Raw genomic sequence first — 141,896 nt, forward strand, 5'->3', positions numbered from 1 at the left:
CACCTTCCCCTATTGACATCTCACAACACACGCTAGGAATTAGTAGGCTGGAAGGGCAGTGGCGGGGCGCGCGTACCTCCTGCTGGCGTCCCGGCGCGCTGCAGCCTCCCTTCCCTCCCGCCCGTCAGGAGCTCGAGAGAAGGCTGAGACGCTAGTGCCCGCGCAAAGCTTCCTGGGAAATGTCTGGGGTGTACGTGTTAAACTACAAATCCCGATACTCACCGCGCTGCAGCCCCGAAGAGGGTGTTTTCTGGTGACTCTGAATCTTTGTCAGTGTCGTTGGGACTGCTGCACAAGCCTGATTCAGTATTCACAGGAGGTTTTGGGAGAACGTGATAGCTCTTCCGCCGGGTGTGCACGAACGGACTTGGCTTCCGCTGCTTCCTCGGTCTCGCTCGGTGTGGCGAATCTGCCGTTGCGACACAATGGCTGGGAGCGCAAGGCCCCACGGGAGGCTTGTGGAATCTGCTGTGGGAAGAAGGAAGCCAGGTTTCTTAGGCAGCCACAGTCATGGGGGAGACGGCCCGCAGTGCCGCGGGCTCCGCGCCTGGGGCGGCGGCTTCCGCCGAAGCCCCGCTGCAGTACAGCCTTCTTCTGCAGTACCTGGTGGGTGACAAGCGTCAGCCCCGGCTCCTGGAGCCTGGGAGCCTGGGCGGGATCCCGAGTCCGGCCAAGAGTGAGGAGCAGAAGATGGTCGAGAGGGCGATGGAAAGCTGCGCCTTCAAGGCGGCGCTGGCCTGCTTGGGAGGTGAGGCGAGGAGGGGGGCCTTTGGGAGGCTTAGGGCTTGGGCGGCATAGGGGTCCCCTGCCAATAAGACCACGCGCCTGGGAGGCGAGGAGTCCATGGGCTTCGACCTTGACCCACCCCCGCCTGGTTCAGTGAGCTCGAGCAGCGCCTCCCTAGATCCCGAGGGTGGCTTTCGCCTCTGGAAATTGGATCAGAGAATCGATCCTGGGTCGGGACCTGGGGGTTCTAAGATGGTTGACTTCATTCATTCATTCGCTTTTAAATAATCATTTTCCAACAACTTGTTACTTTGCAGCTATCACGTGTCAGGCGGTGGAAAGACAGGGTGAGAACAAGATCCTTGTTCTCATGAAGCTAACATTTTAATATACATAGAAAATTGTTGAGAAGGAGCCTGGAGGAGAGCTCTGCAGACATAGGGCCCAGCACCTGCAAAGGTCTGGCCGGAAGTGGCTTGAGGTTAGAAAAACAGAAAGGCCAGTGAGGCCAGTGTGACTAGACAGCAGGGAAAGAGGGGGAAAGAAGTCTGGACTTGGCTTTTTTTTTTTTTTAACGTTTTGAGGATTTGAGAATGTATGTGTCCTTCCTGTATGCAGAATAAAGAGGGTGGCCACATTTGCAGGTGATTTGAAGTCTCATTGAGAATGAAAGGCAATTAAGAAAGGAATGTAGGTGAGAGTGCACATGTGAAGTAGAGCAGAAAGAAAAAAAGATCTTTTTTGGTTGGGGGAAGGCCACAAGAGGAGGTGAGACTAGAGCGTGTCTTGGAGGATTGAGAGAATGGGGTTAGACAAAGAGGAGGAGAAACAGCATTTCAAGTTGGGGGTGGGGTGAGGGATTTGGGCTTTTTGCCTTCAGGCATTAGGGCAGTCATTGATGGTTTTTAAATTATTTTTTTAATGTTTATGTATGTATTTATTTTGGCTGCGCTGGGTCTTAGTTGCGGCACGCGGGATCTTTAGTTGCGGCATGCGAACTCTTAGTTGCAGCATGCATGTGGGATCTAGTTCCCCGACCAGAAATCGAACCCAGCCCCCTGCATTGGGAGCGTGGAGTCTTACCCACTGGACCACCAGGGAAGTCCCCGTTGATGGTTTTTTAGAGGGTAACAAGTGGTAATGAGCATGATGACTCAAGGTGGAGTGTGATGAAGGAAAGGAAAGTCTGTGGATAGGGAGACCATATAGGGAACTTGCTAGACTGAAGCTCCGTGAGACATGGACTGGGTCTTTGTTCATCATTGTGCCTGACCCTAATAAATACATATCTGTTGAAATGATGAATGAGTCTTTGTAGTGCACCAGGGGCGAAGTGATAAAGGCCTTAGACTAGGATGATAATTGTGGACATAGGGTTACAGGGGGAAGCAAAGAAACAGTCAGAAATGCCCCTGAAGTTTGGAGTAGGAGTGACTGGAAAGAAGGAGCCATAAGCAGGAAAGTCTGGAGGGGAGGTGCCCATGATTTCATTGAACGTATACCGACCTTGAGGTGGCAAGAGGACATCCATGTTGAAATGTCCAGCAGGCTCAGGAAGGTCAGCTGTGGACAGCAGTGTGGGGTTTGCCGTTTGGTAGCTTTGTGACCTTAGGGAAATTAGTTAACCTCTCTGAGCCTCAGTTACTTCACCTACAGAAAGGAGAGGATAATAATATCTATCTCACAGGACTATTGTGAAGAATAAATGAGGCTGGGACTATAAAGCGTCAGAGTGATTGGCACATGGTATTTACCAAATGAGTATTATGGATGTCACCGTCGTCAAGGGAGTGATTTGCAAAGTTGATACCTGAACTTGAGGGTGACTGGTTTACATGTGAGAGTGTAGAGAGAGAAAGAGGGTTAAAGACTGAATTTTGAGGAATGTTAGAAAATGAAAGGAGGAAGAAATCCAAGAAGAGTCAGAGAAGAAGCTGCCAACAAGATAGATTCTGGATTTTGTAACGTGGAAACCAGACAAGTAGAAAGTTTTCCAGGCAAGAAGGGGCGTCCTCTTCGCTGGTGGCCATCCAAAAGGTGCTATTTGAGTATGACCCCATTACAGTAATCCAGAAAACATACCAAAGAAATCTTCATCTCTGTGTTTGTTTTTAGGATTTGTCTTGGGAGGTGCATTTGGGGTGTTCACTGCTGGCATTGATACCAATGTGGGCTTTGACCCTAAGGATCCTTACCGCACACCTACAGCAAAAGAAGTTCTTAAAGACATGGGGCAGAGAGGAATGTCCTACGCCAAAAATTTTGCCATCGTGGGCGCCATGTTTTCTTGCACTGAGTGTTTGGTAGAATCTGTAAGTGTCCCTGTCTTCTGAGAAAGCCTTGCCTGTTTCCATCTTGGGACTTCTCAAGAGAAATACTCTTAATGCTACTAGAAAGCAGGTCAGAAATGTCCAATACTTGCTAGATTAAATTTCCATGAAGTAGTCCCTAATGTAAACTTTTTGTGCGTTTATGATTTGGGCTTGCATTATTTTTTACTTGTTTTTGGAGGCTAGAAGTTGGTTAATGAGTTTATTTTATTTATTTTTTGGCTGCACCGCGCTGCTTGCAGGATCTTGGTTCCCCAACCAGGGATTGAACCCAGGCTCCCTGCAGTGGAAGCACGGAGTCCTCACCACTGGACCACCAGGGAATTCCCAGTGAATGATTTTAAACAGAATACTTACTGGGGAACTGAGACGAGATTTTGATTACTTCTCAAATGTTACACTTGGTTTCAGCGCTCTGGTACCACCTGCAGGAAGCATTTATGAACACATTCAAATTTTAGGAACTATACTTTTGAAAGAGAAAAAGATAGGTTTCCTTTGGGGAGGGACTAAATTCGCCAGCCAGAAACCCCATCTTTTTTTTTCCTTAATCATCTTGTCTGGCGTGTTTCTTTGGCTCTGAACTGCTCTTCTCCACCCACAGTACCGGGGAAAATCAGATTGGAAGAACAGTGTCATCAGTGGCTGCATCACTGGAGGAGCCATTGGTTTCAGAGGTTAGTAAACAGTTCTCAGATGGTTTTCTTTGTGGCCTTGGACAACATGCTGAAGTTGACATTTCTAAACATATGAGCATTCCAAGGACAGCCCAAGGCGTATGTGGACACTTGATATTCTTCCCTTCTGACAAGTAAATCACGTTTGCTTCTGTGTTAACGCAGTTTTGGAAACTTTCTAGTATCTAGATCAGGGTTTCTGATCCTTGGCATTGTTGACATTTTAGACCAGATACATGTTTGCTAGGGGGAGGGGGGCGCTGTCCTGTGCATGGTAGGATGTATAGCATCCCTGGCCTCTACCCCCTAGATGCTAGTAGCATCCTTTAGTGGTGACAAGTAAAAGTGTCTCCAGACATTGCCAAATGTCCCCTGGGGAACAAAGTCACCCCCAGGTGAGAACCACAGAGAGATCTAGATCTATCTTAGAAAAAAGAACTGCCCCCATCTTGAACGTACGGGAAGAACTTCCTCATAATATGCAGGTGTGTGTTGCTATGCGGGAAAGTACAGAAGCATAGCTGGGCCCCATTTGGCCAAATGGCAGGCTCTGCTGAAATTTCAGTTTCACGCATTGCAAACAGACATCTTTCTTCGTACTATACAACTGTCATTTTAATTTGTGTGTAAGTTATCACGGTAATAGGGTTCTTAGATATCTACCCCTTGAAAGCCAAATATAGGTATTCTAGAAATGTTGGATTATCATCTATAAACAACAAAGAAAAAAACCGGTTCCCTGCCACTTCTCCGTGTTGGTGTGTCTGTCAAGAGTGTGGTGCAGCGCGTCAGTGACAGGGTGTTCTTAACAGTGTACATTGCTGGGCTGCTCTCCATCTGCTGTGCCCGGACTTATCCAAAGCAAAAAGCCTTTTTTCTCATTTTCTGAGAGGCAGGATAATTTGCTATCATTAAAACCTGATTTTCCTCCTCAAACAGCCATTTGTGATTTATGGAGTAACTTCCCCTTTGGTCTTCCCATGTCTCAGCTTTGTCAGGGCCTTTGAGAGGCTCAGCTCCCTCTAGGATTGCTTTGATCACCTTCCCAGGAATTTATTCCATAAACAAATCAGGGTACAGGCCATATGCTTTCACTTGATTCCAAGGGCTGGTTCTCTTAACCAGTTTCCTGCCTGTGAGGGGCTATTTTCATGAGGCTGGAAATAGTAATTCTTTAGAACGAGAGAAGTTAAATGAACGTACAGTTAGATAAAAGCACACTGGATCAGATCGTGTGCACAGCTTCACTGAAGTCTTCCAGCGCTCTGCTAGGTTGAATGATTTGGAACGCGTCCGCCGGTTTCTTTGCGTCTGCGGGTACCCAGGCTCTTCCTGAGTGCAACCTGACCCGGCATCTGTCACCACAGGTGATGTCATTTGTGTTTGCTTTGCAGCTGGCGTAAAGGCTGGGGTCATTGGTTGTGGAGGTTTTGCTGCTTTCTCTGCTGCGATCGATTATTACCTACGGTGAGAGCAGTTGCCTCCAGGGAAGGATGATGCCAGCCCAGGATCAGAGCTGTTCTGTGTAGGGCAGTGTCTGCACCATGCCGGGGCACTTGCTTCAGAGACTGAAGACATTTGTTTTCCCTCACATAGTTGGTGTCGTGAGGGAGCTGCCTGGCTGCAATCTGCCACCTCTGAGCTGCCACACTCTCTGCTCCTGGACTCCAGCCAGGCTGTGGGGGGCTGTGCCACGCCAGCCGCTCTCTTTCGGGCAGATCAGGAGTCAGCGTGTTGACCTGTAGGAGTTGAGTCCCGCAGACGTTCAGTCCTGACCACAACTGGCCCTCTGGTGGTTTGGTGCCGTGGGAATGGAGGGAACTGCACATATACCCGGGAAGCTGTTCTACCTTGGACCTCCATGCCGTCATCCATCTCACACACTGGGGCAGGGCAAAGTGAATTTATGCCATCCGACCAATGATGTCATTTTGTTTAGTGTTCTGCCTTGTTAAAAAACATATATATATATGTATTTATATTACAGTTTAAAAGGTTGGCTTATTTTTATTTTCAAATTCCACAATTCCCAAAAATGGTTCCAGGTGCCCAAAGATTGAACATACATAGGGAAAGCGTGAGCAAACTCCTGCGAAGTTTGGGAATGTTAGGTTCCCAGGATCTGCAGAGTTGCGTTATCCTCACTGAGATTGTTACGTTGGCCAGGGCCTTCCCCTAAAGAAGCCCAGCCTAGCCATGTCCTAGGATGCATTGAAACTCCGCGCATAACCCCTGCTGGCCTCTTCTAAGAAATCCCTCCTGTGGGCTGGCCAATGGGAATGCCTGCGGTCTAAACCACACACGGGTGTTCCGCTCTGACCACCAGACCAGGCCCAGCTCAAGGACACAGTGTGTGAAGGGTCCTGCTCTGGTCCTCCTGGTGACTAAGTCACAGCAGCCACTGGTTACGATCAGACCGAGTTGAGGAGCTGTTCACCGCTACCATTTTTCTCTGATGTCAGCGTTTTTCTTTCTTCCTTAAACATATTAGTGTTTTTGACTTGACCTGGTAGCCTTTTTTCTGACAGTAGCAGCTCAGCCTAATTCTGTGCCATATGCAAAGAAATAGCCTTTTACAATTGGGATCTGCCACAGATGCTGCTTTACTCGGGTGCTCTGGTGGTGGGGTGAGGATGAACTCGGGACAGGCAGGTAGCTTGGTGGGGGCCATGCAATTCCAGCCACCGTAAGCCAGTGGTAACGTCTCCTTTATTCTACCTTTGCCTTTTTGCCTCTTTTTGGCTTTCTGCCCCCTTGTCTGCCGTCTTCCAGCTCACCCACCCTTAACCAGAACTCAGACTCAGCTGAACCATCCAGACATCCTGAGTGAGTGTGTGTGTGAGATAATGTCAAACCCAGCTGGTAACACCTTCCTCTGGCCATGTCTGCTGTTGCCTTTGGAATGAGTGAGCCAGTACACAAGACTCATGTCCTTCTATGGGGAATTCTATAGAATGCCTGTCCCAGTCTCAGTCACGAGGCTTCACTGCGGCTAGGCTGGCTGGAGTATCCTCACAGGTCAGAGAACAAATGTAGGAGTGTTTCCTCTACCGTCTGTAAATAAGTCGCCTATAAGCACTTAGAGCAAGAGTAGATACTCCTACGCTGGCACCTGCTACAGTGCTAGAAGCCCAGCATCTTCTACCATCCAGTCTAGTGCGTGGGGTCAAATACATTGACTGACTGAGTACAGGAAACTGTCCTCACGACTGCCTTGAAAAAGATGAGCCCCGGGCTGTCAGTAGCCATCAGTTCAATAAGCCAAGCACTGTCCACGTTGACTATTCAATCAAGAGGAGATGAATAGCTTCCTGTTTTAGATGGCTAAGGAGGCAGTATGAGCTCATAAACCAAACACCAATTTTCAGAGACATCTGTTCCTGATCTCCAGAATAAACACAGTGTCCAATGGCTTAGGCTGGTGGAAGCCTACATTAACCCCACTAGCTCTCTTATCGGGAGGATGGGCCTCTAGGGGATGCAGACTCTCCAACGAGCAGATGAGGACAAAAGGCTGCCCCAAGGACCTGCTACTTCCAAGGAAAATGGAGAGAAAATTCACATAAGATAAGCCTCCACTTGAATGGACAACAACTTCCTGCCATCTCTCTGAGGCACACTGATGGCCACGTCCCTGGTGGGGCAGTTGTATTTCATGAAAAGAACCGGCTGGTGACTGAGGTGGAGGCGTTGGTGAAAGAGCAAGGACGGGGCATGGGCTCATCGCCCCCCAAAACCGCCACAGTCTCCACAGGCCGAAGGGACGCTCAAGGGTGAGTTCACTAGGTAAACAGATTCTTGGAAGCACATCTGGATGCAGCTGGAAGAGTTAAATATTTAGATTGGTGGTCTTCCCTGGACTCCTGAGAACACAAACGTCCACACCACAGGGCTGAGTTGTGTGCAAATGTTGGGGCTTTGCATTTTTTTTTATTAACATTTTCCTCTCACGTGGTTTACATCAATTTATAATCTACGTAAGTTGAAACAGAACATAGACCAAAGAAAAATATATCCTTACCAACTTATTAAAGTCAAATATTAATGAAGTGTCCCATCCTACCTGTATCAGCAAACACCGGCGGCCCACAGCCGTTGCCAGCAAGGACAGGCATGCAGGATTCCTGTAGCCTGTCTTGACGGGCCTCTGTTGGCACAGACTGCCCTGCTGGGCACAGTGGCTGGGGCTTCTGGGCTGCACAGTCCCTGTCTCGTAGGAGAACCCACGGGCTATTTCCTCAGTGCAGCTCAGTCCAGGTCTGGTACCCCGCCCCTCCCTGCTCTTGGGGGTGGAATTTATAAATATTCTGAGCCTTTTGCATTTCTCAGCCCTTCCGGCCTTCCTCCCATTCTCATTGCCTAAGTGAGGTTGGGGGGCTGCAGCACACCTGATGCTGAGAAGCAAACCTCCCTTGTTTTGGGGAGGTGGGAGGCACCCATTTGGGGCTGTAAATAGCTCTAGCTGGCCCTCCAGTTCATTCCAGTCAATGGCTGTGGAAGCAAGAGCCTTCCATGCCACATACCAGCTCCTGAGTGCCGAGCAGACTCCAGGGATGATCAGACACTGGGGATCTTCAGACTCAAGCGGCCTTCTTTCTCTACCCCCTGTCTCAGAGAGCGGGGCTCCTTGCTGAGCTGCTAGCAGGCAGCTAGGGGGTCAGTACTGCCCTCCTCTTAGGCATCTCTTTCCTCCGATGTGCACAGAATGTGTACCGTTCTGCCCATGATTGGGCAACAGGTGTAAACAAGATGAGAAAGGGCCCTTCCTCTCACTGAGCAAGTGCGACGGCTTTAGGGCCCTAAACCCTTCTTTAAAACAGCTCTGAGCTCAAGCTAGGGGAGCTCTTCTCTCCAATCCTGAGGGCCTAGAATCTAGTCTCTGCCACATAGGAGAGCCAGGGAGCTGTGTACTGCAGCTCCAATCTCTGCAGCCCGGGAGTGTCTGCCCTCCCAGGCTAACTGCCAGAGGCCAGCGGCCCCTGCTCAGGTGGAGAGAAATTGCACTTTGGGGGTACTTCTCCTTTCCAGTGCTGAGCAGCGGGCCTCGGTGTTGGGATCGGAACCTGCTGATCCCCTACTCTGGAGCAGAGCGTCCACAACGAGGGTCCCCTGCAAAACCCAGTCCCGAGAGAGGCAGGTACCTGTGACTCCTCATTCTTCCCCAGCTCCTGGAGTTTCCCCGAGTTCACCCACAAGGCTGCATCTAGAAGCCGAGGGTGGAAGGCAGCACCAGGACGGCTGGCTAGCTGGACCGTGCCTGCCTTTCCCAGGGCCTGGAGCACACGTGGCCGTGGGGGCTGCCCCTGGCAGTGCTTGGCTGTGGAGAAAGTGTAAACCCTAAGGCAAAGGTGCCACGAGGTACGGGAGGCACCGGGAAGGACTAGCCCTCCTGGACAGAACCTGCCTGTTTCTGGACACCTGCTTCAGCCGTAGTAGCTGCCCTCCCAGAAGCCCAGCTCCACGAGAAAAGCCACCACAACTGCTTGCTGCCGAGAGCCTCTTTCCCCCCAGCCTAGGACACCCAGCGCTCCCTGGCGCTCCTCTCAACATCCCACCTGTCCCTTTTCCTCGGCGGCCTGACCCTCCCACCTCCCCCAATTCTTTCCTGACCCTCTGGCTACCTTGGTAGCAGGTCACTTGTGAGTCTTGTATACTCAAAGGAAACAGAACACCAAGGGAAAAGGAACTGAAAAGCAGAAGAAACAGTCAAAGATGCCTCACTGGTACTGGAGACAGAACAGATAAACCCAGAAATGGAGAGTCTCAGGTGGAAAAATCCCAGAAATCCGCCCTCCAGCCTGTGCTAAGCTGAGGATTAGTGTGAGTCTGTCTCCTTGTCCAACATTTGCACAGGCGGCAAGGCAAGCAGGTGCGCTTCCGCAGGCAGAGGGCAAGGAGAGGCCGGGGGCGGCAGGCGGCGGCGCGGCACGGGCCACCACTGCCACTGCCGCCCAGGGCCTCCTCAGAGCTTTCGAGGCGCTGGATCAAAAACCAAGGCTGCACATGCATGCAGGCAGGCTGGGAGGGAGGAGAGGGCGGAGGAAGACCGAGGGGAGGCTGCCAGGAGACTGCGATCTGGGGGCAGGGCCAAGAGAGGAGAAGCTGGCAGCAGTCACAGAGCGCAAAATAAAAGCCCTTGGACCGGACTCAGGAGGAAAGAAAGTGTTGGAGGAAATGAAAGAACAAAGCAGGCTGTCTGTGTGCCCACACCGGGTCGGTCACTACCTTTCCTGCATGACAAGTAGACGTAAAACAATTCCCAAACAGCACGGAGCATTAGACACAACTAGAGGAACAGAGGGCAGAGCCCGGGGTGCGCAGCAAGGCTGGGGCCGGGTCAGCTGGCTTTGTACAAGGTGGCACAAAAGATGCACGTCTTCCAGTTCTTGGAAATCTGTGTCCCTTGGAGTCTGGAGCGCTGGGTTTGGGAGTTCTCTATTGTAGTCCTTCAAGTCTGGGTTGGGTCCCCAGCTGGAGAGGCTGGCTCGGGCCACCCCCCCAGACGCTCCCACCTCGGGCTACACATCGGTGGAGAAGTACAGTGTGTTCCGCTTCAGTTCTGCGAAGGAGATGGGGGGGTGCTGCAGGTAGTAGAGAAGGACCTGGACCTGCGGGAAGACAGGGGAGACTGAGGCTGGGGTCCTCGCCCTGGAGGCCCTCTGACCCGCTGAGAAGCCCTGGTCTCCAGGCTGGGCCCCTGTGGCTCCCCGCTTCCCCTTCCTCTGAAGCCCAGGTGTGGCTGCCCATTTTCAGCAGTAGAGGGCGCTGCAGGGCAGCGGGTGGGGAGCCTGGGGCCACTTCGCCAACCTCAGTCATAAACTTCCAACCTGTTCCAGAGCTGGGCTTTGGCTTGGCAGCCCTGCTTCAGACCAGACCCCGCCCTGGGTCTTGTAGGGCTCCTAGGGAAGCTTCCTGACCCTGGAAGCGATGCTAGAGCTTTCGTGCGTGGGGACAAGGCCCCAGATTTTTCTGATACCCCTAGGCTTGCTTTCTGAGGCCCAGGCGCTCCCAGGATTGCAGCCAGCACTTGAGACAGACAACTTCTGGGCCCCTGGTCTAGGTTCCTACTTTTCAGCAGGACTGTCCAGAGCCCTGCCTCCCTGGTGACATCCTACAGACCATCGTCCCCGCTGTCAGGAGGGGAGGGGGTTAGGAGTCCTAGCTGTTCTCTCTCCACCCCTCAGGGAGGCTTGTCCTTCCCCTCCAGCAGCCGCAGGCCATGGGCAGTGCGTAGGTACCTGTGCCATGACATCGTGGGACCAGATGTCGGCAGCCGACGTGAGGTGTGCTTTGCTCTCCACTTCTGAGGGTCTCAGTAACGTGGGGCCAAACACAGTAGCCAGGTTGTGAAGGGACATCTTGTTGACGGGCTCCTTCTCAGCAACCCTGGGAGGGAGGGGAGGGGAGGGGAGGGGAGAAAAAAGTCATTCCTGGCAGCCGCGTGGGGCTCCAGACCCTGGGCTGTTACCACTCCTGGAAGGATTCCCACAGGTGGTCACTAGCCTCCCTCTCCTGAGGGTAGAGACCGCTTGGTAGGGAGGGGACTCAGCCAAGGGACCAAGTTCCAAGCTATGTTCCAGTACGTTCCAGTAACAGATTCCCAGCTCCTGGGCCGCCCCTTGAACTGATGGTAAACTGTCAGAGCCAGAAGGACCCACTCCAACTCCCTTGCCTTAGAGATACTATTACTGGTTCAAGAACTTTCCCTATAGTAATTCATGCTCATCACAAACCTTTGCGTAGGTAATATTATCATCTCCACTGTACAGATGAAGAAACCAGAGTACAGAGAGGTTAAGTGACTTGCCCGAGGTTACACAGCTAGCAAGTGGCAGAGCTGGGGTCTGAACCCAGGCAGTTTGCCTCCAGAGCCCAGGCTCTTCCCCACAATCAGCCCAGCCGTGGAGAGGGGCCCTGAGGAAGAGTCCGAGCAGGCGGGGCTGGGCAGGGGGCAAAGGCCTGAGGTCTGCCTGCTGCACTGTGGCAGGAACAACCCTCAACCCAGATGGAGTCCAGGGGCTGTTCTCCCAAGCTTTTCCAGAAGGGTCTGCCTCATGGGGCTCCAGAGCTGCCTCCCTTTGGATCTTCCTCTGCTTCTCTTGCATAATAAGCCAGATGCTCTGTAGATATTTCCCGAGTGACAGCAGGGGCTGCCATCTGTGGCTGGTGTCCAGCAGGCTCAGTACCAGGCAGCTCATCAGAGAGGCCCTGTGCCTCCCCCAGTCCCAAGCAATGTTTCTGGGGCTGAGACCCAGCCGCCCTGAACAGCGCCCCTCGCCGCACTCCCACTCCACCGTCACTCCACCCTCCAGGCCGGAGCCATCGATGTGCCTGCTGACTGCTTTGGAAACAGGCAGAAAAACACTGCCATGCCAGGAGGCAGCTGTGCAGCTGGCCCAGCCCCTCACCACACACACACGCGCGCGCGCGCGCACACACACACACACAAACACACACAAACACACACCCCGGCCAGGGCCCAGATGTGGGAACAGAGTGTGCCCGGTTCCCAGGGTGGAAAACCTAATGAATTTTCCTTCCCATTCCTCCTCTGTGTGTCCTCCCCACAGTGCTCGCCAAACTATTCGGGAATTGGTTGGGACTTCGGTCCTGGCCAAACCAGAGGGAAAATGTCTCATAATGGGAAAAACAAGACAGCAGCCCAGGCGTTCCCAGGTCTCTGGCCCTCCAGAGCCTGGCCTGGCCTGGTGGCCGAGCTGCCACTGGGAGCCTGGGCCTGAGGGCTCACGGCCCCTCACCAGGGGCTCCCTGGTCCCGGGTGGCAAATGGACTTAAGGGACGCCTGGGGACTTTTTCTCCCCACTCACACCTGGGACCAGTCCTGGACTCAAAAGTCAGTGCAAGGTCACCGTCAGGGCTAGCTTCCAGTATGAACTTTGCTGCAGGCATAACTTGAGCAGCTGTTGGTTTGACCTGACTGTGGAGGGAGCAGAGGAGAAGGTCGGAAGGGCTGTAGTTGAGGATCTGGGGGATGTGGCTTCTAAGGGCAGAGCTGCTGCTGACCCCAGGCAGTCCCTGCTGGGCTGGGGACTCAGATTCCCTATCTGTTAGATGAGCTGTGGGTCAAGACCAGCGGGCTTCAGATTTTTTTGACTGTGACCCACAAGCACACGCACGCACACGCACACACACACACACACGTCTGACCTGAGCATCCAGCACACGCAACGTGCGTAACTGAACAGAACGATAGGCACCCCAAGGCTGTCCCTCCTACTCCGTTTAAAAAATGCTAAGTGGACCGAATGACCTACTGACTGTAAATCCACCTACAGTCCTTGGCTCTAGCCCTGCCTTTCTAAGCATTCTCTAGCCAGTATTCGAGGTTGCCATTAGGACCCAAATATTTCTCAAAAGAGAAGAATGTGAACACAAGAATGTGAAGAGCAAACTCTCACCCTGCTATGGTGTCCCAGCAGACACCAGCACCCACTTGGAGGCACGGAGGATGTGGGTTCCTCAGCGGATGTGCCCTCCCCCCAGCTGCCCCCTCCCCTGGACCGGGCCCCTCCCCATTACCTTTTCAAGTGTTCCAGCAGGAAGAGGAAGGTGATGAGGTTGGGGTCTGGCAGGGAGCGGAGCAGGTGCATCATGCAGTTTTCCTTGGCAGCAGGGTCTGACAGGGCTGTGGGGAGAGAAGGGGCTGGGGCGGGGCTCGGCTCTGGGCAGGGAGGCCTTAGCCAGCGCCCTGTGGTCAGGAGGCTACGGGACACCGCGGGAAAGCCCAGGCTGCAGGGGGTCAGGGGAGCAGACCCTGCAGGGAAGGGCCTGGTATTTCCCCAACAGTGGGCTATTGGAGGTTCCTACAGGAGGCCCCACCACAACCTGTAACTCAGCCAGGAGGCAGGCTGGTGGTTCAGCAGACACTGTCCTTCCCCTCCCTGCAGAAGCCTTTGGGGCTGGAGCCATTCCCCATACCTGGACTGTAAGGCTGAGTTTAAGACAGTGATGTCATGGCATGAATGTTCTCTCTCTCTTTTTTTTGGCCGCACCACGCGGCTCGTGGAATCTTAGTTCCCTGACCGGGGATCGAAACCAGGCCCTCTGCAGTGAGAGCACAGAGTCCTAACCACTGGACCACCAGGGAATTCCCTGAATGTTCTTCTTCAAGTACCTCCGCTGCCGGAGCCCAGCAGTGAGCTGCCTTCCATGGGCTCCTCATTCCTGTGATCCAACCCAGGAGAAGACAAGGCAGGAGGGATGCACCCAGGCCAGGATTTGGCCCAGGTGGGTAGAGGCCGGGAGCCCTGCCAGCCAGGGCTCCCAGCTTCCTCCCCACCCTGGGCATAGGTCAGAGATGAGACAGTGCTCCTTTTGGAAGGCTCGGTACAGGCCATGTCAAGTGTACGCCTGCTCACTTCTTCTTGGCCCCAGGGCACCAGCGCCTGACCACCCACCTCAGGGCAGATTTCCCTGGGTGCCTGGGTTTCTAGGCAAGGAGGTCAGTGTCCAAAGAGGAAGCACAGAGGGCAGCCCAGAGGGATGAGACGGGAAAGGGGCAGGGGAGAGAGGGTCCAGCCTCCAGATGAGGCCCCAGCAGGCCACACCTTGCCCTCCAGGCCACTCAGCCACACGGCCCTGTGCAGTGGGCAGATCAACAAGCAAGGGAAGCCACAGATCTCCTCTCTCGCTCTTTTTTTTTTGCGGTACGCGGGCCTCTCACTGTTGTGGCCTCTCCCGTTGCGGAGCACAGGCTCCGGACACGCAGGCTCAGCGGCCATGGCTCACGGGCACAGCCGCTCCGCGGCATGTGGGATCTTCCCGGACCGGGGCACGAACCCGTGTCTCCTGCATCGGCAGGCGGACTCTCAACCACCGCGCCACCAGGGAAGCCCTCCTCTCTCACTCTTTACTGGTCAGGGAGGCCTGGCTCAGCCCAGCCCTCAGGCCCCCACTGGAGGCTCACCGATGCCCTCCATGAAGGCTGGGTAAAGTCGGTCGGTGAGGAGGGGCTCGGGCAGCTCCCGGAAGTATAGCTTGAGGGTGCCAGCGATGGCGTTGATGTCCATGTCACTCAGCATCAGCAGGATGTCCTTGTTGTCTGTAGGGGAGACGGGAGGTCAGGGGCTGTGCTGGCTGAGCCACCTCCGCCCCCACGCAGCCCTCAGCTGGGCAGGTAGCCCTGTTCCGTCCCTCTATCCATCCTGAGACAGCTTGCCCGGGACACCCCTACGCTGTCTCTGGTCTGCTCTCCCCAGGAATGGCAGGATGTAGGTAGTGTCCACAGGTGGCCTGTGACTCAGCTCCGTGGGGGGAGGGGAGCATAGATCGTCGTCCAGAGTCCTGGAGCCACACTCACGCCACGTGTCACACGCCCTCCTTCCAACTGGAATCGCCCCACGGCTAAGCCCCTCTCTGGAAGGCGCTGTGCATTTTTTTGTACCTAAAATCATGTTCCGACAAAGCCTCAGCTTCCAGGTGGCACAGAGGAGCCGTGTGCCAGCACGTCCCCAGCTCCCCACCCCAGGCTCCCCGAACACGTCTGCCGGGCAGCTGCCCAGGGACACCCACCAGGCCCCCTCTCAGCTCCCATGGAATCAGCACTGCCCGGCCAGTTCAGGTGTCCTGACTACTGGGTGTGCTGTTGCTGCAGCCTGAATGGCGAGATGGGGGAAAGAACCAGAAAGGTCAGGCACCACCACCAAGGAGCCCACAGTCAAAGCGAGAGGCAGCAATGCCCCTCCCAGAGGGCACTGGGGGCCTGGGAGAAGGTGGAGGTGCCCGTGTCAGCCAACCCAGGCTCAAAACCCTTTAGTTTCCCTGCAGCCCACTGGGCACCAGGGAGCCAGGAACACAGACTCTAGAAGCCGAAAGATCTGAGTTTAAATCAGGCTCAAAGCCTATATACTGAGTAATCCTGGGCAAGTGACTTGGCCTCTCTGAGGCTCAGCTTCCTAATCTGTAGCAATGGAGAAGAGATTGGAGGGCAGGGGATCACCCCATGCCATGCTGGGCTGTAGTTCACAGACCGAGGCTCCTCTGCCATTGGCTCGTGGAGGCCTCTCCGTGGAGAAGCCTCCCGCTTCTGCTGCGCTCTCCTCCCAGCCCCACGAGCCTGCCGGAGCGCCCCCTCCCCGTTGCTGCCCAGCTGGGCCTCCCAGACTCACTGGCATCAAAGACGGCCTTCAGCGCCTGGATGTCTGTGGCCACCCCTGATATCCGGTAGATGCCAACCTCCTCGATGCCCCTCTTCTCCACCTCCTCCACGCACTGCCGGACGATGTAGGGCACCTTGGAGCGCTCCCGCCTGGTAGGGAGGGGATGTGAGGGGACGGAGGATGGAGGGAGCCCCCCAGTGATAGCTATATGTACCCCTTCTCTGCAAACCTTGGCCTTAGAGAGCTCTGGCTTCTGGGATCAGGAGGTGGGGGGGCAAGGAGAGGGCTGAGAAAGAGGCCACGCCACCCTACCCCCCAACAGCCTGCCTGCAGCTGAGGGACAGCAGGGGACAAAGGTGGGAGGGAGGAAGTTTTAGGAGATCAACCCAAAGACTAAAGAAAGAGTGTTCCTCAGAACAGAGGGCTCAGATTCAAATGCTTTGGGGACACCCAGCAGGTTACCTACAGAGGGGGGTGGGCCAGGTCCTGGAGACAAGGGGAGGGCAGGGGGGCTGAAGGGTGCCCTCTCCCAAGGAGCAGCCACTCCTGGATTCCAGCCTGCCACCGTCACACCAAGACACGGGCCTACAGGTGTCAGACCTTCCCACCTATTACAAGAAGCTGACCATCCGGGATCTTCATGTGCAGTCTCCCAATGCTTAAGTGCTAGCTCATTTATTTCTAAAGCATCGTGTGAGGCAGAGAACACACCTCTGCAGGCCACTTTTGCCCTCCAAACTGGCCGTGGTGACTGTTGAACTGGAAAGTGATTGTCGAGGGGCCAGACAAGGGCGGGGGGCCTGGAGGGCAGGGCTGGCAGGGACCCCGGGCGCAGCACCTACTTGGTCACCACGCTGATCTTCACACCGAAGACGCCGGTCTGCTTTTTGGACGGGGTCCTCTTCAGGCTCATGTCTCGGCTGGTGAATTTCATGGAGAATTCCACTTTGATCTGGTTGGGGGCAAGGCAGGTACAATCCCCCAGGGCATGAGTGCCCAAGGAGTGCCCCCCAGGACTGCAAACAAGGGCTACCTCTCCCACCCAGGGCTCCCTGAAACACCTACAGGGTGGGAGCGAGAGGGGTGGAGGCAGAGGAGAGGGGGGAGGGGCTGGGCTAAGGAGGCGGGGGTCCGACAGCCCCCCCAGGGCACCAGCAGAGGCCAGGCTGCCCACCCACTGTGCAGACACTTCCTATCTCTCTGGGCTCACCCCATTCATCTCAATCACATCTGTGTGCCAGTTCTTCGTTTCTACAGTTTGTGGATCCAGCTGCAAAGAAAGAAAGAGAACGTGAGAGAGAGAGAGAGAGAGAGAGAGAGAGAGAGAGAGAGAGAGAGAGATGACAGCTGAGACCAAGCCAGAGCTCTCCCTGCTGCTCAGCCACAGCTCAGAAGTTGGCTAAAAGGTCAGGAAGATGGAACTGGGGGCTGATGCTTCTCTTGACATCAGTCCTTCAGGGGGCTCCAGCCCCCAGGCCCCTCCTGCCCTGGCTAGTGCAGGACTGCCCCCACTCTGGGAGGGAGGTGGGGTGCGCTCTTAGGCACATTCACCCATCACCTCTCATTCACTCCTGACCCCACCCTGCGAGACGGGTATTATCACCCCATTTCACAGATGCAGAAACCGAGGCTCACAAACCATCAGCAACTTGCTCAACTTCCTGAACTGGAGTTGACAGCAGGGGACGTAGCCCGTGTACCTGGAGGTGGCGAACGGGAGGCGGTGCCACATAGAGGTGAAGAGCCCTGGGTCTGAATCCCAGCTCTGCCACTGCCGACTGTGTGACGTTGGGAAGTTTTCACCTTGCTAAACCTCATTTGTTTCATCTGTTCACTGCAGCCAGTAAAGAACCTGCCTTGCTGGACTGTCGTGAAGACTCAGTAAGGTAACGGGTAAATGGCTGGTCTCCCAGAAAGCAAACACTCTGTAGAGGAGGCCCCCAAACTGGGCAGGAGCCCCAGGGAAGTGGAGATGGCAGGGGGAAGCGCAGAGACATCCACAGGTGATCAAACGGGACTCTGTTTCTCTGGTTCAGTGGCCTTCAAACTGTTTTCCCTGTGCATCCGTAAAGTAATCTGGAAAAACAGTGCACACCCTGGCACATTCTTAAGTCAACATGTGAATATTTCCAGAGCAAGTTTAAATAGCTGCAAAGAATATAATTTCCAGAATAATGTAAATATTTACATCTTAAAATAAAACTGTTACATCATTCTTTTAAATGTATTTAGTGGAATCCAAATTCCATAGTGATTTGATATCCACCATCATCCATTTAAAAAACACATAAACAAGTTCTTCTTTCCCTTGTAGAAACCCTGCAACGTTCCTTTTTCTCTTTGATTTTGTGTTTCTAGTCTATTTCTCCCAAAGAATTATGCCCTAGTTTGCATTTTTCTTTTTTAAAGTCTTTTATTCCTCACCCTATTATATTTTGCTTCAACAAAAATGTCTGTATAAATGGAAATGAAAGATCTCCTGAGACCACTAGGCTCCAAATGTTCGAAACATGTTCTGGGTTAGTTATTACAACGATTAGCAGGACATAATAAAAAATTTGACCAACACAGTACAAATTTTAATAAATATTCAGCAGCAAAGTACCATCCTGGTGGAATTGCATCACTTAATGAGATGGGTAGAGCATTTTTTCTGTTTTAGTTCAATGTATGTATACAAATATTTGCTAGGGTGAAATGGGGTTTTAGCATCAATACTGTTTTAATTTTTATTTCATTTTTTTAATTAAAGTTTTATTCTAATGAGACTCCACCAAGATTTTTACCCAGGGAGTGACATGATTTAATTAGCATTTAGTACTGCTTAAAGATCTTGGTTTTTTTTTTTTTTTTACCCTGGCCGCACAGTACAGCTTGTGGGATTTTATTTCCCCAACCAGGGATAGAACCCATGCCCCCTGCAGAGGAAGCGTGGAGTCTTAACCACTGGACCGCCAGGGAAGTCCCTTGGTTTGGTGTTTAAAGATGTAAAGGATGAAACATCTTGTTCACATACAGTAGATGGGGCTGAACCTCTTTCCTCTGTATTTGCTTTAAATTGCATAGATACCTATTAGCAATATTTATCTTAAATGATCTCAGCTGACCATTTCCATTACTTTTGTGGAAAGAAAGAACTGGAAACCACGTGACTTGTGAAAGGGTCGGAAACCCAGCTTTTAGAGTCTTTTACTTTCTCAGCTCCTACATCAGCACTTCAAGTGGCCCCTCTGTTGCCACCCAGGAGGCCTGGGAGCCCTGAGCCGAGTCCCCCAGGAAGCCTCGGGCTCCGCTGCAGAGGGAGGTGGTGGTGCAAGGCCCTTCTCTGGCGGGTCGCTTTTTGGCAATAGCTCTGGCGGGAGCTGAGGATCTGCAAGCTGAATGCTTTAAAACTCTTCTGCCCTCATACCCCTGGACCGTCTCTGCAGCCCCAGGGCATGTGCACCATAGTCTGAACACTGCTGCTCTAACAGGCCCCTCGCCACAAAGGAAAGCTGGACCCGAGTCAGTCCAGGGTGGGCTGGGCCCTGGTGCTTCTTACAGCTCAAGGTAAGACCCCCGCACCTTCTATCACCCACACACCCGCTGGGGACAGGGGGCACCCAAGCCTCCGACAGGGTCTGGGCCCTCCATCTGGGCCCAGGCCCAGCCTGGAGAACAGGACAGAGGGAGAGTGGTGTGGAGAGGACTGAACACCTCCTCAAACATGCTAGGGAAGCGTGTGGGACTCACAGCCCGGCTGCTGCCCCGACTCTATTCTACAAGGCTCGGGGCCAAGTCCTACTGGGCCCCTGAAACCTTCCTCCCCTAAACTTTTTGTCCCAACCCTCACCAGGCCTGTGGCACAGGCTGCTCCTTCCACTTCCTTCATCCCCTCCTGAATCCTGGGTCTTGGACACAGGGCCTTGGTCTGTCCCCAGCCCTGACCTCGAGCAGTGGCCACCTGGAGTAGAGAGATCTCCACTGCTCTTCGTCAACTGGGGCAGATACTACCTTGGGACACACATTCTGGAATGACCACCTGCTTCTAATGCAGCTCTCTCCAGTCATCAGCATAAGCCTCAGGCCAATTCTGTGGTCCTGGCCCCTAGTGCCCCTCCCCTGCCCCAGCCTCCCATGACCTGGCACCTCCTGTGGACTGAGCCAGTGGTCCCTCCCTGGGCCCTTGAGTGCTATGTGGACATAGCCCAAGTGGGGAAAGTGCAGGGAATGAGAGTCAGACCGACCTGGGTCCAAATGTTCACTCTTCCACTCAACTGTGTGAATGTGGGTAAGTCACTTAACCTCCTGGCACCTCAATTTCCCTACAGGGGTGTCCATACCTGCCTCAGAGTGTTGCTATGGAAAATAGTAACAGCGACTGATGTGTGGTGAGCTATTTCCTGTAAGTCTGGCTCTATGACAAACCGCTGACATACAGCATCTCAATCAATCATCATAACAAGCCCATGAGGTGTAAGCCTTTCTAGCTGCTCCCCTTCTACAGATGAGACACCAAGGCTTAAAGAGAATGAGGAGTTTGCCCAGTGCTCCACATCTAGGCAGTGAGAGCTGGGGTACAAAATCAAGTATCCCTGACTCGCCCCAGCTAAGCCTGCAAGATCCTACCCAGCCCAGCTGGGTGTACTGCACCTAGCCTGGCATCCTTGCCTCTTGCAAGGCAGCTGCTGTGATCATTATTTATCTAGAAAGGAGACATCGGCCCTCCACGGCCTGGCCCCACAGGCTGACCTGGGTGCTGGCAGGCCAACCCCAGTACGATTCTTTCATTCCTTCCCTCCCCATCACTTCTATTCCAGCTGCCAAGTAGCAACCCTACATTTTCCTGGGAACATCTGAGACAGGGCCTTAGCAAGCCCTGATGCTAAGGCCTAATCCTAGCCCTGCTTCTTCCAGAAAGCCTTCCGAGATAACTCCAGGCCTCAGGAACCTTCAGTTCCCCTCTGCCTCCCTGCCACGCTAGGACCCCGTCCCCTGCACAGTTTGCTCTTGTTTCAGCCTGTCTGAGGCCAGGTCTGGGTAAGGTGGCACTGTCGTGTTTTACTGTGAGTCCTGCCACCGCCCTATGCCAAATCCCGTCTGCAGGTGCGGCCCTGCCACCCACGTGGGGAGGCCTGCCCAGCCCCTCGGTGCCCTGACAATGAAGCCCTGTCTCCCAGGAGGCCAGCAGCCTCCAGAAACCAAGTCTATTTCAGGATGTCATTTAAATACAGAGAAGGGAGGGTGCAGAGTAGAGAGGGACATGGCACGTTTTCCAGAGGAATAATGCTGTCTGAATTGCTGTGGTTATTTATAACCCCTGGGAAATGTGGACTTTGCTATTTCCTGATTAGATTAGCGCTGGGGGTGGAGGAACCAGCTCCCTGGATGTCAGTGGACAGGAACACCTGACCGCTCACCCTCCAGTCCCAGCCGATAGGTGCTGTGCCCCCCCGCCTGGGGACCAGGTACCAGGGGGATACCAGATCACCTGAGGTAGTGACACAGATGGGGCTGCGAAAGGCCAGGCTGGGGAAACCCCCCAAGAGGGGCCCCTCCTTCACCACACAGGTAACAAAAACGCAGTGGGGCTCCCCCCGAGGAGCACAGGCAGGAGACAGAAGCAGGCCATAGAACATCCCGGAGAAAGTTACAAACGAGTGGTTGGACGCAGCCTCTGGGAGCAGCTCGATTCTGTCCTTCTTGCCTTTGCATTTAGACCTGGTCAGGTCACGGCTGCACGTTCAGACCTCTCCTGTGGAGAAGCCGCTGCCCTCCGGGACTGATGTCCCCGAGAGAACACCCCAGGTCCCCTGCGACAACATCCTGGGCCCCCGCTGGGAATCCTGCAACCCAGGCAAGGAGTCCACAGCGTCTGAGAGAGAATCTGGCAGGTGGCTGGGAGGCTGCCTCACGTTCCTGGGCCTCGGCAGCCTCACATCTAGGACAGGAAATGGGCTCCCCAGTCTTGCAGGGGGCTGAGAGGATTTGAGGCCCTGAGGCCAGGGGAGGATGCTCTATGTGCACCCAAACACCCCCCAGGTGGTGGGTGCGGCCTTTGCTTCAGGAATGTCCTCAGGGGTCTCTTCTGAGGGGTCTAAGCCCTTCCTCCCACCCGTTTCTCCCCAGCCTGGGGCAGGAGACCCTAATGTTCTCCTCTCTGGCTCCAGAGCTGTTCACGGCTACTTCCTAGTGCTTGGGATTTCGGAGGCACCAGCGAGTTTGGGGGCCCCCTTCCTGCTCCCCCTAGTAGGTGACAGAGTCCTTTGGATCGTGGGCACGGTCCTCCCACCATCCCACACTCCCTCCGCCACGCAGCTCGCCCCTCCCTGTGGGCCCTCACGGGGGCTCAATCCACAAGGAGGGGTCAGTGTGGGATAACCTGTCACAACCGGCAGCTATGGTCCCAGCACAGAACACAGAGCAGCGGCACAGTTACTTTGGGAGGTAACACGGGGGCTTGCGGGTGACAGGGACCCGTGAAAACAGTATTCACCTGGGCTCCCAAGGGCTCCCAGACCCCACTTTCCCACCCTGTGGCCCCTTGGCGCTGAGCCTCTTCCCTCAAAACCTCACACTGTCATTTCCACAGCACAGGCCCTGAGGAAGCCCACCTCCTTGTGCACGACTCCTGACCTCCTGTCCCTCTTGGGCCTGGTCCCACTCTTTCTTTCGTTGAGCACTGCTCTACCCTCTGCCCTCTGGGCCTGGGGCCTGGCATCCTGGGCCTGTCCTGGGTTGGTGGCATGGACTTCACTCGAAGCCCAGAGTTGTTTTGGGGGCTGATAAAAACTAAGTGCAGTAAACCATAGTATAGCTGAAGTTGTCACCCTCACAGGTGAACAGGACACCGAATAGAAGGCAGAGGTGTGGCTGTGTTTTGGGGACCCGGCCGGAGGCTGAGCGCTGGGCCGTGGAGACCAGGCCCTGAGCCGGGTGTTTTGTCTGACGGGGGGACATTTCCTGTGGCTCCCAGGTCAGTGGCCACGGTGGCGGCCCCGGCTGGCCTTCTCCTGCCCTCCCCCAAGTGCATGCACATGCTCTGGGCTGGTCCCCTTGGGACACCAAAGCCAGCCTGTCACTGGGGCAGACCACAGGCCTGAGAGGCACGGTAGGGCTGGCAACTGGGGGAACAAACAGGGCACTGCCAAGAGCCTGCCCCCCTCCCCCCCGCCCCGGGAAGGGTACTGGAGGGTTCCGTCAACGTGGCCGCTTGAGAGAAACTCAAGAGAGGCAGGGCGGAGTGGGAGGGGGCGCTGGGGCCTGTATCCTGGCTTCTAGCTCAGCAGCTGGTTGAGGGGAGACCAAGGTCAGCCTCAGTAAACTGAGCCCATTTTCCCAGGGGCCGGGCCCCCCCACCATAAGGTCAAGCAAGCTCTGTCCCTGCAGCCCTGGCCCTGCAGGGTCGGGCACCCTCTCCAGGACAGCCACACGGAAGGCCTGCGCACACTGTCCTTCCAGGCACCGGGATGAGGCCACTTAGCCTCTGCTTGCCTCCCTGCCCCCCGGAACTGTGCAGTTCCCTGAGGCCCACGTATGGGAAGGGTTTAGCAGCTCTGAATGAGGCGTTTACTGAAGCCAGGTTAGCCCTGTAGAACCCACTGTGACCTGCCCCCGCAGCGCCCTGCATTCCAGGGCTCAGCCTCCTCTGTGCCGCCACGCTTTTAGCCCTCGGGCCGGCACAGCTGCAGACAGAACTGGGAGAGGGCCCGTCTTGCCCCAAGCCCCGGGGACCCGTCTTCCCCAGAGTTGGCCTGCCCTCCACGGCCTGCCCGGCTTGGAGACTTCACCCCAGAGCCAGGCCTCAAACCAACAGCCAGCAAGCTGTCCCGCCCAGCTCAGGGCCACCAGCTGACGAGCACAGGGTCACTCTCGGGAAAGGGACTGGTCAGGGCTAAAGCAACACAGGGGCAGCCCCCAGCAGCCCTGTCCCCAAAGGGAAGGGGCCACCTTAGAGGTCAAAGTCCCAAGCGAGGGGCTCCCCCAGGTATGACCGGGAAGTCTCATGCAGCTGCCACGGAAAGAAAGGCCAAGGGCCTTTAGGACTGCCGTGGGCTCAGTGGCCTCCCTCCAGACTTACCGTGGTTTGGTAAGAATTATGAAAGTCCTTCTCTGAAGCTGAATTCATGCTCCCTGCCCAGGCCAGGAACACCGTCTGGGCGCAGAGCCTGCTGGTGAGAATGTGGCTCGGCAAACCCACTGCCCGTACCCGCTCTGAGGGGCCTCTTGGTGGGCTCTTCCCAGGCCCCACGTGCGGGCCCATTTCTGTGCACAGCTTGCTAGGCTGGGTTCTACACCCCCGGAAGCTCCCCATCGAGGGCACGCAGCCTTGACCCCAGTGGGGCCCCATGACCACCCAGACAACCAAGAGATAGCCGCAAACCCGAGTGGGCCCTGGGCCTCCTCCTTGGCGGGGGGCATGATGGCTAAAAGCACTTCCTGCACTAAGCCGCTCAGTGGGACCTCATCGTGTCACCCTCTGAGCCTAACAGCACCTCGTGGGTTATCACCTAACTCACATCATGAGCTAAGAATGATGCCTGGTACTCAGCACCGGATCAAAACATGTCAGCATCACTAAAACTGGGCTTAAACTCCCCAGTGGCTTCCCGCTGCACTCAGATTAAGGCTGCCGCCCCCTCTGTCCGAGGTCACTTCCTATGCTCCACACAGCCTCTGCCTGCCTCTGAACACACCACGGTCCCCCCAGGCTGCGGGGTTTTCACCTCTGCCTGGAAGGCATTGTCCCCGGATCTTTCAAGAATCCTTTTTGTCACTGAAATCTTAGTTCAGAATTATCTCTTCAAGCAAGGCCTCTCCCCTCTGCTTTATTATCTGATCTGCTACCCAATTTTATCTTCCTGCAGTACTTGTGCAGCATAAAATGATCTCATTTATTGCCCGACCCTCCTATGGACAGCAAGTTCCCTGAGAGCACGGCCTCTGCCTGGGCTGCCTCTGGAGAGCCCGGCACACGAAGATGCGCCATCGACATATTCAGAGACCAAATGAACAAAGTGGGTTATGCAGGCTGGAGAAAGCAATGCCCTTCGTTCGGGACAGGGGTCGAGAAGCCCCACATGCCTGCTCGCCTCTCTCCTCCCGTGCTCAGTGAATGGCTGGCCGTGGCCCAGGGGCAGCCCTGTGACCTCTTCCACCCAGACTTTCCCAGCATGTTGAGAGTTTAAGGCTTAGGCGTAGGAATCTTGAGACGTGGCCAAAATCATCATATGAACTGGATCTAGGAGATCATCCTGTTCAGCTCCTTCATTATACTGATGCCAGAGAACCAGAGAGGTGAAGCGATCTGCCCAAGGTCACACAGCAAGTTAAGACCGTAGACTCAGGATTAGAAAAACGAGGCCTCTTGACTCCTACCAGCCCAGTGCCCTTCCTTCTCTGGCCTCCTAGGCTACACCAGCCTGAGAGGAGGTGGGGCGCTCCAAGGAGGAGGCCAGAGCACACAGGGGGGCATTCAGGTGTCTGATGGGAAGGGGAGCTGTGGCTGTCGCTGCTCTGGCTGTGCCCATCTGAGGCACCCACCCTGGCTGGGGTCACTGTCCAGGAGAAAGATGGTTCCACCTTCTGGCTCAGGCATGAGTTCCACTCTCTCTCAACCAAAGCAGAATTGGTGAAATCACCGTGGGGCTACAGGGCCCTCCCAGCCTCTCTGCAGCAGACTCCCACCAGCAGCTCCCACGGTCACTTCCCTCTCTAGGCCCACCTTGGGGGACCAAGGACAATGGGGCCTTAGTCTAAGCCTTACTGGGATCCAGGACGGACTCTGGCTTTCTCCCGGGGACTGGGCAGGCAAGTTCCAGGCACGGGGACGTGTGTTCCTTTGGGTGCAAGGGAGCTGTCAGAACACGAACATCTTTCCAACTCCCAGCACGATTTGATGGGGAAAAGGAAGCCAAAATAGCACCTGCGGACCGGCTCCTGACAACCTGGGCATCCAGCAAGGCCACTCAGCAGAGGGCTGGGCCTTTCAGACTTGGGCGCCCTGACCAGCGCCTGGTAACTCCGCCACACCGGCACCTGCAGAAGTTGCTGGGCTCTTTCCAAAACGTCTGCCCTCCTGGGCCTTCACGGCCTCTGGAGAGTCCTGCACCACTGGCCTTGGGCAGAACTGGCAGGGTCAGCTCTCCCTGGTCCAAGGCCAACCAAAAGCTGGGGCACCAAGCCCAGCATGGCTGCCTGGCCAAGCCACCTGTGGACCACAGAGATGCTGGAGAGGGCCGATGCCCCTTCTAACCTCCCCAGGCGCCAAGAAACAGCAGCTTGCCAAGTGCACTCAGAGCACGGGTTCCTACCTGGGTATCCGTGACCCCCCCTGAAACAGCATACAGTTTGTGCATATGCGTGGCTCTGGGTCTGGGTGGAGCTCCATAACTGTCATCACATTCTCAGAGTCGAGGACTCCTGCTCTGTGGAATCAAACAGGCCTCTTGGGAGCCAGCTTAGTGGAGAAGTAGGGAACGGGGGGGGGGGGGTCAGGAGGCCACCCGTGTGGCTCCAGGAGTAAGATCCTCTCCCTCTAGGGAGTACCTATGCTGGCTGCAGGGATGCAGGGAGGTCTCACTACTCCCCCTTCCAAGCCCCCAGCCAGCCAGCCCGGTCACAGTCCTGGCCCACACAGAGGCCAGGGAGGAAATGGCTGGCCGCAGGGGTCTCCAGCCCCGCGGAGAGGCACTACTGTCCGCTTCCGACAGCTGAGGGATCGCTACAGGGGTGTGAATGGGCATGTGAATGGTGAAGACAGGATGCAGGTCCCTTCCCTCTGGTAAATAAGGTGATGGGGGGCAGGGTGGGAGAAAGGGGGTAGGGAAGAGAGGTGGGCAGCCGGGGCAGGAGAGGTATCTATTGGCGTCTAATAAGGTTTCAAGATCTTTCTTGATGCCCAGAGCCAGATGATGAAGTGAAAGTAAATGAGCCCAAGACATCCCTCTATACCCCGGCACCCTTCTACCCTCAATGCCTGGAACAGCCAGTGAATGGCCGACTGAGCCCTGGGGACAGGCACATGGTTTGCATACCTGATGCTACCTGTTAGGAAACTGTCAGGTTATATTACACACTCTGGGAGGGGTCTGGAGCTGTCCTGCAGTTGCGATCAAGATGACAAAGAAAGGGACCCTCCTGAACCCTAGGCTCCCCAGACTAGTGGCCCAAAGAGGGCTCCCCATCCTGTCTTTCTTTGGGTTGCACCTCTGACCTTCCCTAGAAGTAGAGGGGAGCAAAGCCCACCTCAGAGCAGGTGGACTCGTCCTGGAGCTCAGCAGGAAACATCTCAATTCACCCTGCTGGCCTCTGGTTTCCTGAGAGAAGCTCTTGGGTGGTGGGGAATTCCCAGACCCATGTGGCAACCCCTCGAAGCAGAGGCAAGGTCATCAGGAACCATCCTCAACTCTCCCCCACTCCCCTGGACCCTGCCAGTTCAGCCTGAGTCCCTGCCAGTTCAGCCTGAGTCCCTACCTCCAGCCAGTATCTGGCCTGTTCTGGGTCTGGACGTCTTCACCTTGGCTGCAGGGCAACAGTAGGGGCATGGATTCCTGTCCCTCCCCATCCCCGCTGCCCAGAGACAAAAACTTCTGGCCTGGCCGCTGCTTCCCTGGGGCACTCCTAGCCTCTCTGGCTCCCACGTGACCCCATTAAAACCTTTGGACACTTTGTGGGGGAGGGATGGGATTCCTCGTTCAGTCCTTCTCCCTCCCAAGTGCAACCTAAGGATCTAGAAACAGGCAGGACGGGAGGAAGACCAGGCACTGAGCCTGGTCTTGAGTGTGATTTAAAGCCAAGAAAAAGGACAAGGAAAGCAGAAATGTGAGGTTAAACGCTGAGAGCACTGGCAGAACCCACAAACTCAAATGCCACGTGTCCCCTCTGCTCAATGCTTGCACAACAAGCCAACTGCCAAGTCAGAGTCTGGAGTGAGGCTTCAGCCCCAGGACTCTCCTCGGGGACAAGCACAACCCCAAACAGAGCCCCCCACTGAGGACCCAAAGGAGAGCCTGTGAGTGGTCCCTACTGCCCCTCTTCCAGCAAGCGCAGACTCCTGGGGCCAGAGGCTCCACAGGCTAACACTGGGCTTTCTCCATTCAAACAGATTCTTCGGCCCGAGCACGGGGTCCCCAGATGGCTCACATACGCCCCCCTCCAGGCTTCACGAATCTTTAGTTAAGTGGCAGCAGGAGGGCCACAGGTGTCTCAGGCATCCACAGCATCACATCCTTGTGGCAAAGTTAAATGAGGAGTTAATGAGGTGACCCCTCCTGTCAGGCTGGGCAGTACCTGGCACCCTTCCCCCACCCACCTAAGCTGCTGCCTGATCCCAACCCCCTCGTCTGGCAGTGAGTCTGCTGCACTGAAAAAAAATAGGTTAATGCAGCTGGGGAAAGAAGGGAGGTGGGCAGCGGGTCTGGCTCCACAAGCCTGCCTGCTCCCCCACCAACCCCGGGCAGAGCAAGGCAGGCACAGCAGGGTGAATGAATGTCCCTCTGTCACCCACGGTACAGACCCTTGTGTCTGTGACACCAACATACTTTGCAACACAGCAGGAGCTAGAGGACTGAATCACCCGCCGCATAGAGCATCCCAGCGCCACAGCCACCCTGCAGTTGCATTGATGCCAATCAGCTCAGCAGCCCAGAGCCTGGCTGGCCTGCCACTCTTGCCCAGAGGGCACCATCAGACACAGAAGTGTCAGACGCCACCAGAGGTGAAGCTGGCTAAAGGATTCCTGAAGCGGCTTCTTGGTTTTGCTAGTCACTAATGCCCAGGGAAAAGAACTGAAAGTCTGGAGTTTCAAGGTTTAAAAACTGCCCCCTACCTGCCACCCCCCAACCCCAGCAAAGGGGCAGGTAAACCGGAAGGACTCTGTTTGGCTGGGACTGGGCCAGGAACCTGCTGGGTCACTTTCTCGCCAACCTCTACGTCTGGAAATGGACAATGAGCTTTGGGCTGGTGTCTGCTGGCCTCAGCAGGGGTTGGGAAGGGGGTACAGGCAGGGGATGGCTCCGGGCTGCCGGGCACAGACAGCTGCCTCAGCACAGAGGGGCTCTGGTAGCAGCTGAGGCCAGCAGGGCTCTGCTAGCCTCGTCCCTAGAGAGGCTGAAGGTGACACAGGGGCCAATGCAGGACAGCTCAAGTTGCTGCCCTGCCCAGCACTTTCCAGGACTGCTGTCCCCGCTGGGAGGTCACGTATGCCCCGTTGGAAGAGGATGAAAGTAGATAAGGAGACAACGGGCCCCAGATCACATCCTCTTGCAGGTGCCAGGAGCCTCTACGCTGGCTGGCAGTGAGGACCTGCGCAGAGGGACCCCCCTCGGGCCCCCACGGGAGAGCCTGTAAATCCCCCCCAGCAGCACAGACTAGCCAAGCCTCTGCTATCACTACCTCGAAGGACAGGCATGGCCCTGGCCAGCCGGGACGGGCACCCTGCGACATTTGCTTAGGTGGTTAATCTGGTCTACGGTTACCAAGCGCTCACTGTGTGCTAGGCGATGGCCTGGCTCCTCCTCAGACGCCCAATGCCAGGGCCCAAAGCCAGCCCTGCGGCAGCCTGCCCAGCTGCAGGACAGTCAGCTTCTATCTGAGACTTTCATCCCCGCCCAGGTCTGGGGCGGCAGGCAGGATGGGCAGTCTGCCCTGGCTCAGCTTGGTCTGAGCTGCCTGCTGGGTCAGGAAACCCCTGGCACACTGACTGAGTTGCCTGGTGCCTGACTAGCACTGGGCCAGCAGGCCTCTGGGTGGTCCCTGAAGAGGTAGCCTATAGCCCCCAGACCCGGCAGCACCGCCAGCTCCCCACAACCCCAAAGAAACCTCACACGGCCGGTGGTACTGAGGTGCTTCTGCCGGTGCCCCTCTGCAGAAGGGGCGGCCACTGGACGCAGGGGGTCGGGCTTGGGCTGGGCGCTGTAGGGGAAACTGAGACCCAGGAGCCCCTCGCCCCATCTGTTCATATTTCTACCCGCAGAGGCGCAGAAAGCAGGCAGGCAGTCCTCTCCCACAGGAGACAGCCCCCCTCTTCCTGAGACAGGGACAGAGGCAGAGAGAGCGGGGCTCGGAGGCTGGGGTAGCAACAGCGTTAATCATCACGTTAAGGCCACTGAGAGCCAACCCCAGCTTACCCCAGCCTCTGTCCCAGGGTCCCTCAGTCAGGTAGGAGGCGCAGTGAGCTCCGAGAAGGGGCCGCCCAGAGCCCCAGCAGGCCCCCCGCCCCCCTCAGTCCCTCTCGCCCACCCTCGCCGACCCCTCGAGCCCCTCGGGCACCTTCTGGCGGAGGAGCTTGCTGCGCACGCGGCCCCAGAGCCGCACGCCGGTGTTGGGGGGCCGCTTGCTCCCCGGCTCCTCCAGCGGGTCCAGGCAGCAGCGCTCCAGGGGCTCGCACACCGCCTTCAAGCTGCAGTCGGGCTGAGGCAGGACGTCTGTCATGCCGGCGGCAGCGGCAAAGCCCGACCCGACGGCGAGCCTGCCCGCGGGGCCAGCTCAGCTCCGGGGACGGGGAGGCGGGGAGGCGGGGAGGCGCGGGCCGCCGGGGCTCCGGAGCCGCTGGAGGGAGGGTGGGAGCGGGCGCAGCCTCAGCCAGCCGCCGGGACTGTTACTCGAGCCGGGCAGGGAAGCGCATGGTGCGGGGCTCCGCTTTCTCCTCCCTCTGCGTCCTCCCTCCCCGGAGACACCGCTGGAGCAGCAGCGGCTCGCTGGTCCCGGCCAGGCTAGCGGGAGGCCAGCCCCGAGCGCGCGGCACAGCGCCCGAGGCTGCCGGGGAGCCCCCGCCCCCAGCCCCCCCCCCAGTGGAGGAAGTGACTCAAAAGAGGCGCGAGAGGCTGCCCCCTCCAAAACACCCAACCTCCCGGTTTTAACTCTTGGCAGGCTGGGCCTCCTCCACACCCATCTTTCGGCCCTCCCTCCAGCCCCTCCTTAAGTAAGTTTGACAAGCAGCACAACCAGCCAGGCCCTTCCCCTCTAGAGCCCTGGTTAACCCCTTCCCCACCAGGCGGCGCCTCGCTGCTGGGGTGTCTGCGGGAGGCTGGGGGAAGCCAGAGGGGGTCTGCAGAGCCCAGGGCTCAGGGCCAGGAGCCATCAACAGCTGCCCCTGTCCCGGGCAGAGGACCAGTCCTGCCCCGGGGTTCTACTCCTGCCCCAGATGCCTCCCTCAATGCCAACTCAGTGACAGGGCCCGACCCGCGTGGACTCCTGTGTAAAGGATAAAGAAGACCCCTAGCTGGGCAACCTCCTGGGCTTTAGCAGCCCCAGAGGGAATCAGCTACTATGGACCTTCTCTGGGGACATGAGCAAAAAAATCCAAGGACGACACGGGTTACAGATGCCCAGCAAGAGGTGCTCCTCTCACGGGCCACTTCTAACCATCACTGGTGCCCTTCACCAGAAAAGCCAAAAAAAGGGCTGTGCTGCTGGGGGCAGAGGACGTCCACTGACAGAATGGCAACAAAAGCCACTCTGTGCTGGGTGCCTTGGGATAGAGAACTAAGAACTTGTTCTTGACTCTCAGGTTGATGAATGTTCATTTCACAAGGTAACAAGTCAGTGTCCGGTGTTTGGAGAACAGAGAAAGGCCTGAACCCCAGATGATTAGGGTCCACACACCCCAGAGGTGCCCAGGCATCACACCCTGTAGAGTTTGGCATGGGGGGAGGAAGGAAACCAGTATTTTCGCAGTGCCAACCGTGAGCCGGGTCCCATGCAAAGGGTGTTCAAGTATCTGCTGGCGTTGAAGCCTTGCGACTTCTGTGCCGTTGGTGGTATTGTTTAGAGTTGTGAGGACTGGGGCTCAGCGAGATGAAGTTCTCGCCTGAGGTCACAGAACTGCAGCTGGCTAGTGACAGGCCTTCTCCAAAGGCCCTGGTGCTCACAACCACTGAAGTGTGGCTGGTTCTCTGGATTCGGGGAAAAGAGGTGGGTCAGGCCACCAGGGCAGGTGGGTCGGGGCCCAGAAGCAGCCCCTGGCGTCTGGAATGCACCTGCTGAATCTCAACCAGCGCACACGTCTTGGGGTTTATCATCAGAGCCCGCGGTGCTTTTGCAGAAAGGGGCGGCTTCACCACAGAGGGAGCCAAGCCTTGATCATGACAAGAGACGCCCTTCACCGAGCTTACTATGCGACAGGCACCACGCTAACCCTCCGCTTGGAGTACCTCACTCACTGCTCCCCCAACCTGAGGAAGTATGTCCTCACATCCCCATTTTTCCATCTGAGGAAACTAAGGGTATAGAGAAGCTAAGCCACTTGCCCAGACCAGCCTGGGCCAGGCCACGAACAGAGGTCTGGCTAGGCCCTCACCACTGTGATATCCCAGTGTGGCAGGGTCTGGTCCTGTGCTGCCTTCTGCCTGGAGGTGAACGTGGAGTCCTGGAACTCTGCTGGACTCTGGTGGTCCCTGCAGGGTGGCTGGGCCAGCCCCATCTCTTCTAGGGCTTCATGCTCCACACCTGCTTCTGCACAGTGCAGACAGGGCTGGGCGCCGCCAAGGCTGCACAGAGCCTCCTGCTACCTGAGCTAAAGTTGCCCAAAGCCAGTGCAGCTAAGTGGGGCAGAGCCACAACCGTTTTCCCAGTAACCCCTGAGTGGGACGGGGAGACCCACCAAGGCAGGGACATGCCTGTGTCCCCTGCCCAGCCGGGGCCTGAGCCACCCTTCTTGACCCATCCCTGACCTGTTCTCCCAGGGCACCTGGGGGCCACCTCTGAAGAGAATCTCCCTCCAGCCCCATGAGTGGCCAGCAGCTGCCCCCACCAGCTGCACAAAACCCACCTCCTCCAAGGGTTCACCCATTCCTGTGGTCTTCACCTCTTCATCCCAGTGATTTCATTCAAGAGGTACTGACTGAGGGCCTGGCTATGTGCCCAACCCTGGATAGGGGCTGGGGAATCACAAAGATGAATCAAAAGGCTGTGCTTGACAAAGCTGACAACCCAAAAGAGGAGAGGAGACAAAGGCTTAAACACCTCTTAACAGGAGGCAGAAAGGCATTCACGCATCTGGCATTTACCAATCGTGCACCTACCACACGTCACACCCAGATGGACAAAGCATCATTTTTGCCCTCAAGAAACCCAGTCTTATGCCGCAAGAACAGCACAGATCAAGTGCCACGAAAGCTGAGAGAAAGGAGAGGAAAATTCTAGCCAGAGAGAATCAGGGAAGGCTTCCTGGAGGAGGGGTTGGCATGGGCCAAAAGAGAAAAAAGGATCACCCTCCCTGGCTTTGCTCTGCATCCCTCAGCTAATGGGCAAGTGCTGGTTGTGTAACTGGCCGGTAAGGTGCCATTATAATTGCTAACCACGTTCACCTGCTGCAGACACATGGTGCGTGCTGGGCACTGCCAACTGTTAACTTCAGAACTGGCCCCTCACTGGCTTTCTAAGGTTCTCTGTCCTCTATCTGGGTCACATGCCACAGGATGCAGTTTGGGGGATGTCGAGTAAGGTGCGTCCCCCGCCAGGTGTGCGGGAGAAGGGGGGCAGTGCAGATCCTCTTCCCAAAGCTTTATACTTGTCTGTCTTAGGAACCCCAGGCTCAACACTTGTCTGGGTAAAGCAAGCTCTGATTGGATGAAAGATGGCCAACTGGTCTCCATGGTGACATAAGCGCCTTAGCAGATGGATAGCTGTTGGAGGCTCTTTCCTTGAGATGCTCATATTTCCTTCCTCCCTGTGGGCTGGGGGTTCTCTCTAGGGACAGTACAGATTTGCCTTCTCTTCCCCAAGCCTGACTCACTGCTTCCTGGAAGCAATGGTCTAGGAGCAGGCTGCAGCAGGGGGGTTGGGCAAGACAAATGATCCTAGGGAGTTCCTCAAAAGCAGCCGTCTGAGTTCTGCTCCCTCCAGCCCACCACAGACCCTTCCTCAGCTTCACTGGGTGGGCTAGGCTCAGGCTGTCCCGGCCACCCTGGAAGTGACGGCACCCCTTTCCCCTCTGTCCATCCTGGCAGAACCGGCCTCTGAGGATGAGCAAGGGCCCCCTGTCTGGATAAACAGAGCCTGGGTGGGGAGGCCCATATGAACAGATGTCGCTGCCTTTGGAATTAAAAACATTCCTAGTAGACTGTCCCATCCTCCCTCACCCCCTCCCCAGGCTCTCTGCCAAAGGAATGAGAGGGGCCGTCGCCAGGGAGGTGCAGGGCAGGACCCTAGGTTACACCGAGGGAGGGGTATACACCTGGGGTGGCTGGGACCGGCCACCCAGCACAGCTATGATTGAGGCAAAATCAGGCTAAAGTGATCAGCAGAGGCATCACTGAAGAAAAAAAAGGTCAACAGGGAATGTATGCAGCCTGAGCTGTGTGGGCAGGAGAGGCAGGGACTGCCACCAGTGCGGCACGGTGACAGCTGGGGATGGGGACGGCTTCCAGGCAAATCCTCCAGCCTGTGAACACGAGGAGGAAGTTTCTTTCTCAGAACCCTGGGATGCTGCTGCTACTTCTCTGGAGTGACCTCCTTTTCCCCACTGCAACGACTTTCATCTTCCCTTCAGTCCAGACTGGGACCCCGATTCCCTGCCCCTATCCTCCAGCCAAGTGACTTGGAGGCAGGAAAGGGGGTTTCTGAGCAGCCAGCTAGACCAAGGCCACAGGCACCCCAGCGAGGACAGCCTGGGAGTGAGGGGGAGGGGAGAGCCCCAAAGGGCCACCCGGAGAGGCTGGGTGCAGGAGCGGGAGCTGGAGAGGAGCCTGGGATGGCGCTGAGGAGGGCCGAGAGGGGTGTGGTCCGGGGTCAGCCAGGTGCGCTCCCTTCAGCCCCAGGGGAGCAGAGCTGGGAGGCAGGGTGTGGGTGGAGAGCAGGTGGCGTGTGAGGCTGGGAGGGCTGCAGAAAGGAAGCCCATGGTGGTTCCTGCCCAGAGACAGGCACCGGAGTCCAGCCCGAGAGAGAACCAGCAGGGCGGGCAGTGCACGGGAGCCCGGGGCCCACGCAGAGGGTGTGTGAGTTGGCAGGGAGGGTGGCACACCGCAGGGAAACTGTGAGAAAGGGGGGCGGGAGAGTCCCTTTAAAATGAATGGCCCTGGGGTCTCTGCATTCCTAACGTGTGTTCTCACCTTGTCCTGTACCGATCCTAACCCAAACTGTGGATCGGAAGGGCAGAGATCTTCAGAGAATGAGAAAGTGAGACCCGTTTATGTTTTTCCATCCACACTTTTTGAGCATCTGCTATGTTCCAGGCCTGCATTAGGCCTGGGGACAGGAACCCTTTGCTCAAAGTCACTGAGTAGCCAATGGCAGAGCTGAGGCTAGAAGCTACTTTTTCGCTCATTTACTCATTCATTCATCACTGACTAGATAGCCACCACATGCCAGGTGGGGAGGACCCTGAACGGGTCACAGCTCACTTGGAGCTGTGAAACTCCAAACCGAGCCCTAGCCAACCCACCGCTGACCCGCCACCCAAGGAGATAAGTGCTAGCAACTGGGGACTCTTCCAGGCATCCAGGCCAGGACTCCGGGGTCTGGGCCCTGCCTGCTAACAGCTGTGCATGGGGTTACAGGTCTCTAAGGCCTGGAGCCTCAACTCTGTAGATTAGTGGTTACTGGTAGCTTTAGATGGCCACCTGAGAGGGAGATGGGGAGCGGCTTCCAGGATGTTGGGACAGGCGGCAGCCAGGACTCAAAGGTAGTTGCTCTGCAGCCCAACCTCAAGGTGTACCATGACCCTCCCGTCTCCCAAGGCCTGGCCTTGGAGTCAGAGGACAGTGCAAAGCACGGGCTGTTCTGCACACAGCCTCACCCTCCACTCTGCCTGGCCAGCCCAGGCTGGTGTCTCGAGGGTGCCTGGTGGCTCTAGGAGAGGCTGAGACAGCCGCAGGGCTTGCCTGCTTCAGGACTGTCCTAATGTCCTAATGGGCCCTGGCAACTCCTAGTAATTCTCACAGCATATTTGGTCACGGAAAAAGGGTGGAAAATCCACTTGAGCCTTTGGGAACATCTTGTATACCTAAAACAAAACCCACCAGGGATGGAGTGGGTAGAGCACACCCACCACACATCCATCCATTCCTTCCCACACAACTCATGGATGGAACTCACAGCCAGACTGACACCCAGACCCCCTTGGCCGCTTGCCTGCTCCCAGGACGGAGGCAGTATGGCCGGGGTCTCCCAGCACAGCCAGGGGCCTGAGCACCCCAGGGGGCCTCCCAGGCTGCAGACTGAAAACACAACAGCCTCAGGCAGGGGGGTTTGAAAGTAGGTCAGGGTCCGCTGAGCCTCCATGCTTTTTTTCTCTTTTGCTAATATTAAGCAACTCTTTTCCACCCACTCTGAGCTCCAAATGAACAGAAGACAGCTCCCGGGAGCCACGGAACCAGGGTGTGGGTCCTGCCTGGTCACTGTGGCAGCCACTCCCTCTCTCTGGGCTTAGTTTCCACACCTGTCAAACAGGATCTTGGACGAGACAAGTGGTCCGCAGTGAACTTTTTTTAAGCAGAGGATACAGCCCGCTTTCTTTCTAAATGAAACCTTAGGCCAAAGTCTCCCTGCCCCCACTCAGCTAACGGCAGAAGCAGGGAGCAGAGGCCCCTGGCTGAAGTGGGGTTTCAGGGCCCTACCCACTCACACTGCCGTTGTCCACCACTCCCTGCCTTGGGAGCACCTCCTCGGTTGCCCCAGTAATCCCCAAGCCCCGCAGGCTCTGAAGCCTCTGGTCCTCCTTTAAGGACAGAGGCTTTAAAGGAGGGCAGTTCCCATGAGAGCTGCTATTCCCCTACCACGGCCATTGGCCCTCGCTCCCCTCCAGGGTGGGCAGATGTGGAAGTCGGGAGATTAGGGGCTTTTTAAGGGAACTTTTGGGTCAGAGTCCTGGATCCAAAACTCATGTTTTATCTCTACTTTTCTCCCTGCTTTGGGAAAACTCTGGGCCTCTGCTTTGCTGGTGTGGGTTCCCTTCGGTGGCCTTACAATAGGATAACGCTTATCTCATGGAGTCAGTCTGGTTGGTGTTTTCTGGGTCACCTCCGGCCTGAAGCCAGTGTAGCTCAGCTCTTGCCTCCAAGGGTGTGAGCAGGCTATGCCTCGCTTCCCCTGTGCCAGCCCATGGGGAGCGGGTGGCACCTGGCGGTCAGACCCTCACCAAGAGCCCCCACTGCCCCCACGGCTCGTGCCACGGCCAGGCGGGGCTGGGTGAGGCGCTGAGGTGGGCTGTGCAGCGCCCACAGCGAGGGAGAGCCACACGAGGCGCCCCCGATCAGCATTCACGTACAGCCTCAGCCCTCACTCAGGGAGTCCCTGGCAATTCCCCTACTAAGTCCTTTTCTCAAAGGTTTTGAATAAAATCAAAGACAGGACCATCCCAGGAGGCTGAAGCTGCAGCCTCCGCCAGCAGGGAGGTGAGCGGTTACCGGGAGCGAGCAGTAAGCCAGGTACTGTTACCTCCCAGGACTCATCTGGTCCTTGCACAGGTTTGAGAGGGAACACACAGAGAGGTCACCTCGCTGTTAGATGGTGGAGCTGCGATCAAACCTGGGTCTTCTGCTTCTGAGTCTAGGAGCCCCCGGGGCCCAGAGCTGGGAGAGCACCCTCTTTTGGTTTGTTGAGAGACGGGATTGTTCTAAGGGCCTGAAGGAATCAGTTCCCAAGGTCCTCTCCAGATCAGCTTCTCTGTGCCTCTCACCTCTCCCAGGTAAGCAGGGGGCATTCCCACGCAGGGCAGGAGGCAGAGGAGACCCGTGCCTCCGTCTGCTTCCTGCCCAATGCTTCCTGTCTCCAGAACCCCCTGGGCGGAGCCCAGGCTCCCAAGATCAGGAACACCCGGAGACGGAGGTAGCTACGCGGGGGCCGGAAGAGAGAGGTTGTCCTACAAGTGTCGGGAGGCCTTTGGACAGCCAGGGGCAGGATCCTACGAGATCCCCTCTCGTAGGATCCTTCCCCTGGCTCTCCTGCATCCCGCTGCCCACTCTGCTCTCCAAGTACAACCGAGCCATCCAGACCTGCCTTGAAGAGGGACAGCAGGTGAGGCACTGGACGGTGAACGGGTCTGAAACAGCTCTAGTCACCTGGGCCCTGGGACGAGGTGGTGTCAGAGGCAGGGAGAGGAACAGTCCCGGTGCCCCCGTCCCTCCCCGTCCGTGTGCTCCTGGGCTGGCACAGTGGTGATGATGGCAGCGAAGGGAAGAGCCCCCCATGGACCTGCTGAGAGCAGGAGGCAGCACAGATATAAAACACGGCCTCTCGAGGCAGACGCTTCCCCTGGACGTGCACACCCAGCCCAGGCTGAAGGCAGGGGAGGGGTCCATCTTCCAGGGAGAGGCTGGAAAGCCACACCCTGCATGGTCACTGCGGTGTCCCAGGGCGGGGAGCTGCCTAGCTGCCTCCCTACAGGCAAGTTTTCTCCCAGCTGCCCTTCCCCCCAATCCGAGTCACAACCGGCCACTCTCAGGGGACAGGGCCTGGCTGTGGTCAGTGTGGCCTGAAGGATGCATGGGAGAAGGTGTTAAGGACACCCGGTAATGTCCCCTGTCTTTCCACACAGGGAGGGACCCAGGCACCCAGCTGTGAGGAACCCGAGTGGAAGGGGTTCTGGGTCAACCAGGCCAATGCCCCAGAGCCCAGCTCCAGGGCAGTAAAGCTGGGATGCTTGACCCTTGGGCAGAGTCAAACGGGGACAACAGACACCTCGGGGGCCAGAGGGAGGGACGTGGGGTGGGGGAGCCCTCGACTCCTGCCCTAGCAGCCTCCCGACCTGCACTCACTCCAAATTTCCTCATGCCCTGCAGAGTAATTGAAAACAGAAGTAGTTCCCGCTGACAATGACCCCTTGTTCCCAGCTCATCACTCACTCTGGGCCTGACCGCACCACGCCGTCGAGCTGAACGCGGCTCTGAGGGGGATGAGCCCAGAGCTGCTCAGCCCGGGGCGGGGGCACAGCAGGAAACCTCAGGCTGGCAGGTCGTGAGGCCCCAACCTTGACCTCCTGCCCACTCCGAGGTCGGTTCATCAAAGCTGGTCTGACTCCAACAGCATAAGAAAACAGATGTGGCCTCAGCCAGCCTAAGGCCCAAACACAGGGGCCACTTGCAGGTGACAGCCTTTGGGAAGGGGGTTTGCTTGACAAGCTACACCCAGAATCCCTGCAGGAAGGCGGAGGACAGTGGACCTGGACCTGCCGGCTTGGGCAAAGGGCTGTCATCATTAGACAAGGACAGGCCTTGTGCCAGGTCCTGTGCCAAGGGCCTCACGGACTTTCCCCTTCTGTTCTCTTTACCACCCATTTTACAGATGAGGAAACTGAGGCTCAGAGAGGTAAAGTAACCTGTTCTCCCAACTCATGAATGGAGAAAGCTAGACTGAAGCCCAGATCTGTCTGGCCTCAAAGCCCCTTCAACACTGACTGAATGGTCACAATTCTCCTCTGTTCTCTTCACTACATGGGGAGGGAGGTCCTGTTCATTCTTTGCATCCACCACACAGTGCCTGCCACTTAGAGGGAGTTCAACAAACAGAAATGCGGGAATAAACTAGTGAAAGCGTGGATGTGCACGGACCAGCTCTTTCAGGGACATTCCATCCTTTGAGCCTCACAACAAGCCTCTGATAGAGGCACAGTGGGGATAATTGTCCCCATTTAATAGATGAAGAAACTGAGGCCTCCGAAGGTCAAGGGACCTGGATGCATTTTCCCACCCTCAGCCCAGTGTTCTTCCTACACTGTCAGGGTAACTGCACTCCACACTCCATCTATCTAAACCACTGACCGAGGGGAAGACAAACAAGTTAGGAAGGGAGGGGCAAGGAGACAGGGATGCCTAACCTGGGGGAGAGAAAGCCAGCGGGCGGCAGCTGTTTTCTTCAACTAGAAGAGGCTAATGGTGACAGATGTAAGCTTTTATATGTAGAATGGATAAACAACAAGGTCCTACTGTATAACACGGAGAACTATACTCAATATCCTGTGATAAACCACAATGGAAAAGAATATTAAAAAAAGGATGGGTATATACGTATAACTGAATCAATTTGCTGTATAGCAGGAATTAACACAACATTGTAAATCAACTATACTTCAATAAAAAAATATTGATTGAAAAAAAAAGAGGCTAGGGCTTCCCTGGTGGTGCAGTGGTTAAGAATCCACCTGCCATTGCAGGGGACACGGGTTCGAGCCCTGGTCCGCGAAGATCCCACATGCCGTGAAACAACTAAGCCTGTGCGCTACAACTAGTGAGCCTGTGCTCTGGAGCCCATGAGCCACAACTGCTGAAGCCCATGCACCTAGAGCCCGTGCTCTGCAACAAGAGAAGCCACCGCAATGAGAAGCCCACGCACCTCAACGAAGAGTAGGCCCCGCTTGCCACAACTAGAGAAAGCCCACGCACAGCAACAAAGACCCAACTCAGCCAAAAATAAAATAAATAAATAAATAAAACAAAATCTTAAAAAGAGGCTAATGGTGACCAGTTGTGTCCTGGGGGGTTGGGGGGCCTGATCTCCTGTTACAGCTGGAGAGAGACGAGCAACAAGGGGTGGGGGAGGGGGCGTGGTAACCCTGGGTCTGGAGGGAAGGAGGCTAAGAGACCACGCTCTTCTCTGCACTTAAAAGTAAGAAAGTCTAAGGCGGAAACAACCCAAATGTCCATTGGTGGATGCATGGATAAACAAAATGTGATCTATACGTATAATGTTATGCAGCCTTAAAGAGGAAGGAAATTCTGACACACGCTGCCATACGACATAGATGAACCTTAACGACACTGTGCTAAGTGAAGTAAGCTAATCACAGAAGGATAAGTATTGCAGGATTCCGCTTACACGAGGTACCCAGAAATCGTCAAAGTCATAGAAAGTAGAATGCTGGTTGCCAGGGGCTGGGGGAGAAGGAATGGAAAAGTTACTGTTTAACGGGTATGGAGGTTCCGTTCGGGAAGATGAAAGGTTCTGGAGATGGATGGTGGTGACGGTTGCACAACAATGTGAATGTACTTAATGAATGCCTCTGAATTGTAAACCTAAAAATCATGAAAATGGTAAATTTCATGGTATATATATATATTTTACCACAGTTGAACAAAAAAATAAGAAGGTCTAGATATTGTCAGATGTACCAATCTGGGCTCTGAGAACACACCCAACTCCTGAAGGCAGGGGACTGGCCTTCATGACCTCCTCTGAGTGTCATTTCTAATAGCTCTGACCTCTCACTTCCAAGCTTCCAAGTGGTCAGGTCAAGAATGTCAAAGAAATCACCCTCCTTTCCCCTTCAGACACAGGCTCCAGGCTCCAGATGGGAAGAGGACAGAGGGCGAGGCTCCCAACGGGCCTAAATGTTGCAATGAGGGGGATGGGGTGGAGGGAGTGAGAGGGAGTTACCACTCCAGGCATTAGGACAGCTAGAGCTTCCTTCTTGGCCTGGAACCCTGCCCCAGCTCACCCCAGGGTCTTGAGCTCTCCTATGGCCCAGGGGACCACCCCTAGCAGGCTCACAGGAAAGTGTAGCTATGTCCCACCAGAGGGAACAGGGCCGAAGGTTGGGGGCCCGTCCCCAGGCTTGTGGCTGAGCTGGGAAGCAGGGGAGCAGGGGCATGAAGGGGATCCCAGGTCTCAGACCCCTCTCTAGTCTGAAGTCAGTGGCAGGAACTGAGCTGTGAAGTCCTCAGGGAGAACTCTCCCCTCTGGCCCAGCCAGTCAACGAGGGCTGGATCCTGGGAATATGCTAATCAGCCTGGGAGCAGGTCCCAGTAGGGGACAGCACATCTGGAGCCTGGAGCAGCATGGTTGGAAATAGACTGGGACAAACATACAGGAGTCCCCTAGGGCCAGGGAGCCAAGGCAGAAGAAGGGGGGGCCTCCTGGCTGAGGAGTTCCTGGGCTGGGCAGGGGCGGGGCAGCAAGGAGGAAGCAGACCGTGTGGGTGGCCTGGATGGAGAAGTTGGAGGTCTGGGGAGGGAAGGGAGGGCTCAGAAATGCACCAAGCTGGTGGGATCTTCTACTAAATTTGCAGTGACGAAGGGCTGACCCCTAAGAGTCACAGGCTGACATCCAGGTCTCCCCCTGCCCCGTTCACTCATTTGCCCAGCAGCTGACCAAGCACCACCAAACTGGGATCAAGATCCCGAATCTGGAGCCTTTGCTCAACCACTAATGAGCTGTGTGACTGTGGCTATGTCACTCACCCTTTCTGGTCTCAGTTTCCTTCTCCCCTCAAAACAGGATTGGATGAAATGCCCTCCAGGATTCCTTCTGGCTATAACCCTACCAATCCCCCTTTGTTCGTTCATTCCTTCAACCTCCCTCTTACTTGCACAGCTCACAACCCCTCCAGCCCAGGGCAGGCGGGCTCCTTAATTTCCTGGGACACTCCCTGTGCATTCCTGCCTCCCTCCCTGCTCTGGGCCACGTGGGCCCTTCCCCCAGAATGCCCACCCCGCTGCTCTCTGCTGATGCAGAGCCTGCCCACCTCGCTAGAATAGCAGAGCCTTAAAATGGTAATTAATGTGCTGGCCATTACGTAAATGATTTTTATAAAGTACTTTGGACAATGTAACAAGAAAGGTAATTATAAAGACTACGTTCAGACCTAGAAAAAAGGGGGTTTATGGTAATGCTACTTGAAAATAGAAAAAAAAATACGCACCATCATTAAAACCATATAAAAATCTGTATACCTGAGGAAGGGAAAAGGCACAAAATAAGATGGCTGTTTCAGAGGAGTGGCAGTAGGGACGGTCAGTGATTATGTTTCAAGTCTCATTATTATTATTGCAATTCTCTTTCTAATATAAACACTGCTTTTGGAATTTAAAAAACCCAGTGCTCTCAAATCCCTCACTCCACCTCCTCCTGGAAGCCTCCCTAACTCCAGCCCACAATGATCTCTCCTTGTCTGAATTCCTGCAGCACAAGTTTCCATCTCATTATGCAGGGAACGGTGGGAGGCATGCCCTGGAGAGGGCAAGGCAGGGGCTCTGGAGACTCCTGGCTCTCCTACCCTCTGGCTGCCTGGCCTTGGGCAGGTTCCTTAACCCTTTCGTGCCTCAGCTTTCTCATCTTTAAAACTGTGATAACTTTCCTACCCCACAGGGTACTGTGAAGATCCCCCGGGGTAACAGCTGTGAGCATTAGCCCAGTGCGGGCTCACGGAAAGCTCTCTGATGTGACCACCCCCACCCCCACCCCCACCCCCACCGTCAGCAGCCCAGCATCACCACCATCTCCAGCATCGTTATTGGCACCTTGCCTTGTTCCCTAGTGGCGTGGCATATATCGATACTCTCGTCTTTCCAATCTGGCAGTCGATTCCCTGAGGCCAGGCCCCTGCACCTCAGAGCAGCCAGTCCGTGAGGGGCACACTGCAGAAGCAGAGGAAGTCCCCCTTCCCTGGCTCTTTTCCACGCACACTCATTCTGCTTCCTTCCAGGTACACCAGGCAGACACGTCCCCTGAGGGGAGCTAAGAGGACTCCAGACAAAGGCTGGAGAGGGATGCGGGGCTGGGAAATCACCCCAGCTCCTTCTCCAGGCCACTAGCCATGCAGTGCCCTTCACCCAGGCTGGGGCGTCCCCTGATGAAGGCCTGGGCCATGGAGACACAGCACAGAGGAGGGAGCAGGGCCTTCCCTGCTCACCGTCAGCGGAGGCACCAGGGCCTCAGTGTCCTCATCTATAAAATGGGGTGGATACGACCATCCTTTCCCTCACAGAGCTGTCGCAAGGATCACACGAGAACATTTGGGAACGGGCCTCCAAGAGCACAAGTGCTGGCCACACATGTTGCTGATTAGCGCTGCCATTTGTCTGTCACTAACTGCTGCCCCTTCCTCACCCCCCAGCCTGCCGCTGCAGGGTCCCTGCCCCCATTGCCACATGAGGCCAACCCAGAGAGGGAGACTCATTTTGGAGCAAATGCCCGGAGCTTAGGAGACGGGATCCCTCGCTGTTCTCTAGATGAGCTGAGGGAGGACAGGCTTAGAAAGAAGTGGGAGCAACAGGAGTGGGCCTTCTTCCCCTGCCTTTCTTTCAGGCCACCTGAACATCCCCTGAACACGGCCCCTACTGTGAGGCCACCTTTCGCTCCATCCTCGGCGCCCGCTGAAGGGGAAGAGGACCGAGGGCCAGAGGCTGGTTCCAATTCTCTTCCTTGGACACGAGGTGGGAGGGGAGGTGGGAGTGAGCTGTGGGAACAGACACCGCTCTGTGGCTCCGTGGGGTTCAGTGCAGTCTCTCCAACCCAGCCCGGTCATCCTGGGTGGCTCCGAGGGTAGTCCCAGGGTGAGAGGACTTTACAAGGCATGGCACACCCCTGGTGGGGACAGCCCGCCCTCTGATCCACAGGAGGGAGGGCAAGACAGCTCCACATCTGAGGACAAGGCCTGGGCCTTGGGGAGTTGAGGGCTGGGAAACTTCACAGCCCTCCAGAGGACGCTGTCTCTGAACCGGAGGCTCACAGGCCCAGGTCAGCTGGCAGCAGGAAGGTTTGTGTTTCTTTTAATATCAACTCCCAGGCATTTAACATTCCTCGAAGCTTAAACACAGAAACATTTTCCTTACCAGACTGTGCTTTCTGCTTTGCCAAACATAACCTGGCTTCCTCCCCTTCCCCCACCGCCTCCATCTGCTCCTGTCTCCAAGATGTAATGATTTATGGTGTGTTTCCCCTGGGGCCCGTGCAGCTGACAGCGGTGAGAAGGAGGGAAGCAACAGGGCTGCAAGTCCAGGTGGGGACAATGCCTTCGAGCCCTGGAATCCGGGTGCTGGGGGGTTGGCGCCCACGGTGCTTACTGAGCTGGCTGCCCAGGACACCCTTTTAAACTCTTCCATCCTGCAGCCACTAAATGACCCGGGGGCGTGGCCACCGGTCACGCTTCTTGGCTGGGTATCTCCCGGGGCTGGACAGGCCGGGAATGTGCAGATGGGGCCCCCATCCTCATCCCTGCAGGAAGTAGCTTCCCGGGACTGAATCTAGAGCTCACTCTCATCAGCTCCCATTTCCTAAATAATGAAGGACCGGCTCATGGTTGCCTGGCAGCACTATCTCCCTGGCAACGGTGCTGAAGAGTGAGGTGCAGGTCCCCAGCATTAAGAAAGGATGTGCTCAGGAACATGGGGTGACATGAGGCAGATGGCTGGGCCCCCGCTGAATGATGCCATCTCCCTTGTTCAAACACAGGAGCCTGAGACAGGGGCGGGGCGGGGGGGGGGGCGCACGCAAGTCCCCAAGGGGACACTGCCACCAAGGACACCCAGTCAAGAGTCAGGTACCAAACTCTGCGGCCTCAACAGTGCATCAGAGAACAAATGCTTCCTGTGAAAAAGCATCATTGTGCTCCCCGCACCCAGATCACATCTGGGGCAACTGTTAAGAAGCCTGTATGTATACGTATAGCTGGTTCACTTTGTTATAAGGCAGAAACTAACACACCATTGTGAAGCAATTATACTCCAAGAAAGACGTTTTAAAAAAATAATTAATTAAAAAGAAACCTAGAGTACCCAAGGCCCACGGCTCAACGGCAGGGTGTCAGTTAGCATTTCCTTTGCACGGTCAGAGAATCCACACCCAAAGCAGGCTACTTGTGTCAAAAGCACGAGGCCATACAAGGTGCCAGATGGAATGTGGATAGCTCCACACTCAGTGGCACCCCTCCAAGCCTGCATCCCCTTGACAGGTAAGTGCATAGCCGCCATCTTCAAAACTGGCAGAACTTCCAAAGACACAGGCTGCAAACAAAGCCCTTTTCCCTCTGTACATTTGTAAGGCACCGAAAAACGTAGCTGAGGCATATATACTCTCACACTGCCCCTGCTCGTACCACAGGACCCACCCTAAGCCAATGAACTCCTGGCACAGGTGAGTCAGCCCAGCAACCCTAGCAACAGGTCAGAGACCAGCCCCCAGCAACTCAGCTGGATCCTAAGCCCTTCCGGTCCAGTGGCCAATGCTTGGGGGGGGGGGGGTCTCACTCCTCCCATGGGAGACAGGGCTAATCCAACACAGCTCTCACGGATACAGCCTCAGAATCCTTCTTAACACAGTGTTCCTGGAAAAAGCCACTAGTAGGCTAAAGATGGGATGCGAAAACAAAGGTAGCTGTCATCCTTACTGTCCGTCCTGCAGGAGTGTGGACGATCCACTGGCACCAGATGTGGAAGCCCAAGGAACCAGGCACATGTGGGCTTCTGGGGCTAGAATAAGACACCATCTCCAGCAGGGAAGAATAACCACCTCGGAGAACGCTTCTCAGAACAGCTTTGAACCCAAGTCACAAAAGGCCAATCACCCTGACCAAGAAGGTGGAGGAGAAGGACGCCTTCCCCACTGGCACCACCTCCTGACAGCTCCCCGAGCCTTGCCCTGGTGCCCTGGCTGTGCCTGCCTCTCACCTGGATCTGCCCTTTGCCCATGATCTTGTCCACGATCTCGTTGTTGTCCTTGTTGACCTTAGTCTTGTCATAGCACTTCTCGTAGCACAGGATCCTCAGGGACTGAGACCCCTCCAGCTCAATCTCGAACTCCTGGGGAAAGAAGGGACAGGGTCCTGAACCTCCAAAGCTGACCTGGCTTCCCAGTGGCTTCCCGCCCCACCATTGCAAGGGTGAGAGGGGGTGAGGTGGGCCTGTGAGGACCGCGTCGTGAGGCCTGGCGCAGCGTCCTCATTCTCTGGAGATCCAGAGGCCTCCGAATCGCTGAGGAAGTGGAGTTTAGGGCTTGAGCTGTAACGCCGTGTCCAAATACAAACCCGAGATCAGAGCCAGAGGAGCAGGGAGGTGGGGGCAGAGGGACAGAGCTGGCCCAACAGCAGGCCTGGCTGTCCTGGACCAGCCAATAGCACATGAGCACCAGGAGTGGGATGGCACGGTGGGAGACAAGCCCAGGGGTCCCCATGGCGACACCAGCCCCTCCACTCACCTCGTCCCACTTGGGCTCTGTGGTGTCCCGGAACACCCTGGTTTTGGCTTTGCTGACAAAGTAGCCAAAGGAATCCACCTCCAGGGTACAGTACAGGTCTGCGAGGGGACAGGCAGAGACACACCGAGTGAGGCCCGAGGCTCAGGAACCCGGGAGGGAAAGGGGGATCACTCATCGGTCCCCCCAGCATCCGCATGGGCGGTCTGCAAATCCACACACTCCCTCCCGGGCTCAGGCCCTGGCAGTCTTCCCCTCCATGGGTGGTGCCAAGGCTGTTTCCCAGGGTAATGGTGTGTGTTGGAGGGTGGCTTTGGGGCACTACAGCCAATCCTCTGCAGTGTGAATCATGAGGCCAGGGGCAGAGGTCAGAGGATGGACATAAGTGGCCCTCCCAGGCCCCAGGAGCTGCCCACCTGGGCCATCCTCCATCAGAAGGGCTTTCCTACAGAGGGGAGAGCGGGTACAGCCATCCCTGAGTTGCCTCTAACTGGGTGTGACAGAGACTAGATGTAACCGGGTATCCGAGCCCAACAGGCTGTGAGCGCAGGTAAACAGGCGAATGACGCGGAAGGCCTGACGCACCCTGGCCTCCATCAGAGCAGAGACGCGTCTGGGTGGCTGAGAGATGGAGGGGCGTGAAGGGCCCCTTAACTGATTCTGCTACGAGCGAACCCTTTGTCAGGGGCCAGGGGACAGTTCCTGGGATAAAAGGAAGGGCTTTGCAGTCAGACTGTCCAGGTCAAATCCCAGCTCTGCACAGACCCCCTACCTCTGTGCCTTCCTGCCCTCATCTGTAAGTCAGGAATGACGACGGTGCCTGCACCCTAGGCCTAATGTGACGAGTTTACTATGACAAGAAGCCGTGGCTGAAGATTCCCAAGGCTTAACTCCCTGAGTCAGAATGAATGCCTGAGTGGGTCAGGGGGCTGGGGGAAGGAGAAGGTGAGGACGGTCTGGAGGTGAGGGGAGACCCTGTAGCAGCACCTCACCCCATGTCTGAGCACCCTGACCCAGTTTGAGAGGTAAAACCCCTGCTCTGGGGCAGTGGGATGCCCCACCCCTATGGGCCTGCTCCCTGAGGCCCATCCCAGCCAAAAGGACGCAGAGAGACAGTAAGCAGGAGACATCTGGGCACCTGGTCCAGCTCAGTGGGCAGCAGACTTGGGTGTGTGTCACAGCCCCGAGGAGCTGACTGACCAGGAATATTCCTGGGCCACCCCCTCGCCAGGGCATTCTGTGGGTGTGGGGAGGGTCCTGGAAGCTCTCGCATGTACCACCAGCACAGCCTGGAGTGATGAGAGGGGTGGTCCTGGCCACATCGAGAGAAGGGCTGCTCTAGAGGCAAAAACGTGGGCTTCAGAGTCAGAAGACATGGATTTGATGCCACCACCTGTGTGCCCTACTGGGCCACCTGGGAAAGTCCCTGGAGCCTGCTGGGCCTCAGCCTCTTTGTGTGCCAAGTGGGAATGGCATCAGTGACCTCAGAGGGATGCCAGGAGAATCAGAGCAGATAACGCACCTGAAAGTGCTTTGAACGTGTCAAGCACTATCCACTTGCTGGCCACGTTTGCGTTTTCTCCAGCATCTAGTAAGGGACCGAGGCACACAGTAGGTGTCTGGAAATAAACTACTTTGTTCAGCATTTCTGAGGTCCTGTTCATCCAAGGATTAAGGAGATGTGGTTTCTGTTCTCTACGAACTCATAGCAGAAGAGGCAATTTATTTTAATTTAATTTAATTCTTTTTTTGCGGTACGCGGGCCTCTCACTGCTGTGGCCTCTCCTGTTGCGGAGCACAGGCTCCGGACACGCAAGCTCCGTGGCCATGGCTCACGGGCCCAGCCGCTCCGCGGCATGCGGGATCTTCCCGGACCGGGGCACGAACCCGTGTCCCCTGCATCGGCAGGCGGACTCTCAACCACTGCGCCACCAGGAAAGCCCGAAGAGGCAAATTTTAAGTGACAAAACAGTATGACAGGTGCTGCCTTGGGGTGATGGGAACACAGAGAGGGGAGGCAGATTTACTGCAGGAATTCAGGCTTCACAGTGAATGTTTATTAAATGACTGTTTGCGAGCCAATGGCATAACCTCTCCGTGGTGCTCTGCAGGGAGAGAGGCAAAGGGCAGATCTCATCCGCCAGAGGGGAAAAGAGGGAGTGAGAGGAGTCAGGAGCCCTGGGTTTCTGATCCTACGTGATGTTAAGTCCTTTTATCTCTCTGTGACTCAGTTTTCTCATCTGGCAAATGGGGAGAAACTATTAGCTGTCTAACTGACTCACAAATTCCTACAGGGAGAAAAATTAGATAAAAATGGAACTGTATTTTGTGAAATACTAAGAACTGCACTAATGTAGTAGATGGTGATTTAGAAGGAAAAAGAAAGTGTGTGTGGCAGTGTGCTGGCACTACACATACAGGTCATATTTAAGCCTGCTCTTAGGTCTGTATTAACAAGCATGATTGCCTTTTATGGAGAAAGAAGCTGAGGCTCAGAGAGGTTAAGTGACTTGCCCAAGGTCACACAGCTTGTAATCGGCAGATGTGGGATTGGAGCCCCGTATTTCTGATACCTGGGGGTGGGGAAGGGCTTGGGGAAGAGCAGACCTTGGAGACAAAGGGCAGGGATGATCCCCCGCCAAGAGGAGCTGGTTCCTGGCCTTTGGGGGAATGCCCCACATCTCAGAGGAGCTGGCAGGGTCCCAGCCTGGGCAGACAAGAGCAGAGCAGGTGAGCAGTGGGAGGCCCTATGCAATGGGTCCACAGGGACTTTCTGTGAAAGGATGAACAATGGCCCGCCCAGCCTCTTCCTGGGGCTGGTGGCCAGGGGTACTTACTGGCTGACTGTTTAAACCCCTTGGCAGAGTGGACGATGACATGGAGGAAGCCATAGAGTCCTGGAGACTCGTCGTCTGCAAGAGAGAAAAGCCCCCAGGGAAGGGGGTGATGAGAGGTCTGCTTCTTCCCCTCCTGACCCCAGGCTGGTTGGATGCAGAAAGGGCGGGAGACAGTCTGTGCCTTGGTCCGACAGCACCACCTGGTGGCCAGATGAAGAAGCTTCCACAGTCCACTGCTTCCGGGAATGTGGGCCGATGCTCCTTTCTCCCTCCACTCAGCCTGGGTGGCCAGTTCACACCTTCCTCCTGGGCCAGGGACTTCGTCCCATTTCCCGCGGGGCACTTTCCCTCCCCCATGAATCCTGCCTAACCCCTGACTGCCCGACTCAGCTTAGCCTTCCGAATTGAAATTAACCAATATTAAGTCACTCTGTGCCAAGCAAAGAGAAGGTCCAGCTCTGCCTCCTCTTTGGGACATGCGGGGCAGATGACCCCCACTGTGGAGGAGAGCTTGCTTTCAAACCCCTCCCTTACTCCAGAACCTCCCACAGGCTCCTCAGCTTGAACAACATACTCCCTTGTTTGGCATTCAAGGCCTTCTAAGATCTGATCCCTGGAAACTTTTAGCCGTATTTCTCATACACTACTCTCATCCACCTACCCTTCCCCTCCGCCACCACCCTACTCCATGAACTGGCTTCCATGAACTGACGACCTCAGGAACATATTAACAACACAATCCCAGTGCACCAGGGCGCCAGATCTTCTCTCCAGCCAGAGGTGGCCAGGGAGTAGAGGGGGCTGTCTGGAGACTCAGCAGAGAACAACCCCTATTCAAACTGTGTACCTGGCAACTGAGTCTTCCCAGCCCAGCGGAGCAGAGATCAGCTATTTGTAGCTGAGTGTCTAGCTAGGTCTTTGTGCAAGGCCCCAGCAATGCCCTGGGGGCTTGGACCTGCTGATTTGAGTAACCTTGGGTTCCAGATATTACCGTCTTTATTGCTGGTGACAGGAATGTTGTGTACAGTCCTAAGTTTGAAACAGGATCCCGTGAGCACCTGGAGCTCCACTGAGCTCAGGACAAAGGCCTGGAGATCTGCAGGAGGAGACAAGAGAGAAGGGAATGTCACCACAGGTCCACTAGGACCTACTGCTCTTCCTTGGGGGCTACTGCAGGAAAAAAGCTGAGCTCTAGGGGCAGAGTGGGTCACTGGCAGGGAGGGAGAGTAGACATTCAGCTGGGAATAGTCACGGGTGCTGCTGGAGGGGTAAGAATTGGAGGGTCTAACTAGAGGGGTTCACGAATGTGTGTACGAGACAACAAGAGCAAGAGACAGAGAGCTGGACAGCCCTGGGCTTTGGGTCAGTCCTATTGCTAATTCATCGTATGCCTAAAGCAAATCACCATCAGGGTAGCGTAGTTGGGGCAGGGTTTTACCTTTCTTCTGTAGTTTCTGAATTGCTTCTCTCCACTCTGACCTCTCATAGTCTGAGGACAGTAGGAACAGGTAGCTCTGTAGAAAGGAGAAGAGAATTCAGTAGGATGACCAGAGTCAGGCCAAGGACATTTCTGGATCCTGGGGCCCACAGTGAAGCTCCTTTACCCAGGTACCCCTACGCTTGGAGAAGGGCAGCTAGGAGGAAGGCCTTCCTCCTAGGAAGCCTGGTGACAGGAGTGGCAGTGCCAGTGATAGCTAGCAGAGGGCACTGGCTCCCCATCAGCGGGGAGAGGGAGTCCAGGGCTGGAGCCATGGCAGCCTCCTTGGGAATTGGGGGCCTGAGTCCCTGATTCCCACGGGTCAGGGCCAGGAGCTATAGAGAGTGGGCAGCCCTGGACCGAGGAAGGGAACTGTCTCTGTTCCGTCCCCACCCTTCTGACCTTTCCATTCCGATTGTGGATCCGAAATGGGATTGTGGGGGAATTGAGCAGCAGCAAGAACTCATTCTCAAACATCTTCTTTTTCAGGCGCTCAATGGCCCGGCTCTGTCCTTTGTTGGCTTTCTGCGGGGGACAGAGGGCACAGACAGTTCTCTTCACACTCAGACTCCACTTCTCACCCAGTAGCTCTATGTACAACATTCCCCTGTGTATTCATCATTTTTTTCCCTTTTCTATATTTTATGATGATTTGATATCTTGGGGGGCCTAGCCAGCCACAGAGAAAACTGCTCCTCCCAGGACATGCTAAATCCTAAGCTAGTAAATGACTCCTCTGTGAGTGCGTCTCTTGTGTGCAGACCAATCGATCTTGAGTCCACACCTCCAACCATCTCCTTTAACGAACTCACACACAATCCAGTATTTCCTCTGCCCTAGATAACCCAGGGCAACTAGACACCACTACTCTAGCCCAGAGCCTGCTGCCTTATTCAAACTAGCCAGTCCTAAGTTGTTTCCTGTGGAAAACACAATCCAGGCTCTGGGCCACGCACTCCCCACGCTCCTTCTGCCTCTTGACCGAAACTGGTGCTCTCCTATGTGGCACGCCCCCTTCTCTTGGAAACTATAAGTAATAAAATAAATATAAGTAATAAAAATCTTCCAGTGGCATCAGCATCTCTGAGTTGTCACTCATTCATCTCCATAAATTAGATCCCGGGTACCACTGAGACACCCTGCTTAAAAACTGCAGACACCTTTCAGCATAAAGACCCCACCTCTGGCCTCCCACGCGGGGCCTCCCCTGGCTGGGCTCCAGCTTCCACGCCCAGCCGATGTCCCGTCACTCGCCCCCTGCACCCTCCACCCCAGCATCACGCTATTATTATCCCTGTTCTCTAACAAGCTGTCCCCCCTCTCAGCCAGTGTTCCCTTCTCCAGTTTTTCAAGTTTATATTTTATAAAGGATCCCTTTCCTTTTATTAACTGCTATCATGTTTCATATCTCTGTTCCAACGCCGTCCTCAAGCTCCACGGTTAGAATGCACCTCTGAAGCACTTTTTTTTACCCACTAGACTGGCAAGATTGTGACAATTGCTCACAGCTGGTGCTGTGACAGTGTGGGGGAACAGTGACTGTGACACAATGCTGGGGAGAACATGATCGGATGCAAACTTTTCAGAGGTAAATCTGGTAATGAAATGCACAAGCCCTCTGCCCCAGACATCCCACTTGTAGGGAATCTACCGGAGGGAAATATGAGTGCAGACTAAAGAACGAGAAACAAGCTGAAGACTCAAATACGTTGTCATGTAGTCGAGCAACAGAAGAGGATGCAGCTGTTACAAAGGATCTGATAGGGCTTCCCTGGTGGTGCAGTGGTTGAGAGTCCGCCTGCCAATGCAGGGGACATGGGTTCGTGCCCCGGTCCGGGAAGATCCCACATGCCGCGGAGCGGCTGGGCCCGTGAGCCATGGCCGCTGAGCCTGCGCGTCCAGAGCCTGTGCTCCGCAACGGGAGAGGCCACAACAGTGAGAGGCCCTCGTACCGCAAAAAAAAAAAAAGGATCTGATAGATTAAATTGCAAAACAGCACGTGTAGTCTAATCTCATTAAAAAATACATACACACAAACACACACACACACACGTATAAGCATAGAAGAGTCTAGAAGAATACACCTCAAACTGGTGATAATGGTGGGGTGATGATAATCAGTTCTACTCTATACACTTTGATATTGTGAGCATTTCTTGTTATAATAAGCTAGTGTTACATTGGTAATTAGAAAAAAAATTGTGTTTAAAAAATACTATTGGGCTTCCCTGGTGGCGCAGTGGTTGAGAGTCCGCCTGCCGATGCAGGGGACGCGGGTTTGTGCCCCGGTCCGGGAGGATCCCACGTGCCACGGAGCGGCTGGGCCCGTGAGCCATGGCTGCTGAGCCTGCGCGTCCGGAGCCTGTGCTCCGCAACGGGAGAGGCCACAACAGTGAGAGGCCTGCGTACCGCAAAAAAAAAAAAAAAAAAAAAATACTATTAAAGAATAAATTGCTGCTTCTTTTGTGACTCAGAGAACAACACTGTGCCTCTCCAGTGACTCTTATCACGTTGTGTCACATGCTGTGGTCACACACAGGGATGTCTTCATTCTCCACTGGATACGGAGGTCTGTGAGGCATCTGGCACACCCCTGCAGCCAGCAGCCAGTAGAGGTGTGTAAGCATGGATTCAACTAAGCAGAAGGCCATGTCTGCACACCCGGGGAAGGACAGAGGGCACAAAGCCTGCTGCTCCCAGGACCAGGTGAGAAACATGCATGCAGGATGCCCCTGAAGTGGGGATGCTGGACAGAGCCTGATGGGGAAACAGGCTCCACCGAGGCAGGGTAAGCCTGGCTGTTCAGGAGGAGCACACCTGTGCTTGTCAGGGGGCTCCCTCTGGGCAGATGCACCCGCAGTCTGACCCTCAGCCCTAGGACATTCCCCTGAACCAAACATCCCTGGGGTTACTACTATGGTCTTCCTCTCCGCTGTTCAAAGAGAGATGCCTGGGTTTAAAGACCCCTTAGAGGCCATTTGGTCATGTATTTCTCAACAACTGTTCCCAAAGCACCTATTTATTACGTGCTGAGTACTAGGGCATAGGACTGGAGCAAACAGCCCCCTCACTAGAGCTGAAATTCTAGTGGGGAAAAGAGAAAGCAGAGCGTGCAACTTTCATTCAGTACCAACAAAGCAAAGCAAAGAGGTAAACGTCTGGAACCAGGAAGCTGGGCACCCAACCTAGACTGTAGCGGGCAGACATCAGGGAAGGGTCATCAGGTGAGGTTAGGCCTAAGGCCGAGCCTGGATGGGTGAAGAGGAGAGACAAGGCCAACCAACCAAGCCCCTCCACGCTCTTCCTTCCATTCATGCGTAAGGCTCTGCCTGTAAGGTGCTTTCCTCTAGCCACTGTTTTCAAATACGTGAATTTAAGGCTATCCATTGTCCTCTAAAGAGCACTTTGGCTACATCCCATGGGTTTTGACATGGAGTGCTCTCATTTTCAAGCAGGTCTAAACAGTTTGCAGTTTCCATTTTGATTTCCTCTTTATCTTGAAAGTTTTAACTTCCCAGGCATATATTTAACTATATTCTAGCTGTTAATTTCTAATTTTACTGCACTGTAGTTTGTGAACATGACCAGTACACTATCATTTTTTCTTTTCAATTTGAGATTTCCTATGCAGTCTAATACATGATAAATGTCTGTGAATGTTCCATGTGTGTTTGACAGAATCTCAGTTCTCTGTCAGGACACAAGATTCTGTGCATTTTTAGATCAAGTGATATTCAAGGCTCCCTCTGTTATTTATTTGCCAACTTGATCTGTCCATTTCTGAGGGGCCTCCCAGGTCCTTTCTCTTGCATACATCTTGCTTTTCCTTAAGAAGGACTTTTTCTTCTCTTGCTTTCCTATTCTGCAGTGTTTGGCATACACTGTTCCCCAGGAAACGTCCCATAATTAACCCCACTGCATTCCGAGCACTGACTCCTCCTTGGCCCGCCCTCCATATGCTCTGTGCTAATGGTTAGAGTCTTTCCCTGGGCACATAAATGTATCTTGAAGACTATAAAGAAAGACCTCCCACTCTTACATCCTGCCTCCCTTGTCAGACTCCCAAACCTTACCACTTCCCCTCCCTCCACCTCCCTGGCACACCCAGTTCAAAGGGCCCCAATAAAAATGGCCTACTTCCCTGCCCCAGCTGAGGCCAGGCTCTGCTTACCTCCTTCTGGATTTCACTCTTAAGGGCAGAGATCTTCATTTTCATGTCCTCCAGCTCGTGGTCTGGGAAGGGGTGCACCTGGGGACTGGCCTCAGATTCCTCAGGGGATGGAAACACTAGGTCAGCCAGGGGGATGTACCATTTGCAGTCATATTGCTGGTGCTTCCTGCAAACAAGTCAGAGGGAGATGTGAGCCAGAGAGGAATTTGGATCTTCAGGCCTGAATTGCTGGAACCAAACACCACCTGAAAGGGATTTACTAAGAACTCATCACAGGCAAGAACGATCCCCCTCCTTGAGGAGCCTAATCAGGAAACACTTGTGGAATTATGAGAATTGGGTTCTAGGGTCAGGCAGCAGTAAGGGCTCTGGACCTTGGGCCTGTCATTCTTCTGGCCCAGAACAACTGATGTTCTTAAACAGCCCAAACCTCTAGGGTATGAGCAAGAGTGGTCTCATGCCTTCCTGTTCCCCATCCCACACTCTTCCTTCCCTTCTAGCCTGTCTATACTTAGCTTATATTCATTATCTTCTAAGCTAGAGATAGAATACAGACGCTATTTTGAATGCCAACTTTTATCAATAGAGGTCACATGGGATACTGAGTTGAGGATTATAAAGCCACATCCAAGGGACTTCCCTGGTGGCGCAGTGGTTAAGAATCCGCCTGCCAATGCAGGGGACACGGGTTCGAGCCCTGATCCAGGAAGATCCCACATGCCGTGGAGCAACCAAGCCTGTGCGCCACAACTACTGAGCCTGTTCTCTAGAGCCTGTGAGCCACAGTTACTGAAGCCCGTGTGCCTAGAGCCCGTGCCCTGCAACAATAGAAGCCACCACAATGGGAAGCCCACGCACCACAACAAAGAGTAGCCCCCACTCGCCGCAACTAGAGAGAGCCCGCACACAGCAATGAAGACCCAACGCAGCCAAAAATAAATAAATAAATTTATTTTTTAAAAAAGGGAGTAAAAAAGAAGTAATCTCTGAGAATGTACCTTAAAAAAAAAGCCACATCCAAGTCTAACGAGAAACGGTGCCATGGTCCACTAGTAACGTCTGCCTTGGGCAAAGGACTTAAGGCAGAGGTACGTATACTTACGACTGTCACCTCCGATTTAGAATCATCTCAAATGTCATCTAGTTCCAGGGAGTCATCCCTTCTTTTGAAACTCATAATAACCTCTCCTTCTCTCACTTCCCCCAGGACTTTGGTTTGCACCTCCCTGCAACACTGAGCGTATGGCTTGTCTCCCCTGGCACACCGTAGATGATAAGGAAATACAGCTGGAAGGATGTGGGAGTGAATACTGAATAAGCTTTTCTGCTCATGACACAGGGACACCCATATCACTGGGTATAGTGACGGAGCTGGAAAGAAGCTTTCAAGTCAGATTAAGGTTCAAATCCCATCTCCTCCACTTCAGTTGTGCGACCTCGGGCAACTTATTTAACTTCATTCTAAGCCTTTTCTCTCATCTGTGAGATGGGGATAATAATACCTACTTTGTGGAGTCGCTGGGGAGATTAGAAATAATATATTCAAAGCATTTGTCGTGGCACCTGGCACGGCATAACCACTCAATAAACGATACCAGCAGATTTAATGAATATTCACTGAATTGCAGTTAGCAAAAATTTAGAGATGTCTAATAAAAGGAGAATGCTTAAGTAAATTATGGCATATCCACTTGTAACATCACGCAGGAAAGTAAAATGATGATTATGAAGATTAGGCAGCAACAGGGAAAATGCTTATGACGTGAAATGGAAAAAGCAGAGCCCCAAATTGGGTATTCACTCTGATTACAAGTATACGAAGAAACATAAGAACATTTTAAAAAACTGGAAGGAAATACAGCAGCAGGAGACCGATGCTTATGTTCAGGTGGGTGACGGGGTTTTTTTTTTTTCTTCTGTAATCTGGCTGCATTATCTTTACAATTAAAACCATGATTTATTTTTAGAAAAAGGCTATGAAGTAAAATAAAATTAATTAATATGTTTTTAAAAAGGGGGAAAAAAATGCAGACTGCCCCCGGTTGCTGAGGGGCTCCACAGCGGGCAGGGTCTAGCTGCACTCCAGCCCCCCATCCTGCACACTCACCCCGCCGATGTCTTCTTTAGCTTGGCGCACAGTAGGACGTCTGTGAAGAGGAAGACATGCCGCAGCTTCCGGGAGCCCTCCGACACTTCCACCAGGAAGCCGTCCTTCACCAGCTGCCGCGTCTGAGGGAGATGGTACACCCGCCCCCGCCTGGGAGTCAGCCCAGGGCCCAGCCTGCACCCATCCAGCTGTGGGGGTGAGGGTGGAGCTCCAGGGAGGGACCGTAGTGTCTGGTGGTTAAGAGCACTGGCTTTGGGGTCAGGGACATGGGCTTAAATCCAGACTCTGCCACTTCCTGGCTGTGATCTTGAGGGCAATTTCCCCGATTTCTCTAAGCCTCAGTCTTAGAAACTGTAAAATGGGGATAACGATATTTGCCCCGCAAGGTAGGAGTCATGGTGTATGTAGAACAGTTAGCACAGTGGCCGGCATGTAAGATGTGATCAACAAGCGGTAGCTTTCCACTTCCCTGCAGTTCTCAACAGCTCACACCTGGATGGACCCACCCTGGGTCATGAACACTCCCTCCCACCCCCACCATAAAACCCCCCTAACGCTGCCTAAGATGTTGATCTAGTTTCAGCTAAACCTCGACCCGCAGAACCACTCAGGCCCATTTACACTGTCTCTGACCCTGGACTTCCTTCCATGGGGCCATCACAGTGTCCTGCGGAACCTGCAGCCGTCTCTAACCTGGGCTCCGGCTGGCCCAGAGCATTCTGCTCCACGCATAACTTCCAGAGCCTCCTCCCTGCCGCCCTCAGAGCCAGCAGGCTGCTGTGGGGCTGTCACTACCTGTCCCAGCCTTCCCCGTATTACGTGCCGCGTGACCTATATACGTTGCCATATGTAGGTGAGCACCTAGAAAGTACACAACTAAAATGATCTGAAACTGGTCGTGTTCCAGGGCCTCTGGAGCTCTTTCAGACATCCGCAGAGTCCAACGAACTGGGGACATTCCAGGGTTTGCAAACCAGGGCTGGGAGCTGCACCAGGAACAGCTCTCTGTACCCTATTAGTCACTCTCCAGAACGTGTCCCTCATTACTTCCCTCCCCAGGAGACACTGAAGGCTCGTAAATGTCACAAAAGGAGCATAAACCCAGCCAGCCTTCACTCCTACACGCCACTTAATTACCTCTCTTGGACAGGAAACCCCGTACGTGGGCCAGGCTGCTGACCCATGCAGGTAACGGTCCCTTTGATTTTTCACATTGCTTCCCCTCACTGAGGTGTCCCCACCCTTCCACCAAAAAGGGCCCCCAGGGAACTGCAGCTGCTAGCCACACCTAGGCGCCCACCTGGGACAGTCCAGCCACCTGGCAGCCTCAGTCATCTCTCCCTGACTCCACAAGCTCCCTCAGCCCGAGCCATTATCTTCCAAGGGACTCTGAGGACATCCTACTGCCCAGAGGGGGCTGTCTGCATTCAAGAACGAGATAGCCAGAGCCGTGGTCTGGGGGTCAGCACATGAGGCTCGCAGACAGATAACCCCAGCTAAAGAATCCAGTTCCGACACTTATAGCCGAGAGACCTCATGCAGGAGACCTGGAGAGACTCTCCGGGGCCCCGTTTCCTCTTCTGCTCCTGTGGACTATTGTGAAGGTTCATGAGATGCTGGACTTTAAGCTGTCAGTCCAGGACCTGAAGGCCTCTCCTTGGCTGGGAATGAGAGATCAGGGTTGGAGAGCCACAGAGCATTGGGCAGGGGTGCCCGAGCGGGGCAGGAGAGCAGGGACGGGCAACCTGGGTGCTGGGCTATGCTGGGTCCTGAGCTCACCTCCCCCTTGGGGGTTGTGACTGCAGTCCGGCGGGGGTCAATGTCCTCATTGATGCTGGACAGGAAGTTCTGGGAGATGCGGAGGGCATCCTGTAGCAGCGGGTAGTCTGGGTGGTCCACAGGTGTGTGCTTCAGCAGGTCCTGGGAAGGATGGGGTGGTGAGTTGCGGGGAGCGGTTCTGGGGCTTAGTGAGAAGACAGTGGGGAGAACTCTACCCTCACTGAAAGAATTCCGAGGGAGACACTAGGGACCCACACTCTAACCTGGTCATGCCTGCAAAATCTGAAATAAAAATTAGGGTCGGAGCAGCAGGGGTGAGGGCAGTGGTGCCGCTTTATTCCTGCTGCAGTCATTACTCTTTCCCCGGGCAGCACAGGCCAGGTGGAGTCTCGTGTCACCAAGCAGCTGGGAGAGACACCCCGCTACTCACCCCACAGCTGCTCCAAGGACACTCGAGACCATCAGTCAAGGGATCGGGAGGCAGGAAGTGCCTGCCTCCTGGGGAGCATCTGGCCCAAAATCAAGCTTAGTAGCCAAGCTACTTTTAGGCCCTGGACCCATCGGCATGGTCACCACAGGCCAGGCAGGTGCAGTCAGGGCCCAGCGACCCTCTGCCCAACTCCCCAGATGGGCTGTTCTCAGCGACTCCAGTGCCCGCCCACCCTGAGTTCAGTCTCCCATCCAACTCTTAAGCCCTCTCAGGCCATTCAGCGGGATATACACTCACGTGTAGGACAAGGGTGCTCCTGGTTACTCGGTCAATGGGCTTGTAGAGTAGAGCTGTTGGGGGCAGGGAGAAAGGAGACAGGTCAGATGAAATACAGGGAGCAGCCTGAGACCTTAGGGGGCAGCCTCATGCCCCCGCCCGCCTCCCTCCCTTGCATGGACACCCACTTACAGAAGGCCAAAGTGGGTTCCATGGTAACCCACACCTCCATTTTCACCCCAGGCAGGCCAGATAACACCAAAAGGGGGACACACAGCTCTGGTGGCCCGGGTCCCCTCCCACCTGACTCCTCATCTCCTCTCCCACCAGATGTGACTTCTTCGAGGGCTGTGCATCCCCCAGGCCCGTCCTGGCTTGACCAGGCTCAATGTAGACACAGATACTCCTCTGTACCCTCCACGATGAATCACACAGCCTTACCCCCCAGAGCTCCAGGACTCTGGGGGTCACACCCGGGACCCCAGAATGCAGGAAGGAGACACTGTTTTTCCAGGGAGGGCGGTGTCCCTGTGCCCCATCATTCTCATATCCCTCTGGTCCAAGGCCTGGCACCGCCAGCTGGGAACAGCATGCATCGTTCTGACCCACACGGTTGACCTCATCTCCATGAGGAAGACCCCTCTCCATGCCCTCAACCCCCTCCTGGCTGAGGGCCAAGGAGGCATGCCCAATCTCCACAGAAAGGCTCTGCTCTCAAGCTAGTGGCAGCTGGGGGGCAAAGATTTCCTAAAGGAATTCAGGTGGGGCTTCGAGTATGAGAGCCCCTGAAGAGGCTGGGAAAATGCAAGCTCATCGGGGCCCCCACTGGCCACACCCCTCGGTGACCAGGACACCAAATGAGGATTGCTGGGATTCAGCAGGGACAGGTGGCGGCGGCAGCTGGCCCACTGACACTTCCAAACAAGGCTCCTGCAAGCAGCTGTGCCCTGCCCCTCCCAGCCTGGGGGGTTCAGCTCCGGTCCTGCACCTGGACACCTCTGTCCATGAGGTCATGACCTTTGTCCTCCTGCCGTGGGAGCAGTAAGAGGCAGGATGCTGGTCTGGGGAGGAGGACCCCAGAGTGGGTGTCCCATGGGACCAGGCCGTGACAGGTCCCAGAGCTGACATTCATGGCCCAGCCAGCCCCCAAACCAGAGAATTCCCCAAAGCCCTAGATATAAATACCCTGCGCGTTGCTAAATGGACACTTTGGGGAATAATGTGCTGGCTACGGAGAAGATGCAGTCTCAGTGGTGTGCCTCGAGCCTCATCTGTTGGCTTTGCCTGGCTGCCCGTCAGAATCACTAGGGAACTCTTAAAAGATTCAGATGCCTGTTTCCCCCTCTCCCATCAACTAAACAGCAGGCTCTGATGGGCAGAACCCAGGCATCACCATTTAAAAAAATCTCCTGTGCCGATTCTGATATGTCATAATGGTTGAAAACCACTGCTTTGTGCAAACACATCTCCCATGATTTATTTGCAGCCCTTTCTTAATTAAGCAATTTCTAGAGCCCCTCCCCGTGGGCTATGGGAGCTAGAATGGACAGGACCAGGCTTGGGGTATCTTGGGACAGTGAGGGTACAGCCCAGTTACCAGCCCAGGAGGGGACCAGTTCTGAGGCTGTCTAGGATACCCACCTGTGGCTCAGCCCATCTGCAGGGGGGGAAAAAATCACTCCCTGAGAACCCCAGAGACCCAGAGAAAGTGCAAGCTCAGCAGACACCTGCCAGGGTGGGCCCTCGAGTTCCCGTCCAGGGAAAGCTGATACTACAGTGTCAGCTCCCTCTGCCCCGCTGTCAGGTCCCAGGAGGAAGAGGTTTCTGACTAAGCTCAGAGGTCTGCACAAATGGTGGATTGGGTTTCAGACGGGTTATTAATATGCCTAGAGTCACCTCAAGAGTCCACTTGATTGTGGCCGTGGAATGAGTCCTAATGCATCAGCCCCAGGTGGTGGAGGGGCAGGTGGGAGGAAGGGTGGGGAGAGGCAAGTGCAGGGAGAGGGCCCTGGGGCCACGGTCAGATATGGAAGGAACCAGTGCGGCCCTGACGTTCATGCTCTCCACGGCACCTGCACACCTGCTTCCCCTGAGAATGCAGGGTGAAGAGCCCACCTTTCCCACCTCACCTGCTCCACGGCTCCAGCAGGCTGGCCTGCTTCCTGCCTCTGCTTCACCCACTCTTGCCCCTCCTCACCATGGGGTTCCTGTCTCTGGGACAGATACCATTCACCAAGTTGCAATGCCTGTCTCTCCCCCTCCTCCAGAAAGCCTCCCCTAACCAGGATTTTCACAAGCAACACTCACAGCGCCTAAAAGTCCAACCATGACATGTGCGAGCTGGCCTCTCTCTAGCTTGCTGAGTACTTACTCTGTGTCCAATGGCACTGTTTTACGTGCGTTATTTCCTTTAATTAAAAAGGGAAGCAATTATCACTAGCCCCATTTTACAGATGCAGAAACTTCTCGAAAGCACAGAGAAATTATGTAACTTGCTCACAGTCACAAAGCTGTAAGGGACAGCTGGGTTTTGAATCTACGCATGGTCTACCCGTGCTCCTATCTTTGAGATGTCCCCTTCCGTAGGGGAGGCAGCACCTGCCAAAGCTCGGTGGCCCTCGGGAGGATTCTGGGAAAGATTCACCGGGAAGGAGTGGATGAGCGGGCCTCTCTTGTTGCCAAGGTGAGCCCCCTTCTTAGGAGCCTGGGTCACACGCGGCTTTCCTTGCACCTCCACTGCGTGTGGCCCTGGAGCCCTGCAGACTGGGCGCTTGGCACACAACCGCTAAGGCAGACACCTGCAGAGTGAGCCCCAAGTGGCACAGCCTCCCTGATACCCCACAACCAGCACCCCTTGGAGGGGCTGAGAAGAGTCAAACAGCGTGGTCAGCAAGGGCTCCTTCACTCCTGACCCCTCACTTGAAAGCTGACTTTGCTGCAGGGACCAAAGAAACCCTGAACTCCAGGTCCCAGGCCTGTTTCACTAAAACTAAGCTTCTTTCGGGGGAAGAAAGAGGAAGCAAAGGGCCGACCGTTTCCTCTTTAGGGAGACTGATTGGAGACTTGACCAACTCCTAGGCCTGACCAAAAAGGGCATTTTCCCCTCAGATCTAGGACCACGCCAGTTTCAAGCCTGTCAGAATCTCAGCCGAGGGGCGGGGACCCAGGTCAGCTTCTGCCTGTGACTACAGCTGTCCTGCTGGGACAGCTGGAGAGGGGCGACCTCAGGGGCTATCTCCATCACGAGCAGTCTTCAATGCAGGACAGCCCGAGAAGGTGAGGGGACAGCTGATCGTGCACAGCGGCCTCCGGGAAGAGCCCGAGAAACCTCAGCGTCGCTCCTCCAGCATGCTGCCACCCCCCTCTGTTCAGCCTTCAACAAGGAGCTCCGGGTTACCACGGAGATATGAGAGCAAAGTGACTGAGAGGGGTGCAGAGACACAACGCCTGGTGGGAGAGAAGAAGGTCCTGAAACCAGCTGCCTGCCACAGGAGCCCAGAGCAGCTGGCCTGGGGCAACATTTGAGCCTTATGCCCCTGCCAGAGGCAGCGGGGCTCATCCCTAAGGTACCTCTGGCCTCGGAAGGCGGGGCCCACTAGCTTCCGGACACTTCCTTGCCTAGATCTGTGCCAGCCTCCTCTGAGCAAGAGCCTGGCTGACTGCACACACCTGTCCCAGGACCTCCTCCCTGAGGGAGCTGCGAAGATGATGCTCTGTCCGTCCCCGCTATTGTATGGTGGGTGTGTGACCTTCACAAAGCAGCAGCCGGCCACGCCCCCCTCTCCCACCAGCATTCACGGCCAAGACCTCAGCTCAAGGGTCTCCAGTGGCTAGAAACGAACCCCCTGGGAGCAATCCAATTCCTTCCTGCTCCCCTGCCATTCAGAGAGGAGAGAGCTAAGGCGGTGTGTGCACTCCAGGCACACAATACCCTGGCCTCTCACGAAACAAAGAGACTCCCAACTTCTCCCTCCAGCCGGGGCTGGCGCCCTCCCGCTCCAAGGCACTGCCATCCAGACCATCTGTCACCCTCTGATTGCCCCTGCTGACCCCTCTCCAACCCCAGGGTGGCCACCCCTGCAGGCCCAGCCTTGTCACTTTCTCTCTGCAACAGCCTCTCCAGGAAGTTGCCCCCAGCCTCTGAAGCTGAGGCTCCCCACAGATCCTCGGGGTACCTGGACCCCTCTAGCCTGGTCCTCCCATTTCCAAGCCGCCCTGCCCCGAGCGGCCCCCAGGCTCCAACTCCAGGCTGGAAGCTGGCTGGCGCGGGGTTAACACAGGTCCAGCCACTTGTCCCCCCTCCCTGCCCTGCTGCCCCCCAAACCTTGATGGCCACATTTCAGCCCACTCCAGCCAGCCCCCAGAGGTGGGAAGACACACCACCTCTCGGGAGAGGGGGCCTGGGTTACCATAGGTGCAGTTACAGCAGAAGCGAATGATGAGGAGAATTTCCATGGCAGCCTCCGTCCCCGCGGCAGGAGCGGGCGGCCATCGCTCCCGGCTCCCCAGCTCCCATCAGCGGCCCGGCCACTCAGCCACCTTCCCGGCTGCTGCTGCACAGCCTCCAGAATCAAGCAGCCGCTTCTGAGTGCTCTTCTAGCAAGGGGGAGGGGAGGGGAGGGGAGGGCTGCGTGCGTGGAGGGGGGAGGAGGGGGGGAGTGAGCCGCCTGCTGGCATCCTAGGGAGGAGCACGTTTGTAGCTGGCCAGCTGCCTGGGGACGGAGGCTGGATGCCTCGCGTGCACACGCTCACACACACACACGCATGCTCCCACACACACGCGCATGCACGCGCACGCACACACACAAGCCGGGCACCATAGTCCACAAAGCCAGACAAAGGAAGGTGACTGTTATCCAAGCCATTCCCCAAAGTACCTTCCATAGTGACTGACGTGTGGCTGTCCTTGGAGTCCTTGGGACCTTTCACTTTCAGTTCCTGCCAAACAGAGGAGAGGAATCACTACCTGGCCTGTCCCCTGAGCCTCCCCATCCCCATCGTGAGCAACGCAGGAAGCAGGGCTCTGAAACCCAGGGGTGCAAATAGGAGAAGAGACACAAAGACTAACACGTGCAGGCCTCCCTCTGCCTCTCCGCTTATGAGCCCCTGGGCCACACCCATCATCTCCTGGAGCCTCGGGGGTCCCCTGAAGCCCCTCCCCAGCAGCTCAGAGGGCCTTCCAGAGGAGGCCCACACCCTCCTCCACCCCGCAGCAGCGGCCACTACTTGGAGGTCTGTACACGCCAGCCCAGGGCCAACAGGCTTTTAGTGGACAAGCTACCAGGGCACCAGCTGCTCCTTGGGCGTGAGCAGCCCTTGAGGTAGGAGTGGAGGGCCCCACACACCTGCACAGGGGGAAGCACGGAGGGGCAGGCAGTCCGAGCATATTGAAAGGGACTCACCCAGCCACCGGCCCCACCCGCACTCCCCACCCACCATGTCTGGGCTGGGCGTCAGAGAGGAAACTTCAAGGAAGGAAGAGGCAACACCCCTCCTGGATCCCGTGCAAAGTGACAGGGAGTGAGTGCCGGAAACAGACCCCAGGGATAGCTTATCTGATCCTAACCTCTTTCACCTGCCTTTAGAGTCAGAGGTTCCAGCTCTAGCCCTTGCCACTGGACCAGCGTGGCCTGTAATTGGAGCTGTAATGCAATCCTCACTTGGAAGACTGAGTGCATGGTTGGCGGGGGGTGGGGGGCGGGGGGGGGTGTTCCGGGGGGACGTGTCAGCAGGAAGGTGGGGACGAGGTGAGGCCAAGGTCAGGTACCAGGTGATGTTGCCTGCTCTGCCTGGGAGGCAATGCCCAGGCAGCAGGGGCTCCACACTTCCTACTCCTGCCTCAAGCTGTTTCTAGACAGAGAAAACCCCCAGGGACTGAGCCTGGGGTGTGGGGCTGGGGAAAAGGGAGGTTACTCAGCTTCTCAAGGATGTGTCTGGATTCCCAGGTTTAGGGAATTTTTCTCCACGTCCCCTTCCAGGGCAGCCTAGAGGTATGAAATCGCTCTGCTGCAGAGGAGGAGGGCCTAATTGCAGTAATTAAGCGGCAGCAGCAGTGGGAAGTGACAGCGTCTGCGCATGAGTCAGGGTGAGAAGCCACTGGCAGCAGGCCACGGGCCTCGCTCTGCCCTTGGGGCCAGCTGGCTATGAGAGGGGCTTGGGGAAGAGCGCGGGGGTTTCTGCCAACCATGGAGAACAGGCAGTCAGCCCAGGCTAAGAGGAGAACCCCCTGACCACTCTCTGGACCACACATGACCCGGGCACCCGGGCAGCCTTGGCAGGGTCACTCTGAACACAGATGGGAAACCCAGTTTGTTCCCAGGGAGGGCAGGGAGCCGTGAGAGGAACACCCTTTCTCCAGCCTCATTGCTCCACTTAGAGGGACCTTCCCACCCCTCACTCCACTCCGTCCTCCCAGGCAGAGGGTGACTCACCCGACCCCTGGGTTTGGGAGAAGAAACAGAGCTCAGCCCTCCTCTCTCTGCCCCCAGTAGATGTGTTTGAACGTGGAGGGGAAGTGTTAGCAAATCCAGTGTGGCTACAGGTCCGTGTCCACGTTTTTCCAATCCGGCTTTGACTAGTAATCAAGCTGACATTTCCATCTCCATCTGCCCTACTCTTGTACTGCCTCCCAGCTGATTCCAAACTTGGGTATGACCCTTGTAACCCCAGTAGTTTCTCGAAAACTACCCTGCACCTCACCAACTTTTCCAGCAACAGAGCTGAGAGAGAAAGCAAAGGATTCAGAGGGGACCTATACGGCAGGACTTCCAAAACTGCAGAAGGAGCTCCCTTTCCTTGGAACCAGAGGTTCTCCTGCCCCGAGCTTGGAGCTGGGTGTTGTGATTGTAAAGCCAGTGGCCTGGGTGGGAGGGGTGGGGGGTGGGGGGTATCCCTGAGATCTTTTTGGCTCAAGGGGTGAGCTGGGCTGTGCTCCTGAGGAATCCTAGAGCCCTTCCCTGCCACTTCCTGGATAGGAGTGTCGGCGGCAGACAATGCCACATCTTTGCCCTGCGGAGGAGGGTGGTGGGAGGGCTGGGCTGCAGCCGCAGGGACAGGCATACTCCCAGCCAGAAGGTCTAGGGCTTCTTACCCACGTGGCCTTTGTCCGCTCTCTGTGGGACTGCAAGGATCTTAAAAGATCACCTAGTCCAGACTCCCTCAAATCTTCCCGATTATAAAAATCACCTGGGGAAGTTTGTTAACAATACAGACTCCTGGGCCCCACCCCAAACCTTCTGAATTGAAGCTCCAGGGAAGGTGCCTGAAGATCTGCATTTTAAACAGTGGCCCCTGGTGGTTCTTGTCCAGCAGGCTTGGGATAAGCTGGATCAATCCAGACACCTCATTCTACAGCAGAGGAAATAAGCCCAAGAGAAGGGAAGTGACTTGCTTAAGGTCACCACAGTGTGGGAGAATGCTGCCTTTTTAATTTCCTTTTTTGCTTCCCCTGTTCTAATGCAGAATAACCTAAAAGAGAATAACAAAATCATACATAAAGCGATATTCTTATGTTAAGAGGGAAAGTGTCGCGGGCAAGAAAGCAAATCAGGCTCAGTGTTACTCATCCGGGGAACCATCTTCCTCACTGGCAAGCAGGGGAGGAGAGGCCCTAAGGCTAGAAGGCTCTGAGCAGCCCCCCAAACCCCGAGTCGTAGGGGTGGCTGTGCAGGGAGCTGCCCACCTCGGAGATCTTCTGGAATTGGTTGTTGGACTGGCTGCACTTCTCAGCTGTCTCCAGAGCGACTTTATAGTTATCCACAAACGCTTTGTACACGCCAAGCTGGCTGGCCTGCAGGGAGAAGAGAGAGAAGGGCAGGAGAGGGGTGGGGAGAGAGGATTAATGAATGGATGAAAGCATAACCAGAGCACCTGGAGCTCCCTTAGCACTCAGAACCTCTAACTCAGTCCGAGCAGCTAGCTGGGAGCAGAAGGAAAAGGCAGGGTGAACATACTACAGTATCCCTTTGAACTTGGTAGTTTCCATGGAAACTGGCTCAGCCAATAAGGTTAACAAGGGGGTATTGGGGGTTGGGGGGAGCAGGGCACGGCCTTTGTTGGCATGCCAAAACTCAGTTCATTGCAGCATTTGGCTTTATTTAGCATCATCAAAGTCTCGCACGGTTTGAAGCCCCTTAATGCCTCACGCATCTTTCACATCCTGGAATTAGCTGAAGCAGGGGGAGACAGGGAGAGGGGTGGGCACATGTGGCCTGCTCAGTGCCCCACTCCCCATGCTCAGTGTGGGGAACTGTATTTAAAGGCACAGTCCCCACTTCCCTTGGCCTCCCTCGAGGTCCTTGTCCCCACCTCCTCAGCCTTCAAGGAGCCAGAGGTCCTTCCTCTCTACACATTTGCATGTCGCTTTGAACCTAACACAAAGCTTTCCACAGCTTCGGACCACACAGAGCCTCGTCGCCCCCTTGGGGAGGCAGAACAGATGCCATCAGCCCTTTCTGCAAAAGGGGAAACCAAGGCTCGTTAATTCAATTCCGCAAATATTTATGGAAAGCCTTCTCTGTGCTCTGCACGTACATCTCCTCTTACCAGAGCAAAGGGTGGAAATTCTAATGAAACCACAATGAGATACTACTTCATACCCATCAACCTGGTCAAAATTTAAAAGTCTAATGATATTAAGGGTTGGAAAGAATGTAGGAAAATAGGAACTTTCCCAGACTGCTTGCGGGGGGTGTAAGTTAGTATAATTATTTGGAGAGTAATTTGTCAATAACTAATAAAGTTGAAAATATGCACAGCTTAGCCTACTACTTAGCAAATCCTCTTCTACAGACCCCAGGGCTACTTGCTATACGGGGATACTGAGCGCCTAAAATGGGACGAGTCCAAACTGAGATGTGCTGAGTGTAGAATACACCCTGGGTTTCAAAGGCTTAGTATGAGAAAGAGAATGTAAATGATCTCATTAATTTCTTAATCTTGTTTACATGTTGAAATGATAATATTTTGACTCTATTGGGCGAAATAAAATATATTCTTCACATTAATTTCACCTGTTTATTTTTAAACAGGTGACCACTAGACAATGGTCACTTAATGGACCACTTAAACAATGTGACCACTAGAAAAGTTCAAGTTATATACGTGGCTCGCACTGTATTTCTACTGGAAAGCACTGCTCTAGAGAAACTTGAATATGTGTGTGCACAAGGAAATGTGAACAAGGGTATTTACCTGCCTCACTCTTTCTTTTGTGAAAAGACTGGAAACTAATGCCCACAAGGGGAACCCATACACACAGTGCAGCTAAAATGGATGAACTAGATCTTTGTGTAGCAACGTTGACAAGTTTCAAAATGAATGCTGATTGAATTGCAAAATATATGATACATACAGACACACTTATATACACTTTAAAAGTACATGCAATGCCATAAAAAGATATATATGCATAGCGAAAACACGAACTGCAGCCTAGAAGGCTACACACCAAATTCATGTCAGTAGCTGCTTCTAGGTTGAGAGGAAGGGCAAGAGGAAAGGGAGAGAGAGAGAGACTTCATTCTCATCTGTAACGCTTTATTTTCTTGATTGAAAAGTCTTTCCATATATCTTCAGAGCTTAACATCTGTTATTTCTGGGAGGTGACTGCACCATTGTTTGCTACATTATTCTCTAGATTTTCTGGTTAAAATTTTTTCCAATGAAGTAGGAAGGACGTTCTACCCACCAAGGTACGAGGCGGGAAGTGGGCTGCCCCTGAGCCCTGCCCCGGATCGACTCTGCTTTCTGCAGAATCCCTGTGCTCCTCAAAGATCCGAAGAGGTGGGTGGGGGACCTGTAGCCACCCAGGGCAGAGACAGAACTCGAGGAAGCTGGCAGGTGGGGCGCAGGAAAGCCAGAGGGGAAAGTGAGAGCTGGGATGCTTGTGAAGAAGCCAGGGCCAGAGCCATGCAGGTCTCAGCCCCAGATGGGCCAGACTTTTCAGAAAGGAAAATCCCAGATGGGGAGGGGCGGGAAGGGATGGAGTTCGTTTCCTCTTCCAGAGGGAGCCCTGGCCCACTGGTGTCCCGCGCTACAGGGGATGTGCTAGCCAGTCACTTCCTAAACCAAAGTAGCATTGCTATTCTTCTAAGTATGCACATTCCTTGTCCCCCTTCCCACAGAAGGATAAAGGCTGGGTGCTCAGGGTGCAACGCTACCCCCTCCTATCCCACTACAGAAGGGAGTAGCCGGAGGTGAGCCAGAAGCAGGAGCCACCTGGGCAGAAGGCCTGTGTGCAGGGGTCACCGGCCAACCCAGGCACTGCCATCTCCACGGAGCACCTTAGTCTGCAGGGCCCAAGGCCTGGCCTGCCAGGGCCATTAACTGGGAAGTGGAGGTTGCTTGGAAACAGCAGCTTGGCACTGGGGTGATCCCATAAAACAAATAACGGAGATGCTAATTCCCTTCTCCCAGTAATGGATAATCAAATACCCGGAGACCAGCTGAAAATAAACTGTCTCCAGATGCCTGGCCTGCCCGGCCTCCTCCCAAGCCTGTAGCCCCAGGGGCTTCAGACATCAGTTCATGATGCAGGGGGAGGGAAGAGGGGGGTAGCAAATTCATAGCCAGGCCAGTGAAGCTCAGACCAGAATGGGGAAGCCTGGTGACAGCAGGGTCCAAGTGACAAAGATAAACTGGGACAGCCTTTCCACTATGCTCCAGGCTACTCACTCCTACCACCGCCCCCCGCCCCCGCCACCGGGGTTTGCTCTCTTCTGCCCTCCTGAGGGCTGAGGAGAGGCTGCCCACCAAGCCAATCAGCTCAGGCTCCTGGACCAGGCGGGCAGTGATGACTGGGCGCTCATCATCCCTGAACTGGGGCCAGCACTCTGGGGCTGACAGAACCAGAAGTGTGGAGTTCCCTGGCAACAACGCCTTTCAGGGGTGCTTCTTCCTAATAATAATAATAATAGCGGTAATAATAGTAATAACAGTAATGATAATGGCTAACTACGGAGTATTTACTCATTTACTATATTCCAAGTCCTGTTCCAAGAACTTTTCAGGTATTAACTCACTCAGTCCTCACAACAACCCAGTAAAGTAAACACCATCATTATCCCCGTTTTTACAGATGAGGAAGCTGAGTCAGGAGAAGTTGGGTAAGTTGCCCAGTGTCACAAGTTTAACCTGTGGCAGAACCCGGATTCAAACCCAGCTGCGACCTGGCTCTAGAAACTGTGCTCATCTCTGTAACACTGCTGTCCCTCAGGACACAGACCTCAGGTCCTGTGATGTCTCCTCAATGCCTTTCCAACTTCTCCCTGGTCCCAGGGGTCAAGGACACGGTGCGCTCATTCACCCATTCATTCACTCACTCACTCGCTCATTCATGTATTGATCACGGGGCTGGTTCTGGGGGTCCAAACTGAAGAAAATACAGTCTGTCCTCCTGGAGCTTATGGTTCTGGGGAGTCAGGCAGTTTAGTGTTCACGGAGTGGGTAAGCATAGGGGCTGCATTTCAGAGGCTGTGGAAGGCTTCTCCACGGAGGTCATTTCTAAATTGGAAACTGACCAGAGAAGCCAGATAAGACAGAGAAGGACATTTCAGGCTAGAGCGCAAGTACAGAGAGGTCAAGCGCGCCTGCAGCGTGAACTGAGACCAGAAGGTTCAGCGTCGGGGGCGCAGAGGGGGTTGCTGAGGCCAGCAGCAGAGGGTCTCATAAGCCACTCCTCAGAGCCTGGCCTTTATCCAAATCCCTGAGCAGGGGGGACTTGAGGTCCGGTCAGGAGTTTAGAAAACGCTCTCCTGCTTTTAGGTAGAGGCCAGAGGCTGCCTGGGAGGCAGGTCTGGGGCAGAAGCCACTCATGAGGCCACAGCAGTGGTCCAGGTGAGGGCGCCAGAGTACTGGAGAGAAGCAGGTGGCTGTGAGCTTTAATGAAGTGGACTCCATGGGATGCAGGGAGGTGTTAGGGGGTGGGGGAGGGGAGGTGCCAAGGATGAGCCCCCGGGAGTCATGGATGGACGGTGGTTGGGACATGGCCGCACCCACTGAGACAGAGGCAGGGAAAAGAGCAAAGAACCTCAGAGCCAATGAGTTCAGTTTTTAGCATCTGAGCTTGTGGCCTAGGAGCATCCAAGCAAGAGTCTTCTCCATGTGAGAAAAGCAGAGCCCTGCCCATTCAACAGGTCCCACCACTGCAGGGGAGGAAACGGAGAAGCACTGCTCCCTGCCCCGCCCCCACCCATACCCAGAGGATAGGGCCACAGACTCCTGAGCTCCATCCCGCCTGCTGGACTGGCAGAAGTTATGTGGCGGAGAGCCGGTGGGGGCCCTGTGGGTGTGACTGGGGGGTCCTCAGGGGACGCGGCCAGAGACGGACACCGAGCTAGAGGAGAGGGTCGTTCCCGACCAAGGCCGCACGCTACTTCCACCTCCTCTGTCCCTCTCCCTGCCCTGCGGGTGGGCTGGGCTCTTAGTGCTTCCTGCTCCAGGGTCCTCAGGAGAGGATCGTTGGCTGACATGGTCTCCCTCCGGACTCTTCACTTCAGAGGCAGCGCGGAAGCGAGGCGAGCGTCTGAAGTCTCAGGTGAGCAGTCCCTGCCTGTCCACCTGGCACTTGGCCCTCTGCCGGCTGAGGTACAGGGCCCTGCAGCCCAGCAGGGGAGCCTTCGGTCCAGCCCTGGAGCCCCCAGGTGAGAGAAACAGTGCCCTGCCAAGGGCACCTACCCACGTGGCCTGTCCCTGGCAGCCCTAGAAGCAGTCTAGGGCTTCACTGGGGGAGGCCGGGAGTCGGGGCAGCAGGCCCAGGTTCCCCATAAGGCAGAAGCCCAGGCTTTCCTCCAGGACTCAGAAATGACTCAGGCCTTCAAGGAGGCCAGGAGGTCTGGGGCCGACCAGTCCTCTCTCAACACCGGCAACTCCACTGAGGTCCCGGGTAAGGGCCCTCCATCGACGGGAGACTCACCAGCTTCTGGAAGAGGTGGCCCATGGTGACCTGGCTGTCCCACTGCTGCACCTTGGGGCAGAGGTTGTCATAGAACTCCTTGTGGATCTCGTAAATGTCCTGGATCTTGTAGAAGATGGTCTCGATCTGTTGGATGGTGAGCACGGGCTGGGAGGTGGTGGCAGTGGCCTTCAGGGGTTTCATGGGCTGGGCAAGAAGAGGAAGAAAGAGCAGAGGTGAGAGGGAAATCAACCGGAGGGTCAGCAGGCCCAGGGCCCAGATTAGGCCCTCCTGCTGCTCGAGTTCTGCCCAGATAAGGCCACTGAGGCCAGGGGACCTGAAGCGTGGTTTGAATGGAGCAGCTGCTGTCACAGGCCCCAGCAAGCCACCCATTACTGTAAGAAGAGGGAGCCTGGTCCAGCAGTCCCATCAGGTCCGAGGGGTGGCGCCAGGACACACTTCTCCCACCCTGTGTCCCCTGAGGGACCTCTGGTTCTCAGCCTGTACTGGGTTTGCTTGATGGTTTAACAGGGTCCATAGCTTTCTTCCACAATGGCCTCATGCTCTGAGTCACAAACTCCCTTGTCATGCTTCAGTGGGAAGGAGGGTTGACGGGGAACTCAACCCCTTAGCTATTTCCTTCCAAGAAACAGAACATGATTCTAGGACTTGGGGAATAGAGTTTCTAAGGGACCCAAACCAATCTCAGCTGCACTGATATCTTAAGTTCCCATCACTTAGTATAGAGAGAGTGAGCGTGTCACGCATGCCACCGTGCTACCTCCTGTACCCATGGCAGACATTGCTAAGCAACCACAATGACCTTCCTCACTGAGCCTGGTCGTAGCCTCAGACTCTTTCTCAATGCCGAGGCTGACATGCAAGATGACATGCAATATCCCTATCGGTCATCTCTGCTTATCTACACCAAGGTGCTCCAAGGCTTGCTGGTGGAGAGGGTGAGGTGACAGACGGAAGCTCAGGACCATCCCCAACACTTGCTGGCTGAAGTTATCACCGTAAAGCCCAACATGAAGGGAAAATGAGCCTTGGATACATCTTCTTCAGTGGGATTTCTGCATTTTCTAAATCACCTCCAGTGAGTAAATATTAATTTTATAATCAGGAAAAAAAGCTATTAAAATTAATCATTGAAACAAACAATCAATGATACTGAAGGATAAAGAGCTCCTCCATGGTTGACCTTCCTTCAGCCCTAAAGCCCCCAAAGATGCCCAGACTGCACGCCAAAGGCCCTGCAGGGGAGAGGGTCTGGGAACCTGCCCCGTAGAGAAGGCATGGGGGTGGGGAGGTGGGGGGAGGGGTACGCGTACTTGAGAGAGAGAAGCCTGAGTCAGACACGGTTGGCGTTCCTCATCTACTGTGAAGATAAAGGGCTGTGTGGCAAGAGGTCTTTGACTTGGTCTGGGTCCTTCTGGAGACCCAAAGGGCAGAAAGGAGAAGTTGCAGGCGCAGGTATGGGCTCACTAGAGCTGCCCCCCGCTACCTCACAGGATTAGGTAGCGAGCTTCCGACAAGGCAAGCATTCTAGCAGAGAACGGGTGACTCAGTGCTGGACTGCAGGGAACACCTCCACTGAGGGAGGCCGAAGTTATCGCTGGCTCACCCTGAGAGAAGACCCCCAAGCTCGAGCCAGCCACGGCTGCTGGATGTCCCGCCAGGCTTCACCCTATCCTCCCATCTGTCTGTCCACAAGGGGAAGTCCCATCTACTTAAAGACCCAGACAGTGCTCTGACTTCTAGCTCCCCTGTCCTCCCAGCTCTAAAAAATCCAGACGTGATGATGAAAGCAGGAAAAAGCAGAAGTCCTCCTCTGACCCTCTCAGTGCTGGAACCAATGAGGCCTTAACGTCCAGCCCTTTGCTAGGAAAGCAGGCTGGGGTTCGACCTGGTGCAGGCCAGGCAGTGTGGGCCAGAGTCCCAATTCTGCCGCTTAATAGCTGTGGGCAAGTCACTTAGCATCTCTGGGCCTCAGCAGCCTTGTTTGTGAAACCGGGATACTATTACCTTCTCAAGAACACTGATGGGAAGATCAAAAGCCATCATTTATCTAAAATATTGAGTATGTGCCTGGCACATAGAAGGCAATCAGTAAGTGTTAGCTGCTACTGTTATTACTATTTACCCCACAAATAATGGACCAAGTGCCCACGTAAGGCCAGACCAGGGGGTGTAGCGGGTAGTCAGTGATTCACTCATCACTGCCCCCGTGGAGCCTCCGATCTAGTAGGGGAGACAAACAAAACACGAGGAAACAAACACAAAATCACACATAAGTGCAATGAAGGAAATGAGAAGGGGATGTCCTGCTGAAGGACAAGAAATGGAAGCGTGGGGGCAAAGGGGACAGTATTTCAGGCAGAGCTCCTCAACGCCTGGTCCCAAGGTGGGAAGGGCTTGGGCAGAGAGAGGAGCTAGAAGCAAGCCAGTGAGCCTGCGTGCTGCGAGCAAGGGGGCTGGCGAGCAGGGCCCTAAAGGAGGGCTGGAGGGGTGAGCAGAGGCCAGATCACACAGGGGGAAGGAATGCGGCTTTTAAGCCCATGTAATGACCTGGCTTTCCCCGGAGGCATTGAAACAGGGGAGTGACGGGGTCCAATTTTCCCTTCAGGAGATTATTTTTATGACTCATGCTCCTTGCTCCGGACAACGTTACAATCTATTTGGGTAAACTGGACCAACACAAATGAAACATTTTCGTGGACAAAGCAAGATACACTTATTACTCGACTTGGACTGTAAATACCAACCAACTGGCACAGCTCGGAGAGGGCTTCACAGAGGAGGTGATGGGAAAGGGCCTCAGAGGGAATATCAGAGTGAGTGGAGGGTTGGGGCCTGGGGAAGCATGGCAGGCAGGGACACAGAGGGAACCGGGGCCAGGAGAAAGGAAGAACGTTTTCCCCACCCCAGGCGGGCAGCGACATTGAGCTCACGGCTCCCGATGTTCCGTGAAGGATACAGAGCCGGCCCTTGGGATCCGTCAGAGTTTATCCTTTTTATCTCTATCTACCCAGGTCCAGAGGAGGGTCCAAGTCACCGCGGAGTCCCTGTCCCAGCCGGGGTGCAATCCCCACCCGGGGGGAATAAAGGAAAGAGGAGAGAACAGTCCTGGGGAAGGAGCGGGGGGGGGCGGTCAGGATTTCTCAGAAGCTGCTGGGGAAGCACTCAGGCCTATGCAGGGACAAGACACAAGTGCTCTGCTTCCTCCTGAAGTCCCACTCTGTCTGCAAAAGGGGAAGCGCCGGTCACACAGGGGGCAGGTCACACAGACAGGGACTGCGCTTGGGGCATCAGGCCGTTGGTTCTCAGGACAAGGTTGGGGGGGGCCTTTGGGGGAAGGGAAAGTGCTGGATGTGTGCCCCCAGCTGGCCTGAGACCCTGGGAGGTGAAGGCCTGAAAATAGGCCTCGGGCAGGGAGGGCAGCAGAAAGGCACAGGCAGCCCTGCTCTCCTGACAGAGCACACCAGCTCCCCCTCCCTCTTCCCAGAATCCTGCAGCAGAGGACGGGGCGCCAGTTCCCCATTTTATTAGAGTTAACTCTGGCTCTGGGTGTCCCATGAAGTGCTCCTCGGGAAGACGGGCCAGGCGGGTTCGAACTCCTTTCATGACTTCACACTGTCATTTGTCTCTTCCGTCCCCCAGCAAGTTGCCTTTTGACTTGCGAAACCAGGGAAAGAAATCGGCCCACTTCCTCTACCTCCTATCCCAAGAGGCCTGGAGGCTGCCACATGTACTTTTGGTAACTATCACCACAGGCTGGGGGCGGGGGTGGAGGGGTCGGGAGGAGCGTCCTGAACCTATCTTACAGATAAGGAGCGAAGCAAACTCCAGAAGGAGAGCCAAAGAGAGGAGGGCCAGGTGGGACCCAGGGCTGGAAGGTGCTAAGGCAAAGGCAGGCCAGAGGGAGCACCCAGCTCACCTGCAGCCTGCAGAGACTTGCAGAATTACATGCATTTGGTCTGCCCCCTTCCTCCACTCCCCACCTCAGCCCCAGCTCCCAGACCCTCTTCCCTTGTCATCTGAGCCCATCAGGAACCTGGAGGGTTCTGGAAGGTTACCAAACCTTGCCCAGCCAGCAACCCAGGCGGCGGGAACAGAGCCTCCTGTGTGGCCTCCCCGTCTGCGTCTGTGTGTCCACAGTCCAGGCTACACACGACCAGCTGTTTGCGTATCAGGAAGTGTGAAACCGAGAACAAACACTCAGGAGAAGAGCTGCGGGAATGGGGGTAGGGTGGCAAGGAGAGCTGGGCGTGGGAGGCGGAGGGAGCTGGGGAAGACAGGTTTTCTTCTCTGAACGCCTTTGTCAGATCACCCCAAAGAGCAAAGGGCTTAGCTCCTGGGTAGCTGGGAAGGGCCCCCAGCTCCAGAAGAGAGAGGAGGGCTTGATTCCTCATCTCTGAGGCTTATCATCTGAGACTGTGGCCGTGGAGGGTCCTGCCCCCTCTTCCGGAGGGGCCTCCAGGTGCAGACCAGGCCTCCTGGCCCGTCCCTCCCTAGCTCTTGCCTCTGCTCCAGAAAGAACCAAGCCAGGATGAACAAGCTGGGGGGAAGAGGAGGGACCTACCCTGGGTCACACCCCAGGACTGGCAGCCTCAGCCTCCCAGTTTTTACCTTGAGAGCGTGAGCTGTTAGAAAGGCAGGCAGGTAGGGAGTGTTTTGGCCCCTAAATCTGTTATCTTTACCCAGACAAATGGGACTCAAATTAGGCCCAGTGACAGATTAGAACGAGCTGTAATCTAAGAGGGGCATGCTTCTGATGGGAACATGTACCTCCCCTTCCTTCAGGGAACTGCTGGGTTGATAGAAACAAACAAGCTCTAACCTGCGCTCTTTCCCAGAACAGGAGGAAAAATTAGAACCCACTCACACTCAGGCTCTAAGAGCTTCCGCTGCAAACTCACTTACCCGTCACGACGGCCCCATGAAGAGAGTACTAATATTAGCATACCCGGTTTGCTGGTGGACAAAATGAGGCACAAAGGTTCATTAATCTGCTGAAAGTCTGTAGCTAGTAAGCAGTTGAGCAGGGATTCAAAGCCAGGCAGTCTGGTTCCTCTGAACTTCTTTCAAATATGCATCCTTTAAGTAATGACAACTACGCCCCTGTGTCTGGGCACAGCAATTCATAGTTTGTAAGGTGTATTTCGTCTGTCTGTCCTCCTTCCTTCGGATGATATTTCGGTGTCTAAGCACCTGGCACTGTACTAGGTCCCCAAAAGGATCACCTGATTTGCTCAACCCCACGAAGGAGAGAGAGAAGGTAATGGCCTTGTTTTCATCTTCAGATGAGGAAACTGAGGCTCAAGAAGGTTACCCATGGCTTGCCCAAAGCCGGTTTTTTTTTTTTTTTAAATTACTTACTTACGTATTTATTTATTTACTTATTTATTTATTTATTGGCTGCGCCGCGCAGCATGTGGGATCATAGTTTCCCAACCAGGGATTGAACCCTTGTTCCTTGCATTGGAAGTGCGAAGTCTTGGCCGCTGGACCGCCTGGAAAGTCCCACCAGTGGCTTTTAAAACCGACAACGCATGTAAGAAAGCATGTGGCCTAGTACGTACATACACATATCCACACAAGCCAAAAGTTGCATGAAATAGTACTTATTCTTACTACATGGGATGCAGGCCAACATTTTCTTTCTCGTTTGTTTTAAAATGCTGGTTCACCCCACTACACTGATTACATTACCCACTAATGGTTAAGTTGCACAGTTTGAAAGACAGGGGCAATAAGTCTACTATTAATGGCAGCGTCAAGTCTTGCCCTAGCTCTGGCCCCAGACCCGAGTCCTTATGGACCTGCCAAACTGTTCCTCCCTTGAAAAAATGACTGTGCAGACCAACAAACTCCCAGTGAGATCGACCACCGACTCATCCCAGCATGTTACAAAGCAGCTACTCATCTCAATAGTTACTCCTGGGGTAATAAATGCCAAGTCCCCTGGGACACCGGGTGACAGTACCTCACATCGCAGCAAGTACATAAACGCGTATCTTACAATTCTTGTAAGAACGACTATCTACTGATTTCCATCTACCTTTCTGATCCCTCCTTTTTCTGATACCAGCTGATGTCTCAGACTGCGCAACACCCAAGGAAGAGGACTTCACGTGCCACAATCACTCTGCACCGTAAGTATCCAGACGCATCTCATATGCACTTTCTTCAGAGGCAAAAACATCTTATGTCTGTGTGGTTACTTTTGCCTTTTGGAAACGTTGTATTATTCCCCTCTCAGTCCGATTCTCACAACAACACCTCCGTCTTGGAGACGAAACTAAGGCACGTTCACAGAGGGCGGCAGCCTGTCTGATGCCTCAGAGCTTCTCAGAACCACACAGACAGCCCTTCAACACATTCCGGCCAGAGGGCCTCAGGATGGGGCGACCGGTTAACTACTCCAGGGAGAAGGAAGGAACGGGACTAGGGATGACAAAGAGGTCTCCACGTGACTGACTTGTTGAGATTTGCCCAGAGTACCAGCCGGAGTCGGAGGCTAAGACCCCAGCTGGACAGAGAACTGTGATCCATTAGTAATGCCTGCACTGTAGTCAGGGATGATGGAGTGTCTGCCACCCCCAACCAGGTGGTGCTTCTTCTTCTACCTTTCCCAGGGCAGGTAATGGAGAACCGGGGCTGAGAGGCCTTTTCAGTGACCTTGGCTGCCAAGCCATAGGCAGAGTAGTACCACAGACCCCGCCCCTGGGAAGGACTGGTCCAGGTCCCCCTCCCTCTCCAACTCCAAAAGCAGTTTTAGAGCACAAAGGCCCCAGAGTATATACTCACCAGCAACAGAGCTTCCAGCTGGTTAATATAGATCTCCTCGCTGGCCAGGAACCCTGAGAGAACCAGCTTCCTCATCTCCAGGCCTTTCCCTGCTTCCACCTGTAAAAGCAGGTCAAAAGCCAACAGCTCATGAGCAAGGAGACCAAAACGCTGAGCTGCCTGTTTTCTTGCCTGTTTTCTCTTCTTTCACACTTTTGCAGGGGATAAAAGCCAAATACTTATTATAGAAAATTTGTAAAATACAGAAATATAAAAGGAAAAACAATCACCCTTACTCCTACTGCTAATGTCTTGCTTTAATTCTCTCCCATCCTTTTTTTTCCCCACATTTCCTTATTTGTATCCATCCACCTATTCAACCTTATAATAGTGAGCAAGATAAAAAAGAACCTGACCCCATGTGTGGGAGCAGTTTAATGGGGGTGGGGGTGGTGGGATACAGACAGTTAAGAAGGGAAATCAGAGTCATGACTGAGGCAGGGCATGGTCACGTGGAGGGCACAGCAGGGGCCAGAGGAGGTGCTCCGGGGAAGTGATGTGTAAACAGAGAGGAGTAGGGATAGAGAGGATGGGATGGAAGCGGGCATGGGAACCCCGGCCGAGCGGCCTTCCAGCTACACCTCTGACTATATCTTCCTGTCCCTGGGGGTTCAATCCCACAATGGAAGGTGCTGGCTGTGGGCCATCAACTTTACCCCTTGTACCCCCCGAGCCCCGCCAGCATTTCCTGACTGTGTAAGGCACAGACGCCAACAGGCCTCCTCCTTCCTCCAGAATTCCTTCTCCTCTACGGTGGAGATCATACCCCATTTAGCCTTGAGTGGCCACCAACTAGCACAGTGCCCCGCACACAGAAAGTGCTTGAAAACTTTCCCTGAGTGAAAAGACGTAAAATTCTTCTTGTCACCTAAGATCCCCAAGTCATTCCTGGCCCCCTCTTCCTCCTCTCTCCCCCTCCTCTGCCACACTGAGTCCCCAAGCTCTTCAAAGTGTCCTTGCTCATCTCTTGCAAGGATTCTTCCCTCTGCGCCACCCTCTCCTCTGCTGTGGTAGAGACCCACAGCATCCCACTCCCCACTGGATTCCAAGTGCCGCTCTCTCCTGCCTCCGCTCCACTCACCAGAGCCAGATGAACCTTCCCAGAACGCCACCCTACACCTGAGGCTTGTCAAAGACTCAATGCTGCAAAATGTGATTACTGGGGGACTCAAGTAGGTTCTTCACTCATTTATTTATTCATTCAACAAATGCCCACCAGACCCTGTAGATACAACGGGAAACAAGCGTTCAATAGCCCCTGTGCTCATGTGGCTTATAATCTAGTGGGAAAGAAAGACGTTAAAAAACAAAAGCGGAAGCCACATAGCACAGGGAGATCAGCTTGGTGCTTTGTGACCACCTAGAGGGGTGGGATAGGGAGGGTGGGAGGGAGACGTGAGAGGGAGGAGATATGGGGATTTACGTATATGTATAGCTGATTCACTTTGTTATACAGCAGAAACTAACACACCATTGTAAAGCAATTATACTCCAATAAAGATGTTAAAAAACAAACAAAAAAACACAAAAGCCGAGTGAATATAAATATATGACTACAAAGTGTGATGCGGGTTCAGCATATCCTCTCCTTAAACACCTGCAATGGCTCCTAGTGCCTCTCCCTACTTGTCCAATCTCCCCAACAGCCATCAGATCTCTGCCTTTCCAACATGCCAGGAATGTTCCAGCCTCTGAACTCTGGTTCTCGCCATCCCTGCTGCCTAAAATGCCTTCTCCCACATGGGGTCTTCTCTCCTGAAGACACAGCTGAAGCCTCTGGCCTGCAGGGTCAGCCCTCGTGTCAGAATCTGTGGCACCGCCGCAGCACCTGACGCGCGCCCTGTCTTGTTACCTGCCCGGTGATTCTGTAGGGTCTTTGAAGCACCTGCGTCACACTCCTCTGGACACCCCTAAAGCCCAGCACCACGTGATGCCCCGAACATGTGGGCACCTGCGCCTTGTAAGTCCTTTCCACTCTCTCATTTAGCTTCATTCCTCTCTCAAATACCTCCCTGAGGGAGGTAATATATTTTTCCATTATAAGAATGGAAACAAGCAAATAAGATTTCAAAGAGGGAGGAGACTAGCCCAGAACCACACAGCCAGAAAGTGGCAGAGCTGGGATTCCCCTGAAGGTCTTCGAACACCAAATTCTCGTCTCATCCACTGCTCTGATGATTTCCTCACTCTCCTGTTCCTTTCTCAAGCTTTGGATGCTTAACTGGAATCTCAAACAGATCCCTCTCTGGGCATCAAATGCACACCCTTAGCATAAGCTGGGAGAGTGTCTGAAGCTACCAGAAATCTCCTACGTCCGAAGGAGAGCTGCTTTCCCCCTGCTGCATGGCCACCCCAGCATGTTCTCACAGGCTTTCCTGCCCTTTCCCCAGGTGAAGGACTTAACCCTTGACCTTCCATCTGCAAACCAGTTAGCAATTTGTGCTGGAGGCTGCCTCTCCCAGTCTCTGAAATGTAATCTGATCCTGTGATAGAAGAACAAGGTCCTGCCAAAGATGTCCACCTCCTAATCCACAAAACCTGTGACTATGTCACCTTATGCGGCAAAAGGGACTTTGCAAATTGATTAAGTTAAGGATTTTTAGGTGGGGAGATTATCCTGGGAATGAATGATCAGGTGGACCCTATGTAATCACAAAGGTCCTTGTGAGAGGCAGGCAAGAGAAAAGGCTATGAGCCCGCAGAAGGAGAGGGAGAGGCGGAAGGGGACGGGGAGAGATTGAGTGCAAGACTGAAAGATGCTACACTGCTGGCTTTGAAGACAAAGGATGCGGCCAGGAGCCAAGGAATGCAGGGGGCCTCTAGAAGCTGGAAAAGGCAAGGAAACAGGGTCTCTCCCCTAGAGCTTCCAGAAGGAATGCAGCCCTGTTGACCCTTGAGACTTGTAAGAGAATAAATCTGTGTTGTTTTAAGCCACTAAACGTGTGGTAATTTGTTTCCGGCGGCATTAGGAGACCAGTATGGATGCCAAGCTTTAGGGAGAGACAATGGTTATTTATTGATGGTTTCACAAGTACCAGGCACTGTTCTAAGCACTTTCCGTGGATTAACTCACTGGAATCCCACAGTCTAGAAGGTGTTATCATTATCCCTCTGAGGCACAGAGAGTGGAAAATGCCAGCTGCCCAGAGCTGTGGGCATCGCAGGCAGGCAGCACCCCCTCCAAGGAATGAGACCGGAGCTTGGAGCAGGGCTCGCAGCCCTGGAGGTGGGAGTGGAGGTCGAGGTCAGACCTGCTGCTTCCCCAGCCTGACAAATGGGAACTCGCCCTCCACGTTGGGGGCCAGCGCTCCCCTCCTGTGCCCCATTCCCTTCCCGTTCCCTGCCAGCTGGGGATTTGCCTGAGGGCCTGGCAAACACCCTCTCAAGGAAGTCACTTAAGCACAACGTGAGCTTAAATGTAGAGCTGGCTGGACCAGGACCAGGGTGAAGACGCGGTGACTCACAGCCCCACCAAACCTTCACCCGCCCTGGCATGAGCACAGACCCTTGTGTCAGGCCCCGTGACGGCCCACTGCAGCAGGACCCGCTCCTCGTGAGACTCCAACCTCAGAGTCCAATCTTGAAAGAACCCCCCAGAAGGCAGTAAGTAGTCACCCCCAAGAGTCCCCACTCCGGGCCACATTCGCCCTGACATTTTGGCTGGCGTGGGGGTGGAGGTGATGGGAAAGGATGTGAAATTAAATTCTGTGCATTTTACCAACGGGTGGCCTGCTGTCAGTCACCACCCAAAACCTCGTCCATCTTCACTTTCCTCAGACCCCACCTGTCCCTGGCTTGGAATATCTGGAAATTCACAATTGTTTCTTCAATCCTCCTGGAGCTATTATCATCCCATAAAACACCAGGGCTCGAAATCCATTCACTCATTCCCCACCATGTGCCCGGCACTGGGAAGACAAGTGAAGGAGACAGTCTCTGCCCCCAAAGAGCCCTGCAGAGGTGCCCACACACCCAGAATCTCCAGGGAGGGGTTTTCTGGAGTTCAGGGCCCCCAGAGCCCGTGCCACGCTGCTTGCCAGTCCTGCAGCACAAGGAAGCTGCCATCTGAGTGACACTGTCCCCACTTCCTCCCCAAGTGGAGCTTACGAAATGCAGCAGCCACGGGGGGCTCGTTCATGCCCAGTATTTTACATAATCTGCTGGGCTGAAAGTGTCAGCCTGAGGCCCCAAATCCAAGAGGTCAAGTCACTCTGGTAGGGACAGTATCTGCAAGTAAGGCTTAGCTGGCTCTGGCCCGGCCTGGTCTTCTACAGTCGGGGCTAAATAAAGTCTCCAAAGGTTTGGTTCCAGGCCAAGTCAAGACTCTCTCCAGGAGCCTTGACCTCCTCCAGGACAACAACGTGGGCTGAACAAGCAGGGCCACTTGCAATTCAGAGCCTTAGGCCAAGCAGCTCCACAGACAGTAGAATTCAGTCCATGGGCCACACCAGTTTGCGAGGAGCACCCCGTGGATGGGGGGGTCTGGTCAGAGCAGATGCCACTGGGTCTAGGCGCTACGTCCATGCCAAGTATCAGCCTCAGCCTCAGGACAGCTGGCCCCTCCCTGAGTTGAGTCGATGCAGGGACTCAACTCCAGCCATTCTCTCCTCTCGCCAGCCCTAGGCACCAGGGAGGTCTCTTTCAGCTAATTCCTCAGCAGAATAGAGAGTGGGGGGGGGGGTCGTGGGGCGGGCACTGCTGGGAGACCCTCCTAAAGGGCAGATCTCCATATTCTGGGCTCCCTGCTGTCTGAAGCTGCAGGCAGGTCCCTTGGGGTCCAGCAGTGTTTTCAGAGTTCAGCTATTCACATCCCACACCTTTGCAGTTCTGTCATACGTACCACCGGCACTATTATTTACTTAATACTGTTCTTCACAACAACTGGCTTCTTAAAAGCACAGCCTTATCCCAAGCATTATATTTGAAATCACAGGAAAGATGTGCAAGTCACTTTTCTATTTTTATTTTTGGTTGCATCACGCGGCATGTGGGATCTTAGCTCCCTGACCAGGGATGGAACCCGTGCCCCCTGCAGCGGAAGCGCGGAGTCTTAACCACTGGACCACCAGTGAAGTCCCTATTTTTTTTCTAAGATACATTAAAATTTACGCCTAACTATTAAAGTGCAAAATATATATCCAGGTGCCACCTAAAATCATCCCTCAAACCATCTCACATGTGGCCCACACTTCGGGAAAAAAACCTAAGTGGGGGACACAGGCATGGCCATCACTGCACGTGGAGGGAGCGGAGACCTGGACAAGTGAAAGAGAAACACAGGTTGTTCAGATAATCCATTAAAAATCGGCACAGAATTAACCTGAAGGGTTAATCTGCATTACAAAAGGATTTCAAAATTCCTGACAAATGAGTTCTTTATATAGCAAGGCCCCTATCAGCCCTAGGTACCTTTAAATAGAATCCTATGAAAGATCTGGGGGACGTACACAACGCTTTACAGAGGGGAGGTGATGCTGCTATCAGTATTCACGTTATTATCCGTTTATAGACCATTAACTCCTCAAAGGGGAGTGTGGGTTGAAACACATAGCAAGCTCCAGCTCCAGCTCTGGAGAAAACCGCTGCCATCTTCGCATCTGTCCCCCAGGAAGACGAAGCATCTCGGAAATCACACTGAAAACAGGATTGATTTATAGGACTGGCCTTTGGACATGTGCTCAGGAACACGACTACTGTGTAAGGTTAAGTACTCCTGAAGCAAAGTAATAGCAAAGAGAGAACTGCCTTGGATCTCTACCAGCCGCCAAGAAGAGTCTACCAGGCAGGAGTATGCCCAGTCCACAGCACAGGACAGGAGCACACCCTCCAGAAATGAGCCCTGACCTCACACATGCACATGGGCACATGCACACGCACACGTGCACACACATGCGCCCAGTCCAGCCCTGACTCAACGAGAAGTGGTCCCTCCTCCTCTGAATTTAGTACCCTTTTATCAGAACCCTTCTCATGGCCCTGCCTACTTTCTCATTATGTTCCTATTATCTGGGAACTTGCCCCCTTACCCTGAACTGTGAACTCTTTTTGAGAAAGGACCAAGCCTTGTTCACCTGTCTCCTCCCCCAGGCAGCCTGCTTTGAATAGAACACAACCTGACAGTGTTTGTTGAATGAATCAGTGAGCTTTCTGTTCGTCTTCTCCCTCTATAGATGGCCAAGCCTGGTAGAGGAGAAGGGCATCCTAGACGTGTTCAGGCTGGGACAGGGGGCTTGGAATCCCCCAACACTCAGGAAAGGGGTCCTCCCCCCAGTGCTGGAGACAGGTCCGGGAACACTGAGGCGGCGAGGCAGAGAGGAAGACTCCATCTTGGCGCTCACAGGGCTCTGGGAGGAACAGCATTTTCAGGTGTGATGTACACCCAAGCCCCTTTGGTATCCGTGTGCTTCCTCCTTAGAACACCTCTGAGATGGAATAAGGCCAGGGACATGGTACGCCCTGTGTGGGCCCCATGGAGCCTCACTCATTCCACCAATCCACTGGACACCAGCCACACACCAAGCACCGTGCAGCGTTCACAATGAAAACAAGAGGGCCCTGCCCTGGAGGAGAGAGGCACACGTCTAGAGTTCCAAACAGAATGAAACAGGGGCTAGCCCGGTATAAGCCAGACTAGAGGTCCAGAGTAAGGGAGGACCCATAAGGCAGCATATGAGTGGAACCCCATCTGTGCTGGGGAGGGTGTCTCAGAGAAGGGCCGTTAGGAACCCACAGAGGTCCCACCCTACACACTACTACTACTAAGCTCCCAGCAGGTGCTCTTGCCTCATAAACAGACTTTTCCCCATCCTGTTCCTGGGATGGCTGGGCAGACCCTAAGGGCAAGGCCCTGGGGGCCCAGTGAGAGATGTGACTTACCCCAGTGTGCAGAGGTAGCACCAGATGAGAAAACCAGGGCTGGGGCGCCAGCCACTGCCAGCCTCCCGTTACGGCTCCTCTCTGCCCCACACCCAGGCCTACAGCGACTGCTCCGCCCCTTCCACACATCAGCCATCTAACCGTGGGTCTGCAGTCTATTTTTACCTCCATTAGCTCCTCCTCTGACCCACACTGTAGCACGGGTGGAGCAGGGCAGTGATCCCCATCTTACAGGAGGGACAAAGAGGCCCAGAGAGGCTCAGCGACAGCCTCCTGCCCAGAGCAATGCTCCGTGCACCATGCCCTCTGGGGTGCAGTGCTGCCAGGGCAGACAGGCTCGGGCCCCACAAGATGGGCGCTCTGTTAGGCAGCCTGGCTTGCAGTCTGTGAACTCCCTGCCATACGTTCTCACTGGCCCTCCCTTCAAGCCACAGAACAGAGAGGAGATGAGCAAAACACTGAGGTTAGAGGTGAAAGAAAGGAAGGACGGTGTGGTGCGCATGCCTTAGGCAGCACTGGTGCACTTTCAAGTGGAATCCCGGCCCCTGGGGCGGGGTGGGGGGGCGTGAAGAGAAGGGGATTGAGGCAACCACTCCCCTCCTGCTCTACCTTCGAGGCAACTTCTCTGATTAAACAGAGGCATTGCTGCCGAGACAGCCCCAGAGTCGGTGGGCTGGGGTCCAGCAGATGCTTCCTGCCTATGCCCACCTTGGGTAAAGTGCCTAGCCACCTGGCTCCTGCCTCCAAGCCAGCTGTTACCGCCCCTCTTCGGCTGATCCAATTCTTTCCCTTCAAGGAAGTTCAGGGACCTCTGGCTCTCGATCTCTCCAAATGCTCTCATGCCCTAGCCCAGATTCACCAGATTCCACTTGCTTGGAAGAGAGTGGCTCCCTTGGCCTGAACTTCACAAGTGCACTTATCCCACTGCTGCCATGGAAACAAGGAATTACGGCCTCCTAGTTTCACGTCGACCAGCCCCTCTGGGGCAGCAGGCTGACACCACTGGCGTGCCCACCAGGGGACTCATGTCACTGCCAGAGAAAGCCCTCTGCACAACTGGCCTGGGGAAAGCCAGCAGCCACTCCCCCTCAGGACAACTGGTCCAGGGGGAGGCGGCGGGCACTGCGCCTCTCCCCCAGGAACAGCTGTGCCCAGAGCACAGCCCCTTGCATCCCTTGGCAGGCAGGCGCCAGCCCCTCTCAGGCTGAGGTGCTTCCACTCGGCCACAAGGTTTGTGCACAAATCAGCCATTTCTGCCGCACAGACTTCGGCAGTCAGAGCTGCGAGCCCTGCCCCCTCCCCCGACAAGCATCCAGGGCGTGTCACATTCCCACCTTCACAGCCACCAAGAATGGGGACCCTGAGCCGGGGCTGGTCGGGGTTCCCAGCTCGCACTCCTCCAGGAGAAACACATCTTCATCCTCCAGGACCTTGTCCAAAAAGCCTATCGCCTCCTCTTCCTCTTCCATGGCAGCGGGAGCCGCGGAGGGCAAACAGGAAGCAGGGTCCCAGCAGCAGCGGCAGCGGCAGCCGTGGCCGCCGGCGCCCAGGAGCGAGGCCGGCAGGCGGGGACGGGAAGAGCGTGCAGGGCAGGCCTAAACCAGCACGCGGGCCTCCCCGGAGTCCGTCCTGGCGCCCGGCCACCGGCTGCCGATGAAAGGCTCCATTATGAGCCTTCTCCCGCCCGCCGGCTCCGGGTCCTCCCGGAGAAAGGGGAAGCGGGGCGTCCGTGCGGCCCCGGCTGCCTCTCGCGGGGAGCTCCGCCGCCGCTGCCGCCGCCGCGATTCCAGGGCTGTCACCGGAGCCCGCGCGCCCCTGCCGGCCGCCGCGGCCCTTCCTGCCGTGCGCGCCGGCTCTCCAGGCAGGCGGGGCCCCGCTCCCTGCCGCCGCTCCCAGCCCGGCCGGGCGCCCCGCCGCCGCCGCCGCCGCCGCCGCCGGCCCCACAGATCCCGCCCTCCTGGACGCGGAGGTTCGCGTTCGCTCTCAAGACACAGGAAATGCACGACTCGACGGGTGAGGTGGAGCCGTTCCCTCTCTGCGGTCGCCGGGCCAGCCGGCTGGCGGAGGCTTCGGGAGCGCGGAGGAGGGGCGACGAGGCCGCAGCCGGGCCGGGCGCAGGGGGAGGTCCGCTTCCCAGAGACAGGCTTTATTTACAGCCCCTCACCGGCCCCGCGGGCAGGCGGGGGCGGAGCGGACGAGCAGCTGCCCGCACAGCCTCGCGGGCCCCCGGGCCAACCTCGGTGTCACCTTGGGATGCCTACGAGCCCCTTCTCATTTCCGCCTCAGGCTCTGACACCTTTGAGGAAGGGAGGCCAAGCCCTGGTGAGAAACCATAGTTTCTTTACATCGCCACCGTGGCTGAGGGAACAAGGCTTTGTGCAAAGGAGGCCTGACCTGCCTCGCCACGAAAGCACAAGTGCCAGCCAGGGGCTGCAGCTGGGCCGCCTCGGGCAGCCGGAGGTGCCACACCTCCTACTCACAGATTAGCAACACCACACCTCCTCAGAGCTCTTCTCCCTCAAGAGGGGCCTGGGCCCAGTAGAACCAGCCCCACAGGGGAGGGTACACTTAACCCAGGACCAGGAGCACGCCAGCCCTGCCCACCCCCAGCCTGCTTCCCCTGGCTTCTTCCATGGTTACAGAAGCTAAACTCTGGTCCCCTAGCCCCATCCAGAGATGTAATCCATCTACTCTCATGGGGGTGGAGTTTAAGGGCAGCAGCTGGGAAAAGCTCTTTCACAATACCTAGGGCAAAGGTTGCCAACTCCAGCACCCAAGAGGGTGCAGGTAAGATTAGTTAGTGAAATGAGCCAGGTAGGGACCAGGTGAACTGAAGAAACTGTCACTCAGCTCCAGCTGCTGGCTGCCAGGGGCAGTGCAGGCTCAAGGTTGCCCCATCTTGGATTGTTCAAGAGAAGCTGGAATCCGGATTGTTAGGTGATAGCTCTCAACTTAAAAATGATTGCAGATAAATTATATTTAAAAAACAAAACATGATGCAGTCTCAATGAAACACATCTGTGCACTGAATCAAGCCCACAGACAAGGTTGCTGCCTTCTTGCAGTTGGTTGTGTTTCTTTGAGGGAAGGTTGGGAGGGGTGTGTGTGTGGGGGGGGTTGTTCCTTTAATATCACCTCTGTCCCATTTCATCACTGGACCTGGCATCTTGGAATCAAATTCAGCTTCACACACGACCAGCCCACTACTTATCTTTATAAACCTGTATAATACGTGCCACCAGCCGGACAGATCAAGTGAAAACTCCGGATTCTGAGTAATGAGCCCTGAAGCTCCAGCCCCACTCACGCCAATCCCCTCAATCTCCCACCAGCCCCCAAACCATGTCTCTAGTCAGGGATTTCCTCAAAATCTTCCTGATGCTTCTAGCTCACAAGTGTCTCTCCCAGTACACAGTTGCCAGACCAGCCAGTGTGGTTCTTAATGATACAGTGTCTGAGTTGTCCATTAATGCCTCGTGTGTCTACCACCGGCCTCCTTATACACACGGCACATCCCCTGTCAGGTGGCAACTGTATGGCCACAGGGGGAAGAGTCCAGCTCTTCGGAGCTCGTTTGGAAATGCATTCCAAAGGGGGGGTTAACGGCGCGCCATCCTAGGCCCACCTGGGGTCATCACCTCTCCTTCCCACTGGGCATCTCAGCTGAGAACAGGGCCCTTGACTGATCCTCCAAGCTGGGTGGAGGGTTGAGGAAGAGCGAGGAGGGAAAAAGGAGAGGAATGGACATGGTTCCTTATCCCAACTCCCCCAAAAAAGTCTGTGGAGGTTCTGAGCTCTGGGTGGGGCTCCTGCCATTCTGTTAGAGCTGTCCTCACCAGTAAAAGGTTTCTCCCTGTCACCATAGCTGAAATGCAGACCGAGGGATTTGGCGTAGGTTCTCTGGGGCCTCAGGGCTGACGGGGCTCCCCAGCGGCACAGCCCACCCCACACCCGCCCTCTCCCTCATCCCTGGTTCTTCCCTGTCCCCGCCTGGGCTGGGTTATAAATAGCTGGCGTAGATCTGAAGGGCCCTCTCAGCCACAATTCCTCATTTGGTTTGGGCGGGTGAGGCTGTTCCCAGCGCTTGGGAAAAACCAGGCCTGGCATTCCCCAGGGCACAAGTGTGCCAGCCCGGGGCTCTGTGCCAGTCTGTCTCCCATCCTGCAGGCTCCGAGTGCACGGCATGGGCTGCCCGCTCCGGTCGGACAAGCAGGTGTAATGGGAGAAGGGCCTAACAGCCCAAGGGACCCCCCCCCCGGCACAGTGTCCCTTCCCCCACCCAAAGGAACATGAGGGGCCCTCAGGAGTCTCCGAGAGTACCCCTGTCTCCACTCCCCATGCCCCTACCTAGCACGGCAGTGTCGACACCCACTTCTTCCAAACTCTGAAAGCTCTCAGAAGCTGCTCCCTGAACATCCAAGGCATCTCCACTCCACCCCACCCGGGTTGGCTGGAAATTCCAGTGAGTAATTTGAATGCCCTTCCATCTCCACTGGGCACACAGACTCCACTCAGTTCTGCCCCTGGAGGGAAGTGACTCACAAGTCCCAATGGTGCTTCCTCCCTTTCCCCTACCAATGCCCTGGACACGAGCTTCCTCCCTGCGTCCTCTACAACTCTGCCTGCTTTGGCCTGGCTCCGGACCCTCCTCTCCAGAGAAGCAGCTGCTCCAAAGGCCTCTAAACGGCCTTATTCCAAAGTCAGAGGCCGCCTTCTCTGCTCCTCAGCCTCTGCAGTCTGGCTGCTCTTAAATCCCTCAGCTTCTGTGGCCGTGCTGATGCTGCCTCTGATCGCTCTGGTTCCGGCTGGCCCTTCTTCTTCCTGCCTCCTGTACGTGTGGAGTCGCCCCTTCGGACCAGGCCGCAGCCCTCTGCTCTCTATCCTTGGAGAACTCATCCCTTCTCACTGCTAGGCCAACGGCTACCCATCACCATCTGCAGCTCCAACATCTTGCTCTGCTGCAGTGTGACATCTGTGCTGTCAGCTGGTTCTCCTCACTTGTCCCATGAGCAGCCCCTCAGCTCCACATCTCCAGACCAAACGACCCTTCCCCCTCCCTAAACCGGCCTCCCCTTCTGGCTTCTCCACTTCTGTTGGCGGGGCCGCCATCTTGTGACTCTTCCTCCCCTCGGGCCCCACGTCCCTTTCACCAAGTCCCCTTGGTTCTTCCTTCTCTTCCTTTTCCAAAGCCGCCACCCCAACCAAGGTTTGTAGAATCTCACACCTACATAACCGCAATAATATTCCACTTTGACTTCTGATCTTGCCTGTCCACCTATCTGTTCATTCAACCCAGAGAAGGCCTGGCATTACAAATACACAGACCTGGGAGACACAGGCCTTGCCATTAGAATGCTCTCAACCCACAGGGGGTGAAGGACATATAAACAAATGAGGCAGTGTTCTCACTGGTCAACACAGTGGGGACACAGGACAAAGGCACTAACCCTGCCTGAGAGGTAAAGCTCCACAGAGGCGTGGCTTCTGAGCAGCATCTTAAAAAGGGGAAGCATTTCCAGGCAAAGGGAGGAAAATGTTTTGTAAGGAACCCCAGGAAGCACAGCTGGAGGACAGAAAAGGGGCAGGTGGTGAACCTGGAGAAGTGGGCGGGAACCACTCCCCCCCGAACAAGGGGCACGGACTGAGATTTCAGACACCCACCAAATCCACGCTTTCCACGCCACCAACAGTTTACTCTCCCCAAACCCAACAGCCTTCTCTCACACTCATTCTCCATCCCCTCATTCCCTTACCCACTCAATCAACAAGTATCTATTCATTGCCCACCATGCACCAGGTGCTGTGCTAGCATCCAGGACACAGCCACAAGTGGGACGCTTTGTCTCTACCTCCGTGGGGGCTGATGGTCTCGGGGACAGACTGACCACCGTGAGCCAAGGCAGGGCCAGGGGAAGGGCACGATCTCAGAACTCTGGGGCTAAGGTACAACTATTCCAGAAAGAATAACGTGGAAAAAGCTATTGTGATTTCATGTGTTCTCACCCTCTGACTCAGCACCTCCACATTAAGGAATTTTTCTGCAAAAACATTTCTACAAGGACTCAAAGATCTTTGTACAAAGATGTTCACTGCAATGATGGTTACACCAGTGAAAGACTGGAAACAGCCCAAATGTCTAACAGAAGAGGACTGGCTAAGGGAATTATGGTACAACCATTAAAAGAAACACTGCATACAGTCATGAAGGAGAATGAGTTGGTCTTTAATTACTGATATGCAAGATGTCCAAGACTTATTAAATAACCAGAGAAAATTGCATAACAGTATTAATAGTATGATCCCACTTTTTTAAAACGTATATATATGTAATATATACACAGAGAAAAATGTACTTTTTACATATATGTGTATATATATATATATGTACTATCTCACATGGAAAAAGAAGATGTCTCTTAACAGACATTCTCTCTGTAGGATGAGACTTAAGGAGACTTTCACTTTCCATATTATATGTTTCTGTAAAGTTAGAATTTTCAGTGATGTAATCAGGAAAAATAAAGAAATTTAAAAAAGAAGTGTGGTAAGTGCTATAATTGGGCAAGTAGAGAGTCACAGAAGGTTCTCCAGAGGAGGTGACATTAAAACTCCTACCTGGGGCTTCCCTGGTGGCGCAGTGGTTGAGAGTCCGCCTGCCAATGCAGGGGACACGGGTTCGTGCCCCGGTCCGGGAAGATCCCACATGCCGCAGAGCGGCTGGGCCCGTGAGCCATGGCCGCTGAGCCTGCGCGTCCGGAGCCTGTGCTCCGCAATGGGAGAGGCCACAACAGTGAGAGGCCCGCGTACCGCAAAAAACAAAACAAAACAAAACAAAAGAAACTTCTACCTGAAAATGAACAGGGATTAGCCATGCCAGGGGGACTCAGGGGCAGACAGGATAGCATGAGGCATAATGAAATGAGTTCAGTCTGGGTGGCAAGTCTTCATCCATTCAACCAATACTTACTAGGCATCTCTTATGTGCCAGGCGCAGTTCTAGGCACTACAGTTTGCAGTGAGCAAACATTTTGGTACAAAAGTGACAAAGCTCCGTGGCAGAGCTCACAGTCTAGCTGGGAGGTTGTAATGAGCCTGCAGAGGTAGGCAGAGGTCGAGTGGTCAGGTCAGGCGCGGCCTTGACAGCATTGCTACGGGCAGGCATTGAAGAATTTTACAGGGAGTGACCAGACAGTGTTTCAGTGCATCCCTCCTGCTGACATCAGATTACTGTTTCTAAAACACTGCTCACTCTGTACCCAGCAGGAAGCCACCAAGTCAGCCCTAACAAGGGCAGTGGGGCCCTTGCTGATGACTCAACTGATCAAACGGTTGACAACAACTTCTGCTGTTTGCTGTCCCATGAAAGGGCCAGGTGCATTCTCACCTCCAGGCCTTGACCTGGCTTGGAGCCCCCTCTCCCTCCTCTCTGCCTATCCCTGGCCCTTCCAACTTCCTTGGTAGGAGCTCAAGTCCCACCTCCAGACTTTCTGGAGCTCAGCAGACCCTGGGCCAATGAGAACTGACCCCAGGGGCCAGTGCCAGGGGCACTGTGTCACTCGGTCCTCCCAGCAGCCCTTCCAGATAGGAGGTATATATCCTTATTTACAGCTGAGGGGACCAAGACTCTACAGGTTATCCAAAATCACAGAACCAGAAAGACATAAGGCAAGGGCACTGAGGTTCCTGTTTTGGAGAGGTGGCAGAGAACAGCGGTGGTGAGCACCCACCACTGACCCGCTGTGGGACCTCAGGTGGGTTATGTCACCTCTTTGCACCTTAGTTTTCACATCTGTAAAATGGGGCAGTAACGGTGCCTACTTCCCAAGGTGTGGTGAGGACTAAATGAGTTAGTATTTATAAAGTGCTACAACAGTGCCTGGCATTTAGTAAGTGCTATGGAAGCGTTTCTCTTCTTTCTCTTCTTTTTTCTGCCACATAGGCAGGAGGGGGGCTGTGTGGCTTTTCAGACAGAAGCAACCAGCCCATAACCCTGTGGGAGGAAGGTCCACAAGGGCATCATCAGAGCATCATCGTGGGAAGAAAGTGCTAGCACCCACTAGCGGAGGAACTAGGTGAGGAGGATGGAAAAGAGAGTCCGTGGGTAAGAGCCAGCCTGCTGCTGGGATGCTCCCTGCCCTTCTGCACCCTGGCAGAACCCAGAGCCCAGGGGGACATCCAGCCTCTGCCCCCTGGCGGCTCACCTGTGTGGCCAAACGTCTCAAACTGAAGGCGTTCTCAGGGGCAATTTCACACCTCTTGGTGCGATTAGGCGGGTCGGTTGGCCTCCCTGCCCCACCCCCAAAGACTCCCGAACCTCAAGGACAGAGAATGGGTCTGGCTCACTCTCCTATCCACTGTCCCCGGGACCTGCAGGAGATGAGCAAACCTTCACCGAATACATGTTGCTTTGGAAGTCGCCTTACTGGCTGATGTGAAACACACAGCACAGTAGCAGGGAGAGGGAGATCCCAGGCAGGCTGTGAGCACTACGGGATGCTCCAGGTCGGCTGCGTGTGGTCAGTCAGGGAAGCCCAGATCCCAGCCATGTGTGAAAGGGGGGCGATGAGCCAGAAATGCCAGGGAGCACCAGCCATGGAGGGGCTGAGGACCACAACCAGAGCACTGTCTCCCTACTTCCTATTCACATCCCCCTCAACTCACACAAGCCAAGGAACCCCCTGAGCCATAGCTCCTTCATCTACAAAATGGGGGGCTCTCCCAGTGGTTGCAGGGATAGGTGGTGATGAAGCACCTGGCACGTAGTGGGAGCCAGGCAAGCTCCTCCTCTTTGGAGTGGGGACCAAGATCCAGAACGGGGGCAATGGGGAGCAAGGCTGCTGAGGCAGGAGGTCGGCAACCTGAGGAGAGATGTCTCTGGTTTTACCTGCATCTGGAAACTCCTGGGAGGCGTAAAGATAAAGGGCAGCCGCCAACCCACCCAGCCCAGGCCTCGAACGCCGTCCAAAGAGAGCAGACCGGGACACCACCTCAGATGTTCCCGGCTTGCCACGTGGCTTCTCCTTTCACCTAGAAGCGACCTCCTCGTCCTGCACCTCAGATCCCAAACCCCAAGGCTTCAGAAGGGACCAGGAAGGGAAGAGGGGGCAGCAGTTCGTCCTAGCTTCATCCCCTGAGACTGTATCTGCCCTGCCTCCCTGCTCCCTGGCCAACCCAGTGCTACTTGATTCAATTCCATAAACGCCGGGTGAATACTCCTAGGTGCCCGGGAGCTGCTGATGCGGGTCCCGGAGATGATCGGGGATCAGGGCTCTGGATCTCGCAGGGCAGACGTGCCCCACAAGTAACTGTGCATGGTCCCCAGACAGGGGAGGGCTCAGCCATGGGCTGGAAAACCTTCACAAGGGAGGTGGTATCTGAGGGGACCTGGGAGCACCACACAGACTCCAGCGTCAGAAAGACCCAAGTTTAGGGATTTCCTGACAGTCCAGTGGTTAAGACTCTGCTCTTCCAATGCAACGGGCACGGGTTCAATCCCCAGTCAGGGAACTAAGATCCCACATGCAGGCACGGCCAAAAAAAAGAATAAAAGAAAGACCAAGTTTAAGTATATCTCTGGCTCCCCATGTAAAAGGCTCAAGGTGAGTCTAAGTAGCTGTGAGGAAGGGGGGGTTGTGCGGGGGAGAGGGGAAGATGAGGATGACAACGGCGATCATCTCAACTCTCCCCCACCTATCTTTAAATTATCCTGCCGTCTGGAGTCTAAACTCCTCAATTCAGCAGTTAGTGCAGTACTAACATGTACAGACTTTACTGGCAGCATCTCATAGAAGCCTCCCAAGAGCTGTGGAGGTCAGGAGGGAGGAAATTCTCAGTATCTTCACTTTACAGATGAGCGAACTGGAGCTCAGATGAGTGAAATCCCTCAGGTCACACAGCTAGGAAGTGGTGGCACTGAGACAACAACCAGATCTTCTCTCTGCCTTGTGGCCCCTTTTCACGGTGCCTCCCGAGAGGGGAGTCAGAGGAGTCCATGGCTTGTGGGGCACACGCTTTTCTGAATGACCACGGTCCTGGCAGGGGAACATGTGCCCCGCTTGTCAGTGAGATGCAGAGTCCCGCCCGTCCTTCCCAGGGTGAAAGCAGGCCCTCTCTGCTGAACTGAGCCACCAGAGGGAGCTGTACTCAGCCTGGGCTTGGGGAGAGTGAGGGTCTGAAGGGCGGGGCTTCAACTTTCACCCTGATACCTCGCTGGGCTGCACACTGGGGCACATCTAAGGTGAGGGCAGAGTGAGGCTGCAGGGCGTTCTGGGGAGTGAAGAGCATTTGTCCTGCAACACCGGAGACCCAGTTTCATCTGGGCTACCACACCTGGGAGGACAGATCTGACCCCAGAAAGGAGGTTGCAAAAGCAGATTCAGTTGCTGTCCAGCAAATATTTCATTAGACCAGGTCCTCGCAGTGCTCTGGGCTCCCCACCCCTCTAACGGCTGGTGAGAAGAGTCTCGTGGGCCCTGGGTGCCAAGGACTGAGGACCCACAGTGAGCCAGGCCCAGCGCTGCAGGCCTCACCTGAGCTATCCCAGTCCGTCCTCTCAACAACCCTTCAGGTGATTAGTCCTATTTAGAGATGAGGAAACTGAGGCTCAGAGGGGCTATGACACTGATCCAGAGTCCCACAGCTAGAGAGCAGAACATGTTCATCTATGCAGAGCTCACGTCCCTTCCATTCTCTGAGCTGCTGGGAGAGTAAGACCGTGAGGGCTAGTTTTATGCATCAACCTGACGGGGCCACAGATACCTAGACGTTTGGCCACACATTATTCTGGGTGTGTCTGTGAGGGTGTTTCTGGATGAGATTAACACTTGAATCAGTTGACTGAGTAAAGCAGGTTGCCTTCCCAATGTGGGTGGGCCTCATCTCATCAGTTGAAGGTCTGGATAGAACAAAAAGGCTAAATAAGGGAGAATTCACTCTCTCTGCCTGTCTTTGAGCTGGGACATAGGTCTTCTCCTGCCTTTGGACTCAATACGGACTAGAGCTTACACCATCAACTCTCCTGATTCTCCAGCCTTTGGACTCAGACTGGAACTAACTATACTGTCCGTTCTCCCGGGTCTCTAGCTTGCTGACTGCAGATCTTGGGACCTTTCAGTCTCCATAATCTAGTGAGACAATTCCTTCTAATAAATCAATCCTTCTCTCTCTGTATCCTAATGGTTCTGTTTCTCTGGAGAACCCTAATATAAAGACCAAACCTTGGGCTTCCAGGAACAAGTTGGATGCACATTTACGTGTGGAATGTCCGGCTGCCAGAGGGTAGATATCTGAATATCTAGAACAATCATCTGATTTGGTCCAAAAGTCCCCTTGGTTCCCAACGCCCCAACAGGAAGCCTGGCAGGGAGGGGACCTGCCTGGTCAAATGAGCAGAGCCAAGCAGCAGAAACCTTGGCTTTCTTTTTCTTTCCTTTTTTTTTTTTAAAAAAAAACTGAAACAGCCCTCAAGTACTCCGGAAGAGGTGTGTCAACTCTCTCCAGCACCCCAACGTACACAGCAATACTTGCTGAGTCCACTAGATGGGGCCAGTGACACAGCAGAGAGGGCAGAAATGCAACTCAGGAGGGAAGGTAGGCAGGCAGCGGGTACACTGGGCTGGAATCTTTGCTAGGATCCCCAAGTTGGATTAATGCTCCCCACCCCTACCTTGTATAATTTCTAGACAATGGTGCAAAAATTAATCCTGGGCTTCGCAAGCACTTTGGTCAGTTGTCACTGTAGCATCTCTTGGATTTCAAAGTCCTCAAACCAAGCTCTTCCCTTGGGAGTCACCAAGCAAAATGGGCAGCATCGTAGTAAAGGAAGTCCCTGCCCCGAAGCCTCAGAGCTCCAGGTGGGGGCATCTCCCTGTTATGCCTGTGACCCGTTTCACTAGAGAAAGCACCTGAGTACCTTCCACCAGGGAACCTAAAAGTCGATGGACAAAAAGCACTCCAGCAAGGTGGTCATGTGATGAGGGAAGGAGACAGGACAGGAAGGCAGAGGAGAAAGGGAAATAAATGGCTTTTCTCTTCAGCAAGTGGCTCTAATCTGGCCACACGTTCTCAACTCTCAGCCAGGATTCCTGGTGCTGTGTTGAGTCCTACAGTGACTCTTTCTGCACCAGCTCACAGGGGTAATAGCTGAGTCTCCGGGATGGGAGGGGGATGTCTCTAAGCCCTGTTGTGGTCAGAGACCTAAAGGCAGAGACGGGAAGCGAGAGCTGTCACTTTGCTTCCCCTGGTTAGAGTCAGTTCAGGTCCCAGAGCACCCTCTCCTCCATCAGTAGCAAGAATCCTGCCCCGCAGGTCCAAGATGGCTGTCTCTCACCTGCCACCCTTCCTTAGGACGACAGGACAATACCCCAGAACGTCAGCTGTGGGGGGCCTGAACCTGATCGATGCCCTTGCCCATCACTTCCACCTCCCACCTGCCCCCACCATCCCTTCCCAAACTTGCACTGCCTGGCAGCTGGTAAGCTCTGCCTAGGCTTCTGTTGCCATGGCAACAATGTGGCTTCCCCCAAGTGGGAAGCTGGTTGCCAAGGCCCTTGTTGCCAAAGGCTATAACAGCCACCCGGCTGTGTGAAGAGGGGGTGAGAGCTCTACGCAGGGGTGGAGGGTGGCCGAGGAGGCTGGGAGGGAAGGAAGCAGGGGGTTCGCAAGAAATGGTAGGGTCCAGGCAGTCCCCTGGCTGGAGTGGGTGTGTGCTGGGCCCTGCAGGAGAGAAACAAGTATCTTGCAGCAACTCAGTGACTGCTCCTCGAGGGTAATAGAGGGAAGAAAGGGGACCCCCCCCTACAAAACACACCTGGACACGCCCCCTACCAAGCAGGACCAAGCAATCCAAGCCACCCCCCCACCCCCCGCCCAAGAAGAAATTTGATTCTTCCCAATTTCTGAAAAATAGCCCCCAGGAATCCCTCTGTCTCACTTGCTCTTGTGTCTCAGACACACTCGCACAAGCTGAGCACGGACAGAGCTGGTCTCTGGGCCCAGGAACAGCATTAATTACAAGGATTGCAAACCTCCTCGCATCTCTATCCCTCCGCCTGTCTCGGAGCACATCCTCAATATTGCTTGTAAAATGCTTCTCTTTGGAGCAGAGCTCTCATCGGTGGACAAGAGGAGAGGTGGACACCATTACGGCTCATTCCCTTCCAGAGTCAACAGAGGAGGGCTGGACGGGGCCCTGGGTCCTCAGGGAATGCTACAGGAGCTGCTCACTCCCCCCACTGCCGCGCCGAGGCCAGCCTTGGTTTGCTGAGCTGGGACCTGTGCGTTTATAGCCCACAACTCACATATGCAGCCACTGCCCAGCCCGGGTCCAGAGCGGAGAGCCTGTTCCCTCCCACAAGGTCCCATCCTGCTAGAGAAGAACTGAGAGAGAAAGCTGAAAGAGCAAGTGAGGTGTCCAGGAGGCAGGGGAAGCAGATGGCTGGTAGAAGAGGCAGGGGTAGGTGCAGCAGTGGCAGAGAGACCAGCAGGCGGGGGGCGGGGGCTAATCTGAGAGGCCCAGGAGCACCAAGAGCAAGCCCAAATTTCCCGAGTCCTGCACCCCAGTAGCGCTCCAAGCAGAGCCTGGCCCACGACACCCATGCCTGCCTGCCCCCCCTCCCCCAAAGCCCCCTCTTCCCAAACCCAGAAGGAAAAGCAGGTGTACCTACCCCAGGTGCCAGCCCCTCAGGTGGGGTGGGGGAGATGCTGTCCCCGCCACCCTGGTTCCGGGCACTGAGCTGGGGCGACATGGTGGGCGACTCATCGATGTACGGCATGGTCTCCGAGCCCTCCGGGGGCCCCTTCTGCTCTTCATTCCCCTCTCCGTCGTAGTCGTCTGCCCCGTAGCTGAAGTCTGAGACAAGGAACAAGAAAGGCCACTGAGAGTCCTCCACGAGGGCTGCCAGGGACTGGTAGCGCAGTGGGCGCCGGCGGCGGTCCCCAGCTGCCATGCCCCGGGCCGCACCATCCACGCCCAGCCCGGGCAGGGCTGCGCGGCCCGGAGCGCCAGCAGGCACCAGGCGCTGCGGTTCAGGCGCCGCTGGGAGTCGACCGGGAGCGCCTCCGCTATTGCCACCGGCTTAATAGCATGTCAGTCGCGTATTTCGAGCTGCTGTTTCCTTTGCCTCCTGCCTAATTCCAAGTCTAAAAATTAACAGTGGTAGCAGGCAGCAGGACGCTTCCAACTCTCCTGAGTCACCATTTTGCTTTTTATAGGGAATAAGGAGGTGCGGGCGGGCCGAGCGATGTCACTTCCTGAGCCCCTCCTCTTTGGGTACCATTTGTACACTGAGCCCCATCCCTGGATCGGGGGGCAGAGCAGGGTTCGGGGTGGGGGCTGAGGAACGGCACCCGAGGGAGCCCTCACCCCTCGAACAAGGCTCCACAAAGGTCAGAGCCCAAGGCTGGCAGAGCATGGGCGAGAAGGCGGCCGGGCCTGGCAGGCATGCGGTTGCACAGCAGACTTCTCGAAAGCCGGCACTTATTTCTGTAATTTCAATGTAGGATTCCTTGGGAAAAGGAGAGAAGAAACAGCCACAGGGAAGTCAAGCTGCCGTCAACCCCATCGGCTCTGCCAGCACCACTCAGGGGCCAGAGCCCCCACCCAGACACCCCCTTCCTGGACAGCAGGCCGGGTCCATGGGGGCGCAAGGCAGCATCTCAGAAAGGCCCTCATCACACCCCACCAGTGCGGGTCTCTCCTACAGCTGTGTGAGGGACCCTCCCCCACCTCCACCCCTGGCTGGGTCTGTCCCATCATCTGCTCAGATATCACCTCCTCCACAGTGTCCCCCCCCACCCCGCCCCCAGCATCCCAGCTCAGAACTCCTACAGTGCATGGCCCTCTAGTGCCCCCAGTGATCCTGTCCATTCGTCCCTGAGCACCTGGCGCGGGAACTGGGCGACAGCCATCGCTGTGTGCCCAGCAGCCACGGCCCACGTGGGTCAGGTTCTTGGGAACGTGTGTGGAGTGAGTGAATGGGCAGAGGAATGCACCGTCCCTCTCAGGTCTGAGGCCTGAGCCAAGTTCTCAGCGGGGGCCCTGGCTCCTCCTCCTGTCACAACACACCAGCCCCCGGGGCCGCCGGCAGCCTGAGAATGGTGTCAACGGGTCACCAGGGCGCCCGGCCACGGCCACACTCAGTCCAATCTGCCCCTTTGGCAGCCGAGAGCGTCCCCCAGCCTCGCTGCACCTGTTCCTGCCGACTTCCTCTCCAGTCCTGTGCTGACGACCCATTAAGCTGTCAGGGACGTGAGCTATTATTTTTTTCCCCAGGACAGGCGTGCACGTGAAGAACCACAGGACCTAGCCATCCAGACACTGGGACGTGTGTGTGCCAGGCACCCGGGAAACAAGACCCACTGCCGGGAGGACACAGGGCTTCTGTCTCAGGAGCAGGTGGGGGTAAGCCGACTCTGCTATTTCCACCCCCCCAGTGGGGGTCTCTCCTACAGCTGTGTGAGGGACCCTCCCCCACCTCCACCCCTGCCTGGGTCTGTCCCATCATCTGCTCAGATATCACTTCCTCCACAGTGTCCCCCCTGGCGTCCCAGCTCAGAACTCCTACAGTGCGTGGCCCTCTAGTGCCCCCAGTGATCCTGGGAGGGAGGAAGAGGAACCACAGCATCTGGGCTGCCCGAGTCTGGCACTGCGAGGGAGCCCGGCTGTTTGGTGAGACCTACTCACTTTGGAGAAGCACGAGGAGGGAACGAAACACCACGTTAACCTGCGGTCTTTCCTCCAGGAGGCTCCAGGCTGCCCTGTTGGTGCCTAGAGTCAAGCGGGGGATGTGAACTCTGATGAACCCTGGCCTGGCCATCCGTTCAGATTCCAGCAGGCCCCGCTGATTCTCCTGGACACTGACCAATTCCCAGGGGTCACAGGACCAGAGCCTTCACTCTCAGGATATTTCCCAAGGGCAAGGGGAGAAGGGACCACAGGGAAAGTGGTGAGGCTTGACTCTGCCGCACAGTCTGCAGCTGCCTGGGTCACAGCAGGGTGGGAAGGCCTCTGGCAGCCTTCCACCATGTGTGCCCAATTCATCCTTATCAGAGTGGTGCGCCTGGACCCCACATCTCAACCTAGCCACATCGGAGAGGCTGCTCTCACGATCCCCAGTTCACAGGCAGAGTCACTGAGTCTCAGAGAGATTCGCACAGAAAGGATCTGAATCCAAGTCTGTCTCCAAATGCCATCTTTCCCCCTCTGAATCTCACTAATCTTCTAGGGAAATCTCCTTCTACAGCCCTCGTCAGGGGAGGCTGACCAAGGAGGGGAGAGAGGGCTGCCAGCCACAACAGCGGGGTGCCCGGGCGTGGAGGAGGGTGCCCGCAGAGCTCTCTGCAGATGTTCCTGGATACTGTCCCTTTCATTCCAACCTCCAGGAGACCCTGACAGCCCAGGAAGCCAGCCAGAGACCCCGGAGAATCCTACCAGGAAAAGGGATACAAAAGACAGAGAAACAACCCTTTGAGAAAGCAGGAGCCCTGGGGACTCAGGAGGGTGGAAATCTGCCAAGCACAGCCTTCAGTCTGTGCAGGTCCACAGACAGGAAGGCTGAGTGGACCATGGCTTGGCCAGCAGGTGTCAAAAGAGAAAAGGCAGAGGAGGCTGCTGACAGCCAATATCCATTTCCCCTCCTAGTAACAGAAATCTCACTATCTTTGGAGTGGCAGTGTGCTCCGTGGCTAGCTAAAAGGCTACTTTTCCTAGTGGTGTGGGCCATGTGATGAAGTTCTGGCCAATGAGATGTTGAGTGGATATGTGTGGAACTTTGAAGAAAGTTGCTGAGATTGTTTTCACTGGAAGGTATTTTTCCCCTCTCTCCATGCTTCCTCCTTCTGTTGCCAGTTTGGAAAGCAGATAGGAGAGCTGGAGCTCCAGCAGCCATACTGAGCCATGAGGGGACCTTGAGGATAGAACCCAGTGCTGAATATAGCTGAGCACAAAGCTAGGAGCTTGGGCCCGTGACGGCACAGTGAGCCAACATACCACCCCAGGAATGTCTACCTCTGGACTTCTTTTACATGACAGAAGAAAAATGCCTATGTTATTTAAGTCACTGTTATTTAGTTTTTACGTTATATGCAGTCAAACCTAATTATAACTGATCCAGATGGTTTTCCTTGACATTCTATCTGGGTGCTTTTCCTACGGTCTTCACTGCTCCTTCTAGTCTCCTTGGTGGAATCCTCTTTCCCCGCCCACCCCTTAAAAATTGGTATTCCCTATACATCCTTACAATAGAATACTGCTCAGCAGTAAGAGGGACAAAATACTGAGACACACAGAAATGACTCTTACAGGCATTATGCTAAGTGAAAGAAGCCAGACAAAAGAACACATCCTGTATGGCCCACTTATGTGAAGTTCTAGAACAGACAAATTTAATTTACGCTTGGAAAAAAAAAGAAAATTGTGGTTGCTTCTGGGGGTCAGGTAGGGACAGGAATTGACTGTAAGGGGCACAGGGAGTTTTCTAGGGTGATGGAAATGTTCTGTATCTTGACAGGGATTTGGAGCACACAGGCGGATGTGTTCACTGACTTCGTCAGATAGTACACCGCATCAAAGATTTGTGCATTTCACTAAATATTTAACTCTAGTTAGTGACATGAATGTTTAAGTGTCGAAGTGAAATGTATTGATGTCTGCAACTTACTCTGACGTACATAAAAAACAAGATGGGTTGATGATGTCCAGAGGGATGGCCAGATGTGTGATAAAGCAAGTGGAGAAAAATGATAATAATTATAGACTCCAGATGGTGGGTACATGGGTGTTCACTATACAATTCTTTAAACTTTTAGGTATGTTTGAAATTTTTCATAATAAAATGATGGGGAAAAATTGGTGTTCTCCAGGCTTCTGTCACCTCTACTTTACTCCCTCTCCCAAATTTTATTTATATTCTAGGGAGAGGTCTGGGCTGCAGACCCATCTCTTTGATTGTTTCCTGGACATCTCCACCCCCAGGAACTTCAAACCCAAGTTTTTCCTGAAGTTAGTCGGCCAGATCACTCAAGTTGGAAACCTAGGAGTCGGGCCAGATTCCTCCCTCTTCCTCCTTACCTCCTATACCCTGAAATATCCCCACTCCCTATCCACCTTCCCACCCTCACCAACTCTTACAAGGACAATTCCAACACTCTCTCCCCATGACTGCCAGACTGCAAATCTGATCGTGTTTCCCCACTGTTCAAAATTCAACAGTTCCCCATTCACTTCAAACTCCCGGGCTCAAGGCCTTTCCTAGTCAGCACCTGACTCTTCCTTTACAGAGTCGTATTCTGCTGCCCTGTAATATCAGACATCTTCTAGGTAGGTCCCTGAAAGGGTCTGGATAGTAGCCCCCAAATACATATGTCCAAATCCTAACCTTGGTACCCATAAATGTGACCTTATTTAGGAAAAAGGTCCTTGTAGATGTAATTGAGGATCTCTAGATGAGATGATCCTACTTTAATTGAGTGGGACCCAAATCTGATGACATGTCTTTATAGGAAACAGAAGGGGAGAAGACACAGACACAGAGAAGAAGTCCATGTGAAGATGGAGGCAGAGACCCGAGTTATCTGGCCAAAAGCCAAGGGATGCCTGGAGCCACCAGAAGTTGGAAGAGGCAAGCAAGGATTCTCCCCCTAGTGCCTTGGCAGGGAGCATGGCCCTGCCAGCACCTTGATTTTGGACTGTGGCCTCCAGACTGTGAGAAAATAAATTTTGGGGGTTTTTTTTGGCCACACAGGTTCTCAGATCTTAGCTCCCTGACCAGGGATCGAACCCATGCCCTCTGCAGTGGAAGCACGGAGTCTTAACCACCGGACCACCAGAGAAGTCCCTGTGATGACTTTTTATTTTTACTTTAATTTTTTAAAATATCTAGGGGCTTCCCTGGTGGTGCAGTGGTTGAGAATCTGCCTGCTAATGCAGGGGACACGGGTTCGCGCCCTGGTCTGGGAGGATCCCACATGCCGCGGAGCAACTAGGCCCGTGAGCTACAACTGCTGAGCCTGCGCGTCTGGAGCCTGTGCTCCGCAACAAGAGAGCCCGCGGTAGTGAGAGGCCCGCGCACTGCGATGAAGAGTGGCCCCCGCTTGCCACAACTAGAGAAAGTCCTCGCACAGAAACGAAGACCCAACACAGCAAAAATAAATTAATTAATTAATAAACTCCTACCCCCAACATAAAAAAAATATATATATATATCTCTTTATTGGAGTATATAATTGCTTTACAATGTTGTGTTAGTTTCTGCTGTACAACAAAGTGAATCAGCTATATGTATACATATATCCCCATATCCCCTCCCTCTTGAGCCTCCTGTGATGATTTTTTTTAATGACAGCCCTATGAAATTAACACAGTCCCCAAACACACAGTTTCCCACCTCTGGACCTTTGCACATGCTGTTCCTATACCTAGAACACCCTCCTCACCCTTTGACGGCCCAGCGAAGTCCTATTTAGCCTTCAAATCCAGCTCAGTTCCACCCTTCTCCTATGAACCTCCTTGCCTCCTGAATATATAAAGCGCTTTTGCAATCCAATGAGAAAAAGACGAATACCTCAACTTTCTAAATGAGTTAGAGAAATGAATGGAAAATTAAAAAGAGAATTACAAATGCCCAATGTGTGTGTGTATATATATATATACATATAATATATATATATATAAAACATATATATGTTAAATGTTAACCTCACCTGTAATCAAAGAAAATGCAAACCTCTATTTTTTGCAATTTTCCTATCAAATCAGCAAGGAAAATACTCAAGCTTGTAAGAGAACAGGCACTCTCAAAATCTCTTGGAGGATGTGTAGAACTGGCACAACTTTTCTGGAGCCAACTTGGTATCAAAAGCTTTAACAGTTGGTACAGCTTTTAACCCAGCATAATCTAAGACTGTGTCCTAAGAAATTAATTATAAATGTACATAAAATTAAAGTTACAAGGTTATTAATCACAGGGCTGTTTATGATTGTGAAATATTAAAAATAAGCTGAATGATTAATTATAGGGACTTGGGTAAATTATGGGATTTCTCCAAGATGGACTACTATGTAGACATTAAAAATTATCTGGATGACTTACATCATCTTATTAAGTGAAAAAGAAATTAATAATAGTATGTACAGTACACTGTGTTTGAAAAAAACTTCTGTATGTGCATATGTCTGTGCGTTGCCTGCAAGGCAACAATACAAAATAATTATAAAGCATTCAGATTCTGAGAATCTGGGAGCAATTAATACATGGTCTCTGCTCTCTAGGTTACTAGCAGACACTGCTTGTCTCCTACTCAATATCTATCTTCTCTCCTTCCCTGCTTACCTTATGCTGGTTTCATATGAGGTGGCAATGAACCCAGTCCCTGGCAAAATACCCACTTTCTCTGCCTCTCTTACGACTAGGAGTGGCCATTTGACATAGTTTTTGGTCAATGAGATGCAAGTGTAGGCCTCTGACAGGCCTTTGCTTTGATAATTAAAAAGGGACTTTATACCTTGAACTCAGATGTGATGACCAGAGCTACAGTGGCCATGCTGCTGCCATGAGGAAATGATCATGAAAGAATGCAGACATTTCCCGGATGCTACTGAGCTAGTGAACCACACTAGAAACAGCCTACCTCACCTCTTGCTAAATGGGAAGTATAAGCCCCTATATGTTGGATTTTCTGCCACATAAAATGAACACATTCCTAACTGAAATCCTTACAGCCCAGTAGAGGGAGGCAGTCCAACAAGCATGAAAACATCCTAGATGCTATGACAGAAGTACCTCACGGGCAAGGCAAAGAGGAGGGAGCAGGAAACAGTGTGGGTGAGAGGATGGCTGGATGGGCTTGGGTGATACTCCAAGGAAGGTGGTTTATCACTGTGGCTAAGAGCAAGGACCCTGGGGTCCCACAGTTTAGGTTCCAATCCAGGCTGAATCACATCCCACTCCTCTGTGCTCAGAAGAGTGGCTGGCACAAGGCAGCCACTTATAAATGGATACTGGTTAAACCAATGGCCGTGAAAGAGGATGACAAAGAGATGGAGTACACAGGGCTACTGCAAGGATTAAGCTGGATAACGCCCGCAAGGCACTCAGCACGTAGTAGCACCCAATAAATCTTAGCTGCTATTAGTAATATAATTAATCGAATCTTGAGAGATGTGTGGGTGCTTGCCAGGCAGATGGGGGACAGGAGCCGAGTTCCAGGCAATGAGAAGAGGCTTGGCAAAGGCACAAAGTGCTTTAGGGGGCTATAAATAGCCCAGCCTGGCTGGAACACTGAGTGAGCAGGGGGCTGAGGGGCAGATTGCACCGGAGAAGTGGGCACAGACCAGCACACCCAGGGCCTTGTGAGCTGAGCTAAGAGTTAGGTAGGACCCAGGGAAGACGGTTGATCTGCACCACTTCCTACAGTGGGGTCTTGCCAGCCACACGGTTGCCGGGCATCTCTAACTTTAGATAATTTCTCCCAATGGACGCGCATGTTCCTCTGCTGAGTTACAATGCAGGCAGAATCCTGTGACCTCCAGATCACCTAGGAACAGCCCAGATTGGGACCACATGTGAATGTAGGGTTACCTATGCTAAGCCTGTGATGGAGTCTGTGCCAGATGAAAGGATATGAACCAACCAGTGACAGACCGTGGAGACCTCAAACATGCTCTTTCGGGGCAAGGTGGAGAGTTGGCCAGTGGGGGTAAGTTCAAACCCAAATGACCAGCTCTCGTTTCTACCACCTTCAGCTCTGGGAGGCGCAAGGCGGGGGGGAAGGGGCGCCCGGGTGGCTGGAGGCACACAGGTGTCAAGCTGTTTACAACGCTCCCCTGAGACTGCCCATCGCCAACGACTGATGGACACAGCCAAGAATCCATCCTGGTATCCCAATCCCCGAAAACAGATGCTGAGGGAAGTTTGCGGGTTCTTTCCAACCTCCTCTTAGACACTCTAAGAACCTGTGGGTACAGGATAAAGATAAGTTCCAGGTGTGGAAAGGTCCTGCCCTCCCAGCAGGGGAGGTACAAAGGCTGATATTAGGTGATTAAACCCACTTTCTGCCCTAGAACTGACAATGGGAGTGCGGGTGGAGGGAACCTTAGGAGAACAGCGGAGGGAAGCTCAGGCCTGCCCATCCTTCCCACCAAAGCAGCATCAAACTTCCTCAGAGAGCATCAGAAGCCTCTGTATGCCACACGCTGTGTCAGGTGGGGACAGGGCCACAGGGCACAGGCTCCGTCCTCCCCTCCAGGACCTCACAGTGTGGTCCTAGCATGCTCACTGTCATCCGTGACTGGGCCGGGCCGTGGGCTGTACACTACCTCATTTCACCATCAGAGCAACCCTATGATGGATGAACCTTACCATGTGTTGAGCAAAAGAAACCAGACCCAAAGGAGCACGTGCAGTAGGATTCCATCTCTATGAAGTTCAAGAACAGGCAAAACTAAGAGACAGCGATGGAAGTTCACAGTAGTGGCTACCTGGGGGTGGGCTGCAGGAGGCAGTGGGTATTGACTGGGAAGGGGCTTGAGGGAACTTTCTGGGTTACTGGAAACGTGCTACATCTCGATCTGGGTGGGTACATGAGCAGACGTACGTAAGAGTTCGTTAAGCTGTATGCTTAACATTGGTGCACTCAAATTTTTTTTTAAATTTGAAAACCAAGTTTAAGTACCACCATTGTGATTCTCATTTACAGCTGAGGAAGTGAAGGTATAGGGGATTAAGTCACTTGCCCAAGGTTTAAAGGCTGTTAAATGCACTTAACAGACTAGCCAGCTCGTCTGACTCCGGGACCTGTGTTTCAACCATTATAATGTGTAGGACCTGTACAAGTAGAAGAAGCCACCTGGGCAGGCTGCTCTCAGGGCCCATGAGTGGAAGAAACAACCTGAATCAAAGTCTGGAGGAGGAGAGGGCCGTTTGGCGAAGGGTCTGTGTGTGCCTTGACGGAAGTGAGAGAAGAGGGGCAGGAAGAGGCCATTCCCACTGAGGGGGACAGAGCTGCAAAGACCCCGGGCAGGACCATGCCCTTCTTTTCAGGGCACAGATGAACAGACTGGTGTCGCTGAAGCTGAGGTCCCTCCTGCACGGGTACAGTCCTTCCAACTTGCCACTCCTGTCACTAGCTCCCAGCAAATGATTCTGTCCCCTGCTCAGACCTCCCCTGGATGCCGGGCACTGGATTGAGGCCTGCACTGATCCTGCTGTGAAACCGTGCACATGTGTTTTCCCAGTGTCGGCCCCTCCCCTGGGAGGTGCACAGAGCTGCCCATTTCCCCCCAGATCCTCTAACTCCTCCACACATTCCCAGCGGGCCAGGACACTGGCTGTTCTCAACAGGTGGGTCCGTTCTGAGGCTGATAAGCGCACACAGTGACCCTCATCTCCTTCCCACAGCTCGAGGCACACAGGGCTCCAGAAGTTGGCCTCTTCTCCCCCAACAACCTGGGGGAAGCCAAGATCCCCAAGGCAGACTCAGTCCAGAGCCTTGGAGCCACAGAACCGGGAGGACTGCTCTGCGGATTGTCAGCTGGTTGGCTCTGGCCGCCCCAAACTTCAGTTTCTCATCTTCGAAACAGAATAACAATGCCCGTGTCACAGGCTGGTTGTGAGACATTAAACATTATGGGGGTTAAAGAACTTGGACAGCATCTGGGCAGAACAGTCCTCAGGAGAGGATGCTGAAGGAAGAGGAGAAAGGGCTGGACACTTTCAGGGCCCCGTGACCCCAGCTGACCCCGGAGATCCCCTTGGGAGCCCCTCAGTGGTGGCATGGCACCAAGGTGAGGCATCCTGGGACCAGCATCTTTCCCATGGGACAAGCCGCCTCCTTCTCAGCACCTCCTGCCCTACAACTGATGGAAGAGGGAGCTGGGAGCCAGGACAGGGCAGTGGTCAAGGGCACGGGCTTTGAGTTAGACTCAGGTTCCAATCCCAGTGTCATCACTTAAGAGCCATGGGACCTTGGGCAAGCTATTTAACCTTCCAGAGCCTCAGTTTCCTCATCTGTAAGATGGGGATAATACACAATGCCTATACCTCATGAGGTTTTTGTGGGGTCCCCATCAAAAAATAAATGCAATGAAAGGCACCTGGTCCAGGGCAGGTGCTAAATAAACAAGTAGCTATTATCATTACCACCCCAGTCCTCTTCCTGAGCAGTAAGTGCCCTCAGAGATCTCCTAGTCCTTGAAAAACAAAACAACAACCACCAAAACAAACCAGAGCTTTGGAAACATACAACCGGGCTAGGCTCTAGCAGGCTTTCCTTCATCAGTGGACCCAACTGTTCATCGGTCAGCCTACGTTCAGTAGGCTTAGCATCAAGCAAGGCACCACAGGCCATGGGAGTGTTTAAAATTTGAAGTTGGGACTTCCCTGGCAGTCCAGTGGTTAGGACTCGGTGCTTTCACTGCCGTGGGCCCAGGTTCAATCTCTGGTCCGGGAACTAAGATCCCATAAGCCCCACGGTGCAGCCAAAACAAAAACAAACAAACAAACAAATAAATAAAAAATTGAACTTCAAGACACCAGTTCCAACCTTCCCTGCACACTGGAATCCCCTGGGGAGACTGGTGTCTGGCTCCTAACCCAGAGATCCGTATTGAGTTGGTGTGGTTAGCTGGGGCAGCAGGGCTGTTAAAAGCTCCCCAGGTGATTCTAATGTATTGTAAGGCCGAGAACCACCAGTTTCAGACAAGGACCCTGAGGTCACAGCCCCTAAAGTCAAATGAAACTGAACTCTGAAAGAGCCCCAGGAAGCCATCTGCCAGGCTCTATGAGAAGCACAGGAAAGGTTACTTTAAGAGGCAGGGTTTGACTTAAGCCTTGAAGGACTGGGAGGTTTGCTGGTGACGAGGTGAAGGAGGCGCACAGACAGGGCTTTACCGTGGGCAGGCAGGGAGGGCAGCCCCTGTCCCGTTCACACAGAGCCCTCAGACTCGGCCTGCAGCAGTCGCCTGGACCGCAGGATGGCTTACCCCTCACCCCCAGCTCTTCCGGCAGGCCTGGAGCAGGGGCACTAGCCCCGCAAAGGAGCAACTGAAAGACCCGGCAAAGGCGACCCGGTAGCTGGTTCCCGGAGGTGCTACCGCGTAGCTGGAACGCTCAGTTCTGGCTCCGCCCCCGCTGCTTGGAACAGACTCTGGCCCCCCGCGGGGGTGCGGCTCGGACTCTCTGGTTGCCATGGAGACGCGATCCGATCCTCCACCTCCAGGCTCCCGGGGGAAGGAGGCAGAGGCCGTGGACGCCAGGAAAAGCCAGGACTCCAAAGCCTGAAGCAAAGGAGTCGTAGGTTTTGGGCATCAGTAGCTGGGGCAGACGAGGCAGGCGAGGGATGGGGGGCCTGCCAACTGGCCCTGGGCAGAGAAGGGAGCGAGGCTTCACTGTGTCCAGGCTCAGAAAGATGGATGAGAAACGCTATTATCTGCACCGTATTTTGCAGTGTACAAATCAAGGCCACAGCCAGGATCTCATTTCATTCTCAAAACCCCCGGAGGTTGTCAGAGTAGATATTACTCCCCCATTTTACACAGGGGAAAACTGAGGCTCAGAGAGGTTCTGGGTCTCATCCACAGCCACCTGGCTAATAAACAAGTGAGCCACAACTTAATGCCTGTTCTTTGGATCAAGTCTATTGCTTGTTGTACTTTGACATAATTCCCCACCTGGGCAGAGGGGCCTAAAATTCCTAATTGATCTTAGGAAATGCAGTTATATGTCCACCAAACATATGGGAATAATGGTGCAGAATGACCAGATGACCTTACCATAATGGAGGAAAACTTACTTCATGTGTGAATGAGCAATAGTCATTCAACAAACATCTCCTAAGTTATTACGTACCAGACAGTGACAGGAACAGACCCTAAGCAGCAGTCAGCACTCCCACCTCTGCTAGCCAAAGATCGGCAGCCCGGGCTAGAAGTCAGATAGAACTGGGTTCTGGTCCCAGCTCTACACAGCCTCTCCTTCCTCACTGGAAAATGGGATGATGCAGCTGCCATGCCCAGTCCACGGGGCTGCTCTGAAGACCAATGAGAGACACCAGACAAGAATAGTATTTCACAAAGAGTACAGTGGTCAATCAATCAGACCAAAACAATAAAAAATAAAATAAAATAAAAATCCTCTACAAAGAAAGTCAAGTGCATATTCATTTGGCCTTTGGTATATCCTGGCTTCCCCACTAGATGGCAGGAGTCTGGAAGGCAAGGATGGCCCTCCTTTTTTTTTTGGGTTCCACCAGGTCTTAGTTGTGGCAGGCAGGCTCCTTAGTTGTGGCATGCACGTGGGATCTAGTTCCCTGACCAGGAATCGAACCCGGGCCCCCTGCATTGGGAGCACAATGTCCAATCCACGGTGCCACAAGGGAAGTCCCAGGCTGGCCCACTTCTATTTTCTTCATGTTATTCGTGGCACTCGGCACAGTGTTCACACACAGTGGATGCTGGATAACTGCCTGATACAATCGCTTAAAAATCCTCTAATCTCTTCCCATAATAGCCAATTCAATTACTTAGGGTCTGGGGCCAGGAGGTCACTGACAAATCCTATAGGAGTTCTAACCTTTGATGGAGTTAACAGCTTTAACTTGCCTCCTGCTTCCCCTCCAAACTGTCATGAATTGATAACAAGTAATGATCCTGGACTGATTTGATTTAAGGCTCTGTTCTTCCTCCCCTCTCCCCGCTTGCTGGTGGGAAATGCAGCTGGGCCCCCAAGGGGGGAGAAGTGGGAGCAGCCAGGAGGCAATGGAGGAGGAGGAATCAAAGGACCATTATGACAATGACCTTTGGATCCAATCCCACTTATCACCGGCCTCAGAGCCCCTCTCCCATATATGGTTTCATGAGTCCTTGGGGTATTTGTGAAAAATTAAATGACTCTCAATCTAGTGCTGAGAAAAGGCAGGGGCAGTTCATAGAACAACCATGTAATAGAAGGTCCAGAGAGGCCAGTAAGACTCTCAAAGGGCCTTGCACGTTTGTGGCAGCCAGGATCAGAATCTATGACCCCCCCTGTTACATCAGGGGTTCCCTTCAATCCCAGAGCCTGGTGGCTCCAGGTTCCCCACTCCCACCTGCAGAATCAGCCAACACATTCCCAACCTGAACATGCTTATACACCCTCACCCATACACCCACAGAAACACCCTGCACCTCTGTCCGTTGCTGCCAGGAGGCCAGGCTCGCTGGCATTCAGCTCAAGCTGCTGGCCATCCACTCAGAGTCTCCCTAGACCTTAAAAAATTTCTACGATTGTCCAGGGCCATAAGAGGATGCCTCCAAAACTCACGTCCTTCTCCCTTCCCCTCAGCTCCAGAGTGCCAGTGGTTTCGCCTGTTCCAGCTTGGTCACCCACTGAGGGGAGATGAGAGGAACTCCCCAAGTCAATGGCCTCTTCCTTAAACACCAAAGTCACCTTTCTTCTGCGTGGTGCAAAGCCAGGTGAGGGCTAAGCTGGGGAAGGGCAATGGGGTTCCCCCCCGCCAGCTCGTTTCTTCTCTTTGCCGACACGCGTGCGCGCGCACACACACACACACAGAGGAGCACACACATATGCACACATACGCTCACACATATACGGACACACTCACCTCCTTAAGGCCCTGACGCCCCTGACTCCCACTGTTCTGGTCAGCCCTCACGCACAATTCTCCCTCTCCTTCTTCCCCTGCAGCAGTGACCTTGAAGGCCTTGGGTTCCAGATGGTGCAGCCTCCATTAGGTTGGGTCCCTGAGTGACCACGTGGAGCAGAGGCCCCACCTCACTTGCCATGGACCAGGTGAGCAAGTAGCAAACCTTGCTTGTGCCCAGTCATGGGGATTTCAGCACTAAGCTTCTTCCCCGGCATTACCAGCCTGCCCTCCAGCTCCTTCATGTGGGGTCACCTGGCCACTCCACTCTCAGAGAGGCTGCATGGGCCCTTCCCAACACCTGACAGTCACTTTCTCCTAACGCCACCCATGCTGGGCTCATGGCGAACCACCGCTGCCCTCCTCCTGTCCATGAGAGAACCAGGAATCCAGCACCCTCTTCTGAAGGCAGAGGGGAAGGAAATCCGGAATGTCCTCAAGCAAGTAGGTTGGTGCCAGGAGCACTGACATCTTAGTGTTTGGTAGAAGCAGACACCAGAGGGCCGAGCCTTCCCCGTCAACTTGGTGAGCCACCCACTCTCCTGGGGCCAAGTCAGTGGGCCCATCCCTGACCAAGCCCCAAGGATGGCCCATTGCTGATGTGTGAAGTAAGCCCAAAAGTAGACAGGGAACACCCATGTTCATTGCAGCATTATGCACAACAGGCCAAAGGTGGAAGCAACCCCAGTGTCCATTGATAGATGAATGGATAAACAAAACGTGGCATAGACATACTATGGAATATTATTCACTCTAAAGACAAAGGAAATTCCAGCATGTGCTCCAATGTAGGTGAACCGTGAGGACATTACACTAAGTGAGGTAAGCAGTCACAGAAAGACTGTATGACTCCACTTACATGACGTTCTTAGAGTAGTCAAACTCACAGAAACAGGAAGCAGAATGATGGCTGCCAGGGGGCCGGGGGTAGGGAGAGAAGGGGGAGTTAGTGTTTAATGGGTGCAGAGTTTCAGTTTTTCAAGATGAAAAGAGTTCTGGTGGTAGATGGTGGCGATGGCCGCCCAAAAATGTGAATGTACTCAACGCCACCGAACTGCATACTTGAAAATGATTACGATGGTAAATTTTATGTTATATGTATTTTACCGCAACTTTAAAAATAGAATAAAATGTAACTTCAAAAAAAGCACATAGGGAAGGAGAAATACCAGAGAAACTCTTTCATGGGAATTGGCAGGGGGGGACAGGGACTAAACTAGGCCTGGAACCCATCAGTTTCCAAAGACAGCTTTCGAGTCACCTTCTAAGTAACAAAGCCAGGTTCCACCTCCATAGCTCATTTCTGTTTTGCTGCCAACTTCCTGGCACAAGGCAAGCCTGGCTCTGCCCTAGGCAGGGGCTGCCAGGCATCTGTCAGCTTCAATTCCAATACTCCTTCCCCCATCAGGCAGCACCTGGGCACCCCAAGTTCAACCTTCCAGTGGCAAAGGCAATGTTTTGGGGAGCATGCAGAACCCCCAGGGGTCATGGCTGGATATGAAACTTCCCCCAGGTCACCCCTTTTCCCTGGATCTGCCCCTATCCCTCTGTCACCTCCCAAGTCCTCTACTCAGATCCACACAGCTCCCACCTGGCAGCAAGAGATGCCAGCCTTCTCCCACAGGAAGGCAGCCTCCTCCAAGAATTAAGCTCAGGACCAGACACGGCCCAGGGACTGACAGGAGATGGGGGGTTGGGGGTCACAAGTAGTGGAAAGGAAAAAGAGATGTTTCAACTCGGCTCTCATAACAAGGGCGGCTGTAGACCACAGGTCAGAGAGGACAGGAGAGAAACAGGCAGCAGGGCCTCCAGGGCTGGCAGGACCTGCCCTGCCCCAGGTGTTCACACTGAACCACCTGTGTGCAGGCAGACTGGCGGGATGAGGCCAGAGCAGCAATGGCCAAAGTTAATTACCTCTGCTCCCAGGAGAGCTCCTGGAAACGTCACTTCCATGCCTGAGCACCTGAGCATGAGAGGAGAGAAGGGGCACAATTCCCACAAAAACTGAATGATGTCAGAGGCCACATCTCATACACAGGACCTGTGGGCAGGGAAGTGAGTACAACCCAGTCTCCCAGGAAAATAAAAACAAGATTCTAAACTGGGGGCAGAAAAGGGTTACAAGGTCTGGACGCTTCCCCTAGGAGGCATGAAAGGACACAGTCGTGTACTGTGCTTTCATATGCTCTGCAGCCTGGCTACCAGAATTCAAATTCCAGTTTTAGCTGTGTGACCTTGGGCAACTTGCTTAACCTCTCTGTGCCTTAGTGTCCTCCTTCATAAAATGAAGCTACTGATAATAAAACTATTTCATAGAGCTTTTGTGACAGTTAAATGAGTTAGTTCAAGTAGAGGCACTAAGAACAGTGCCTGCCATGTAGTAAACAAGGTTAGTTGCTGTTACTGTTAATTTCATTATTTTTATTATTATCTTAATTATTTCTCCCTACAATCCTGGCCCTGGGGAAGACAGGAGGAAGCCCATTTTGTCTGGAAGCAGCTGCATGTTGTGTGGGTAGCAGACAGGTGACCCAAGCACCAAAAGAGGCACAAGAGAATGCCCCCACACACACGGCAACTGTGCTCCCACTTTCCCTGCCTGCTCTTCCTGGGGCCCCTGTCCACTCTCAGCGCTAGATCTGAGCTCCTTCCTGAGAGCCCGGGGCCCTTCAACACAGTTAGGCAAGCAATCCAGGCACAAGGTCTGCAGCAATATCCTCCACAGCTCTACACCAGAGAGGGCAGAGCACCCAGCCTCCGGGGAAACACAAAGGGAGGAAGGGAGGGAAGAAGGGAGGAGCATCACACGCACGTACAGGTCTCCCTGGGCCCCCGCAAATGCACAGGGCACAGCCATCAATACACAGAAGCTCACAAGTGCAGCCACGAGCCTTCCTTCCCACCGCCAGTATATTAGGGTGTATGTGTGTGTGTGCATGTATGTGCACACACACACACACTCCTCAGTGTGGGTCATACAAGCTAACTCCCTATCATCTTTCCAGAAGGTACGAGCAGAGACAGTAGAACATTTGGTCAAGAGCTCATGCCCTGGAGTCAGACTGCCTGAGCTTGAATCCCCAGCTCTACCTCTTACCAGCTGTGTTACCTTGAGCAAGTCACTCAACCTCTCTGTGCCTCTGTTTCATCTTCAAAACGGAATAATAGCAACCAAACTCCCAGGGATTCTGTGAAAATGAAATGAGTAATTATATCTAAAGTGCACTTCAAAGAGTGACGGCACCATCTGAGAACTGACTGCCGTTACTATTCCTCGTAAGCTCAGCAAGTCAGATCTGATGACTGCCAGGCTCTCGCTGAGGCCCTAGTTCTCTTCCGGTTCTACATCTTACCCTGGACCAGTTCACCAGACACCTCTTTGTTGAGAACTCATCTGACAATTGATCCGCACCCGTAGAGGGCCCCAGGCAGAAATCCCAGGCTGTCTCTGTACCAAGTCTGGGCTTTGTCAATGCCCTGCCCTGACCTCACCAACTGCTTCCCAGGTTTTCCTCTGTCTGCAGGCAACGCCCACATCTCTCATTCTTCACGTTCAGAAATCAGAAATAGCTCCAGTCAACCATTCGCCGCATAGAAACTGTGTTTTTTCTGGGGAGAGACACTGCCAAGATTTTTCCACTAGAAGATGTACAGTGTGTCTCTTTACTGGACATCCTAAGAATTCCTGTTTCTAAGGGCATCTGGAATCCAAAAAAACACCAGTCATAAAGCCCAAAGATTTAGGTTTAAGTCTTTGGGCAAGTCACTTAAACCCTCCAGGTCCCAGGGCTTGCTCCCCTTCAGAACCGGGGCAGCATCACCTGCTCCCGAGTGCAGAGGTAAGGAGATGATAAAACGATGAGGCAGTGTCTAGTGCAGTGCCCAGCACACAGAAAGTGCTCAATGTGGCTGGAATGTAAACTTTTTTATCTCCTTTCCCACTGCAGGCAAAATGTGAGAGGAGAGATCTGAACTAATAAGTACGGTGCTGGCTTGGCCAAGCAGCCGTTATCTTTAGCAAGATGATGAGCTCTGTCAGGTGGTTTTGAAAAAAAATCATGATGAAGCCTGGGCAGGTTTCATTGGCTGGGATTCAGAGCAGCCTTCCGTTCTGGGTGACAGGTTGCATCCTGGTCCCCTCCCTTCCCCCAGAATCTGGTTTACTTGGTCAAATCACCCACTGCCGCCAGAATGAGGCAGAAGGGAGCCAACTGTGGCCTCTGTCACACATAACCAACCTGGTCAATGCCCACACAGTTTCTGGAGCAGCTGTCCATCATGCCCACCTGAGCAGATGACACATCTCCCCATGCAAGGGCTGAGAACACAGACCCTGTGTGCCTATTACAAGACATCATCACAAGACAAGAAAACCACACCCTGCGACTAACTAACTCATCCTTCTCACTGGTTTGAAGCCTAGTGGTCACCATAGCAACAGGCTCCCGCTCCAGCCTGCCAGGCGGGGCTGATGCAATTCTAAGGCAGTGAGCAGCTCCAACCCAGCTCACACGGCTCTGCTCCCACTCAGGGGCGGGCGAGCGGGGAGAACAGCTGAAGAGGGAGGAGATGGACACAAACTCTACAGAAATCTCTGCTCTCCCTCAGTTCTGCTTCTAGGGATCTAAGGAAGGAAGAAGTGGATTCCCCTCCTGGGTCCCTAACAAATATAATGTCACTGCAGTGGCTGCCACTTGAGGAAGATTCATCTCCAAAGCCTTAGGGGATCTGGAGGGGCAGGTGACACCCTGTACCATGGGCCTCTCTACTATAATGTGGCCCCTTCCTCCTTCTGAGCCAGCACCCTACCAGCTAAGCACCCCAACTTCTCTCAGCTCACAGGCAGCCCTGCCCTGTAGAATTCAACAAGTTGTATAATGCAACTTTACAATTCTCTGCTCAATTGTGTTCTCTGCCTGAGCTGCACTAAAGCACCCATAAATTCGGAGCTCCCTGCAAGCTAGAGTGTCCCCGTGGTATCACAGAGCGCCATCCTCCCAGCTCTCCATCCCACTCCGCAAGGGGCTCTGGCTGCCCTGGGGAGTCTTCTTCACTGGCTAGAGTCAATGTGAGACAACAGTCCTGCACCAAGGACATACCGGCCAAGAGCCACTCGACCTCTTAAAGCACACACGTCCCCCAACCAGAAGGAACAAGCCCTCAGAAAGGAGGGGGATCAAGCCACACACACACACACACACACACACACACAAAGGAAACAGGGACAGAAGCCACCTTAGGAAGAGAGCCTGGCTATGCTAATGGCCCTCTCCAGCCTCCTAGTGCCTACCCATTGATGCAGGCTCTCCCTCCCAACGCCGCTGTTCTGGTGAAGATGCCTCTAGTGCCAGGAGAGGTTAGGTAACTACCTGGTCCGCATCAAGGGCATCCACCCAATTAGGAGCTGGGCCTCAGCACAAACAGGACCTGCTCTGGGAGGAGATGTGCCGGCGGCGTGCAGGTGAAGGGAGAGAAAGCACGTCTCCATGGCATCCTCCCCCACATGCCCTCAAGGGCGGGTCACACTGGGTCCTCCCAGTGGTCCCCCTGACAGATGCGGAAAGTGATTAACTCCAGGGGGGCCATTCGGGAGATGGCGCTCGGCTGTGGGATGTCCCATCAACGCTTCTTGTGGGAGTTTCCAGGACTGCTGAGAGCAGATGGGCAGAGACGGTAAACTGTTAGAGATGGAGGTGGCTCTCCAGATATATAGATCAATGCAGTAGACTTGAGAGTCCAGAAGTAAACACATCTATGTATGGTCGACTGATTTTTTTTTTTTTTCATCACGCGGGCCTCTCACTGCTGTGGCCTCTCCCGCTGCAGAGCACAGGCTCCGGACACGCAGGCCCAGCGGCCACGGCCCACGGGCCCAGCCGCTCCGAGGCACGCAGGACCCTCCCGGACTGGGGCACGAACTCGCGTCCCCTGCACTGGCAGGCAGACTCCCAACCACTGCGCCACCAGGGAAGCCCTGGTCGACTGATTTTTGACAAGGGCGCCAAGACCATGCAATAGTTTTTTCAACAAATAGTGCTGAGACAACTGGATATCCACCTACAAAAGAATGAAGTTGGGCCCTTACTTCACACCACATACAACAATTAACTGAAGATGGATCGAAGATCTGTAAAACTCTTAGAGGAAAACAGGGATAAAGCTCATGACCTTGGATTTGGCTAAGGATTCTGAGATATGACATCAAAAGCACAAACAGCAAAAGAAAACATAGATAAACTAGACGTCATCAAAATTAAAAACTTCTGTGCTTCAAAGGACACCATCAAGAAAGTGAAAAGAGGGGCTTCCCCGGTGGCACAGTGGTTAAGAATCCGCCTGCCAACACAGGGGACACGGGTTTGAGTCCTGGTCCGGGAAGATCCCACATGCCGTGGAGCAACTAAGCCTGTGCACCACAACTACTGAGCCTGCGCTCTAGAGCCCCGAGCCACCGCTACTGAGCCAGCGAGCCACAACTACTGAAGCCCACACGCCTAGAGCCTGTGCTCCGCAACAAGGGAAGCCACCACAATGAGAAGCCCACGCACCGCAACGAAGAGGAACCCCCACTCGCCACAACTAGAGAAAGTCCGCGCGCAGCAACGAAGACCCAACGCAGCCAAAAATAAATAAAATAAATAAATAAAGTTATAAAAAAAAAAAGAAAAGACAACCCATAGAATGGGGGAAATCTGCACATCATATATCTGATAAGGGACTTGTAGCTAGAGTATATAAAGAAATCTTACAACTCAACAATAAAATGACACATGACCCAACTTAACCAAAAAATAGACAAAGGATCTGAATGGACTTTTCTCCAAGGAAGGTAAACACGGCTTCCCTTCATTCGATTGACAGATATCTGATGTGCACCTACTATGTGCCAGGCACTGTGCCAGGCAATAGGGACAAAACTTGGAGGCAAAGCAGATTCAGCCTCGGCCCTCAGGAGACTTACACCCAGTGGAGAGATAGTACACATTTACCACGTGCCTGGTACATGTAGTAACACACTCAAGCCCCACAGTGAAGTAGGTACTCTGAGAGCCCCCAATTTATGGATGAGAAAATTTAGGCACAGAGAGGTTAGGTAACTAGCTCAAGATCACACAGCTAGTAAATGGTGTGGCTGAGATTCATACCCAGGGTAGTTTTCTCCAGGGTCCATGTTCTCAACAATGACATGCTATTGAGTATTATTAGAAGTGTTTCATTCTATTGGGAGTGAGAGACGGCTGCTTGAGGGAGGTGACATGAACTGGGTTTGAAGGTCTTCATCAGGCAAGCAAATGGGGAAGAAGTTTGAGTTTGGGAAACACTCGGGTGGGGGAGGGCCGGCAGTACTAAAGTAGAAGGTTCAAGTGCAAGGTGAGGGGTGGGGAGAGTGATGCGGCTGGAGAAGCCAGCGGCCTGCCACACAGGCCCAGGGGCTATGCTGGGCAGCGGGACCCCTCCCTCCCACAGGGCAATTGGGGGCCACGGAAGGGTTTTCAGCAGGAGGGGGACCTGATCTGATTTTAGTTTGGGGACACCCTAAGGTGGCTGGGAGGCGGTTCCAAGGGAAGGCAGGTGGTCTGGCTGACCAGCTGTGGAGGGCTGGGGAGAAACGATGACTCGGGTGCGTGTGGTAGACAGCAGTGCACTGGGAACGTCCCACACCATCCTCCACCTCACTGCATCCATGTCTATAACAAGAATACGGGGTGACGGGTAGGGGGGCATCTGCTGGCTTATCAAGGGACAGAAGGAAAAGTGCTCACTGGGGGGCATTACATGCCTATGCACAGATGACCCCCAGGCTGGACTCCAACGTGATCCTCATTGAAAACAACGGGAGTCCTGTGGGGACCCGAATGAAGACACCCAACCCAGAGCCCACACCAGAGGGAAGGCGAATATTCCACACCCACCCCACCAGACCACACCAGAGGGAAGGTGAGTATTCTAAGGAGCACACACTTTGTGGGGGGCAGGGTGGGGGGGGGGTGCGCAGGCCTCTGGCTGCAGTGGGCTTGTGAGTGGAGCAGTGCCAAAAAATGAACCTTTGCTGAGAGGGAACCTGGGGCCAGGTGGCCGCTCCTTCCACATGGGGTCACAGTGAGAAAGTAAACCTCTTTTCATGTTAAAAAAAGAAAAAAAAGAAAGAAAGAAAAGGGATTTCCCTGACAGTCCAGAGGTTGAGATTCCACGCTTCCACTGCAGGGGGCATGGGTTCGATCCCTGGTCAGGGAACTAAGATCCCACATGTCACATGGCGCAGGAAACAAAACAAAACAAAACAAAACCCCCGCCCCGAAAACCCCAGCTGTCTCTTGAGTATCAGGCTGGAAACCAGGTAGAAGGCGAAGCCAGATGCTGTACTGAAAGCTTTATGAACATTATCTCATTCAATCCTATTAACAAGCATGTGGTGAGTTCTATTATTGCCCCCATTTTGTAGATGGGTAAGAGGAGGCACAGGAAGGTCAAATAACAATAATAATGGAGCTGAGATCTGAACGCAGGCAGCCTGAGCGCAGAACCAGTTCTTTTTTTTTTTTTTTTTTTTTTTGGCCATGCTGCCGGGGATGCAGGATCTTACTTCCCCGCCCCTGCACCCCTGCAGTGGAAGCACAGAGTCTTAACCACTGGACCGCCAGGGAAGTCCTAGAACCAGCTCTTCTAGCCACCTCCAGCTTCCTTTTAACTGGGTGTTTTGACCTCTTCCTAGTATAGCCACTGTGCCCAGAGATATTAACAAAGAATTAGACAGATTTCAGCCCTGAGGCACAGGTGGGCTCAGTAGCACCCCAACTGAGCCCAACACACAGCTACTGAGTGGCTAAGCTTGGAATCCAGACAGTCTGATTCCAGACACTACACTCTCTCTTGCTACCTGACTAAATCAGTAACGCTACAGCGCACACATTTCTAACATGCCCCAGGGTCTGGTCCCTCAGGTCACAGCCCATGAGATGCAGCAACTACAAGGGCAAGGCCAGAGCTAGAACACGCCCAGCAGGAGCAGGGAGAAGACAATAGCCAAGACAGATGGAAGGACAAGAACCAGCAGGCACCGTGGTCTGGTGCCAAGGGGTGTGTGCAGGCAGACAGCCCTGTGGGGAGCAGCAAGGCCATGCCTGCCTGCTGGGCATGGAACCACAGGGCCACCACGCCGGACACATGAGGGGGAGCATCCAGCCACTGCAGGTTGACCCGTTAGTGGATCACGCAATCAGTCTGGCAGGTCACCTTTGAAATGGATTGAAAAGCAGCAACTCACATACTAAGGGAGGATAGTTTTATGAAGCTAATTCAGATACACACACACACACACACACACACACACACACACAAGGTGTGTGAGCTGTGTTGCAGTATAAAATGAAATCCCTACTAAGGATTTTGTCCAAAAATGTGGAGTACCATTGTTACCACTAAGTGAGCTGTAGTTTATTTCTATAATAGAATTCTATGCCGCTTTGACAATGAATAATCTAGAACTATAGGCAAAAACAAAGACAAATCCCAAAAAACATAATTCTAAGCAGAAAAAGGCAAGTCACAGAAAAACACTTCTACTATTAGTCTATTTATATAAATTGCGGGCAAAACTACATTTATATTATTTAGGGACACATACCTATGTAATAAACCTCTAAAGAAGAGGAGGGAATGATTAACACAAAATTCAGGACGGCGAGGGGGGCAGTGAGGTTGACAGGTTGAATTGTGTTCCCCCCAAAATCTGTTGGAGTCTTAACCCCCAGCACCTCAGAATGTGACTTTTTTGGAAACATGGTCTTTATAGAGCTAATCAAGGCGGAGATCGGGTGATGCATCTATAGATCAACCAAGGAGCGCGAAAGCTTGCGAGCAATCCACCAGAAGCCAGGAGAGAGGCATGGCCCTCAGAGCCTCAGAGGAACCCACTCTGCTGACACCTTGATTTCAGACTTCTGGTCTCCAGAACTGTGAGACGATCAACCACTGCGGTTTAAGTGCCCCTACTCTGAGGTGCTTTGTATTAGCAAATAAATACAGTGGGGCACACAGCAGTTTCTCAGGACTGGCAGCGGTCTCTTGAAGTTTAATGGAGGGCAAATGGATGTCTGTCTTATAAGTCTTTATGAAACCAAACCCAGACATTGTATATGCTCTTTCGTATATATGATACATTTCCTATATAAAATAGAAATAAAAACCAGGTAGGGGTAGTCCAACCATTACATTTTGCAGTGGAAGGCACAGAGGACCTGCCTAAGGTCACCAGGGAGTAGCTGAGCTAGGGGAAGATCCCCGGTCTCCTGCCTCCCAGTTCAGTAAAGCCCACCATCACAGCCATGGCCCAGAGGTACCCAGAAAAGGCTGAATTCAGTTCAGACTACAGGGAACCTGGAACTCACAGTCCCCTGGGAGTGAGCAGGGACCCTTCACTCTTTCATGCCTTGATCTATCCATGGTAGTCTGGTGAAGCCAATGGTCCCTTTTCCTAAGAATGTTTTGAAATGCATTAAATACATAGGATTGTAAAGGAAATCAATTATATTAAAATGCTATTCTAGCCATGGGGACTCTAGTGAGTCCAAGAGAATGAACTGATCAGTGCCTGTATACAGTAAGCAATCAGTAACATCAGTGGTGGTTATTACTGTCAACATTAGGAGCTGCTTCCACGTCCTTGGGCCTGGGTCAGTGATACTGAGAAGAGAGACCCAGGGATCCACAGCCCAGAGCCTGGGCACCATTGCAGGGCCTGGACTCAGCTGAGGGATGAGGGACGCTGCTAGGTCCTCCGAGCACCCCCTACGCGGCTGGCTAAAAGTAACGACGGCATCCACTCTCCTCTGAACGCCAATGAGGTACATTTCACCGCAGGGAGGCTCATTAAATGACTTGCTTGATGCCCTATGAACATTAAGCAGGGGCTCTGGGATTCAAATCCAGGCTTTTGCAATTCTGCAATTTCTTGTTCCTTTACCCATATGTCCTTTGGAGATGAGAGGCTCCCCAGCAGAGGTGAGAACGTGTAAGACTCATTCTGTCGGGGGTACCTGGTGAGTGTTTATCAATAATAACAATTATCCCTTACTCTGGTGTTAAATGATGAACACACACCGTCACCATTCATCATCTTAGTTGATTTTTACAAACCCCAGGACATACACAGGGCAGGTATTTCCAACCCTCCCTTTGCAAATGGGGAAAGATGCAGAGAGAATGATTATACCTGGAGTGCACCCCTCCAGGTCCATTCTCCCTGCCCCTCCACCCTGTTTTCTGCCCCAGCAGGAGATCACAGGAAGGGAGGGGTGCGAGGGAAGCTGGAATATTTCTCCCCGCAGCTCCTCCCTGTGGGCCACGCAGGCTGTGTCGTAGCTCCTGCCAGGAAGCCGCCCCCATGGCCTCTGTGTCTCCAGGTATGGGAACCAGACCCTCCCCTCACCCTGCCCACACTTTGGTCGTAGTCTTGTTACAAGCTCTCCCCAAACCCCCCAAGCTGGGTGTGTCATCTGTTTCCTGCTGGACCCTGACAGATGAGGCATTTAAGTTGGGGACTCTGGTTGGGGACTCTGGTCTCCTGACGAATGAACCAGGGCCTCTCTGAACCTGCCAACAAGCATCTACTGAATAGTCCCTTGGGGACATGTGGGGAAGGGACAGGGAGAAAAGGAAGATGGCAGAGACACGGAAGGAGGTAGGAGCAGAGGCAACAGGCCAAGCTCTTAGTCTCAGATTTCTCTTTGAATTAATTGGAGTTAACCTTCAGAATATGGGGAAAGACCACAACACTGAGAAGCTGGGCCTGGGGGAGGCCTGTGGTGGGAAAAGAGGTGGCAAGACTTGGAATCTGGGCTTGGGGCCAGCAGAGCCTTTAGTGCTACCTACAAAGTGTTCGGGAAACCCATCTCTGGTCATAAGCTGAGACAGGACGGGGCAGCCCCTTCCAACAACGGGCACTTCTGCACTGCTACTCATGGCGTGGGTGGGGGTGAGGACAGGTGGGCACGTGAAGCCCCTGAGAGAAGGGAGCTGCGGGCACCTGATTCTCACCTTGTCTCAAAGAGCCAGCCAGGACTCTAGAGAAGGCGAGATGGTGCCTACTGGTTTCCAGACCCTGTTTCCAACTCATCCCCTTTGGCACAAGCAGCCAGGGGTGGTGCTGGGACATGGGGCCATTTGAGTTTTCTATCGTGCTCTGGCCTGTAGCCTGGCCTCTGCCGAGAGCGCACAGTGGGGCTGCATGACCAGACCCCGGGCCACAGACAAGAGCAAGGAGGAAGACTCACCTCAGGGGGTGGGTCAGTGGCACATGGATTTCCTTCCTTCTACTTTTAGGTATTTTTCTAGTCCTTAATAACTATATGCATTCATTTTACAAAAGGAAAAACATTGTATCCTGGAAAACCGTGAAGGATCTCAAGAAGAGGACATCACACGGTGGCACAGTTATCTGTGAATTAATAAGATTGAAAAGGACCTGGATTAGGGTTTGCAGGGCCTCAGGGATGAGCTGGAGACTTTCACCTGGTGACAGGCTGGCACATGGCCAGTACCTCTGTGACCTTCAGGGGTGGTGGGCAGGAAGAGATAAACCATAGTGTGAGCTCCTCAGGCCTGGCTGAACCCTCTCTCCATGCAAGGATCTCGGCGGGGGAACCCGGGAAGTCACACCTCCCTCTGGGAGCGTGCTGTGTTATCACCTGCTTTGTGAAACCATCCCTGTAGGTTTCCATGTCCTTGACCTTAAAGAAACTTTACATCTTTAACTGTGGCAGTTGGTAGGCAAGATGCAGCAATACGTCCTTTTAACACCAAGAACACAGGGGCCAGATTGCTTGGGTTCGTATCCAGCTCATCACTTACTAGCTATGTGTCCTTGAGCAACTTATTTACCTAACCTGTGCCTCTGCGTTCTCATCTGTAAAGTGGAGATAAGCATCTTCTTCACAGGATTATTGTGAAGGGTAAGGGGATTAATATACAGAAAGTGCTTGGAACAGCGTGGGACACAGCCAGTGCTAGGTAAGTGACAGCTATTATTATTGGCACTTGTCCATTAATCACTCGTTTTTGTGTCAATTTTATAAAAACAATCTCAATATTTCTGTGACTGCTCCACAGAAATGTCTCATCAGCTTGGCCTCCAGGGGTCAGAGGGTGGCACAGAGGAGAGAAGAGAGTAATGAAACGAGCAAGGAACATTTAGATGGGGCCCTTGCTAAGTGTTACATACGATACACACCATTTAATCCAGCAACAGGGACACCATATAAAATGCAAGACGCCCAGTACAATTTGAACTTTGGACGAGTAATAAGTTTTTGGTATAAGTATATCCCAAATATCGCATAGGATATACTTATGCTTAAACAAGGATTCACTGTTTAACTAAACCTCAAATTTAACCGGGCATCCTGTATTTTTATTTGCTAAAAAATCTGGCCACCCTATTTGGTGGGGTTGGTAAGCTTCTTCCCATTTTACAGGTGAGGAAAATGAAGCTCAAAGAGGTGAATCCCAGCAAGTATTCAAAGGCTCTGGTTCCCCCTCAGCAGCAGGCGCTTCCCTCCAGCTGCTCTGCTCTCAGAAGGGGGGCAGGCCTATAGCCAGAGACACAGCCCTCGAGTACCTGCCCACAGCCCCCAGGCGGGAGCCTGAATGCAGGAAGAGATACTTCTTTTTCCCAGAGAGGGGGGGCTACTGCTCCCCAAAACCAGTGCACGGGGAGGCTTCCTGCAGGGGAGGGAGGTTGGGAGGCAACAGGGAGGAGGTCCTGTGAGGGCTGCAGTCAGCCAGGGCAGCACCCGCAGCTCTTCCGGGAGCTGCCCCCTGCCTGGGGCTGAAATCTGGAGGCAAAAAAATCACAGGAGAAAACTCAGGAAGCACCAAAGGAAACTTCTCCGGAAGTCCTGAAATATTTCCACAGCTAGGAGAGAAAAGTTTAAAGTGAAAGCAGCTATGGGCTGGCCTCTCAGAGCCCAGGGTATGACCACAGCATCCTGGTAGCCCCGGCCCAGGTCACAGGGCCCCCTCCCCAGAGCTCCCGCAGATGGCCTGGCCTCCCGGGCTCCACAGAATGTCCCACATGCTCCACTCTGCTCTCCAGATTCCAAGCTGGGGCTTCGCTTGAGTCATTCTCAGCTCTATTTTTACTCGAAGGTGCCAAGAAACAACGAATGTTCAAAGCAGGACAATTAAGTCGCCTGATTCCATGCCTCTCCACGGCCAGGGACCATGGCTGGCCTTTGCTGGGAGCAGGGACAGGGAAGGGAGTCCAAGAACCTCTGGAGGGCTTGTCTCCAGACCCAGGAGTCTAGAGCCCATTCTCCAGTCTGTAACTTCCCAGGAAGGCGACATTCAGCTTCCTTCTCACCTGGCCAAGAAAGGCCAAAGCACATTCCTCCAGGCAAAGTAATGGCTTGTGCAAAAAGCAACAAACTCTGGCTGGGGATGGTGTGTCTGGGGAACAGCGAAGGATTCAGTGCAGCTGCAGGGTGGGGAGTGTGGTTAAGAGAGCCAGGAGGTGAGGCTGGAGATGGTGTCTGAAAAGGCTCCCGTGCTGTGCTAGGAGTTTAGATTTGTTCCTCTAGGAAGGAGGGAGGCGGGAAGGTGCTAGACTAGTGAGGGAAGGAATCAGATCCTCCAGGAGTGCTTGAGGACCCCAGGGCCTTCCTACTGAATGGGCATCACCTGGGGGCTTGTTAGAAACGCCAAACAGGAGACCCTGCCCCAGACCTGCTGGACCAGAATCTGCATCCTCACAAGATGCCTCAGCTGATTCGTATGTCTAGGTGAGGCCGAGTTACGGCTGCGGTGGAGAGAGGGTCACTGGTTTGACCTCTCCAGTAGCCTTTTCTGACTGCACTTCTGCCTTCCTCGTGCTCAGCTCTACTGTCTCCTTGCATCCTCCCTGCTCCGTGATTCTCTTAGGTGGCCCTAAGTGCTAGAACGCAGCCCCCTAGCACATCCTTCTCTTCATACCCGCGCACCAACCACAAAGCATTTCCAAGCTCCCACGTGCTCGGGGCAAAGGGAGATAGATGCACGCAGTGGTTAAGAGTCAGGGTGTTCAGAAGAGCTTTGCAAACACACAGATGCTGGGCCCAACCCCAGGTTCTCATGCCGAGGGCCCCGGCACTTGAGCACCTCTGGTGAGAAGCACAACCTCCGGCATCCCACAGACCTGGGTTTAGAGCCCAGCTCAGCTTTTCCTAGGCTGCGTGACCTTAGGAAAACTGTTTACCCTCTCTAGGATCATAAACAAAAAAAAAAGTCTCCTCATCCTTAGAAGTGGATAAAAATAGTTGAGCCCTCTGCAGCGGGGGTTGAAGATTAAACGGGACATTGTTTGTCAAGTGCTTAAGGACAGTGTCTGGCCCCCTATAAATGGCAGCCTTTGTTATTCTTCTTTGTGCCTCTAAGGAGTGTAGAGTCTGGCTGAGAAGAAATGACAACAGGGCACAAAGCCTACATAGGTAAACACTACAAAACAATAAATAAGAAAGAACTCAATGTTGTGGCCCAGCAAGAAGTGCTGGGTTCTGAACTGGGGTGCTCACCAAGGCCGGTGCTATAATCACGCAGGGCTTCCTGGAGGTGGTGGTAGCTTGAGCTGAGGCTTGAGCACAGAGGTTGGCTTGGAACGGTGAGGGTCTCACTGGCTAGAGCAGGGGGCACGTGCTGGGATGCTGGCAGATCTTAATGGATGGGTAGTGCGAGGTGTGCCCCAGCGTGGGGGATCTTGAAGGCAGTTTGGATTGGATGTGGAAAGAAAATGCCTCACTGAAGGTTTCTGGGCAAAGGAGAGGCGGATGGAAGCAGGTTTAGTGTAGTCACAGGCAACTGGATGGGGAGTGGTGTCTCAGGTCAGGGAGGGGGCCTGAGGATGCTCAGGTGTCCGCAGCAAGGGCCTGGCTGTGGTGGCGGCCACCGTGGGTCCCCGGGCAAGAAATAGCTCTTCATCCAATTTGCATCCCATCCTTCCTTTCCAGGGAGCAGGAGACAGAACAAGATCCTGCTTCGGGTGTCTAAAGTTTCTGCACCCAAAGACGGCACACGATGCCCACTGACCCATCCAGGTCAGTGGCTGCCACAGGGTCTGCAAAATGTCTGCGGACCAAATGCAAAGGAAAATGGCCCTTCCACATGGCTGGGTGGCACACCAGCTGGTCTCTCATTAACCCTCTCAATGATGCACTAGAAAATTAACAACTAAGGCTTTCTGCTCCATTAACACCAAAGTTGGCCCTTGGCGGGGTGGGGTGGGGGTGGGGGTGGGGGGCATGGGGTGTGGGGGGTGGGGGGGGTGGAGCGGGACAGGTTTTGTCTAGACAGAGGAACTCATAAAGGCCAAATGCCTGGGCTTCTGCCACTCAGGAAGCGGGTGGGCAGAGGAAACCTGGTATGTCTCCCATGGTGGGTGCCTCCCATGGTGAAGTCTCCAGCAGAGACCAATCACAATGGCCGCTCCCTCTTCTCATCCTTAAGATGAGGTTAACAACCTTTCACAGCTTTACTCTGAGAATTAAATGAGATTGCGAACATGAGAACACTAGCTCAGGTGTGGTACCCACTAGGTGTCCCATCAATTGCTTTGTTATTTTTATTTTTACTGGGAAACAGAAGGGTCTGACTTGGTTCAGGGTCCACAGTCAGTCCCCTGGGAGAGGGTATAAAGGACCCTGGAGCCCTGCTACCCAAATCGTGGTCCCTAGACCGTCAACAGTAGCACTGGCATCACCTGGGAGCTTGCTAGAATACAGAACCTCAGGCCTCAGTCCAGTCCTACTGAATGAGAATGTGCATCTTAACAAGATCCCCAGGCCATTAAAATGCACAGTAGAGTTTGAGACTCTGCTCTAGTATATTTGGTCCTAGGAAAAAACCATCTTCTCCCCTCTCCTCTCCCATCTCAGGAAATACGGGGCCCAGGACTCCGGGTGGACAGAAGTAGAGGATGCTGACGCCGCAGGGCCCTTTGATTAGCACCTGCTTGCTTGCCATGCTGCATTAAAGCACACGAGAGCACATGTTGAGAAAATTACTCCCTTCTTGATGCCTTTCAATCTTTCCCACTACTATTTGGTAGTAGATGTCTTTAACATCGATTCTGTTTCCTTCCCTTAAACAGAGACATAGGAGGCTCAGACCTAGAGCTTTCCAAGGGCAACAGTGTGTAACTAGAATTAATAACACTGTTGAGTGTTTAGTGCATTTATTTGTAAGGAAACTTTTTATTTATTGCAAGAGATACAGATCTTCCATTCGTTTCCTTTCTAAGTAACTGATATTTAAAACAATGAGTCAAATTGAAGAAAAACAGTTAGGTCCATGATAACAGAAGTGTGTGAATCTGGCAAAAATCACAACACGGATATAAATCACGGCAGTTTGGTAAATTACTATTCCTTACAGTTCATAAGAGCCCGCTGAGATCAGCTCGTCCACTTTTTTCATATTACAGGTCATGAAATCAATGTAGTAGGTCATGACCAGCACTTCTTGGGTTTGTTTTTAATGGAGTGGAATGGAATGGAATAGACTAGAAGAGCATACAATTATGAGAACATTGCAAATGTGATAAAACAGTAAATACTATCCCACAAACTTCTGTTTCAGTTTGTGTGTGTCCTGGCTTACAATGTAAAATGTCTGTATTCTGTATGGGCTGTGGTCCAAAGAGTTAGCAAGCCACTCACGTAGTCCACTCTCCCTTTGGTAGGTGCCCCTGGCCTCTGCTAACTTAATTCCAACGGGAAGGAGTTGACTCCTTTGGCCAGACCACCCATGAGCATGTGTCGAGGTCCCACCACAGCTCTCTGGCTCCTCTCTCATGACAGAACTGACAATAGTAGTCTCTGCCACAAGTTATTAAACGGATGCTTCCCAGCCCCGCTGAGGTGAGGAAAGACTCAGGCACCTGCACAGAAAGAAGTGTGGAGATGCACTAGCATGAAGACATGTCATTTTTGGAGGGACAGGATCCCCATCACAGGATCTGCTCTCCTGGCCCTCTGAACCCTCCCAGGCTTGGGCAGCTCTGTTTCATTGGTCTTCCCTGAAAGATGTCTCTTCCCTTGAAGAGCAGCGATGGAGAGGGGGAAGGAGGCTGGGGGAAGGGCAGGAAGAACAGGAGAAAGCTCTGGGTGGGGGAGGGGATAGAGTTCAGCACAGGGTGGCACTTGAAGGATGGACTTGTCAAGGCTGAGCCTCTGGCCGGCTGCATCCTGGACCCACAGGGAGGGCAGGAGCACGCCGCCAGGGCAGCAGGAGGAAGAAGACTGGGGCAGCAGGTTCAAGGTGGGGGTCGAGGAAGGGGTCCGGAGCGCGTAAGGCCCCAGCGCAAGCTGAAATTTCACACTAGCCCCCCTACAAACGGACGAGTGAGCCAAGGGGAAGGTTCATGGGTCCCTACACCCTACCAAGCAGGAATTCCTAAAAATGCCCGCAGACTCAGAGAAGGAAGTAAGCTGCCAGTGACATCTTGAGCAGCAAAGGGAAAGGACGAGAATGGAGTTGTGGGACCCTTTCCCCTCCCCCACGTCCCCACTTTTACCTTCCTGCTTCGCTTGTCAGCTCAAGGCAGTCTTTCACCCCCTTTATCATACCCCAAAAACTCTCCACACGCAAACCCTTTGTGCAACAAGCCCTCCTATCTTGTTTTAGCCTTTCTGGCTCCAGCCAAAGAGGGGTCTGCTAAGGAGGAAGGCCCCAGGCACAGGCTTCCTCCAGAGGCCTGAACTCTCGGCGGGGGACTCTGGGTCTGCACCGGAGCCGCCCCATCATTAGCATGCTTTGTGTGGGTGAGTTCAAATGCAGAAGCTGGTTCTGTAGCCCAACTGGCCCTGGGCCTCAGCAAAGGACCTTGGTGCGCAGTGGCCTGATTTATGGCCGAGAGCTCTCTTTATTTTCCTTTGGAAACTATGGGGGTGAATTTTAAAAGGCCTGAGATCAGAGCCAGCGTGCCAGCTCTGCCAAGTCCTCTCTTCCTCTAGTCCCCACTTACTTGTCCCTTGCCCTGCTCTGCTCTGGAAACTGGGCCTTCGCTGTACCCCATCCCTACCCCCAGAGTCTATTTTCTCTACTTCCTCTTTATCTTGGGGTTAACAAACAGTGCCTCTTGCCAATAATCCAGGGACGAGGTAACTCTGGGGTACGGGTTCCAAGTACCCATGGGAGAGCTCCTTGGGAATCAACCTTAGGAAGAGGCAGCCCAGCTGGTGGGCACTTACAGGGAACCCAGAGGCTGAGAGCTGCCCGAATACCACGGGGGCAGCCAAGACAGTCTCCACAGTTGTCATTCTAGCTAGAGAGGTGAACGGATCAATCAATCTCCACGAAATACCAGCTCCCATGAAAGGCGAGGGAGTGTGGGAGGAAGCGTGGTTTCGAGTCAGGCCAACCCTGTGCTCCATTCCTGGCTTGTACTCTAGCGCTAGGACCTTGAATTAATTACTTAACTTCCCTGAGTCCCAGTTTCCTCCCTATAAAATAGAGATAATTCCTTCCTACCTCATAAGGTAGGGGCTGTTGAAGATTAGTGATAACACACGGGCACTGCCCGGGACCGTGCTGACACATAGTAGGTCCTCATCGATGTTGGCTAAGATCATTATCGCTGTGGGCAGCTGAGTGGGCTCTATACAGAGTTGGAGCCATCTGAGATCTGATGCAGCTCAAACTGGGAGACCTTCGGCAATAAGTTAACCTCTCAGGGCTTCAGATTCCTCATCCATAGACCAGGGGGATGATAAAAGGTACCTTGGTGTGTTGTTAGGATAAGGTAAGGAAGTACCTACCACAGCATCTGGCACATAGTACGACTGGTTAAACTTTATGTTTTCTGCCATTCTTCCTCGACCAAATGGAAAAATCGAATTTCCTTGAACTTGGTTGGACTAACGGGCTTTCTCTTCCTTGGGTCCAGTGGTTGTGAGAGCCCCAAGGATGAGGTTTCAAAGGTTTCTCCTTTGCAGAGCTCAGACACATTTCCCTAAAAGGTCCCCACTGCACAACTCCAGGGGTACCATCTCATAGAGCACACAGCCACCCAGACCCCAAACCTCTCAGAAAGGGATCTTTCTCATAAAGCTGTACCTTCAAGGGAGAAACTCACTCAAAAAGATGGACTATATGTTGCTTAGGCCCAGGGCAACCTGCACCTGAACAGTGACCACAAGTGAGGAAACCAATTGCCGTTGTCCGTGGTAGCTATCCCCCAGCTAGGGAAATAACTAGGCTTAATTGTATAACATCTTCAGTCTCCATAATCTTGATCCATTAAACCCTTGCTGCTGGCCAGGAGGCAATGCCCAGGAGGAAGGGGTTAGCCCAACACACTAATAGGATCAGCCCTTCAATCCCATGAAGGTAATTATGGCCACATCCTTCCCCAACAGCCCTGAGTAAACCCACAGATCCCTAGCCAATTTGGGGCTTTTCTAGGTAGTACCAGCTCCACTGACACCACAGGAAGGCCAAGAGCTATGCTGCCTGGAGTGACGAGGACTCTGAGCTCCATCGACATTGGCCCACTTGAGTCCTCCCAGCTGCCCAACTCCTGGAGACGTTGCCCACCTTTGACAAAATGCCTGACCACATCTGCTACGTCTATGTGTGGTCTAGAGGGACACGGAAGCCTCAGAGGTGAAGGTGGAGGAAAGAGGGGAAGGGCAGCTGACCAATTAGGTCACCACAGAGCCCGCCCTGTCTCCCGAAGACCACACTGACCCTGTCAGTTTCTATATGGCCAGTAAATCCACATTCGTCTTTCGTCCCGCAGTATGGTAGGGAAGGAAGGGCAGGAAGAGAAGACAGAAATAAAGCACAGGGGGCAGAAAACGGAGTGAGAGGCCCAAATGAGGTCTGAACCTGGGGGAAGAGAACTGGCTGTCCCATCTGCAGTGGGTCACGGTTGCAGCCGGCCCCACCTCAAAGGGCTCTTTGCCAAATGCCTTGGGCAGGGAGTAGGCTTGGGCGTCTATCCCCAACCCTCTTATGGGGGTGCATCCTCTAGTTTGCCTGTTGCCCTGATTTCCTTCTTCTACCCCATTTACAGGATCAGGTTCTCCCCAAGCTTCAGAGACAAGCAGAACGCTCCCACTGCCAATCAGGGCCATCCATGGCTCCGTCAGACCATATCTTGCCAGAAGGAATGCAAGCTAGGGCAGACCAAGGCCACAAGTCAAAACAATCAGCCTCTCCTATCCAGCCCTGGAGACAGGTAAGCCTGCAGGCCTCTCTCCCTGGTACTCAGTGGAAAGCGCCAAGCCCCTGCAGGTAGAATGTGGTGGGAACTCCCCCATGGATTCCCCTCAGCCTACCAGAGCCAGGGGCCCGGCTGAGGCAGACGTCGTGGAGATGACGTGCAGGTGTCCTGAAGCTGCCTTCCTCCTGGTTTGCCCCAAAGGGCTCCAGCTGAGCCAAACAGCTGCAGCACCAACACTGGTGTGGGGAAGGCTTCCAATCACATAATCACAAGCCCTAGCAATGCGTGGGACTCCCTTGGGGGGTCTACAATTACCAGATCCACACAGCCAGAAACTTGTGAATGGACCAGCTAACGGGTTTCTGGGGTTTGCTGGTGGAGTAAGGAGTTAAAGGAACCAAGAACCCAGAAGTTTTCTCTTCCCTCTCATACTCACACACACAACTGGAAATTACTGTGGGCTTATCATAGCACAAGGCACTGGGCTAGGCACCAGCTGAGAACCTGGTCCAACATTCTTGCCCCTGCCTGTCCCCTCACACACTTCCCAGCCCCTTCCAAACTCCTCTGCAAGCCTTTCGTGGATCCCTGTTCAGTGACAGAGGCTGTGAGGAGCTGGACAGTTGATCAGTTCAATAGCACTCCTCATCTTCAAAGCACTTGAGAAACATTAACCGGTTAATCCCCGTGGCACCCACGGGAGACATCGTAGCCTCACTTTACAGAGAAGTGTGAGTAAGGAAGGTACCAGAATCGCCCCTGGACCCAGAGAACAGCCCAAGTCGTCCATCCTACCGGCTCTCCCCGCTTCTTCTACCCACCTAGCTATTTCTTCACCAATGTTCCTGTCATTCCTTCCTTTTCCCAAAGAACGATAACAGCAGCGATCACAACAGCAACAAAAAAATCACATTTCTCTGAGTAGGAGACTTAATTCTTCTGCCAGGCCCACCTCTGGGACTCCAGCAGCCACGTCAAATATGGGCTGGTGTTGACAAGCAGGCATACGTGACGGAGGCTTTGTCACAGGACAAGAAAGCATCCATTGGCAGGTGTTCACTGGCACCTCAGAGTGGTCTGATGCCACCTGGGTAGGAGAGTTGCCCTGATCAAATCCACACCGACTGTCAGGCCAGTGGCCTGGTCCTTGGTGCAGCTAATATAGGAATAAGGTGGGAAACGGAGGCAGGTTCCTGATCATCTGGAGATGGGTTTGTATCCCCACAGCCCCAGATGCTTTCCTGGCCATGGGACAGGGCACTGAGTCTGTAAGGGGCATCAAAATATCACCAGAGCTTTCCCTTGGAAATGTCGCTTGGGGTCACAGAAGTGAGCTCCAAAGGCAGGTTCTAATAACTACAGATGATCATGTTCTGTCTTCTATGAGGCCCAAATATCTAGAGGTTTTGCTTGGCTCCATAGTCGGCATGTTTGAGGCCAGAGCTAAATTGCCTGGGACAAAAAAGAGGCTGGAATGGCCAAGGAAGAGACCTTAAATGTAGCCCTCAGTTCTCTTTTACACAGATCCTGAAAGATTTCGTCTCTACTCGGAGGAACAGAGAAAGTTTCAGAGCACCTCCCGTTTTTGTTATTCCATAGAACTTAGTATGATCCAACCTGATCCCGTGGTATAGAAGAAAACCAAGAGAAAGTGGTGTCTAGTGGAAACAGTGGTGAGAGAAAGACAGAGAGAAGATAAGACGAAGAACACAGGCAGAAAAGACGTGCAGAGAGAAACACACCAGCTCCAGGGAAAGAATCTAGGCAAGGCACTGAGGGGGCAAAGCTGACACTATTACATTCATGTAGGAAAATGAATGGTCCAGAGACAGGAGGTGGGGTGGCTGGAACTCTCATCCGCCACACTAGTTTACCGGGAGCAAAGGCCGTGCTCCAATCAGTCCCAGGTCACACGGGCAGCTAGGAGCCAGCCCATCTCCTTGAGTCAGACAGATCTCCATCACTACAGACCTTCAGGACTTCTACTGTAGGGGAAAGAGGGGGTCTGAGGTTCACCCCCTATCAAGTGACCATGAGCCTGCAGCCGAAGCGTGCACATATGCTAAAGCCAGAAAGATTGAGCCGACAGCTACAAAGGTAAGACGTGTGAGGGGAGGGGCTGGTTGTCAGCCTGGCATCTTAGGTGTAGAGAATCACCAGCCTCAGTGAAATTAGACAGAGCCTCAGCCACCCCTGCCCTGGCTCCAGGGCCAGCCCTCAGTTCCTCCAAGAGACACAGAGGCAAGTTAGGCTCAGTCATTCAGACCACTTACCCCGCTGGACCATTTTGGGGAGAACTCTGACAGAGGTCCCCCATTCCATGACATTCCAAGACCTTGAATAAGTTCAGGCATATCTAGGTGACACTCAGGGTCTTCCTCGCCATCCTAGGGTATGATCTAAATCCGAGCTTTGTCACTTACCAGTCATGTGACCTTGGGTAATGATTTTAGCCTATTCAGCCTCTCTTCCTGTAAAAGGGAGATAAGACTACCTATCCTGCAGAGTTGTGAGGTATGGAGAGCCCGGATGGAGTGCCTAGCACAGTGCCGGCGTATGGTAGGTCCTCAGGAGATGCTACTATCACTGCCACCTGGAGCAGCGCTTAGAAGGAGCCTCTGTCACTGGGTCATTCACATCCCTAAGAAGTACACGGGCTACCCTGTGCCCTGGGTACATCCCCTTTACAATTCCTGATGGACTTGGCTTTTGTGGGGACTTGCCACCCTGTGAACCTTGTGAGCAGAGAGCTTCCTGAGAGGCAGAGGAACTTCCTCTGGGAGGCACAAAAACCATGCTGCCAGGCAAATGACAGCTTGGGTATTTGTTTTAATTTAGGCTCTTGTCAAGAGGAAAATTTATGGCTAACAGCCCAAACATGACTGCACAGCACCTCCCCAGGAAGCCTCATTCTACGGCTCTCCAATCAGCTGTTTGGAAGAAGGAGGCAAGGACTCCTCCTCACATGGCTGCCAAGTTGGTGTGCCCCCTCCCCTCCATCCAGGCTGCCCCAGGAGCCCAGAGGCTAGGGCAGCAGCATAAGGGTAGACAGCTCAGATGCCAGCCTGCCTGAGTCAGGGCTGATAAACAGGCACCCCTCAAAGAAGGCCTCCATCTAATTCCCTTTTCCAATCCCACCTTCCTCCAGTGGGAAATTTTCAAAGCACCCTCAGGCAATTTTGCTCCTTTGCTCCAGGTTGTGTTTGTGTGTGGGGTTAGGTGTTGGGGTGGGTTGGGGGTGGTAGGAAAACTTGGAAATGATCAGATGATCAGGTGGGGAAGTCTTCTTTAAGGCAATGAAGAGAAAGCCAGAGACAGGTTTCCATAGGATTCTATGCTCTGGGAAATAGGGAAAGCAGTACTGGGTTTTGCAAAGAGTCAGAAATATTCAGGAACATAAGCTGCATGTGAATATGAGGCATTGTTATGACTGTTATTTGCAAGAGCACAGCTAAGAGAAGGTCACTAATCCTTCCTTCGGGTCAGGAGCTGATCTGCAGCAGGGCTCTGAACAGATGTGTGCCCCATTCAGGCAAACACACGTGCACACACACCACACAGCAACCGTGGGCCCTGACCTTCACCCAACGATGCTGGCCTCTGCAGGGGAAGGAGCAGATGGAGTGGCTGGGCTTGGCGGGGGACCGACACCCAGGGGATCCAGCTTTGTCCCTTTGATGTTGAAAAACCAAAGCAGAATGAACCATCACAAGGAGAGCTGGGGCGGGGGGGAGGCGGAGGAAAGGAAAGGGAAAAGGATGGGGATGGGGTGGGGAGGAGGAAAGGAAAGGAAAAAGGATGAAGGGAGAAGAGGGAGAAGAAAAAGGTATGCGGAATGGTGGGGACCCAAGGGGATACAGAGGTCAGAGGTTGGGTACTGAGTACTGAGGAGCCTCCAGGGCAAGCCTTTGGGGTTCAAGGCATCACCTTGTCCACTCCGCCCACCGTAAGACTGTTAGGAATTCGAGCCAGGTTGACCCTTAAAAATGTCCTTGTCCCATGGCATCCAGGGTCCAGAACCAGAACCTGGCTCCACCTATCTCCCCCAACCCCTGCCCCTGCCTCAGGACTCTGGGCTAGGAGACCTAGCAAGAGAGAGTGGGAGGGTCCCACTGAACCGATCAGGGAGGGTGAAATCCACTTACTATCTTCTTCAGGGGTTATCAGGACCCTCTTCCTGTACCACTGAAAGCTAGGGGAAGGTGTCTCAAGGGAGGGGTGGGAGAAATGCAGTGCTTTAGCCACCTAAGCAAGTCGGAGTCGGAGTCGGAGTCGGAGTCGCAGTCGGGGTCGGGGTCGGGGTCCGGGCGCTGAAGGCTGGGCGCAAGCCCCCGGAAGGTACGAGTGGTCAGTTACACATCCCCAGCGGCAGTGCAAGGGCAATCACGTGATCGCGGCAGATTTGGGAGCGAGGGGGTGGAGACGCCGCCGAGGTTAGTGTTTTTTCTTTTTTGAGGGGTGTGGAAGGAGGGGAGAGGGGGAGGGAGGGGGAAAGTGCGGGTGATGCTGAGCCCGGCAGGAAGTACTGCTGAGCTGGGGGTTTTCAGGTCCTGAATCCAAATGGCCCCCACAGAGATGTGCACCTACAGTCTCCCTTACCACACGACCCCACCCCCACCCCGAAACACACTGGCCTCAGGATGTCCCTGAGGTGGCAAACTCAGGCGCCAAGGACTTTACCAAAAATGGCCTTTCTGCTTCAACGTGGGCAGAAGAACAAGCCAGTCGAGGAGCGGAGGCAGCACCCTACAAGAGCTCTCCCCTCTTCCCCAGGGTTGGGGAGTGCTCGGTTACACAACAGGTGGGAGAGGGGTGACACAGCTCTCCTGGCCCCGTCGGTCCACTGCGAACCCACTCCGGGTTGAAGTCCACTCTGGGGACCCCATCCGCGGCCGATCGCGGGACCCTACGCCGCTCGCCCGCCTGCCGGCCCGCCGGGCACCTGGGCGGCCGTGCCCGCAGCCCCTAGTCCGCGCGGGGCTCCCCAGAGAAGCCCGGCATCGCGGGCCTCGGGGCCGTCCAGGCGCAGCGCGGGGTGCCGGGGCCCCTTCCCGCCTGGCCTCCCCTGCCCGAGCGCACACGTACTGCTGTAGAGGGTGTCGATCCAGGAGAGGCGCGGCAGGCCCCGGTGGCTGAGCGGCTCCATGCCCGCGGCTCCGCGCGGCGGCGGCGGCGGCGGCGGCGGCGGCGGCTCCGTCAGATCGGAAACCCGACCCTCATCGCACAACAAAGGAGGGAGGGCGCGGGCGGCGGGCGGGCGGCCAGCCCCAGAGGCCGAAGTTGCCGAGCGCGGGGTGGAAGCCGGGGGAGGCGGGGAAACAGGTAGCAGGGAGGACCGAGCCGGAGCTGCCCGGGAGGAGGGGAGGGCGGGCGAGGGCCGGCGAGCGCCCCCGGGAGCCCTTCCGGCCCCTGCGACCGCCGCGAGCCCCGCTGCGGATCCCGGAGCGGCGGCCCCGCAGCCCGCCCGCCAACTAGCAACTTCTCCGGGGCTGCACGGCGCCCAGGGGCGGGGGGGGCGGGGGCCGCGACCAATCGGCGCGAGGCTCCCGCGCCCCCTCCCCGCAGCACGCCTCCAGAGCCGGGTAGGGGTGTGGGGAGCAGCCGGGGTCCCCACGCGAGAGGCGCTCCAGCCGGTGACGGAGGAGTGGCCCGCGGGGGGTCTCCGGGCTGCGGCGCAGGCCCAGGCTCCTCTTCCTCCCCTCGCTGGGCTCGGCCAAATTCTGGCAACCCGCTGACTAGGTGCCGCGGGGAGACCTACGAGCCCGCAGGGGTGACATCACCTGCCACCCCAGGATCTCTAAGCGCAGTTTCAGGGGCCAGTGAGGCTCCCAGGCCCCTCCCCTAGGCAAGCCTGGGGAGCGGCGCTGACGGGGTTAACGTCCTGCCCGCCCGCGGGAATTCTTGGCTGCCCTAGGACTCTTTCCTTCCAAACCTTAACAGTGCCTCATCTATTTAAACACCCTTGACCCAAAGGCCGGGCGGTTCCTGCCCTACACACCAGCGGGCGGCGGCTGGAGAAAGGCGGGAGGCCGGGGTTCGTCGAGGGGCTGTGGAGGATAAACTGGGTTACAGGAGAGACCCCAGGGTCTCCGCTGGGTTCCCTCCAGGAGCCTTCTCTGGGGATCCCAGACACAGCCCCTGTAAGGAGAGACACCATGCATGCCTAATCACAAGCTGAGGGAAGGCTGGGGTCAAGATGCCTTTGAGAACAGACCTTTAGAAACAAAATTCCTTCTAAGACCCGCCCCCCCCGCCCCCCAAAAGCTGTGAAGAGGTTGGAGTGGGGGAGTTTTATACCTGTGCCCTGGGTGCACGTTCTAAGTGACCCAAGGCAACTTGGCTGCAGGTTTGGTCCTACAGGCCTCCTTGGAACAAAGGACCCTGGAGAAGGGACTGGAGAGGAGGGAGGGTCAGGCTAGGGTGGTCCAGGGCAGTGGGGCTAAATCTCCTTTCCTGAACCCAAGGGAAGGGAGGCAGTGGGCTCACAAGGGAACCCTGCCCTGGACCATTTACCCTGCTTTTACCTCAGATAGTGAGGTTTCTGATAATGGACCAGACCCTCCCACCCCTCATGTCCAAGCAGCTTTAAGGGCAAAGACTTCATGGGACCCAGGTCAATGGACAGGGTTACAAGGCAAAGCTCACCCTGGCCTCTATAGGGGGCAGTGTTGTCAGCATCTCCAGAGCATTTGGGGGGGG

The 141,896-nt window shown here is 54.1% G+C and overlaps 2 protein-coding genes across 3 annotated transcripts; one reads left to right on the plus strand and one right to left on the minus strand.

Annotated features, from left to right (window-relative positions):
- Positions 1-510: 510 nt before the first annotated feature.
- On the plus strand, positions 511-6,860 carry TIMM22 (translocase of inner mitochondrial membrane 22; the record flags this gene model as incomplete). Its single annotated transcript, XM_082678751.1, has 4 exons — positions 511-748; positions 2,842-3,038; positions 3,661-3,733; positions 5,128-6,860. 4 exons carry the CDS (start codon positions 511-513, stop codon positions 5,202-5,204), a joined length of 585 nt encoding a protein of 194 aa, XP_082534877.1. The 3' UTR covers positions 5,205-6,860.
- A 783-nt stretch (positions 6,861-7,643) lies between these two features.
- Positions 7,644-100,317, minus strand: ABR (ABR activator of RhoGEF and GTPase; the record flags this gene model as incomplete). 2 transcript variants are annotated; one of them, XM_082678749.1, is made up of 22 exons in its annotated part: positions 7,644-10,341; positions 10,972-11,119; positions 13,274-13,379; positions 14,661-14,795; positions 15,862-16,001; positions 16,695-16,804; positions 17,063-17,122; positions 46,152-46,283; positions 46,678-46,775; positions 49,512-49,586; positions 50,503-50,607; positions 50,950-51,025; positions 51,391-51,513; positions 55,160-55,325; positions 57,267-57,388; positions 59,046-59,186; positions 59,773-59,825; positions 64,629-64,689; positions 67,433-67,540; positions 72,665-72,850; positions 79,457-79,555; positions 100,036-100,317. In XM_082678749.1, the coding sequence occupies 22 exons, from the start codon at positions 100,315-100,317 to the stop codon at positions 10,252-10,254; spliced, it is 2,616 nt and encodes an 871-aa protein (XP_082534875.1). In that variant the 3' UTR covers positions 7,644-10,251. The 2 variants fall into 2 exon arrangements, with proteins under 2 accessions (XP_082534875.1, XP_082534876.1); XM_082678750.1 differs by lacking the exon at positions 100,036-100,317 and adding an exon at positions 87,706-87,963.
- Positions 100,318-141,896: the final 41,579 nt, after the last annotated feature.

The sequence above is a fragment of the Grampus griseus genome (assembly GCF_964374135.1).
Source record: "Grampus griseus genome assembly, chromosome: 20".
Classification (NCBI taxonomy): Eukaryota; Metazoa; Chordata; class Mammalia; order Artiodactyla; family Delphinidae; genus Grampus; species Grampus griseus.